The following is a 137459-nucleotide window of genomic DNA, read 5'->3' on the forward strand; positions in this document are numbered from 1 at the left end:
TCCCTTATTGAACGAGTATAAAAATTGTGGAAAGGAGCCATGAGAGCGTGCCTACATCAAACGAGCCGATGTGGCGTGCAGCTTCCAGCAGCCTTCAGTTCTCCATATTGGGATTACAGTTAGACAATAATGTGGCACTTCTTGGTTGTTGTTTTTTTGGCTCAATGCCATTTTCTTCGCCTTTATGCAGCAGTTTTAATATCTCTGAAGGAGCTAACACAGCTAAGTGAAGGTTTCTAATATATATATATACAAGTTAATTCACATTACTCCATTTGTTTCTGCACTCTCGGACATAATTCAGCTCTTACTGTATATATGTATACAAGTGAGCCCAACACCCTATAAATATATATATATATATATATATATATATATATATAAGTGAGCCCAACACGCTATAAATATATATATAAATATAAGTGAGCCCAACACGCTATAAATATATATATATATATATATATATAGGGCATTGGGCTTACTTATGCAAATATATAAGAGCTGATTAAATTATGTTATCTTGCTAAACAGGTAGGACAAGAGCCGGGTGAGGCAGCCGTCACTTAAAGTATCATTCCTTGTTTTGATTTGCTTCACAGAACCAGTAAACATCGCTTTCTTTTGAAAAGTGAAGTGGCGTTCAGTCATTCACCTTATTCATGATGAATATTAATCCGAAGAAGCCTGACACACAATGTCCTTGGATGTGATGTGTACGGTGTGTGTAAACAATGATTCATTCACACGTCCTCACTGCGGTGAGGCAAACTGCATTCACAGCATTTCATCGCTGAACGGTGGAACTCCATTTACAGTTAACCGGTTTGAACTACTGAATATCTTTATGTGTAGTTTATACTTGGGTTAATTGAGTTTAGAAACACATTATATTCAAACAGATCATTATATGATGTGGATAACATTTTAACCTGAACATTAATTTGTAGCTGTGCAGTAAAAAGTAAATTTCTACTAAAGTGCATTACTTGAGTAAATAGATTTGGTTTAATTTCACCACTGATTATCAGTATTAGATTACCCAAATAAACAAAATCAAAGATGAACATAGCACGTCCGAGGGTTTGCAGACATTTGGATCAAAAGAGAACACTGAACACAACATCATTTTCAGGAGTTTTAATAATTTACTAAAAAAGAGTGTAAAAGTAACAGATCTGGATCTGTTTGATATTCAAAGTGATGACAGATGTAACATTTTTTTGCAAACTTGCCCTCGTCTGTACATTTGTGTACACTTACTTGGCAATTCAACCTCTTGGCTGTTATTAAATGACTTTTGTACTGTATACTGTATATCAAAAAAGCTCAGCAAAAAAAAAAACTTTGATATGAATCACTTGAAAATAAACCAACCAGCATGAAATGTACAGCTTTAAGAAAATTTCAAAAAACACAGCTGAAAAGTGTATATACAAACATGCTAGAAATCTAACAAAGAGCAGACTGGGTGAAGATGAAGAGACAGGCCTTTCTGTTGGTTTGCTTGACATCATTTGGGAGAGCCAATCAAATAAAGCATCGTTCTTAAATATTTAATAACCTTGCAATGTTCAAATACCATGGTCTTCTACTGCCTGTTTCAAGTTTTTTTTAGCAGAGGAGGAACACTTTATAAATATAGAGTATACTGTATCTCCTGCATCAATTAGTTTAATTTAAACTCATTAAATAAAAGGTAAAATGTTCAGTATCTGTAGAAAGTAAATTTAAAAAAAAGTTTAAAAAAAGATAAATGTTCAGACTGTGTCCACTTCTAAAGAGATGGTTGTGTCCATCATCTTTATCATTAAGTGCCTGCTTGGAAGAGGTAATATATATATATATATGTATATTCATATATATATATTTATATATTTATATCAAATTCTATGACATGATATAATTTGTATAAATATGGCATCTTTACAATTGCATTAAAATGACGTTATTTTTTTTTTTTCAGATCCCAAGACAATTAACAGTCAATTGGGAAAAAGGCCTTGTTTAAGTTTCTCCTTTTCTTGTTTTAAATATTAAAAATAAGTTTCAATTCTTTGCAAATGTATGTCCTACATTATAAACAACACTTCTGTCTTAACTGGTCAAATATTTTCCAATGTGTTGATATCAACAACACTTTGGAAGGTGAAGAAAAAGTGCCCCTTTCAGAGTAAAAGTAGAAGTTTCATCGACCGACTGCAAGTCCCAAGAAGCTCAACAGTGCAGTTCTATACAAAAATGTAAAAGCATCATTGATGTAACAAAGCCATGTGTTCGTGTAGTCATGCCACTTTGCTGGTTGTACAGTATGGAGTTATGTGGCCCTGCACAGACGTCCTTTTTCACAGGTGAAGGTGGTAAGAGACTCGTAAACAGCTTCTCTGTAAATATCCAAAAAAGTAGCTGTAGTTGTGACATGTCAATAATGGGCATAGTTGGATAGATCCATCTGTTCTCCTCCTCAGAAAGTACCGTAACTGACACAGGACCAGTCGTGAAGGTACAAACTGTACTGGGTTTGCAGGGTGTCGCGGACCACAAGTTACATTATTGTTCAGAGCATTTCTCTCTTCTTATTAATTACATTCCAGGCATGGGAGAGTCTGACTCGCCCTGTCTTTTATTCAGCCATTTAATCCATGCCGACCCGAAGCCACCGAAGAGCTCTGGTGCTCTCTGGTGACCAGAAGGAGGAAGCGTAGGCACAGAGGAAATGAAGGTAACCGTCAGCCCCCTAGAGCCGTCCTTGAAGTCTCACGCGTTAAAGCATGTTCAGGATGGCGTTGTACATTTGGATCAGTACAGCCAGGTGGACGGGCAGGCAGGACTGCCGGTCCTGGGTGGCAGGGGTACACGTCAGCCAGGAGAGGGCGTTGTACTGCTCCAATACGAACCTGTGTTGGAAACAAAAACAATTCTAGCAACAATTTCTGACTTTTTAGATTTTAATTTATATATAATGGTTTATTCAATCAATTCAGTATAATTTCCTAATCATAATAGTATGCACAAAATAAGTTTCTCTTTCTAAATATTGCTATTCAATATTTATTAAAGGCTCACTATTCAACATTCTGAACATTAATATAGCAGCAAACAACTAATTGCTTTGTACATTTACAGTAAATCTGAGTGACTGAGTGTGGCAATATTTACAGTCGTTAAGAGGCAATTCAATTTCACATTTTGCACTTCTTCAAGTATTGGCTAAAATGCTACAATACTGTGGCATTTAATACCCATTATAAAAATATATTACATTATATTTTGATAATACCTTTATCATTCATTAATTATGAATTAGATATTTAAAATTGTTCAACACCATTGCAAATTTGAAAACAGGATTTTCTACAATGGTATATGAAACCACTATTATCGTCTCTTTCAGTTATGATACATTTACTATTTATAGGATGTTTTACTGATAAACAAACAACTTTAAATAGTCTGTTCTTAGCACACATCGCAATGTCAAGATAAAACTACTGTATGTGTTGTTCATGAGCTAATTCATGTTACTTAATGAAAATGTAACACTTGTAAACACAGATATTATAAACACAGAGTTGTGTATCAACTACTTGAATAAAACCACTGGCTGAAGACTTTTAAGGCTTGAAGCCGTCTTGTGCTCTGCTTTCTCTACAGCGGGGGATAAAGAAATCCAAAGGGACAGCATGTGTCATTCACCTGAGCACATCCGAGGTGGTCTTTGAGTCCAAGGGGTGAGGGGACCTCTTCGTCTTGTCGGACACCAACTCATCTGTTTGAGCTATGGAGATGTGGTGGTGGAGGGAGGCCTACAGAAACAAAGAGCACGCTGTCAAACGTTCACGCAATGCTGGCTACACGGTATTGATGTGAAAGTTTAAGAACACAAATAAAATATTTCTACACAAATTCTTCTTTCGCTGTATTTATTTCTCTCAAATTAAATAGGCTTCTATGGCTTTGTCTCTCTCTCTCTCACACACACACACACACACACACACATACACACAGTGTGTGTTGACTACCTTGAGGAAGAGTGGACACTGGCTCTCAGCCTGCGGACAGGAGGCCCAGAACCAATGAGGAAGCCCGTTTGCTTGTGCAGTGGAGACGTAGTAGCCCAGAGCCAGAGGCTGCTGCTTCAGCTCTTCTGGTGGACTGTCCCTGGACAGCAAGCGCTCGCCCTGGTTCTATACGCACAGGTGAAGGACAGTTATTAATTACAAACCTTTATTGGGATCCTTTCAAATCCTGGGACATTTTATTTTTCAATCTCCATCTTATAATTCGTAGCCTTTGCACTGGCATGAGTGGGTTGTGCTTCCTTCACTTCTTTAAGAAAAACATGTGATTTTTCATGGTAACGCATGAAAAGGGTACCAACAATATATTTTAAAAAAATGTTGTATTATGAAGAGATCTCTGTAGTTCAGCAATTGCCATACGACATCTGCTTTTTATTTGGGTTCCCATGTTCTGAGCTGTGCTTAAACGCAGCACTGAATATTTCTAGGTCAAAGCATGCCATCCTTGTAGATCAGAAGATGTATAGTATATCGCAGTATAGTTTAAGTTATACATAAAGCTCCAGCAACACCATTTAAAATGAGAAAAAAATACTGATTTCAATCAACAAATATATAATTAGCCATTATCTTTTCCCCACCTAGTCAAGGTTGTTGCAAAAGAACAACCTACATGTTTGCATTTGTAGCCTGCAGCTCGAGGTGATAGTGACACAGCGAACATAAGTATGTGTAGCAGTTACTTTAACATATAACCTGTTATTGTACAGCTACACACTGTTCCCAGTGTGTCAGCACTAAATGAAATGTTCCGTAACATAGGTTGTCAACATGTCTCTTCTCCTGTGCCTCCGAGACAAATTCCTGCACATCTAGTATTCTTGGCAAAACTATAATTCTGATTCTTGTTTGATAATGAGTGTCAGTCAGAGAGGAGTGCAGCAAAGAAGCTCCCATACATCAAAGTACACAATCGCATCTGAACCCGAGGAGGTATGTATTATAGTTCCAATAAAACATTTCTGTAATGAACAGTTCTACATAGGAATTAAGAGGCTTATTATAATGTATATGATGGACGCTTTAGATTTTAATTGTAAAGTTATTTTGAGGTTGCCAAGCTCTAAATGAAGTCTGATCACACCCTGTCTGCTTCCTGGACAGTCAGACCAGCACACAGACTGCATTCCCTCAATCACTTTGAAGTTGAAGGGTGTAAATAAGGCAGCATGCTTTTTTTCACGTTCCTTTGTGAGAGGGGTCATCTGCGACAGCTGGAGTCACTGCAGGATGATTTCTCTCCACTGGCTCATGACTCACCTTGGTGTGCTGGAAATGTGAACCCATTCCCATCCCGGACGGAGAGCCTGGTGAGGCCACAGGAGAGGTGTTGGGGGACGGGTGGAGGTTGCCTGTGATGAGCATCATGTCGTGGCCAATGTCGTTCTCCAGTTCATCAGGAAAGGGCAGATCGAACATGTCGTCTGATGGGAAAAAACAAGAGATAGAAGCACAGCCCCAAAATGTTTATCTTTAGTAATGAACAATGACACATTTCCTGTTGGTTGTCATTCCACACACACACACACACACACACACACTCAATGTTCCCACTAAGTGGCATGTCTTAGGTACAAGTCTAAATTGAAGTAAGACATGTTTTGCAGAGATGTTTTAGATGTTTTAGCACAACGATGCCACCTGTTGGTACAAAATGATATCGACATCCTTCTAAACAAGGGTTTATTTGTATTTGTTCCAAGACAAAATAAGAAGTCTTACAATAATGACACAGTACGAGTCATTAGATTAGATTAGATTAGATATTACTTTTTTAGTCCCACAGTGGGATAATTACCATTATTGTCCTCAGTAGGGTAGGAGCTGGGGGCCAGCTGGGTGGTGGCAGAAGTTGGGAAGACGAGAATGTGCGTACAGGAAGCGTCCTGAGGTGTGTTCAGCTGCGAGGTCTGCAGGTTTAGAGCAGTGCTGCGTCCGAACACTGAGCCCATGGTGACTGCATCTGGAGACAGAGAGAAGCACAGCAAAGGGGAGGTGTCTATTACTAGGTCTTAAAAATACATCTTAAAATCAGCTGTTAATTATTTATTTTTTAAAGATTTTACAAATGTAATGGTCTAATATCACATTTATATTATATATTATGTTCATGCAGTCTTATCTGCACAATATGTAGCAAGTTGTGTACCTAATTTGTGTTGCAATGTAATTACAGTATACTGCAATATCTGAGAATGTTTTTTATAACCAAAAAAGTATTATTCTTATTACAATTAAATTCACTGAGTGGACATGCTACTAACCAGGCATGATCACAAAGGAGCCCTGTGGCTCCATGGCGACCAGGCAGGCACTGAGGATACTGGGGGAGTCAGCAGCTGAGATGCCGCACATTCGACAAGCCTCCTTCAGCTGGCGCCCTATTGAATGGAGGGAATGCTCCCCGAGGAGGGAGCTCCAGTCTGGTTGAGAGGAAGGGTCGGAGAAACAAGACAAAGATATTTAGAGATATGAAATGTGTCTTAGAAGATTATTCTCCAATTAAGAGAAAGCAGAACAAAAATATTTGGTGAGAATGTGTTTAACCATTATGCTGTTGGAGCACTCTTCAACAGAAACTAATCACCCATCTTATTCCCTCTGGGAACTGTTCCGTGTCAGGGAGGTCAAGTAAGAGCAAAGATAATAAAGGCCAAAGTTTACGCTGAATGAATGGCCCTACTTGCTGCACATTTCCAAATGAACACTCACTCAATTAGATTTGTCAGTACGTGCACTCTGAGAAACAACGTGATTATGAAGGAATGTTTTATCCAAGTTAGTATGAAAGAAAATACTCATTAATTCCTTTCCGATCGTGACTCTCAGTAAGTTTTATTCATCAGAGTCCGGTTTTCCTGCACGAACGCCTCTCACCTTTCAGCTCTCCGTGCCCCAGCCTGCCCAATCGACCGATCACGATCCTCCATGGCAGTGAGGTCATCTGGATGATGCCAATACACCATTCCCACAGCTTCTGCAGTCCCATCTTCCTGGCGGAAACCTGAGGACGTCGCGCTCTGAAGTGAAACAAACAAACAAATATATTGAGAGATCAGATCACTATCTACCAGTAACAAAAGAAGAACAATTAAAAAATCCTAACTGTGCATAGAATCAGGCCGAAAAAACAATTTCCCACACCTGTTGGGTACATCAATGTTGATAATACTGGTCTCCAGGAGCTCCCCCTGCTGGTCCGTGCACGACACAAGGATCCAGCGCTGGTCATGTGACAGGCAGTATCCAACAAAGAGCACATTGTATTTGGGAGGGAGCTCTGCCCATACCTCCCCTGGTTCTGGCTGCTTGGAACGAGTTGGACCAAGGATGAAGGGGGGAGTGTACAGCTGCAGTGGGCTGGGATGCTGGAGGAGGACATTTAGATGGCAAAAGAAGAAAAGGAAATTAATATATGCACGTGTATATTTCAGAGGCACGTATATTACAAACGTTCAGTGTATAATATGACATAAATTGCTCAATTGTCGTGTCTACCTCTGGACTCTTAAGTACATCGTTAACAGTTGACACTGGACCGAAGCCAGTCAGGGACTTGATGTGTGTGTGTCGGGGCATCAAACGTCTGCATTGGGAGTAGCAGGAGAAGGACAGGGAGCGCAGATGCTGCAGGTAGAAATGGCTCTCCCCGCTGGCCGGCTGGAGAAGGTACTGGCACGGCACCACCTGAGCAAGAGGGAAAGAACAGATGATGATCACGAGAGCAAAAGTGAATTCTATCTGATTCTGTTCAGTATAAATGGGAGACTTCCTACCTGTAGCACCAGTGCAGGTCTCATGGTCTCAGGCAGGGTCTGTAGCATCTCTGTGTAGCAGCGAAGTAGCCCTAGGAGCCAAATGCTACTGGCCTCCACTTCGTCACCCTCTTCTTCCTCTCCCACTTCATTTCTCGCTCCACTTGAGCTAAGAAAAGCGTCCACTATGTAAATAACAATAGCTGGTGGGTTGGCGAGGCTGTCCATTGATTCGGCCACAGTGGGGATGCCGATGCTAGACTGCTCAGCAGTGCTGGGAGAGCAAGACAAGAACATAAGTTGAGCTATAATTCAAATAGGTGAACATTTGAGTTGAGTTACTTTTCTCATTAATGTGGGTCTTACAGTTCAGGGTTTTCTGCCGGTGTGTTGGCTGGGGGTGTGGCACTGGAGGGCCCTTTGGCGTCGCAGGGTGCACCTTGGGTAGTCTCCCCTGTCTGGTTTGAGGTGGCTGCAGTCGTGGTCGAAGCATTTCCTGAACTCACGGCCCCTGGAGCTTGTTCACCTTCAGGGCCCCAAGCATGAGGCGGCCCCGAAGAGGCAGGCTGGGTTGAGGATGTGGGGTTCGAGGGAGGCTGAACTTTGGGAGGCAGCAGAAGACTGCTGTCCAATGAAAGGGCCGACAGCTGGGGACCTGGGAAATAAAATGAAATAAAGATTAAAAAAATTGGATAGAGTGCAATAGAAGTATCTGGATGATTCATTAGATTAGATTAGTCTGTTTCAATATTCTCACCAAGCTGCTGCTTGCAGGCATAAGCGTAGAGTTTAAGTTTGCTGAGGTTGTCGGCGTGCTGCTGTCCGGCCCAGGGTCCGGTCACCCACTGGTCCACATCCAGCTCCTCCAGTTTCTCTTGTTCCACTTCTTCTCCCACGCGCACGAGGCCGTCCCCGGACACCTTGGCCAGAGGCCGGTGCTTCCCTAGACGGCACGTCTGGAAACGGAGTTACGGCTTCTTTTAACTCCCTCATTCGAAACACTTGTGACATTATATAAAAAAATAAGCGTTGATTTCGATCACTCACCTCATAAACAGAACTGAGGTCCTGGAAGAAGGTGCGGGCTGCAGACAGCAGAGAGGGGCTATTGGGACACAGCACCACATACGCCACATCCCGCTGCCCCCCGTACGGCTCCAGCAGCAACTTCTCCCAGAAAGGTAACGCCAAGGGGGACAATGCCAAGAAGTCCCTGTCCCTGTCATAGCCCAGTAACACTTTTGGGATGGGCAAGGGCTCTGGTGACTCCTCAGAGCCTTGAACAAATAGAAAAAGTTAAATGTTTAGTTAGTTACAGTTTAATTGTGACTTCTCTGTGTATTCCAGACTACCACTTCAGAGGTTTACAGTATTACAGGTGATATAAAGTAAATAACTGAGACAGGGGAGTTTTTTTCAAAATATAAACAAAGAATATGTTGACTCACCGTAGGAGCCTCTGCCGGCCATCTTATGGAACTGCTGCCAGGTGAGAGGGCCCTGAACATGCTGGATGTTTTCCCAGGTCCGTCCTGATCTCTTCTTCTGGATTGCGTCCTGCAAGAAAGGCTGCAGAGAAAGCAGCATACGAACCATGTCCTGGGACGACAACATGTTCATGTCCACCACTGTGGAGATTGGCAGACACAGAAACAAAAAGGATCAACAGATGCACACATGTTAAGTTAAGATGATTCTAGACACAACATAAACGAATGAACACACACATAACGCATCAATACACAGTTTAGATAACACAAAGGCAGCTGGACATACATTACGTTATATTCTCACTAAAGATCTGTGAAGTAGGGCTGTATTAAAAGTAGTAGATCACAGTTATCACAAGCATGCATTACATTTGTTGTATGTTAGGGTGTATTCTTTTACAAACCCCTCCTTACCATTTGTATGAGGCCAGGAGTGAAGAGCTGTACTTCTGACAACAGCTGCATCTACTTTCCCTCCTGTGGGGTTATCCACATACTGCAACCCCTGCTCAAAGGCATTGAAGCAGTCCACACAGGCATCACTACCATCTGCCCACTGCTTTTCAGACATCCAGCTTTGGAGCAGTGCTCCCTTGCGGCCATGGCAGGAACAGCTGAGGGGGAAATGCAGGGATGCCAGCGAGGAAATCGGCTGGGAACAGTGCTCCTGCAGGAGGATCATGACTAGCGGAGAGGCGGGGGCTGTGTCCTGCGCACGCTTGGCCCTGGGGTCACCCATAGTTGGGTCCCGCCGGCAAAGAGCCAGCCTCCTTTCGGCCGCCCGGCCTACCTCAGAAGTCCGGCCATAAATATCCAGCTCATCCTCCAGGAAGAGGCCCGTGCCGTGGGCCAGCCGCCTGTTCACAATGGCACTGAAGCCACACATACAGCGGTACTGATCTTCACAAGTGGAATCGGGGATATACACCCCCACATCTGCTCCTTTGACATTCATATTGCAGGCACAGATACAGCAGCTGTCAAAGTTGCGATCCTTGAAGACGTTGAGAACGGAGTCGGAGAGCAGGAGGATAGCGTACAGGCTGTGGGCCTCGGGAAGGGAGGGCCCTGGCCGAGCCAGGGGATCGACAGAGCTGAGAGGCAGGCTGGTGGAGGGCGTGGACACCGGTGAGCTGAGCTCTGTACCATCCTGCTTTACCGACCCCTGCCCAGAGCTCGCGGCGTTAATCCCCCTTGGTGTACGAGGGGTTCGTGGAGTGGGCACGGAGAAACGGGGAGTGGCAGGAGATTGGAGGATGCCAACGGAGGTGCTCACAGAGGCAGTGGTGCCGCTCATCTGGCCGTACTCCTGGTCGGAGAGGTTGGTGACACTTGGCATGTTTCTGGAAAACACACACAAAGAAGGAAAGGCAAACTTGATTACTTTAGATGTCTCGGCAGCAGCTCTAAGAGGCTGCTCCTGACATCCAAACAGAGCATCCTTAGAGAACAGCCCCCTTTAGTGACCATCGAAGCTAACACTGAAGATCTCTTGTTCATAAATGCTCGTCATCGCTGACGACTCACGTGTATCCATCTCTGATGAAAGTGGTATTCTGGGAATGCATGACCGGAAAATGCTCCATTTTGGGCAAGAGGGCCCAGGATGGACGATAGTAGCATTGCTCGGTAATCTTGAGTTGTGGTAGAGCCCGGCTGGGTAAGCAGGAGAGTGGAGCAAACATGGAGGAGCCGATTTGGGGCTGGATAGAGAAGAGAGAGTGCGAAATACAAGTTGATCAAATAGCAACATAGACGACAGAGTTAATGAACATATAGGGGAAGTTGATCAGTTGATTACTGCCAACAACTCCGATACCATAATACTCACTGTAGTCAGTGAAGACGTCTCTCTCACAACACAGAGATAGATAATTAGCAACGAGGAGTGTGTCTGATCAGCTGCTCATGAGCTGACTGCCAGTCAGTCAACACGTCTTTGTATTGACTTCCTCTTAATGACAGTTTTAAATGGATAAAAGTAATGAATGAAAGTAATTAACTCGTCCGAATCCTGATTCTCACGCTAAAGTGTAATTTCCTCAGTTAACACTTGACGATGTTGCCATATTGGCTGTTAATCGTCGCTCAATCCAACTGTCTCCACCTTGAAATCATCCTGCCTGGGACTGTCCATGCCCTCCTCAATCTCCATCCTGTACTCAGTGAAGTGGGCGGAGGCCAAAGGCAGCAGGTGGTCAGCCACTCCGCTGGGTGCAGGGGGCTCTTGGCTTGGAGTGTCACGATAGGTTGTGATGGGAGAGAAGGCCGGGTGTTGCTCTAAGGAAGGAGGCGTGGGAAACATCCTCTGGAGGTCTGCTACTGCTGAAAGGAGACAGACATGGGTAAAGTAGTACGGAGGTAAAGATGTAATGGGACATTAAACATAAAAACTGTTGATAGATAGAAATGTATTTCAACTAAATTCTTATCAAAGTGACTCACTTGATGGATACGGTACAGCAACTCTCCCTTCTTTCCCCAGAGGACGATCTTCTGTTGATACTGGGAGCTTGGTTGAGTGCTGGTTGGGGTCAACAGTCAAGACAAATTATTACACATAATATTAGAGGATCAGCTTTAATTGATACAATATTATCAGCCTCAGGATATTGGAGCATAAAACATAATGAGATAATTATACTAATATAAGTGTCTGTACTTTGTTAAAAGAAAAAATACATATATGTCAGAATATAGTTCATAAAATCAAGATGCCTCACCCCCAGCTCTTCCTCATCTTCATCAAATATGTTGTCTAGGTCAGAGATGTTGACCACCAGATCTTTTTCTCTGGTCAGAGAAGGGTTGGCTTTGGCAGCTCCGTCATCTTGACTCGATTCATCTAAAACAACATGCAAACAACTTTAGGACAAGCTGTGCATCAATAATTTGAATATCTGAAGTTGATGCTGGTGGCTCTATGTCCCACCTGATTTTGGAGCCGAGTTAAAAATGGACATAGCATCATTCCCATCGGGCAGTGCCCCATTGCTGGTGATTTCTTCTCCCTAGTGAATACAATTGAACACAATAAGAATCTCCTCAGATCAATTCCAGCTGTAGTTCTTCTGAACCATGCATTGTGTTTTTAAACTTGTTTAAACGGTGTCCTACCTTGCCCTTCTTGTTGGGTTCTCGTCCTTGACCCTTTAACCTCTTCGAAGAGGAGAACGTGTACTCGATGTCTCCTTCCTTAAAGTCGTAGGGATCCTCCCCCGGCTCCCGCAGTGCCTCCACACCCGGCTGCTGGAACAGGCCCAACGTGTGGATGTGGTCCCTCACCCGCTCCTCTGAGATCTTAAATCTCTTGTGAGTCTGTGTATATAGTCTAGAGGGGACGAAGAGACAAATGCAATCAAGTAATGTGTAGTAGGCATAGTAGTTTTATGGATGTTGAACTTGGCCTTGTATCTTATCTTATAAATAACTAATCTCAGATATGATAAATGCTTTCAACGCTTTCTCTCTCCTACCTTTTTAGCAGAGCTCCTTCAGTAGCTGTCTCTGTCCTCACTTCTTCTAATTTATCAGTGGGGAGTTCACAGGGTCTGTAGTCAGTCTTATCAGTCCTTGGAGTCCTGAAGCCTCTCCACCAGCCGGCCCCATTCTCCCTCTGCCTCAGCACAGCTGTATACACTGCAGTCTCGCTGGGAATCAACCCCAGCCCTAAAGCCCCATCCTGACAGACAGGCATATCCATAGGCCCGTCCAGGACCTCTTGGTCCTGCATCCGGGGGTGTGGGCTGAGTGTGGGCGGAAGTGGAGACATTGGCGAATGGAGAAGGGACTCAGGGGCTTTTCTGCCATTGGAGAGGGATTTGGGATACTTGCAGCTTGGCAAAGTCGCCATAGGCTCCATGGATGTCTCCAGACCCCCAAGACCCCCAAGCTGAGGCCCTCCTGGTGAGTCTTGTTCCAGAGGGGTCTCCTGATTGACAGAGAGACGGTGGTGGAAGGGGATCATCGCTGGCCTCTTGGACTGTTTGTCGGCCTTGTCTGCCTTGTCACTGGTCTTGTGTTTGGGCAGGGAGAGGGGGTATAATGATGGGCCAGAGGACTGAGTGGGGTTGGCACTAGTCTGGGGGTTGGCAGTGGAGGTCGTGGTCAGATTCATCTTATGCTGCTTCAACCTGCAACAAAGTCAAGGTTGAGGTTAAGAAATACATACAAAAAGGAGTGAAAACCTGGTTTAAGTTCATTAGTACAAAGATGTAGCTTTGTGTTTCCAAATTTATTTCATTAACTTGTTTTTGAGAGTTTAAAAAAATGAATAGGTCCTATTTATTGTCATCACCTCTCTTTTCCACTCTGCAGTATTATTCTCTAGTTTTAATAAAGTTTATACTGTGATCTGGCACTTAGACTCAATTGAATTGCAGTATAGTTGACCTATAGTTGTTGTTTTTGTTCACACTGTATATATGGTATAAATATGATGCTGATTGAACAGCTTGGGTGCAGCTCTGTGGTACCTGGAGCAGCTGCAGGACGCCCTCGCTCCCAGGTCGCTGAAGTCCCACGTGGTTACTCCATTAGGCACTTCTTTCTTAAGCGACACGTCAGTTGGCGGATTCAATCTGCAGGGAACAAAACGATCCATGAGGGCGGCAGATCAACCGCATCACTGAACCTGCACAACAATCACACCAAACATTGGGAACTAACCCAGCGACGGTTGAACTTACTCGTGCTGAGGCTGGTTGAGATAGCATTCCCTCCAGGCCTGATGGACTACCTGACAGGTTAGCTTCTTCCCAGAATGCTTTGGGCTGATGCTGGCGAGCCCCATGCTGTTGTCTGGTGTGGGGACACTGGAGATGGAGGTCACGAAGCCGCTGTCCGCTGAAACGATGGCGGGTGGAACAGATGTCATTATGCAGGACTGAGCATGGGATCCTTGTGGATGTAATGGTAGGTGTGTGTTTACCTGAGCAGGGCTGCTGCGGTGACGTGGGCGGTGTGAGCGGCACGCTGCAGTGGTTCGGCTCCCTGCTGAGGCCTTGAGCTGCAGGAACAGGTGGAGGCTGCTCCAATGGGAGGTCCCCCTGGGCAATCAGCACTAAAGCAGCTGGGTAGGTCATCCTGACTCCACCTAAGAAGACGAAAAAGGGGAAATATTTGTTATCATGCAGTACTCGTTAAAAAACTATTTTGTCTAAAATATCTTCAGCAGCAGATCATTTAAGAATATTTTGCTGAGGAAAAGGATATAATAATATGTAAGCAATCTACGTATCTATGAATGTGACCAACACTTGCACTGCTCATACAACACACAGCGTCTTAAATCCCTTCACACTGGCTTCTTCACGATCGTTTCAGGCAGCAAAGTCGAGGCCGACTCTCCGTCTTGGATTAGCTATTGGTATTCATATATGAGGTTTGATTATAATCAGGTCAAACCAACACTGTGGGATCAGACTGATTAGACAAAGCTGTTTGAGTAACTCCCTGGTTTTTTTTGCCTCGACTTCCATATCTTTCCTGATGTGACAAATGTCTGTGAGGATCATTGCAGCCACTTCACTGGCACCCCATGCACTAATACCGCAGCTCAAACGGCCCGGCAGGCAACATGGAGACGGAGGGTCTTTTAAATCGAGCAAACGTGTTGATTGTTGTCCATACCCACGATGACCTCCACTGCCGCGTGACAGTGGCGATCATAGGCCTGGCTTGCTTCTTCTTCTTTTTCCTTTTCTCCACTTCCCTCTTTCTGCGGAAGTACCACGGGGTAGAAGTAGCTCCACTCCTCCATCAGCTTCCGTACCGCCGGGTCACTCATCTTGTAGGCCTGACCCGTGAGAGTGCCGCTCAGACCGTACGGACTCAGGATAACTGCAGGTGGATAAAACTGATTGTGAGAATGGAAAGCGTGGTGTAGGGCCGGACTCTAGCAAAGTCGACTAACTTACATGCAACGTTGACGACTAATCGATTAGTTGATTACATCGATAATTCTGTAAAACCCAGTTTCTCCATAAAATATCAAACATCAGCACCACTTGAAATCTTGTGTTTACCAGATATGTGTTCATACTTTTCTTGGAAATAAGGCCTTCAGCATGAAAAAGCCCGAGCATGGTGTAATCAGTAACCCAAATATGGACATACATTTAGCTTCAGATACACACTGAGGTGGTGAACAGTTAATATGATGAGTTTGCGCTATGTTGCCCATAAAGATCTAATTTCATTGAATCAATTTATTGGCACTACTTGTTTTAAGCAAGTAACGAGTACAACATTATATTTTTAATTATTATATAATCTGCATAAAATCAGGAACCTGATGTCTGTTTTGCAGTGCTTGAATATTTAGTATATTTTATAGTACTAAACTTAATTACAATTGTGAGGTACTTAAACATTTCCATTTCAGTCTTTCTTACACTTTTACAATTTAGAGGGAGATATTTTAGATTTGCTCAGCTACATTTACAGTATCTTTAGTCAATAACAACCTTGACCAAGTACATCAATTAATACATCATTCATCACTATTAATACATCAGTAACATAGCATAACTTGTATCTCCATTGATTACTTTTTCTCTTGATACTTTAAATATAGTTTGGTAATAATACATAGATACTTAAAGCATTTTCCAATGCAAGTCTTTCACTTGCGATGGAGTATTTATATAAGGTGGTAAAGCCACATTTACAAAAGTAAAATATCTTAATAGAACCTCCACTTACACATCATGTCCTGTAAATGATGGCATGTTGTATTATTAGAACTTTGCAGTGCATGCGGACTGATCCTACGTGTTGTTTTGTTCCGTGTACAACATCCATACGAATAAAGCTTTACCTTGCACTGGTGTGATGGAGGTCTGTGCGAGGCAGATGTGGTGCTCTGTGATGTGGTGTGCAGGCTGGTGCTGGGCGATCTCCACACTCGTGCACACGTTGCTCTCCCCATGGAGGAAGAAGGAGAAGGAGCACGAAAGGTGTTCACTGGAGACAGAAGACAGGAATGGTTTAGACCGTGAGACCGCCTACAGGCAGAAACACTACAGGCATGTGGTGGTGTGTATATGCTGTGTGAGTACAGTGAGCTGATCATAAAAAGATGTGAACAATATCTCTCCCAACATGAACATTTGTATTAATTGGCAATACGAGTGTCCACCGCGAAAACCGAATGTCGTTGTCCAATTACATGCCATTGTCATTTCCCTTCACAACTGTTAGCGTTATTTAATTGAGATCGAAATGTCATCAACATTACAATTCATCACGTTCAATTTGAGATTAACCCATAAATCACGTGCAACACAAACGTACAACCTGGATATGCTGATCTTTCGGGCAGCGGCCTGACCGATGATGAGAGCTCTTCTTCAAACAGACATTTGGAGAGCAACACTCAGAATGTGTCTATGCAAGAGCCTCGCTAAGCTCCACCCACATTGATCATCTTCATCATTTCCCACACGGGCTCCTTATTGCAGGTATAAATTCTCATTTGCTTATGACTGATTGTGGCGACTACATGTTTACATATGCAGCGCTCGCTTTATTACACAGCGCAGGCATAGTTCATCATGCTTTGCTCCTTTCTCTTTTTTCTTTTTTTAATCACAGAGGAGGAATTGTTAGGGCTTTATTGCAATCTACATACCAGTGGGCGGGCAAGACATCATTAACAACCAAGATGGCTTCACTGATTTTATATTTGGTATCTATAAAGCTCCTTACCACCTTGGATTAGATATATCTGACTGACAATAACGTCAGCAGGTAGTGTAATCTCCTTGCGATAACCCCGCTGCCTATGCAATATCTGCTTTGCCCTGAGGGAGCGGGACATTCTTCTGAGCTGTAATGGTCATCAAATTCAATAAAATGTCCAGTTCCACACAGTCACTCATGGGCAGAACAGAACAGTCTTAAGGGAGCCAGATATCTTTTGATGTTGGCCGCGGCAGCCTCCAGATGGCGCTGAGTGTACCCAGAGAGAGAAGAAGAGGCCAATTTCTCTGCTTCATAAACATTCATGATGCTCCCGGAGAAAAATACACCCTCATAACAGGTGGTTTAAACACAATGATGCACACTCACAAGAGGAGGAGGAGGAGGAGGAGCAGAACTGAAGTGCATATATTGCATACACAAGCACAAGTCGCCTTCGCACCTCCAGGCACACATTCTCTCACACTCACAGCAGCACTGATCTATCATCTCCACGACTCACATCTGCACAATGCATGAGTCCAAAGGTTCTCAATGCTGCTGCTCTCCACCCTTGCCCTCAGTGCATCGTTACACATATGAAGAGCTATATATAGCTGCGGCAGGATTCTCAGGGGAACAGCTGTGAGTCAACAGTGCCACCAGTCCAGCGAACTGACGTGCCAATATGCAACAGTCACAATTTACTTTTAGATTATTTAAAGAGTCTGTTGAAAAGCATAAAGACAAATGCTCCAAATATCTTCTGTGTTTGCAGTGATTTTTTTATGAAGTAATTTAGCAATATTGGCACTTAATTAGGAAGTCACTTTATGTTTTTTTCATAGGGTGATTGTTTGATTAATTGTATGTATGTCACTGTGTTACACTTCCTGCTCTGGCTGCATTGTACTGATTAAATAAGGCTGTGAAATGAGTTGACGCATCCATTAGAACTTATTTCTCTCTCGTGGTGATAATTCTGTTTATACTGTTATTATATATTTTTATGGGATGTGTGTGCACTGATCGGGACTGATGCAAGTACAAAAACACGACTCCCTCAAGACCCCTCGTAAAAACGGCAGCTCTTGCCAAATAGCGGTGGAATCGCTGTTAAAAATCCGCTGTTCTCTCTCTGTGCCGTTGCCTCTTTCACTGTCAGAGAATCAGACAGCGATCCAGAAGAATTAGTGACTGAATACTTTTGATATTCCAGGAATTATTTGGAAATATTGTGCGCTGATAAAGAATTGTTCACTTTGATAGTCTCAATAAAATCGACCTTATGCATTTTATAGCACAGCCAAAACAAGGCCACTGTTTACAATGAACATTGCACTCGATTTTCATTAACTAATGTGCAACTATTATGACCTCATACTTATAGCTGCAATAAAGTCCGATTAAATGTGATTCAGGGAAAAGGAGAACTAGAAAAAGAGCATCAAACTGCAGGCTGATGCCGCCGGTAGATTGATGCTCCCTGTCCTTTACAAAGGGCATTTTTCTGCACAGTAAGCGGGTGCGAGTGTGTGGACAGACTGGGCTTCTCGCATCCTCGGGGGACATTTGTGCACTCGGCAAGCACGCGTGTGAGTGTGCTTTTTTGTGTATGTATGTGTGTGTGAGTACAGGGGACAGAGATGCGAGGCAGCTGTGTGCTGGGCTGCATGAGTACAGGTATTAATAAATGGAGAGGAGTGATGGCTGAGACTCGCCTCAGGGCTGATAGAACTAGAGATAGAGAGAGAGAGAGGAGAGTGTGAGAGAGAGAGAGAGAGAGAAAAGGGACAGAGAGATAGAGGGGGGGAGACAGAGATTGTGAGAGACAGAGGGAGAGAGAGAGAAGAGGGGGTGTGTGGAGGGGGATTGAGAAAAATAAGTAAGACTGAAAGGAGGAAGAGCAGGGCAGAAAGAAAGAAAGCAATAGAAGAAGATGGAGACAGAGTGCGCGCCAGAGGTAGAGCAATTAAGGAAATGCATGAAGAAGAGAGGAACATTGGAAAATAGAAGGATGGAGAGGAAATTAGGAAGACAATGAAAGAAAGGTACAGTGTAAGATGAGGAGTGAGAGCAAAACGAGTGTGAGAGAAAGAGGAGGAGGTGAATAATTCAGTGCCACGCACTACAATCGCCGCGCACATATCGATGAGATCAGAGCTTTAATGGGGAGCTACTGAGCACAATTTTATGGTGAGATCAATCAGGGAATGTAGATTAGGAAAAGACACACACACACACACTCAGTGTACATCTGTGTCTTTTCAATGTGGCTTCATATGGATGATAAGTGTCTATGTGCTTGTATGCCAGCGTTAATAGCAAAAAATAAACAGTCAAATATATAATATTATACATGTAATAAAGGTGTATACATGGTACGCATGTAGAAAGACAAAGACACACTCCTGTTTGAAAAGCCACGAAAAGAAGAAGGTGAAGCGACCGTGTTGGTTCCATGTGACGACATGCGTCTTTGCACCTCATCACGGCGCCACCAGCCAGGCAGCCGGCAGGGGAGCCGGTTAATGTCCGACATGCATCACGGACTTGACACACACACACACACAGACACACGCATCCGTGTGTACAACCACATGCACACGAAATAGGAGTGCTTGTCTCGCTTGTGGGGGGTTTCTCATGTCTAACCCCGTGGGAGTAGGAAAATAAAACAAGATTAGATTAAGTGTTAGGGAGCAATGAACAGTTCAAAAGAACACTTTTGTTTACACTGTTGGAGACATCTAAAGCCCATAATGTGATAACGTTGTTTAGATATCATTAACATTCATACGCACTAAGCAGGCATGACAGCATTTTCTTAGAATCTCAAATCAAGGGGATTAATCTCCTTAATCTGCACCTTAAATTATCTGTCTGCCACCACCGCAGCACTTTTAGAAGTCATCTTCATCTTCCTCGAGCTGCCTAACTCTTCCTACATATTCTGAACAGATCTCTCAGAAGCACAAGAAAGTCAACACTGCTCCGGTGTACCGATGTAGAGGATGTTTACCCTCTTATAGTGAGCAGCATGTACACACACACACACACACACACACACTCTGTCCACACGCTCTAAACGTCCTTCCATTGCAGCGGCACGATGAAACAAATCCACCAACACTCTCAGACTCGCTGGTACACGCACGCATGCCACACCAGTATTAACACCAGCATAAGGGGGATGCAGTTGGCTTGATGTATTATTCAGTGGCTCCCCAGTGAGTTGTTTTAGCCAGTGTTGCTCTCTCAATGTTTGTGCTCCAACTATGTATATGGATTCACAATGTAAAGGTGCTCAAGGACACAAACTGTGCACACAGACGTCACATCGCCTTCTCCGAGTGAGAAGCCCGGGAAAAAAAATCACCTTATCGTGTTCAAAATAAAAAATGTTGTGCGTGCTAAAAAGCAGCAAAGAATAACAGTGAATACAGGCCTTTATCGTCATGTCTGTGGTCCTAATTAGAAAAAAAGAGGATCTGTTGGAAGGCTGTTGCCGTGATGTATCACCATCCTCTCTATTGATCCGTGTGTTTTTCTCTCTCTTTGATTTCCTTTTCTCTCTCTCTTCCCCCCTCCCAGTGGTTTTACCTGGTAATATTAGAAATATGGGTGGATAGCGCCTCACGTGTTCTCTGCCTTCTGCCTCTAGAGACCTCAGACACGTGTAGAACAACACGTTTGGAAGGAGAAAATGCAAATATTGCAGTAATGCAAAAATGTATCAAGGGTACCGCCAACCCCAGCGCCCTGAGCTTTCATCTTAAAAGCACAAATAAATGACATCAATAACACTGAACTCAACAGGGCATCAGACACTGTCTCAGTCTTCTGGTGCATTAACATTTAAATGCCTCCATATAGCAAAGTAGTCAATCAATGAGTCTGCATAACAGTTAAACAACAGTTAAATTAATATAAATGACTGCAAAAGTGGTTCTATAGTTGTTATTGTGATTTTGACGTTCACACTAACACACATATGTCAGTGTCATTTACATAGTTGTGGCTTTGAGCCAAGACAGAGTTTTCTTCTGAAGAGAGTCGTCCACCTGAACACACTCAGCCTCCTAATGCTTTGCAGAAAGCTGGAATCTAATATTTACATTTCCTGCAACACCTGAAATGATGTTAACTTTTACTGAAGGAGCCAGTTCTCTGTACTGTCATGGTGACCTGAATAATCCACCTGCATTAAAAACATGAGCATCCGGAAGTTTTTGGCTCTAAAGTTGGCAGAAGACGTTGATTGCAAAGCAAAAGTCTGGATGGCGGGATAATAAAGAGGAAGACTGTGAACGCCCGTACTGCTGCCTATAACTCCGGTCTTGTATCCGGCAACATGGACGAGTACAAGGCAGCGGTCTATGGACTGAGGAGGGCGGTGAAGGAAGCCAAAAGGAGGTACCGAGACAGAGTGGAATCACAGATGGAGCAGCGCGACACCAGGCGCCTATGGCAGGGGCTACGGACTATCACAGACTACCAGAGCAGACCCCGCGCTATGGTGAGTGCCGACGCATCCCTAGCGGACGACCTGAACTCATTTTATGCACGGTTTGAGGCTAGCAACAACAGCGCTAGCTCGCCGGCTAACAACAACACCGTTAAGCGTAGCCTAGGTGAGTTCTGCCGCTGGGGATGAACACACAGTCTCTGTGTCCGAGGACAGTGTGAGGAGGGCTCTGTTGAGGTGAACACCAGGAAAGCTGCAGGTCCAGATGGCATATCTGGGCGAGTACTGAAGACCTGTGCTAACCAGCTAGCTCCAGTGTTCACCACAATATTCAACCTCTCCCTGGCTGAGTCCGTGGTCCCGCCTGCTTCAAGAGATCCACTATTGTCCCTGTGCCCAAGAATGCTTCTCCAGCATGTATGAATGACTACCGACCGGTGGCCCTCACCTCGGTGGTCATGAAATGCTTTGAGAGGCTGATAAAGGACTACATCTGCGCCTTCCTCCCTTCCTCCATGGACCCGCTGCAGTTTGCTTATCGCCCAAACAGATCCATGGATGATGCTGTCTCCCAGGTACTGCACACCACACTCTCTCATCTGGACAGCCAGAGGGGGGGCTATGTGAGACTGCTGTTCATTGATTGTAGTTCAGCTATCAACACCATAGTCCCTCCAGACTGGCGGCAAGCTGATTGAGCTGGGACTGAACACCCCCTGTGTGCTTGGATCCTGGACTTCCTGACCGCCAGGCCACAGGTGGTCAGGGTGGGCAGACACACCTCAAATCCCTCACCCTGAACACAGGATCCCCCAGGGTTGCGTCCTCAGCCCCTACTGTACTCCTGTACACACATGACTGTGTGGCCAGGTTCAGCTCAACACCATCATCAAGTTTGCGGATGACACAGTGGTGGTGGGCCTGATCTCCGACAACGACGAGAAGGCCTACCTGGAGGAAGTTGCTGATCTGTCACTCTGGTGCCAGGACAACAGCCTCATCATGAATGTCACCAAAACTAAGGAGCTGATTGTGGACTTTAGGAGGGTACAACAACAGAGGACGTACTCACCACTGGGGATTAACGGACTACTGTGGAGAGGGTGTGCGGGTATAAATACCTGGGAGTCCACATCACCGAGGATCTGACATGGTCAACAAACACAGACACTCTGGTGAGAAAGGCAAGGCAGCGCCTCTACCACCTCAGGCAGCTGAGGAAATTTAAAGTTTCCCAGAGGATCCTTCAGTCCTTCTACTCTGGAGCTGTAGAGAGCGACCTGACAGGAAGCATCACAGCCTGGTTTGGCAACTGCTCCGCTCAGGACAGGAAGGTTTCAGAGAGTAGTGCGTTCGGCTGAACGCACTATTGAACTACACTCCCACCCTGCAGGACTTGTACACCAGGAGGTGCAGAACCAGAGCCGGCAGGATCATGAAGGATCCTCACCACCCCAACAACAGACTGTTTCAGCTGCTGCGGTCAGGCAGGCGCCTCCGTAGTCACGCTGCAAGAACAGAGAGACTGAGACGGAGTTTCTTTCCTCAGGCCATCAGGACTGTGAACTCCGACCTCACCAGGACCCCCACATAGACCCACACAACTGCCCCTCTTAGGCACACACACACACACACACACACACACACACACACACTTACTGTAAATATTGTGTTGTTTTTTATTGTAAATAGTGTGTACTTGTTGCCCTTGCACATTCCTGCTGAGCATTGCCACTTTCATTTCACTGCACACCCTGTGTGTGTATGTGACAAATAAAACATCTTGAATCTTGAACAAGATGTCTTCTCCTTAAGGGTGCAATAGCAAGTATTTACTGACTGAAGTATTGGAAAACTAATTATATATTCCTCACTCAACACTCTCTCTAAATCCTTTTGCTCTCAATCCAAACCCTGAGTCTCTTTTCACCCCCCAGTGTTTATTAGCCAGTCAGCGTATTTTAGTCAGTCCACCTTTCATTGAGTCAGTTTCCTTTGTAACAAGTAAAATAATCAGCTGACCATCAGTCAACCAGTCAGAAAATCTAAAGACATGACAACACATCTCGGATCAGACACCATTTACCCACCAATCATTTTATATAATAAAATCTTTCTCTCACTGATAGCAACTGGGAGTTTAAGTGTTATATATATATAGATATAGATATTTTGTGTTTGTACTTATTAATTACTCGGGTAGTTGGTTCTCACCTGTCTGTTTAGGAATTACATTTTCATATTAGGGAGGACTTTGTACCAAACGCCCCGGCTCCCTTCCCCCCCAGCATATATCCATTCACCATGCTGTTTTACTTGTGCAAATTAATAAAAAAGTAAACAATTGGCATCAGTTTACATATAGCACAGGAGCCCAGCACAGTGTTGGTGAAATGTGAAAGTGTTATGAGAAAAGAATGTTTTTGATATATATGTTGGTTGTTTTGTATTTTTCTGGCGATTCTGTGACCTTGTGATGTGGCCCAACAGCAAATCCTTGTTGCCTTGGAGATGGATAATATTTCATTGCCATTGGTCCCTGGGTAGGAGAGGAGAGGAGAGGAGGAGAGGAAAGGAAAGGAAAGGAGAGAAGAGAAGAAGCTTTTTCTCTCAGGTCAAGTGAGGATTTTAGTGATTCTTGGTCTTGGTCTAGCACCAGAGGACAGCTCTGTTACACAGTATAATATATGAATATATTATTTATGCATGAGTATATGGTCATTAATGGCAATAAAATCACCTAGATTAACAAATATACTGTGTAGAGTATTTACCATGCATAGAATTGACTGAACTAATGAGAGGGACAGTCTTTAATACATCCATTCAGCTGTCTAGAGTAATGATTAATTTACGATCCCCCACCTCCCCACGACACACACCGAGTTCTCTCTCTCTCTCTCCCTCTCTCGCTCCCCTCGGCGTCTGATGCAATCCGTTACCAACCCAGAGTGCCTTCCTCTCATTCAGACACAAAGAGAGCACGAGTGTTGTGCTAAGAGAGGGGGAGGAGGAGGATGGGAAGGAGAAGGAGGAGGAGGAGGAGGAGGAGGGTGGTTTAGATGTGTCCTGAATGTGCCAATCCTCACCGTGCCCCCGGGACACATCGGAGATAAACACCAGATAAGCCTGACAAAAGGTGGTGGCGCCAAGGCACAGGAGTTGGCACGGCTAAGGGGGCATTGATATATTAGCACTGAAGCGCCCCCTATTGGGGATAAAAGGCACAGTGTGGGAGTGAAGAAGAGACAAAGGAGCTGGTTGCAGCTGAGGCAGGAGGTCAGTGTATGCCGAACTCAGCAATGTTCCCTCATGGCATGAAGACACTGACGGCCAGGGCTCTGCAGGGGTCCTCGAGGCTCACACTGTCAACTGTGGGGCAACACTGCTATTCTGGGCAGAGGGATGGTGTGTGTGGCCATTTAGGACAGCATGCGTGTTGGAAATGTGTGCTGGAAGCAAGCAGTGGAGACATGTGGAAAAGGAAAAATGCCATGGATCCCTTCGACAATGTGACACCTGCAGAATGCAAGCATGCAACAGCATGCACGCCTCGTGCTGCAGACATCTGCATACGATTTGTATTTGTTTGTGCTCGATGTGCTGGAGGAAGCGTCTATCTTTCTCCCCTTCTCTCTCTCTTTCGCTCCTTCCAGGATGCTCAATAATTTACAGACAGAACAAGTCAGGATTGGCTCAGCAGGGGGCGTACCAGCTGACAACATATTCATACAGAGCTGTCAAAATGAGCAGGATTTACATGATGCACAAACGAGACACGCTCACGTGTAAATTCCTGCACTTAAGCACCGAGTGTAATTGCAGTAAAAATACATGTGCTTATACGCATGCAGTATGTATGCACACACACACACACACACACTTACCACACTTATGTAATTTACTGATCAGTGTCTCTATATGCTTCACTACCATTTGGAAGATTAAAATGTTATATCTGGTATATTACATATTTCTCTTCCAAGTAAAGTATAAACCTTTTTCAATCTGATAATCACCGTGTGGGGCCAGAGGGTGAGAGCTTTCATGGATCACCTGTATGTGCCATATTGTTTACCGTGAGAGTGCTTTTAGGTACAACTAGTTTCTCGTCAGACTTCCTGCCAGTATTTATGAGAACTCGATCCGGTTGCAGTCCAAGTGACACACACTCTCTTGAAATGACACCCGGTGAGTCTCACTGAGAGACTTTCACCTGAACAACTGAACCCGAGATCACGGCGGTCTGCACTTATGTCAGCGGCTTTCTAGAGCGAGAGCTTTCTGTGCATCTCCTCATTTGCACCACATCTGCATGACGATGCAACTTACGGCCGTCTTGTTAAAATACTACAAATATAAATAAGAGGATGTAGTTTGCTCCCTCTAAGCGGGATGCCAACACATTTCTAAAGTAAGCCAAGTGGTTTCCTGCTTAAATGCATTCAGGTGGCGTTAAGTTAGAGATGTAATGAATGTTGCATCCTCACCAGCAGAAGAAGTAGAAGTGGGCCGCCGATAATGGCTGAAGCAACAAGCTGAGCAACTGTCATCACACCCACCCCTCTTTTTTTTACTCAGTTTCAGTCTGTCTGACTGTCTCCCACATTGCCTACACGCTTACACAGCGTGACATTGATATGCGTGCACACACACACACACACACACACACCCATCCTCTCTTCGCCCAGAGAGAGAGAGAGAGAGAGAGCTCGGCACTCACCTCTCTCCACCATTTACTGTCCTTTTTTTCCTAACAGTCTCACACCATGAGCCAGCCGCAGGAACATCAAGGAGAGGGGACTCGACACATACTGAATCGCATGAAAGCCATTCATGCCGCCTCGCTGTGTCACACACCCGGTCACACACATGGACCTCTGTAGTGTGTATCTCTCACAGACTAACACACGGGAAACCTTGTGGCACACAAGACATGCTGAAAAAGTCCAGTGACTAAACCTCAATGAGGCGTGCGTGTACTGTATGTGTGTGTGTTGTGTGTGTATGTGTGTGTGTGTGTGCATTGAAAGTTCTTACCTGTTGCCCAACAACCTTTCTTGCAGTTCGTGTGGCTTGAAGAACCACTTCCCGATCCTCACGAAGCCCTTATCCATCAAACATCTGCGGCAGGAAAGAAGAAGAAGGGAACACAAAACAGAGGAGAGGAAGCAAGTTATTCATTAGGCAAGGAAAAAAGAGAACTGGAAAATGGTTCACCATCGTGTATAATGCACCTCCACATATGAATCATGCAACAGGTCGTGTTCTTGAGAAGCTAAGAGAGGTATCGATTCAACGCAGTGGTGATTTAGTACTTCTGGTGCTGTTGAATATCATTTCATTTCATTACAGACGGTTTCTCGATGACAGCTTCAACATTAAACCTTCAAGCTTACATGAGTAGAAACTGTTTCACGTGGTTTTATATGTTGCTGACCGACGATAAGTTCATTATAATAATAATAAGGATGATAGCTTTTTGAAAATAAGCCACAAAACAGAATTATTCTGACCACCTGAACCAGAACAAGTAATCAAGACCCGAGTGTTTAGACGGGGACAAGACTCGGATGGGTCAATATACCGACAATATTTGATCAACTTTATTGTCCCCTTTGGAAAATGTGTCTTGGACTCAAATGTGGCACTTATGCTATGACACACGGCATATAGTAGTATTAATAAACACATTGCCTGGCCCCTGGCATCGTACCATGAAGCTATCGTATGACCGCCGCAGGCTCAAGCAACATTATTTCATTTTTTATTGAGGGAGGCACAAATGAGTCAAGACCAGCCCCACACTTGATGACGCACTTACGATAAAATGTGGAACGTGCAAACTGGAGGCACTCCTTTTAATGGATCTGTAAGATCCCATGAAAAGACCCACAGAAAACCGAATCCTCTTCATCCACCTCTATCATTGTATGCGTACGCGATGACATGTTTTGATAAAATAATTAAAGGGCAATGCCGAGGTAAATTCTATGCGTGGGGATTTCCCTTTGTTTTCTATGAGCAATGACAGCAATGGTGGGAATAAATAAATCAGGCAGTTTAATAATATGCCCGAAGTTGAGGTATTGAAATAAAATCCTCTTTGTCGGAGAGTAAATATGCGGAGGGCTCTAAAACGACCCGGACCACAAAGCTGCTGCAAAGGAAAAGGAAAGGTAATCGTCTGCTAATCTGCGTCGCCCCAAAGTGGCGTGCACTTTAACACATAGCTTTCCAAACCTCTTTCCTCTCACCAGATCAAAATGTGATCACATCAAACGGTTCGGTCATGCTCCCTATTTGGCTACCCGACCATCTGTGCACTTGTTCACCTCGCGCCGGCCTCCTTTCAGAGACAAAACGGAAGAACTTTAACTCGCCTCTGTGTGCAGGTGCCAGCGCATTCCCTGCTGGATCCTCTGACCCGCGTCAAGGAATTACAAAATTATTTAATGGACTTCTCTGCACTCAGCTGAGCCGAGCTTTCCGAAGCTTTTAGCCTGCAGCTCGACCATCTTTGGTAAAGTCGTATCGACCCCACACAATTAATTTTAGAAGAACATTTACAAAGAAACTGTCGTGTAAAGTGGATTGGTTACATCATGGCCGATACCCAAACCGCTTAATAAAGGTAACTATTAGCCCCCGATACCAATGTGGTTCATCGGATCAATGTGCGTGAGTATTAAAAGCAACTAGTGTGAGTAAATGATCAAGCTAATGCTGAAAAGCCTGAAGATAAAGCTCCTTCAAATGCTGGCTCATAATACTCTTGGTGATATAATATTAGGATTATGATAATAGGCTCTTAAAGGCCAATGTTGCCTCCTCTAATGCATGTCTGATTGTGTAGACGCATCTATCTTAAACCTGCCTTTTGTTTAAGCCACACAGGAGGCCTCACAGAAATCTGTTAACAAAACATTGAGATATTATCATGAAGTTGATATGAGGACATTTGACTTTACTTGAATATAAAACGCAACATCTGCATTCATTTGGAGTTTCCTCTCGTCATAACTCTGTTTTGGGGTCCGCCGACTCGCTGGCTTTATCTGCCGTGTACAGTTTTTCATACGCACAATTTGGAGATAATTCTTTGTGAAATTTAACTCCTGTCACGGTGCATATCATCTGACCCGTTGTTGGTATCAAAACATTGATAAGAGCAACTTTGAAGATAAATAGATTCAGGACACTTCTAGAATCCTATTAGCAACAGCATGTCCGTGTGTTCCTCTCATTTAATTGTTTCCTATAGTATATCACTTTTAAAAAAAGGTCTCGACAGTGTATATAGTTTAGGGTAATTTGACTGATATATATATCTCACATACTTTTGTTTCTGTCCCACTCAAAGCGTGACATTGGAAACACTAACCTCACCACACAGACCTCTGAGTTAGAAGATAATTTATGAAGATGTAAAAAATAATGAATTTCAAAAGGAAGTCCCTGAAGCATCGACTGACTAATTCAGCCGTCATAAATCTTATTACAGTAAGTACATAAAGTTTTATTCATAGAACTTAATTGACTTTGTCCTGTAAGTTAGATTTTTTCCCCGACTTGGTTTATTGAAATCTTCATGTTTTCTCTATTTGTTTTTGTTTTTAATTTCATAATTTTGTTGTTCCTATTAATAGATATAATTAAATACTAATAATAACTGTCAGTGACAGAGGTCAATTTGGTCTGAAGGATATAAAAAAAGAAAGTGTTGAAATAGTGAGCTATAAAAGGAGTTAGCTTCAAGGTAATAGGAAGGTTAATACAACCTGCCCCCTCTGATGATCACTGATGCTTAACTTAACAGAGAGCAACGGTATTCAGTTTGACGACCTGAATACCTTCTTATTGCAGGTTTGATAAGGCCACTTCCACCCCCCCCAACTGCCCCATCGCCAAACATCCACCTACACTCTCTACCTCCTTCTCACCTCTCTCGAACAACCCCCCTCCGGCACTGAGGATCCGTGAAGAGGATGTGAGTCGGCTCTTTCACAGACAGAACACCAGGAAGGCTCCGGGCCTAGACGGCGTGCCCACCTCCCCTCCTGCCTGAAAGTCTCCGCTGACCAGCTGGCCCCCATCTTCACGCAGATCTTCAACCCATCACTGGAGCCGTGTGAAGTCCCATCATGCTTCAGGCGCTCCATGATCATCCAGGTCCCCAAGAAATCCTCCATCACAGGATTGAAAGACGACAGGCCCGTCGCCCTGACGTCTGTGGTCATGAACTCCTTTGAGAGACTGGTGTTGACCCACCTGAAGGGCCTGCTGGACCCCCGACAGTTTTCCTACCGCGCTAACAGGTCGGTGGATGATGCAGTCAACATGGGACTGCACCATGTGCTGCAACACCTCGACTCCCCACGGACATATGTGCAAGGGTCCCGTTTGTGGACTTCAGCTCAGCGTTCAACACCATCATCCCTACTTCAGCACAAACTCCCCCAGCTCAGCGAGCCAGCCTCCACCTGTCAGTGGATCACTAACTTCCTGACAGACAGGAAGCAGCAGGTGAGACTGGGAAAAATAAAATCCAGAACCCGGACTATAAGCACTGGCGCCCCCCAGGGATGTGTGCTCTCCCCACTGCTCTTCTCCCGCTACACCAACTGCTGCACCTCAGGGGATCCGTCTGTTAAACTCCTGAAGTTCCCAGGTGACACAACGGTCATCGGCCTCCTCAAGAACGGCGACGAGTCTGCGTACAGACGGGAGGTTGAACGGCTGGTCCTCTGGTGTGGTCACAACTGTGGAGATGACAGTGGACCCCCCCCACCACCACCACCACCATACTCAACAGCACTGTCTCTTTCAGGTTTCTGGGAACCACAATCTTCCAGGACCTGAAGTGGGCCTCCAACATTGAAACCATCCGGGTAAAGGCCCAGCAGAGGTTGTACTTCCTGCGCCAGGAGCTGCTGATGCTGTTCTATTCCGCCATCATCCAGTCTGAGCTCTGTTCTTCCATCACTGTGTGGTTTGGATCGGCCACCAAGCAGGACAGAGACAGACTAAAACGGGTTGTCAGGTCTGCAGAGAAAACTATTGGCTCCTGCCTGCCCTCCACCCTGGACTTGTACACCTCCAGAGTCAGGAAGCGGGCTGGAAAGATCACTGCAGATCCTTCACACCCTGGACACAAGCTGTTCCCACTCCTCCCCTCTGGTAGGCGCTACAGAGCACTGAACGCCAAAACCAGCAGACACAGGAACAGCTTCTTCCCACTGGCCGTCACTCTGATGAACACTTAATCAGACACCTCCACGTACCTGCACTGTCACCACTTTATTCTGCACTGACATCCCCATTCATTGTCACTGTTGTAGTTTATGTTGTTTTATATTGTACATACAATTTTGTTGGTTTTCTGATGTCTTCAACGTCTCTTTTTATATTTATCCTGTTATTTGTAAATTACATGAACGTACAACGAGAGTGTACGTGAAACAGGAGTCAAAATCCATGTATGGGCACATGGCCAAGAAAGCCGATTCTGATTCTGTGCTGCTTCATTTTACAGATGGCTCCGACTCAGAAAGGAGAGCTTTGGGTACTTGAGCAAGTGATTCAGCGCTCAGATTATAATTTCATTAAATTGAAGCTGCCGGGAGAAAAATTAAACTGCCTGTCAATACAAATTTCTTTTGTTTTGGGATTTTTGTGTTCAAAGGAGACATTCTTGCTCATTTAAGAGAAAAAAGTTACTTTCAGAGTACACATTTAATAACTGATGATATTAATGTTGAATATCTATGTTTGTGATGCATTCTAAAAAGTAAGAACATAAAATTGAAGTATGTAAAAAGATAGTTAATTAAATTTGACAGATTATTCGTATTGATCATATATGAGTGCTTTAGCCATCTCACTTTCTTCACATAATTATGCTGGTCTCTCTGAATTAAACCTTCCCCCCACCAAAAATGACACCCTGCATCCACTTATTGTAATTGTATTAAATTAGTACAAACAGATATTTTTAAAATTACTTTAACTTCCTCATTTAGCACGTATAGAATATACACTTTTATTAATCCCCAAGGGGAAATTAGTTCTCTGCATTTAACCCATCCTTAGTTATTAAGGAGCAGTGGGCTGCGGTGAGAAGCGCCAGCAGCTGGGGGGGTTCAGTGCCCAAGGCAAGGGCACTGACTTGCAACTGGGGGGGAGGGGAGGGACCCCTGCGGTTGCAGGACGGTTGCAGCTTAGTTATTAAGGAGCAGTGGGCTGGTGAAGCCGCGCCGAAGCAGGGGGGGGTTCAGTGCTGGCACGGCACTTGCAACTTGCAACTAATGGGAGAGGATCGAATCCCACAACCCTCGAACCTTGCACCTCTTACCCCACTGAGCTAAAGCCGGCCCCAAAGCTCTTTATTAACACTATAGCACTAAATAAACCTTTAATAAATGTGGTATGACCCTAATATGCGTCTATACGCAGCTATAAAGACATTTACCATGTATATTAATGTGTCAACATCTTAAATAAGAGGACTTGTTTAATATCATGACAACTGTGATTTCTTATATTGTCCCTTATTATCTGTTTATACAGTAGCCTCTATTTCTTGGAGCCCACAGGAGGCTGTGTAGCCTTTGACAAATACATTAATAAAAATGATATCTGCTTACTAAACTACTAAACTAAAACAGTGTGTTATATACAATGCTGCATTTATATGAGAAATGGAAGTGCAAAAACCTCATAATACTGCAAGTTATATACTTCATAAAATATTTGGCATTCGATGTAACATTTTTTCCAGTTATGCAGTTATAAAGCGCTTCTTTACCTTTCCAGCAGGTTGTGTATGGCCTTGAATAAGAGAGTCCTGCACTCATAGGACAGCCCGCACTCCCAAAGACCCTCCTCAGCCACTGAAAGAAAAAGGAGAAAACCATCATGAAATTATGAATCTCACAATTTCGTTATCTCTACAATAAATAAATAAAGCAATGATTTTTTTCTGTGGCAGCGAAACATCTGCAAGCACCAGCTCGAGGACAATAAACAACACATGATTCAGCGTTTAACTGCACGTGTTTATAGCCCACAGTCAAAGCACACTGCATGTACTCATGAGGAAACCTGCACATCATATCAGAGATGACACTGGAGATGAAGTTGTCTTTGTGTGTGTGTGTGTGTGTGTGTGTGTGTGCTTGGCTGTGCAGCTGTCAGGTTGGCTGCAGCGACAGCCCAATCAAACTCCATGCAGTTGTCAACAGCCGTTAGCTGAGAGAGAGTGTGGCTGTGTCCGTGCAGGCTGACACGCATGCTTGCGTGCTCAGGTTGGCACATGCATACAGAGTTTTAACTCAACCCTTTTCTTCCCCCGTGAAATCTAGACAGCCGGAGAGCAAACGTGGTCAAGTCAGCTGCACTTTGCCAGAGCGTCTGACATGTCAGCAGCCAGTTCACATGTGTCAGATTGTGAACAATCGAGGGCCCTCTTGATTTCTTTAACCCCCTCGACACCACCCCCAATACCCTCGTCCCAAAGAAAACACACACACACACACACGTGCACACGCACACACACAGCGGCCGGTTAACAGTGTTTCTCTTTGTTCTTTGCCATATACCTGCAGGGCTCCTGGAGGAACTGGAGGATTGTGGGTGGGTGTTGTGTTTGCTTATAGGGTGGTGGCAAACAAACCAAGCATCACAGAAATACACAAGAAAAAAGCAAAGAGCGACAGAAGCAGAGGCAGATCGCCTGGGGGATGGGTGGCATACCCCAGGAAAGGTTTTCCCTTTCCTCCTCTTTCTCTTCCCTCGGTGTGTGTGTGCGTGTGTGTGTGTGTGCGTGTGTGCGTGCGTGTGTATTTCTCTGTTGCTTTGTTGATTTTCTTCTTCTTCTTCATTCCAGAGTGAATGAAATGTCCTTACTCGCCAGAATTACCCCGTAACCATGGAAACGCTGGCGGTGAGAACATGGCGCCCTGGCATTCAATTTCAACACTGGTTTCTCCCGCCCCTCACCCTCCTCCTTCTCCTCCTTCCTCTGTTCTATTGCTTCCAACACCCCTCCACCCGCACAGCTACCTCCCCCTCTCCCCTCCCCCCACCTCCTCACCCCCCTCCCCCCACCCCACCCCCTCATCTACTCCTGCTTCAGGGCTCAGACAGGAAGCTCGCTCGAGCCAGCTCCTCTACAGAGGAGAAAGATAGAGTGAACACCACGAGCAGAATGCCAAGTCTCCAGCAAATCCAGCTCATTAGCTCTAACTGTCTCTGTATCTCTCCCTCTCTTCAGAATCCCACAACTTTATTTTCCTCTTCCCCCACTCTGCCAAACGTCCACAACCCATCTTCATTTGCTCTCGTTATGACCGACCCGCAGCCGGCTCTTGACCCCCTATGACTCCAAAACTGTCACTGGCACCTCAAACCTCACATCCTCCAAAACCCCCCACCAAGGAAGTTAACAAAACTGAACCACACACACACAAACACAAACACACACACACATACACAAACACAAACACACACACACATACACAGACATACACACACACACACACACATGGCCTTAAAGTGACTTTTCCACATTTGCTCTCCTAAATCCTGCATGTGGTTGTGCAGCTCCTAACAGAGCGGGTACAATGTGTTTTACAAATCCCAGTGGCAGTAATGTCGCGGCACATGCTTAGATGCCTCAGAAAACATGCAATCCACATTGGCCGCTCCTGTTTGTATAGCCGCTGTCAAAGAGCCAGCTCACTGCACCATATCAACACACGGTGTGACAAATCACTCCTGCGAGTAAACAAGGTCGGGCATCTGCACAAGCATGCATGCAAAACTTCACACAAACATGGTGAATATAGAAGAATTGAGTGTGAAATTTAAAAAATGACCCGATGCATGAAAGAGGTATACTCTGCAGGGATGCATAAGGAACACCATAAACCTGTCGTTTCATCACCAGTCAGTCAGTGACCATCATGTTTTGAGTTTTTACTGCCTGTTAATCAGGAGGAGGAACACAGATGGCCCAAGGGAAAAGTGCACTGTGGACACTAAATGAACAGCTAAGTGCAATAGGGCTTTAAAGCATCATGATCCATCATTCATCACAGTCTGAGCTACAGGGAACTGCATCATGCTTGAAAGATCTTAAAGGGGACTGCATGTAATCAGCCTCAATTAGATTAAACTGAAAGCTCATCATTTTTGTTTTCACTAATTTTCACTGATGATAAAAAAGCCAGCTTCTTCTCTTTGCTTTTTATTCAAGAAGCTTCCGGATTTTTTAAGTAATGATAGAAAGGGAAGAAATAAATTGTGTGAAAACATAATTGGATTGACTGACTGCATCTTGTAAGTCAAAATGCATATTTTCTGAAGAATAATAACAGTTAAGCAGCAATGAGTGTTGCAAAAAATCTTTAAAAGACAATCCCTCCCCTGCATATTTTGTAATATTTTTTTTTTTAACAAAATAAATATGCATGTAAAAATTTAAAATGTAATAATTCTTTAAAATGATGAGCCCTAATTAAACTGCACTGACTTGACTTCTATAATGTGCTCACTGAATAAAGGAACGCTCCTAAATATAAACTACACAGATTAAAACTGTCTGGGACTGATGTGGCACATTTATCCCTAACAGTGCAAAAACAGAGTATGTCCAGGTGTGTGTGTGTCTGTGTGTGTGTGTGTGTCTGTGTGTGTGTGTGTGTGTGTGTGTGTGTGTGTGTGTGTGTGTGTGTGTGTGTGTGGTCACATGTTGTGCTTTTACATCTCTGAACATGTCAGTGTGAGAGCATCAGAACTGCACCATCACGTGCTTCTTACTGCATGCAGCGTGTGTGAGAACTGCTTCCCAAAGTGCCTTTGTGCACATGCAAGCTCTGGGCCTGCCTTTGCGTGTGCGAGTGCACACAAATGCATGTTTATTTTACACATCCTTCCTTCCCCCACCCCCGTGCCTCCATGCTCTTAACTGCTGCGCCACCCCAAACACAAACAAGCAGTGATGGAACTGGGTCGCCACGACCACTTTATATATCTCCACCTCTCTCTCATCCTCTTTTTCCATCTCTCTTTTCCTAGTGTGTTGACCCTCTCTCTCTCACTTTGACAACTCTTCTCCCCTCTCTTTTGCGTCCGGCGACTGTGCTACTGTGTTGGTCTCATACCACTAGAGGGAGTGACCCCTCACCACGACAATATCGTGCTAGCAAACACAAAGATGGTATTGATCTGAGAGGGAGAGAAGGCGAGATTTGAGGTGTAACACCACTCTGTCTTAAACAGGATGACCCCTCTTCACACATTTCCTTCCTTCCTTCTCTCTCGCATTCATTCATTTGGCTTGGATCAATAGCACCAGCAGTATTGGCGTCCGGTGGTGTCTCTGAAGTGTGCAGGCTATGAGCTATCAGTGAGCAGGTTGTGTATATATATATATATATATATATATATATATATATATACATACGTGTGTGTACGTCTATGCGTGTGTGATTTCACACAAAATCCCACTGCCACTTTACTAATTAGCTACTCTGCTGAATGTCTGAGCAGAGGTTGGCGTTTCCTAGCTGTGTGTGTTTGTGTGTAGTACACGTGGTGTTGGTGCATAGCAACATGCTTTAGTATGCTTATGTGTTGTAATGAGAGCGAGAGAGAAAGAGAAAGAGAGAGAGATTACACGGCAGCACAGGTGGAGGCACATAGAGGGACAGAGAGGTAAGGATGATGTTAATGATGATGATGAGTCTGTGGAAGTGGACGATGAAGACAAAATTAATATTCTGATAATTATGAAAACATTATCTCAGCTTCCAAAACGTGCTTTCAGTATTGATTAACAATGCTATCAAACTGCAGATTGCTGGGATATAATGTTACAGTTCCGTTCAATTGTTAGCCCCTTCGACCCTACAACGACATCCAGATGCGTTTGTATCTTTTGACAATTCTCAACATGAAGGGGAAATGACAGGTATTTGTGTTAAATATGCAAAACAGACTTCTAACGGGGCCAATTTCCAACGCAACACTCACATGGACATCAGAATAAACAAAAGAGAAGTGTGCATGGGCATCCAAGAAGCCCAGGGTATTACTTATAGCAGTTCACTGTCTTTGTTTATGCTGGTAATACGGCAATATCATGCTGTGTCTCTCTGGCACTGAGCCAGAGTTAATGCAGCTCGGCCAGCTGAGCCACAAAGCCCTTAATACCAAACAGAAAATGTATGTATTCTAAATTCCCTCATGTAGAGACAGGGAACAAAAACATGTTGAAAGTGTGGCCCGTTTTCCAATGCAGACATTTTGGCTAGAAACCAGGATGTTAGGAGAACCTATTATTCAAGGACTCTACTCCATTTCTAATTGATAAATGTACTCCCAATTTGGGTTATTTGGCCAAAGTTGAAACTTGAAAAGTAATTTGAATCTGTGTAGTTCCTGTAGATCACATACTTTAAGTTCATCCGCTCTTGAATGTCTGCAGAAAGATGAGCGAAGAAGAAAAGGTCTTTCCATTTACAACTTCTTAAAACATCACATATGCCCATCTGTCTTTTTTGTCTCTCTTTCTTTAGCCAACTCAATATGGGATGCTGCTCTTTGGACATAATGGTTGTTGAGGAGTCAGTCTACTAATGGACCATTCTAATGAAGTGAAACACTGAAATACACTTTGGGCATCATCGTCTCTGGCCATGCTGCTACATGTACAGTAAAACAAAGAGACACAGCTCAGCTCCATACAGTTCTATGGTTAGAAAGTGAGGGCCTTTCCTCATGTTGTACACAACTGTCACTGACAGCCCACAACCAAAGGCCATTCTGTTTACATTGTGCATACTGATGTGAAGGCTCACTTAGTCCGTGCAGAGTTTCCGCTGCCTCTCTGTATTCTTTACACATACAGAGGTAATACATATGTTCCCAAGAATGAAGATATGTAATATGCTTGTTTAAATATGTAGACGGCTGTGAGATGGAAGGTCACACTGGGACAGTCCCCTACACAACCTCTTGCTCTGGTGACACAGTTCCCTAAACTTTTCAGCGACACCTGTCACACATTACCACCACATGCATCCAGAAGGCAGTAAAGAGGAAACTCTGCAGACTTTTGAATTTAAACCAATTTAAAAGCTTTACAATCATTAGAATGGAAGTAAAATGACATACCCAAACTAAAAAGGGTTTATCTCTACAACCACAAGAGCTATTTGAATAATGTTGGTGTTATAATAAAGGCCACACGTGTGATCTTTTGTTCAGATGTGTAAATATTGTATATTATCTATATCTTACCTAATGATGGCTCTCGTATTTCAGAAAAATAAATTGACTTGTGTATTATGTTAAGGGAAGAAAAATGAGATCACAGAGAGGAGTCCATGCACAAACATACTTTAAAACTCATACACTCTTTCATGAGTACATGTATGTAATAGAAAATAAGTTGAATGCACACAAGGCTGGCACTAAGACCCAGAAAGCACAGAAAGATGGACAGAACGAGGAGGAGGAGGAGGAGGAGGCTCACAGAGAGTGAAGGGATGAGGGGAAAGTCTGGAATCAATTAGGTGACTGAGCTAAAGCTGCTTGCATACTTGTGGGAGTGAGTCAGGCATAGAGGCAAGAGAAGGGACCAGGGTGTGAATGTTGTGCCATGACCGTATGTATCCACATAAACACAAGCACATGAAAGCAACCGGATACGCTCGCTCACTGACTATGACGACATTGTACGTGTGGGTATTGAATCAATCAAGAAGGTTTTGATCGTCTCTTCATCTCGCCGCCAGCACCAAAGGAGTCAAGTTGCAGCCAGAAAAGCCTCCGTCCCCTGAGCTGAGGTCAAAGAGGAGGGTAAGGACGGCCGGCCGGCACCGACCCAGGCCACGTCAACGCAGCAGCTCTTACCATTCCCTCACTCAACCTCCCCTCGTTACTTCCTCGCACACTGAATTCAAAAGCACGTCGTTATATCTCGCTGGCTCCGACATTGGGGGAATTTGACTTTGCGTTGGAGAAAGCAAAAACAGGAGCGCACACGTTGTAGAAAGCGTACACGGCCACGCGCATGGAGCTGAGCTTTGCACAACAAACCTGAGTTTGCGAACGTGACAACATGCCCAGAATAGATGTCACGTCACAACTTTTAAGTGACACACATTGTTGTTTATTCACACGAGCTCTGCTACACATCTGCTGCCAGCGATGACCCGGTGAGAATATTAGGAGGCGAAAGCATTTCTGCTGCTGGCATGCATGAGGCATACTGATGAGAGGAGGGCAGAGAGATAAACTAAGTGTTACTGATGTGTGTCTGTGGCTTGTGTCAAATAGCAAGATTAACAGGGGGTTGAAAAGAAAATATACACAAAGAGGCCGAAAGATGAAGTATAAAGGGACTAGGTGTAGTTCTCTGAGGAGTCAGCCTCTCCGTCTGCAAACAGGGATTTATTTCACAGACAAAGATGCACATTTTACACACTCAAAAAAAAGGGAGGCAATCATCACGGGCATGCAGGAAATAATGAGGGAAATAAATAATTGAAGCAACAAAGAAGCCTCACTGAATGCACCATGTTAACACAAGAAAACACCAGCTGCCCACGGCTCTTCTCCTCAAGCCAACAAGACAGGCAGCAGATATCACTGTAGGCCGAATTCAATATGTGGTGTTTCACATTTTAGAGATTAAACTTTCTTCTTTTTTTCTCACATTGGTCAGTTTATCATTTATTTCTTATTTGTGAAACCATAAATGACACATTAGCGTTTTTAATTTATTTAGCATCACACCAGTCAGTCCATTGCTGAATTGGAGTGATACTGTGTGATTCATTAGGAAGAGCATGTTGACAGTGTGATTAATAATTCACGGGGTATTTACTGTGAAAATTCAGAGGCGATGGTGTAATTAGGGGGACTAGAGAGGATCTCGCTGCGGCTTTAATACCAACAGTGAGATCAAAGCGAGAGGGCTCTGTAATATAACCTGCTATAAAAATGCATCTGTGTGTGATTGTGTGTTTAGCGGTTTAGCGACATGAAGAGATGGTAGGCAGTGTGAAGGAGAGGGAAACACTCAAATAGAAACAAAGGATAACAGAAATAGAAACAAAGAAAAAAGGTCTGAAAAGTCATCGCAGCAAAGGTATGGAAATAAAAATGACCTCTGTATGATGTCGACAGAGAAAAAGGAGTGTGTTGGTGTGTGTGTGTGAGCATTGGCCTCTAACTAACCCTGACAATCACAAATGAGACAACAGCCAACAGAATTATCCCACTACCACACACACACACACTCACACACACACAGACACACACTCACTCAAACACACACACTTCTGATGCTTGGGACGCTGATGGTGGATGGATGCTAAGTGCCAACTGTTTTCCCACAAGTCACTGGGAAATAAATAAATCAAGTGGACGAGGTGTCTGAACTGTTTTGTACACATTGTCATGAAAACACAATTAGTCTCTGTGGTCTCACATCATCACAACTTGCGTCTTGGATTTCAGCACAGAATTAAAAGTAAAAATGAATAACACAACGGGAGTATTTGTAGATTTGTTCAACCAATAAGATAATTATCAATCAGATGTCTTATCATATTCCTTTCACATTTTGAGTTGTATGGCTCTCAAACTGCACCATGAATGTATCGTCTTGTCTGCCGTCTCCTCATTATTAATCCTGTTGTCTAGAATCTACAGGAAGTAATAGCAACTGTTTGTTTTGGTCTACATAGCTGCATGTGGTGAGGATGACTAGTGTTTACAGTTTGCTATTAATGTAGGCAGATGTTTCTGAGGAACAGTGGTGGTCTGGATGACGGTATTCCCCGACCCAACTACACCTGGACTTTATGCTTTTCCCTTAACTTTTATTTCCCACACTCCTCTTTATTATTTTTGTAGGAAGTGCAATAAGTGCATTAGGTCGAAATATATATATTTTTAATTGATGAAAACATGGTGGGATCTGGACGATAGAGAAGACATTTCTCAAATGTGTGACATCATGTCTTCCATTGTGTGGTAGACTTGACCGGCACTAGTGTCACCTCATGGTGCCCTCTTCTTCTGCAACAGCCTAATGGAAACTGCCTGTCTCGATGCACCCGAGCCCAATATCTACATGGCTGTAGTGGCTGGGAACATGTCAGATGTCAGCTGAAGACAAACTGAGTGTTAAATATAGGGATGAATAAACACACAGATACTCAGGCTGTTCGGAGGAAAGGCAGTGACACTATTTCATAGAACTATGCTCGTAGGAGAGAAAAAAATAACATAGCTGAAACATTGGCAGCTCCTCCTCTTTTTTTCTCACTTTTACTTGATATAGGGTCTTTCATCCTCTTCTAAACAACCTGTGACTGAACTCTGCCTGTTCATACTGGGAAGCTATGCATGTCCTTAAAGGAAGGTGAACTGGCATCATGTTCTCTGGCAGTGGAAGCACACAGAGCGCCACACCAGGGGAGGTTATTGACGAATGATCAGAAACAATGCGTTTGACTCGTCGTTCCAGAGGAAGCATTCGTGAGTGACTGCAACTCAAAGTGGCTTTGTGTTGGCTCCAGGTGACGCTTTATGAATTCCCATTCATTTAGCTCATTAATGTGTCATTTGTCACGCACCTAGTCATGCCATGCACAGGCCAAATATCTCACAAACTACAGCGTTAGTGAAAAAGAAAAACACTTTAAAGTACAACTTGTATATGCGTAAATTTTTCTAAATAATGTGGGTACGACATTGTGTGAAGCAACAGAGAAACATAATTAATATTTATATCTGATGCTCAGATTGTGTGGTGCATACATTGTTTTTGTTTTTTAACATAATGTTACATTTTACTGATGCACATCTAAGTGAAACAATAGCGGATTTAAATATGAGAGCGCGACTTCATTAATCACTTTTGCCAGAGCGGTGTAAAAAGGCACATTTCTGTGATGTTGACCCTCAAGTTAAGCCACAGATACTTGAGCACCTCATTAGAAGTGAATGGGCCTCGAGGTGGGAGGCAGGGCAGCTATTGAGAGGCTTAGCGGGACTCCACTGGGCTTCCTAACTGCCACTGGAGGGGAGAGGGGAAAAAAAGAGAGAGAAAAGAGAGATTGACAGCAAGGCTCGCTCTCTCTCTCTTTCTTTCTCTCTCTCTCCCCCAAGGATGAGAGACGAATGATCAGGATGAGAGAGAGATGGAGAGCGCTCCTCTCTTTCCAAGCTGCAGTTCATTAATGGCTGTGCCTGTGTCGGTCCCCAAGTCTGGTCCCTAGAGCACTTATAGTATGAGCATATATTTTTCAGTTGAGTCTTTCATCAAACAAGTCCTTAATATGGGGCGGCTGTAGTTCAGTGGGGTAAGGGGGTCGTCCTGTCCTGCAACCCCAAGGTCGTTGGTTCAATCCCCGCTCTCCCCATTAGTTGCAAGTCGAAGTGTCCATGAGCAAGTCACTGAACCCCCCAGTTGCTCTTCAATCCAGTTCAATCTTGGATTGGATTTAATATGAAGTAGCACTTCATATTAAATCCAATCCAAGATGAAGTTGCCAGATATGGCTTAATTGATAAGAAAGATGTCTGGTAATACAGTTCCATTGTTTACTGTTGTACAAACAAAATCTTCAACACAATCTAAAGGAATGAGCAAATCAGATGGTTGAACACTGCTTGTTCATTCAGTTTTATCCATCCTGTCTTTCTGAGCGAAAGGGAATCCTGCATCGGACTCAGCAATAATCATTTCTGCCTTTTTGGACTCACAAGGTCTCATTGTTCGGGTTTTTATGATAAAATTCCTCAAGATTTCACTGGCAATTGAGCCGAAAATATGGTTAGAGATCATCAAGGATAAAGACATACTGATGATGAAAGAACGGCCCATCTTAAAGAGTGTGGGCATTCATTTCAGTGGCTCCACCAGGCCGTGCTTGTGATCCGAACTTGGTTCAAACATTGGAACGGAAAAAGTACAATCAGTACCTAAAAAGTAAAACTTCACTGAACAAACCAAAAAAATACAAGTTTAGTCCATAGACTGTATAAAATATGGACGTAGCGTTGGTGACCTTAACCGTAAGTTTCTGAGGAGCCATTGAGAAGCTCAAAGTTTCACCCCATCAGAGGTGGGGCTGAAGAGACCTGAGACAGCACCCACCTGTCACTCAAAGAGGCCACACCCTCAATTATCCCTGACTTTAAGACCAAAATGTTCTTTGTACCAGCCTGTAAACATGTTTATTTCTGCTGTAAACACGGGGATTGACTTGCTTTTGGTGCCAGCCTCAAGTGGTCATTTGAGGAACTGCAGTGTTGGGCACAAGTGCGTCGGCTTAATTTCTCAGCATCAGAGTTTGCAGCTTGGATTATTCACTATTATGGCCTGTGTTTGAATACAATCTATTAATTCTAATACATATTGAAGAGCGTGACTATTCATTCAGACTCCGCCATGTAGCGTTTGCTTGCAGAAACCTGTTCAGAGACTTTCGGTATCCAAAAAAGACATCTTTAGAGTTTCTAATTGTTTTAACAAACAGCTGAAGTCCCTGTAGCTGGCTATTGTGGAGACATTGATTGAGTGGGTCGTGCAGCACAAAATCAGCATTTCTATGCTGCTGATAAAAACGCCAGGGGAGAAAATCTATTTGGCCGTCGTAGTCACTTGACGCCGGCTGAGAGGCCTCACAAACTGCAGATATCAAAGGCAGCTGACTAGTCTTTAAAAAGGAGGATCAAAAGAAACAACAACAACAGTATTCATTCCATTTAATCCTCAATCATGTATTATGTATTATACAGGGCTTTACAATCTCTGCAACACAGTACGACACCTGTTGTCTTTAGATCCTTAATTCTGATTTAAAAACACCACAAAAATCATTAAAGTGATAAAGCAGACAGCCACATGTTTCACACTAAATTAAATGAATATTTGCCCAAATATACAGTATATTATCCTATTGTATGCACAGAAGGTTGCTTTAGTCGGACCCATTGTGAATTATATGTACTATCAGTTTGCTTTTAAGTTTTTAGATTATTGTGCAGGAGAGTTCTCGCATGAATAAATAAAAAGTTACTCGCACTTGGAATTTAAATGTGAAATAAAAATGTATAACCCGAGGCAAAATAAATATTGGCCCCACGATCTATACAGTATCTCAAACACTAATCTTCCATGCATGGAGATATATCAAAGTCTGAGTTGAACAACTTCTGTGTACAGCACTTTCATTTGCCAAAAAGAAATGTCATACTCTTCCTTCCACCCTCAAGCCCCACCCTTCAACTATTTCACTATTTTCACTACTTAAACCGATTCTCTTTACTTCCTAAATCTCTCTCTTTCTCTCTCTTTCTGTGTCACACTCTCTCTCTCTCTTTCTGTGTCACACTCTCTCTCTCTCCCTGTCTCTCTCTCTCGAAGACAGACACACACAAACTCACACAAAGCTCTCATTCTTTCAGTTTGCAGCTTTTCTTTCAAAACCGAAAGCTTGCGAAGGAAAAAAACGTACACCCCCACCCCTTCTCTGTGCAGCTGGGAAACTTCACCCCTACCATCTCATCTCTCTCTCTCCCTCTCTCACACTCACACACACACACACACACACACGGTGCCAGGTCAGGGGGGGTCACAGGCCACCACGCCCTGACAGCCCCACAAGGGGTGGAGAGAAAAAGAGGAGGCGGGAAGGAAATCAGAGATTCTCAGTCCTTCCTTGCCCCACGAATTTACAGACGAGTAAACATGACTGAGGCAATTCTTTCCTCGGCTCTCAGTCTGCTTCCGTCAGTCCTTGTTTCCTAGCTCACTTTTCCTCCTCTCTTCATGCCCCCCCCCCCCCCCCAGCAAATCGTTCGTATTTAGAAGAACATCTGTGATCGCAAGCTGTACATCTGTCCATCCAGCCAGAGTTTAGACCTAGCCGAAGAAATCACTGAGCCTTTCTCACAGATTTGAGATGAGAAGGATGTGAACTGGAAATGACCAATTTAACAAATATGTATATGATGTTTATTTTTCTGGCAGGGTGGCAAACAAGGAAAAGAGGCGTGCAGAACAACTACCCGGCTGCATCTCTAACTGCCCAGAGAGAAATCGCAGATGTTCTTCTTTCCCTCCAAACAAACCATTTTTTTTTCTTCTTTTTGAAGCATGAATTCCCATCAAACACACGCACGCTCCCCTCCCTTTCTCCCTCTCACTACATGCATCTCTCCCTTGTCCGCCCACCCCCCTCACCCGTCTTCTTTCCGCCCCTCCTCCTCTCTTTTTTCTTGCTCATGTTTTCTTTTCTTTCTTTTTTTTCACAATCATGGAATCGCCGCTTTCCACATGTGACTCACTTTTTCACCAGCCAAAGCCAGACAGGAAAAAAAAAAAAAAGTGAAATGCTTGCGTCCTTCTCTCTGACTCTGTGTCCCTCTCAGTAGGTGAAGCAGAATTCCTTTATGGGGCTCTTGTAACCGCCATAGGTCTCTCTCTTTCAGTGAAGTTGTTCACTATTGAGACATGTGTCAGCCTGGTGACCTAGTTCCTGATTCAAGGAAAAACTGGGAGGCTAATTATTCATTCCCGCTGTTTGAGTTTTGCTTGAGAGCTGTTCCTAACACAAACCCTGAAGGAATAAAAAGGAGTAGGCCTTGATTGGCAACCGTACACCCCCACCCTTTATTCGCCAAGGAACTGAGCGTGCTCGCAGACATTCGCCACCCTAACATCACAGAAAGCAACCCCAAAAACAAGGGAGGAGAGTAAAAATAAAGCACAACAAAGCCTGAAAAGAGGAGTAGTAGCAGGAGGAGGGGGAGGATGGAGAGAGGGCTGAAAGAGGCGGTTATCAGAGGAAAGAATGAATGCCAAGTAAAACTTGTTGACACAGAAAAGGGGATTGAAAATCATTTTTGATCGGGGGTGGACTTCGTTTTTTAATTAAAATAAGATTATCAGAGGACGCTCTTCAAGATTTTCTCTATTTACAGTAAATAGTACAATGAAAGTTTAGCTGATTCAATAAAGGGTTCAATCCTAAAATGTGCTTTTTATTTACGGATACATCTCAGCAGTAAAATCATATCATTGCATCAATGGAAAAGAACAGTGGTGATAAATATATGCTTTGTTTGTGTATATGTTAAGTTGCGGCTCTTAACAATTTCCCTCTGAGACAACCCTCAAAAGATACCTTTCCACGATAACATGGGAGTCTTTCACTTTCATTCACTCTCTTTTATTCACTTCCTGCCGCCTTATTCTACCCCAATTGACCCGCGTGGCCCTTCGCTTGTTAATCTTTCATGCCTTTCATTCATTTCCTAGTCACCGCTTTATGACCTCAAGTCATAACCTTAAAAGGCTTCCGAACTAAACCTGTGTGCAAAGAAATGACCACTATACCAGTATACCACAGTATCAGGCTGGAAACACACTTCTCTGTCAGACAGTCAGCGTGCATTCTGGGAGAGCATCGGTTCAGCGTGTCTGCACACCCCTTGCCATTTCTGCCGCGCATGCAGGATCACGTTGGCACAATGTTAAGCAGGGAGAGCTTCTGAAGCTTCGCCTGTGACAATCTCATTTCATTTTTTTTTCTCTTCGCTTAGTAATTTGCCGTTGCATGGTATCATTATGATGATATCAGTAACACTGCATGGTTGGTGGAGACGGAAGAAGAATAAAGGGGGGAAATAACAAAGAGAAGTAAAGGGGAGAGATGTGATCATAAAACACATCATAACTCCCGACTACTTCCCAGATCCTAAAGTTTTACATATTATGATGGCCCCGAGAGCGCGTCAGCCCCAGTATAACTGTAAAGGTTAGACTTCACAGTATATGGTATATCCAGCTGCTCACTGTCACCATCAACATGATCAGTTGGTTACAGCTCACAGTAGAAGAGCTGGCACATTAGGATCACCGGTTTGAATCCCGGCTGAGCTAATCGGGAAGGTGAAATGGACACCGGTCTCCATTCACCTAACAACTGCAGCTCAGATGCACTTCAGCAAAACACTTAATCCGTCACTGATTCGAGGAGGGCCGTGAGTAGGAGACTGCACTGCATATGATCGGGCCTTCAGGTGGACAGGTGCACATGTCTGTCGCCGTATGAGGAGGTCGCTATCAATCGCAGCGCTGAAAATGTGCACATTAAAATGAATGGTTTGACATTTTTCGAACATGTATTACGGAAATGTTCTTTCTTATTGAGAGTTAAATGAGAAAATCAACAGCATTCACATTTTAAACTACAACTGGCCAAGTTAGCTTGGCTTAGGACCAGAGACAGGCTCTGGGTAAATACTCCAACCAGCATCCTTAAAGCTTTTTTATATCTATAGCCTGACTCATATTTGACTTTTGAAACCGACGCTGTTCAGATCTGATCAAAGATCAAACTCATAACACTGATGAATAGTTTTGATACAGATGCCATAGATGTGTTATTATTAATCAATGATGCCCAAGATATTGAGTGGGACATTTTGGTGTGCTCTGATTGCCAAACTTTATAATGGTGATGATGACAGTGTATGATAGACACTTTTGTGCCGTTAATAATGATCGTTGTGTACAATGCTACACATCTGGAATTTGCCAATATCGGCTGATATATAGGCTCTAGTTGTATCTCGTTTGTTTTTGCAGACAATTTGAAGTGAAAACATGTTTCACAGTTTCCTGACAGGGTGCAGGGACTTCCTGGAGTTTTGTCAAAACCGTGAGGTTGCTAGGCAACCAGCAAAGAGACAAGAAATAGTTCAGCACTTACCGCCCCATAAATCGTGTTTACACTTTAGTATGCGTCTTTCCCAAAATATTTAACTATTCCTTTAAGGAGACAGACTTTGAATTTGCTTCAATTAAAGAGGATGTGCATGTTTAAATATGTGTCTTGAATTAAATACAATATCATATCTGGTGTCGTTCTGAAAGTAGACTGTTCAAAATATAGAAAGAAATAGTCATTTAAAGTCTCTGCTGCATCGTTTCCTTTGTGGTATAGTAACATGTCTTTCTCGGTGACTGTGACAGTCCACCTTCTTTTACAGTTATGCGGTGTCAGGTGCACATAATTAGAACAAATCTAACACTTCTCTGGTGTAAACAACAAACAGGTTCCCAGTAAAATACATGAAATGCTCCACATGTCAGGAATTCATTCTGCTCCTGTGCACAGCAGAAGGTGCCCTGAATGAAACTCTAAGCCGAGAGCTCCAAGTGTTAAATGACATTGGTTTTCATCCAGGTTTGAATAATAAAGAGGCCCTAAAATAAACCGGGTATGGACAGGAACAATTACGTACGGCACATGGAGCATCCTCGCCAGCAGATCCATAACAGTGATAACCTCAATCTAACCTGTATTTCTGAAGCAAGTGGCAAGTAATGAAGAGGGTTCGTCTCCACAGGCCAGATTATGAGCTCACAGCCAGACGTGGACAGATGGAGGCAGAGGTTAGCCCTCCTTCCTGCGCTTTGCTACACAGACACACATTTGGCAAACCTTTTTTTTTTCCACAGGACAATTACCTTGCGACCTCTGCCAGCCCACACACTCTCACACACACACACACACATAGAAACCTGTCATGGTGTGAACATACACACTCCACAACCCCTCCAGCTCCACAAAATATGGCAGCCAGCACTGTTTATGAAGGACACAGCAGCACCCAGCTGCAGCTTTCTAACACAGAAGACAGACTGACACGCTCCCGTACATATTGGTCAGAGTTGTTTTCTTTTTGTTTTGTTCAAACCCAATTCCTGAAGTCATGTCCGATTCACTCCCTCTCTCTGTTCTGTTATTCCATTATCTCAGATTATTTTCTCGTAAGCATTCCTGCTCTAATCCACTTGTTGGTCACATATCTTTGTTGCACCAGCCAAACGCTGAGCTGATAATGGATTTGCATGACATAGGTTTAATCAGTCCCATCTGACTTGCTCTCATTCTGACTGGTAGCTGAGAGGACAGCAGAAACACACTGAATGATGCTGAAAGTCATTTTTAAAGTAAGGTTATGTCAAAGAGTGCTTTGCAGGTGAGATATTTAGTAGTTGATTTAGAGATGTGGTGTGACTGTAAATCAGCTCTCCTCTGCTTTGCATCCCTTTGCTTATTAGTCAGTCATTTCATTGGGTGTTGTTGAATTAAGTATGCACATCATTTCTCTGAGACAGTGTGGTTAAGACTTCCATTCACCCCCAGCTAGGATTGATTCCAGGCACAATCTTTTTCTGCTGGTTTTCCCCTACTTTATATTCCTCTCAGCTTTACTACAGTTTCAAGAAAGAAAAGGAAAACTCAGGGTGGTGAAGGGCTTACTCTTGGTTAAAAACATATAGGTATATTTCCACTGGGAGCCATTACTATGCAGGCAACACATCTTACATCCCATGAAAAATAACACTCACTAAATGTGGTATGGCTCTGATGCACATGATTAATACACTTCGACCTCAAATGAAATGATTCTGCATAGATAACCACAGTGGAGAGCTGAGTAAATGGCTCTCTAACGCTTCCTCCTGCATTCACCTTGACCACACGCTGTTTCCGTGGCACACCGGAGTACCGCCTATGGTGTTATCAAAGTCATCAGCCCTTAGTTGTTCTGCTGTAGATAGTCCTAACTAGATAACGCTACACCCACACACTCCTTGGGAAATCCATAATCAATTATATTATTGTCCTCTCATCTCATTGGAAGTTGAGCGTATTCGTGGACGACAAACAAAATGGACATTTCCATATTAGTGATCTTGCTAAAGCTTTTCATTCAGAGTAATTTCAGATGAGTGCAACAGCAGAATTATTTTAGATGCTTAAGTCCCCGACCGACCGAAAGGGCTGCTGTAGGGTTCAACGCCTGCACAGCACATGTACCACGTAGTACTGACTGAGCCTTCATTTATCATAAATGGCTTCTGCAAATTGAATCAAAGCTTTGTGTGACGATTGTTTTTCAACTCATTCTGGTATACTGGGAATGAAAAATAATAAAATGTGGATATCAAACTGAGCTTCTAACCATTACAACAGCATATTTATTTCCTTTGAAACTAAAATCCTCTGAGAAGGACTGAACGAATAAACGGTTGGAGCTTTATCACAACTAGACCATTTTGGAAGCAAGTAAAGACGGAGAAATGACTCAGAAATAGGTTTTGAAGTTGTTATGGAGACGAGGCAATGACTCATGCTCATCTAACTCAGGTGGGAAAGTCTTCCACGAGGAGGCGAGGCAAGGAGAGGGATAAATAATTGGACAACTGTATCAGAACAGAGCGAGTGCACAGAAGTCTCAGTCATGGCATGAAAGTACAGTATCAGGATGTTTTTTAAATCAGCACCGCAGGAGCAATGCGACGGGAGAAATGTAGGAACACCGAGGACTAGTCTGGCTGCAGCTGTGTGAGATGCAGGGACTTAAGAAAATGACATAATGCGGTTGTGGACAGTCATTTGGGAAATATGAGGTTGGACTCACAGAGCAGTTTCTTTATATCCAGGTTACTGCAGTGTTGTCAGTATTGACAGGGAGGTCTTGTATAGCTTTTGCCAAAGAAAAACAGCAGCACAGTCGTGTCAAGGTGGAACTAAAGGTGATGGACAAGCATCCGACTGGAGATGTCGGGGAGAACAGATGAACACTGCTCGGCTGAGGTGAAACTTAACCAGTCACTAGGAGTCACACTCCCGGCTGTCAGAGGGGAGAAAGTTAAAGGTGGAGTGTTGCTGGTCTCAGAGCAGCAGGTAAAGCAATGTGATGAAAGGCGAGAGCCAAAGACCAGACACTAGAAAGAGAAGAGGCGGAGGCCCAGGTGTGAACCCTGGGGAGCTCCAGTGGAGGTGATGAGCACTGAAAACAGAACTCGTCTCTGCAGTCTCAGTTCAATCATTTTAAAAATAACAAATGAAGCACATGAAGAATGGAAGTAATGAATAAAATGCAGTGTTTCCCATCGCTGAAAAAAAATAGGCTTACAGACCTACTTTGACAAGACAATAACTAACGTGCCTCTTTCATACACGATAGTCATCATAGAAGCAAGATGGATGACATTAAATAACATGTTGCGGTTACACCAGAGCCGATATTGTAATAATTACATGAATGCAGTTGCTGTGTTAGTAGATACAAAGCCAGGGATGCATACATTAACCATTGTGTACATGGCAGTGTGTGTGTGTGTGTGTTTATGACAAAACACATCACTTTGTGTCTGGCTGTGCAGGCAACATGCTGACGACTGAGCCAATTCAACACGTTAATCATTTTTCCTCTCAAACTGTACTTAACCCGCATACACTGCCGTCTGATTTCAAGACAGCGAACCACAGAGTGTCGAAACACTTATCACTGAACCAAAGACAATATCAGAGAGTGCTGGAGTACAGTGAGAGAGGAGCAGAGAGGTAACACTAGATCATAGCTGCTTATCCTGCTGGCACCATCTCAATGGCATGATTTATTTAGACGAGAGCGCGTCTACATGGCTGTCACACTGTTAGATTCATGGCTTCTCCATCATGACAGCCACCATAATCATAAGCTTTTTTTTATTATATTTTATTGTGGATATTTTCTCTACTTGCAGCAGCGCTTGTGATGAAATCATATAAACTCAGGGGAGTCAGCAAAAGATCAAATGGCCCACTTGGTGCCGATGAAAAGCGAGTAGTTCCCAGGACTTCCAGAGCAGCAGCGCTCTTTGTTTCTGCAAAGATGAGCTTTCAGTAATGGCCAGCAGCGGCCAATATAGATTATATATATATATATATATATATACATCTTTCATCCCCAACATTAATGTGGACCTAATTGGAGCCAATTTAAATAATATCTCAACATTTGAATGACAGTTTTCACTCACAGCACTTGTTATGTGCACTATGGAAACATTGTAAAAGGTGGATTTCCACCACTATATCAATAAATGCCATATAAGGTCACAGTGTACGTCTGAATAGCTTTGGTTTGACAACTTAAGAGTTCTCAGCTAAAGAACAAGATAAACTCTGTAAAAGTCATCATACATAGTTTCTGTGGAGGCTTTACTCTGTGTGTATATTTTTCCTCTCAACTTCTATGCAGATCATTTCTAAATGGACCTCACATCTCTAGTCTAGACCCTCTCTCTTCCACATTAACTGGATTTACCCATAATCCCACCTGTTGGGAGTGCAGCCGGTGTGTAAACGTAAGACTGTTCTCAGTTTCACAGGTCACAATACTGTTTATATTATCTGTATAATAGCTGCTGGCGGCTGTACTGAAAACTAATGAATGCACGTTAAATATAATGAGGTTGTATTTTTCTACGTTGAATCACTTAAAGAAAAAAACATAAACAGCATGAGGGGACTTAACTGAGCTAGTGTTTTTTTGTATGTGTATTATGATTTTTAGAAATACGAATTAAAGCTGCTCATTTTTTAAGCTGAGTGTAACATTGTACTGTATGTATTGTTGTGTACGTTGATGTTGGGCAACACCCTCTTCTTTACAGTTACATAGCAAATACACCTCCGAACATGCAGCCGTTCACTGCTCGGCTGGCACACAACACTCAGTCAGCTCATTTAAAACATGACGATTAACACTGCTTTAACATGTTTTATTTAACCTCACCCCTAATGTGACAGCTGACCGCTTAAGACGTTCAGTCAAATGTGTGTGAATCAGCATTTCTGAATGGATGAGTATGAATAAAAACACATTAAAATATTCTATGAATCTGTTCCTTTGTTACAACTGTCTTCTCCTCTTCATTTGATCAACAAATAACAATGAAAATGTGAACCTGATTCAGATTGGAAGATTATATACACTGCAGACTGGGAACAAGATCGGGGAACACCGTGACAGGGAGTACTTTATGCTTTAAAGAGGAGGAGGAGGAGAAAGGGAAACTGAATACTTTATATTGTGCCAAGTCGACAGCTGCATTTAACGAGCATTGTTCAACCTTTTGTCCAAATAGTAGAAAAACTATTTTCCACATGATGCAAACGCTGCATTCAAACTGAAGATTGAAGCTCTAACAATGCACGTCTGCTTTCATACCCGGCATCTAAGGTTACTTTGCTTATGTCAATAGATAGTTCACGTGACGACCAAAGGGAGAAGTCACAGGAGGAACAGACTGACACAGAAGAAGAAGTCAAGGCGACATGAAGGAGAGGAATCTAACACACAAAACATTCCCACAGCAAACAGAAAGTCAGGTGTGTAGCTCCTTAAGTCTCATTAAAACACAGATAGTCCCTGTGTTACAACGAATTCTAATTTGGAGGCAATCCAGCTTTAATTAACAATTATCAACTGGTTCTCACACCCCAAGTGCCATTTTCACTGCTTAATGGGGACTGAACAAGGAAACCTCTGAGATTTACAAGTGAGGAAGTCCTATCGTCATAATTATATGCAGCATGTGTGCATGTGTGTATTTCATAGTTATCCTCCTGAAGAGTCCCTCCACACAAGCATAGGCTCTCACCCATAGCACCCCAGTATGATGTTAAATTAATGCTAATATAGCCTTTGTATTCAAAGAGCGGCATGTCCATTAGTCATATTGAGAGATTCATCATTCTCACGACATTCAGACACTTGTCAAACCAGAAATGTCAAACAAGCCTCTCGATAGAGAGGTTAATTACATATGTGGGGTTTCTGAGCAGTTGTTCTGATGACATCAACTTAACTCGAGGAGATTGTGAAGGACATTGTTTCTAAATGTTCTGATATTTCATAAATCATCGATAAAGTAATCTGCAACTTTTGAAAAAACCTGAGAAAACCAGCAGCAGTGACAAAGACAAAATGTACAAAAGTCAGAGCATTCAAATGTAATTGCTTCTTCTTATTAATTATACTCCACCAAAATAATTTGACTTAAATTAAGGTGATATATAATTTTTCTGAGTAAATGTATTAAATTGAGCATATACAGATGTCCACGATCTGCATATAGACACAAATCCTTCAAGATGACACATCTTCAACCCTAAATTATCAACAGCTGTAAAATATAAAGAGTTAAGCAGAGATTCTTATTAACTTCATTAGAGCTAAATGTGCTACTCAAAGGGAGTTATATTTGACAGCTGTGACAGTCTACAAATTGGTGAGCTCATGCCAAAATGATCTACTGCTACATACTGGTTATGTGGCTTCTTGTGATGCATTGTTGGCTCCGGATGCCCGATTCCTGTCACTATGAGCTCATCACACTGATGCTGTGTGTGTTTCGTGATCGCCATCATCCTCTCTGGTTCTTTTAAGATCAGTGAGCGTTACTGAATATAATGATCAAAAAGGACATTTCCTATCAGTCGGATGACGTTTGCTATATATTACATGATTAGAGACATGGTTTGGATGGTTGACAGTTTGGGGTAAGCGAATAAATAAGTTATCCTAGCGTCTGCTATTGATGCAAAGAAAAGTCAATTGAATTGTACGCCGTATCTTTCTCTATTAGACATCGTGGTGCAGTCTGAGTAACGGGCTCTCCCCAACAGCAGTACGAACATCTGTCAAATATGTGCTGCAGTGCCCGTGAGGCCTTTTCACATCAAGTCAGCTTTCAGAAGTGAGGACTCAAATTCTCACCATTGCTTCAACGACTTCATCCAATATTCCTGCTTTTTTTTCCTCCCCCTGACTTGTTCTGCTAAACCAAACCCAGTATAATCCCTCTCCCGTTTCCTCCTCTCCCTGTCTTCCAGAGGCTTAGTCAATATTTTAGACTTCTACACACGTGCGCAGTGAGATAATGAAAATGTTTCTATAAATAGGGACAATAGTGCCGACAGTAGCACTCTCTCAAGTGAGAGAGGCTATCTCAGTGTAATTTTCATTCTCACACACACACACAGTAAATACTGGTGAGGAAAAGCTCCTCCTATTGCTGTGTGCTTCGTCATAGTGAAAGTCTTGAAGCAGCATATAAACACTTGAGTTGCAAAGCAAACACAATTCAGATACGTGCTATATGAGGCCCAAATATAGGACTCGATCAATACCCCCTACACATCTAAAACAAACCGCACGCAGCCGGAATCTGCAGCAGACTAAACAGCTGGAATCTGCATAATACTGAAGGCTGCTCTGTGTTAGACAATACCGCTCCTGTACAACATGCAGGCGCTTTGTTAAACGGTAAAACACGACATATTTTTGCTAATGTCGCACATTTACACTCAACTCCCGCGTCACGACTTCAGCCGGCTTTAGGCGACTGTCTTCCCAGTAATCGCTCAGTCTATATAATCCAACGCAAGGTTGTAAAAAGCAACCATCAAATTAAACAGTCTGCACAAGCCTCGAAGTCAAACGTTCAGATCGTAAACAGAAGCTGAAGAGAAGACCGACGACGGGGTGAGACATCACTGAGTCGAAAGAGAAAGAGAGAGAGAGAGAGAGAGAGAAGCTCTTTTCGTCTTCTGTCTCACCTTCCAGCTCGCGGTGAATGACATCGGCGAGGTTGGGCTCCTCGCCCCACCAGAAGATCCACAGCTCCTTGGCGTCGGGCTTGATTTTGCGGCGCCACACGCACAGCAGGTTGGCCTGCACGCAGCGCATGAAGCTGCGAAGAACCGGGTCGTCCTGGGCCGGGGCAGAGATCACCGGCCCGTACTCCCCGCTGCCACGGAAGCTGTAGCAACGCCATTTAATGCCCGTCAGCTCTGCCTGCGAGAAGAGGAGAGAGAGAAATGATCAGAGCTGTGAACGGTCCGTGTAACAACCGTAAAGTATTAGACAGCATTGTTTGCATGCGAGTAATAAAGTCATGTGTCATGGACATGTCGAAACAATCAGTTGATTAATTGATAATAAGCAATCATTTGGATAATCTGCAGTCATTTTTAAAGCAAATACCCAAAAATATTCTCTCGTTCAAGCCTCTCGAATGTACTGCCTATCAGTTTAAATTCATTGTAAAATAAATATATCTTTTGGTTTTGTCCTGTTGGTCTAATGTTTAAGTGGTCATCTCGGGCATGTGTCGATATTTTGTGACGTTTTACAAACATTAAACACTTAATAATAATAATCAGTCAATATTTTCATACTGAAAAGTATCTTTAGTTGCTACCATAAATGGCATGTATAATTGTAATTAATTATTGTTAATAAAGGACTTAAAAGAAGCATGTTTGCATTTCACTATCTAACATTTTACATCCAGTAGATGGAGAAAAAACTCACAACCCTTCTGCATGAATCCATTAAGTGATAGCAGCCTTATTAGTGCTGGGTTAACCTAGAAGTATTGCACTTCAGTAAACATAGATTTCTCTCACATGAAAGAGAGCAGCAGACAATGCTGGTTCAATCAATAGCTGCGCTGCTTCTGTCCAATTATGTTATATTTTCACCGGCTCCTTGTTTACACGCCTATGATCCTTGTGTAAATGTTTCAACACCGTTAACATCTCCCTGTTGCGTTGTTATTTAACTGAAACCTTCAGTCGCTGCTGCTGATGCTGTAAAGATACGATAAAGTGTGTGGAGAGAAGAGGCGGAGAGACGTAAAAGGTGGACTTGAGTGAAATGAATTAACTCCAACGGGAGGCAGAGCGTTGCAATATAGAGGGGAGCGACATGTTGGAGTCCATGATAGGAGCCCGGCCCAACAGCTGACATCTTCCCCATGTAATCTAATGGGAGGAGAGGTGTTTATGTTGACTCTTGCCGACTCGAGCATGGCGCGGCTCTCTAGCATGACAGATTTACTTCCCTGATTTTATATTTGGTAAATAAGCATACATACAGTATGCAAACACACACACACACACACAGGCACACTTCAGTACTCCTGTGATGCTCACGTGTGCTTTGGAGACTCTTTTTCATGTTTGTTTGTGTCCTTGTGTTTGTATTTCTGCGTGAATGAGTCAAGCGCACAAAAGGCATTGTTGAACAGGACAGGGATTTGGCAGGCGTGGGGGGGGGAGGATCTCTCAGTGCGGTGCGCTGCCCTCCTCTCCTGTGTTCACCCAGCTGTGAGGATCATGTTTGCACACTGGCTCGGGCGCCAAGGCAGCCGGAGAGACAAAATAGACTGACCCCAGTTTGAACACAGGTACAGGTCGAAATAATTAAAGCCTGCAGTGTCTCCGAGTGGGTGAAGAAAAGGAGGCTCCGCAGCTTTGATGACAGGAGAGAGAGAACAACTACGAGTGTGTCTGTTTTCAGTGTTTGTACGCAAGGGTCACAGAGAGTTGTGTCCGAAATCTAAAATCTAGCCGAAAGCATGCTTTTGAGGAAGTTGATGCATATTCAAAAAAAAACGCACACCGCAGCATCTTCTAAGTGAGTGTGCATCGAGGTATGCACATGACCCCCAGGAACACCCTCCTGACTGCAGACTGCACCCATAATTACAAGCGTGTCCCTCCTGTAATGGCAGCGTGTGTGTGATGGGAGATAGAAACATTGGCGCTGTGATAAGCAAAGCCCTGAAATTAGCCACGACAAGGTCAAGGATGCCGCTTCTCCCAAAGCAAAGAGGAAGACATCTGCTCGCACTGCCTCGTCACTCCCAGTCGATGTCAAAGGTTCCTCCGCTGTTTGACACAGCTGTCTGCTGCTACTGAATCGCGAGCGGAGACGAGGCGGCGAAGGAGAAGTGAAATGTCAAAAAATATATATTCACAATAAAGGGCAAACCAGTTGTTGGTTTTATGAGGCAACACGTCTCGCATCACCCACTCTGCTGAACTGGTTGTTAAAGATCCCCTCGAGACATGTTTTTGTTTTTTTAAATCCCCTGCTTGGCTTCATCCGCCCGATGATGCTTTCAGCTAAACGCTAACATGAGCATGCCGACATGCTCACAATAACAAAGCTGCTGTATAGCAGGTGTAACGTTTACAATGTTCACCACATTAGTGGAACAACGCTAAACGCACAGTGCAGCTGAGGGTGATGGGAATGTGATTGAATGTCAGAAACACCAAGCAGTGTTTCCCCTACCATTATAAATCTCCGCCCGCCACCCTGTAATTTTCATCTACCTACTATTGAAGTAGAATAAATGTCACACAATGTTTCAACAACCAAAGCTATGTCTTGGACTAAAGACCAACATGACCATCCTTTTTGTAGCCATGCGGCTCGCACAATTCATTCAGTTACATCTACTCTTCCTCCCTCATTGAAAGTCCACAATCTAGGACAATATGTTTGTTTAAAAGTGTTAAAAGAGACTATTGGGTCTCCTATTTCAAGCAATTAGAAGTCAATTCTCAGTGTGTGTGCGTTCGTTACGCTGCATCACACGTATGTGACATACCAGATCGATATCAAAGTGACTGTAATGTCAGAGATGTACGGCGAGCACAGAGACACTGATATCGGCCTTCTCGTGTCGCATTGCTCATACATCATCCCTCACAGTGAAGGTCAAACATGCAAGTGCGATAACTACACACAAAAATAACAATGTTGAGTGGCGGATGGTTTAAAGGCAAAACCGTTTCACTTTCTCGCGCAAGAAACATGGCCCGAGGTTTATTATTCCTCCGATAACCAGTTGTATCTTCAGGTGACGCATTGTGCTAAATGTCTTCCCCCGCTGACCTCCTGCGGAGGATTAGCTGTGGCACAGTTGCAGGAAGAGGAGCATGGCTACAGTCACATGCTCCCATGCAGATCCAAACACAAGGCTTGCATGTAAACAAACACACACACACACACACACGCACAGCAGCTGTGATGATGTGCAGAAGTGCTCAGACACTGACATGCATCAGGAGGCAGACAGATTTTCCAACTGATGTCCAGTTATTTGTGATTGATGACAGCTCAAATCTGCCCACATGCCACCACATGTATGGAGACGGACAATTCTCATAGTTGTATGAATTTAAAAAAATTAAACTGTCAACCGTGTCCTCATCATCTCTGCAACTTTGGTGACAGTTCCTGTCCCACAAATAAAAAGAAGACTTTAATATTTGTTTTCTGTTCTTTCAATATTAATCATGAAAGAAACCAGCGGGGTGATTGTTGCAGAAATGCTGCTCACATTTAAATTGAGTGTGCGAGTGTCTGGACGATACATTCTACCAAACACTGGCCTTAGAAGTGGTGTTTTAGGTAGCAAATGCAGCAATAATGTGATAGCATAATGGAGAGGGTTAAGCAACTGGGATTGTACTCTCATTAATATGAGATCAAGTAAATGCACTCGACGGCGACTAGATGTGCGTTTACGTTTACCAAAGCAGCAAATTCCTCACAATCCTTCAAGAAAGGAAAGAGCAAATCAACAATTATTCTATGGGTTAAAAAGGGGGACGAGGTCAAGGAAAAAGAAGGCGGGTTTTGTTTCACCGTCAATAAAGCTGCCACTTCTCAGAGTCTCTTGCACTGTTGGTCAGCTGGTTCAATTTCTGATTGAGTGCAGGACCAAAAACAAGAGCGTTTCCTCCGTTTGCTGAGACAGACCAAAGCTTTGACCTCACCCTCACCTCTATTATCTTTCTCGTCTTCACTCTCCCTCTCCTCTCTCAGCACTCTCTCACACTGCCACGGTTTCCTATTGAATACACCCGGAGCGTCTCACGCTCTCCACTTGGTGTTATTCCTCTTTTATTCCTCCCTTTATGTCTTTTTGTCAAGTAAAAAGAGAAAGTATAACCGCCAACCTTGTGTTTCCTGAAGATGCTCCGTGTTAGCACAGAGGAGGTGGAAATGCGTGCTGTATTTGGAGCATTCTATTAAAACCACTTTTTCGGTTTCTGGCAGCAAGATGGACTTTACTTTAAAAGCTTTTATCTTCTTTGAACATCGATTTAAAATAGGAAACTAAACCTAAAACCAGAGAGTGAAACAATTTCCTGAATATAAAAGGTGAACTCCGCCCCGGCTTGGAAACAACGTAATCTGTATTCCAACCAGAGGTCAACCTCAGTGCACTAGACATGTGTTTGTAATCAAGAGGAAATATGGAAGTCCGAGCTTTAATCTTTGTCTCAAACAGAAAGCGCTGGGGAAACCATGTGACTTCAACAGAAAGGAGAATCAGAAAGGTTCGTCATTCTGCGGGTCTGAAAGACTGCACGCTGCATATTGTGTGAAGCGTATAAATAGCTTTACAATGCAGAGGAAACCGACGCTACTTAGATAGCGACGCGGAGAGGAAAACACACTTGACATGCACTTTGCATGAATGCTCCGGCAGACGGAAAATATTTTCTCTCCTCCTGTTCATTCTCCCGAAAAAGAAAACTTGGGGAACCTTTTCAACGCACCTCCTAAACTTCCCAACGTGCAGCTGAACGTATGTTTGTGTTGGACTTCTTCCACACAGACAAGGCGCAGCAGCAGCTGCCCGGGACCAGGACAGGCGTGTACTGACAGCACATCTAAACTTGACCGTGTGCTTCCATTCACCTTCCAGACAAATCACTCTTCGATAACACTCGGACTAAAAGAGAAATTACGAATCATGTTTGACAGAGGACGGTAAGAAAAAATAAAAGCGTATTCAATGTGGTTGTCTGCAGATGTTTGAGCTTTATTAAGGACCCTTTTCTTCCATAATTTCAGCTCATGTGAAGATGTTCATCTAAGTCAATGGTTCTCAAACTTATTCTGTCGCGCCCCACTTCGGAGGTTGACATTTTTTTCGTGCCCCACCGCACAAACAAAATTTTAACTAAATGGTCCATGCTGAATTTTTATTAAAATTACAACTTGGTGTGACTCCTGTGAGTCCTTGTGGCTCTGCTTTTTCAAATAATAGAATAAAGATAATTGCAATCACTTTTAATTAAACCAGATTGCTCCATCAGACAAAAACAAATAAAAAGTGCAAACACTTTGTTAGGACAATGCAAATGAAGTTGTGCAAAACATAAATAATATTTGGCAAATAACTTATTGGAGCTGCAATGAACATGTTTGTCATTGAATATCTTTTCAAGATAAGCACAATAAGTGTAACCTGTAAAAAACTGAACAAAACATTGCGCAATCGTAACCTGTTAACGGCGTAACGTAAACATGTACACATACTTTTGGAATATGTGAATCCCCCCCCCCGCCCCACCTGTAATACCTCGGCGCCCCACTTGAGGGTCGCACCCCACCGTTTGAGAACCACTGATCTAAGTGGAGTCGAGTGAGTCGAATGAGTCGAGTGTGATATCAAAGCTGACAGAGAACGCCGTCTAGGAGAGATGCCGCTTCTGTAGGAATCTCACACCGGCGTAAGAGCCTGGCAGTATGATAGTCTGACAAAGGAGGCACTTTAGGCAATTGAGAGACAGCTTGTATCAGCAGTTTTACCCACTCCGTCACAAGTGAAACACTTATTCTGTCAGAGGGGCATAGCTTTCTCATCAACGTCAAATCAGTTTAGACGCTTGACAAGCTGCCAATATTTGAGGCGGGTTTAGTGATGCAAGCCGAGAGTCTTTCGATAAGACTTGTGCTCTTCATCCGACACAATGCGACGCTCTCCGTCTCTCTTTCGTTCAACGTCAAAGAACAAGGTAAAACGGATTGTATTCTAACAGACACAGAGAGAGAATTGACCCAGTACAACTGATTTGAAGTTTAAGCAGAAACATTTTTGTTTAAAGTTACGATCCTTAAAAGATTCAGAAAATAAAATTGGCTTTTTTGAACAATGTAATTTAAAGGGGGGTTTCTTCATCGGTTCCTTCCAGAATATAGAATAAATGTCATTCAGCATTATTTTTTTCAATTGTATGGCATTGATATCGGCCTCACTGTTTAAATACATCAACTCAAGACAACTGTAATTATGGACATTTTTAACAAAATTACAACCAACTCTCTTCTGCTGTGTAGAAAATGACTCGCACTGTTCACTGCATGACATCTGATGGAAAAGACAAGATATTGACAGACTTCTTTATTCAAAATGAGTTTGTTTGGCTGCACTGTAAACAGATACAACAGATTGCTCTTGTATTATATTCCTGATTGCTCAAAGATTACACCTGTTGTTACCACTGAAATATTAGGGATTTTAACAACTTGTCTTGAACGCATCATAGCTGGCAGCTTCATGAAGAAACAAGTGGGAAAACCAACTCTGAACAAAGACACTGAAGGTGTCTGTGTTGCTAAGTCACCAGTTAGAAGAGCCAGTGGCAGAAATCAGCACAGGCAACGACTCCCCCTTCATCAATTAACCCGTTGAAATCAAATTAACCCACAAGGAATCGCGCTCCCCCCTGGCATTCGGCGCCACAAACGAAGAGCGATGCACATTACTGCACTGGTCTGGGAGCGAGTGCAAACAAAAACACCAAACAGGTGGAGAAAGAAGGCCTCTGGGGCTGCGGCCACTAAACAGATGCTTTTCCTCTGCCTTCTGCCGCCACCTTTTCAAGTCCCTGCAAAACAAGGGGCTGTCATTTGATCTGTGTTCGGCTGTAGCATCCAGCCCTGGGAGGTGAGCAAGCCAAGCGACCTAATTAGAGCCGCGCGAGTCCCCCAGGGCTGAGTGACGGATAGACCTGCCAATCACGCCGCAGAAAGCCTCCATCAAGCCTCCATCAAGCCATGACTTCTCACCTGACACAAAGAGAGGCGGGAGGCGACAGCGGCGGAAAGGCCAATAAGGACAGCGAGACCCTGTGCACCGTGCACTGCAGCATCCGAAAGAGCTGACAGGATCCCCAGCCATTTGGCAAATAAAACAGCACAAAGCTGCAGCGTCAGGCTGCTTTTAAAGCGTTATGGGACAGGCTAAAGCAGTGGCCCTGCTTAGCCTAAATTATTAACGTGCAAATAAATAAACCAGTCTCTGCTTTACTAGTGTCTCTGGTGTAACTTAATCAACCGTGACAAGCCACAGGAAGCTAGGAATGAGCGAAAGACACAAAGAAAGAAAAACGGAGCATCATAAAGAAGGAAAATCACAAGACGGAGAGAGAAAAAGTACAAACAGTTGCTAGGCAACATACAACATCTATAGGAATTCAGCTATGTATTCAATTTTAGAGATGTCTGTCTCCAGGGTTACAGAGGAAATATTATATTTCAAGCACTTCTGTGGTTACTTTACTCTAAAAATCACAAAGGAGCGAAGTGGACGTCTCAGGATGTAGTCTCTCCTGAGCACAGCTACACCTCCGTGTGTTCCCTACAGCTGCAATTTATGAGCTCAAATTGCGCTGAAGATATTATCGAGCTCGTCATACATGCGTCAGGAAAATCCTGGGATTACTAGAAGCAAAGATATGAACATTGCGGGATAGGATTACTCACTGACTTTCTTTAGTGAGAGAATTCAATGCAGTAATTGTACAATTAGCACTGCATGGAGGCTTCTGAAATGCCTACAAGTAGTTAATAGTCTGATTGATCCTGAAATTGGGCAAATGGAGCATAAGCGGTATGAAAAATATCTAATTTGCCTTTCTAATTTCCCTGCATTGATTTTTTCCACAGGGATGCCATTTCAGATAAAATGACAGCCCCGCATAAATCAGCACGACTTCTCCGTGTTTCATTACACACCAGATAAACAAAACATAAAGGAGAAAAACTGGAAAGCAGCAATGCCTCAGTTTGTGTGTGTGCGTGTGAGTCTGTGTGTGTCTGTGTGTGTGTGTAACACAAAACACCTGAACAGGTTTCAACCTGCAACTCACCTGGCTGCTGTCTCTGGTCTGTTTGCTTACTAAGTGGGAGTGGAAGCCAATCAGAACTGGAACAGTAAAAGTCCACTGCACTCCTGCTAACATGTCCAACACACACACACACACAGAACTCAAGTTCTCCTTCCCTGTCTGTCCCCTCTTTCCAACCGATGCAATGAGACCATGGCACGTTCATATGTGTGACACCACGGCTCGGCCTGAACACTTAGCCCCGCGGCTCCATGCTCATTCAGTCATGCCTGTTAAACACTCGATCAAACCCTTTGTGTCTCACTTCCACACTGCAAAGTCCTCCTATTCTGTGAGGAAAGCCAGGGCGGAAATTGAGCTGTACACATTTCCATTATCATCTGAAAAATCATGGGTGTCTTGCCTAATTCAAGATGAGAGAGAGAGAGAGAGAGAGAGAGAGAGAGAGAGAGAGAGAGAGAGCACCAGCGAGAGAGAGAGAGAGAGACGTCACCGTCTGGCAGGACAGGGAGAATCAATGTGCCACCGACGGCAGTGAATCAACAGTCCACACATAATGTGTTTGTTCTCGTCAAGTACCGGTTTGATTGGTCACAGATAATCTCTCAATGGAACAGGAACACATGATAATTAGAATTTGCAACAGCACAGCAGCCAACATTAATGTATTCTCTCTCCCTTGTTTTGCTGCTCTAAAAGACCCCCTTTAACCTAAGTGTGCTTTAACTGCAATTGAATCCCAGCCAACCATGTTATTGGCAAAGCTGTCTGGCTTGCAGAAAATATTTGCCCAGTTACAAGCAGGTCAGTATCTTATTTTAAAGAAATTATCTTTGTCAAGGTGTCTGCAGTCAGGTGAAGAGATTGCAAAGGGATCATGTGACGGCAGATAAAGCTGCAGCAGCAGCATCAAACACCAGCTGTATCCGTTTCTGGACGTTATTTACCAATCGGTCAGCACGCATCAGACTGGGAGGTCACATCAGAGGCAGCAACGTGCATCCAGAATGTAACAGTTCGGAGAAAAGTGGTGTTAATCCATAGGGACGAAAAACAGCATTAAGGAGATGAAATGTGTCTCGCTGCATGAGACACAACAATTATATTCAGCTGCGGTGAAACACATTTACTCAAGTATGTAAGACCAATTCTGATGTCTGAAACTATATTTATTCAATGTCACACTGCTTTAATACCGTAAGAGAAAAATGGTTCAACTAATATTGCAGTGCATTTTTTTTTAAGAGCTGTAATTCCCAGGTACTTTTATTAACGTCCATCATTGAGTTCTAACAAGCTGGTGGAATCTGGTTAACTGAGTTTATTGATTTTCCTGAGTCAAGTGTCATTCATTTTCTTTCTTTATAAAGAGCAGCAATCTCTCGTATTCAGATTCATTGAAAATTTGATACGTGGCTTTACCTCGACCTGCTACAGTATTAAAATACAACTCATAATACACAGGTCTCATATGATATGAAGGGACAATTGCAAATAATAAACACTTATCCAAGCACATTTTGATGATAATACTTATTTACGGTCAAGTTTCTAATAGGAGGACTTGCGATGAAGTATTTGTATCATGTAGTATTGTTACTTTTACTTGTTTTAAGGATCTACTTCTTCCGCCACAGAAGTTCAGCAGCAACACTGTTTAAAAGATGTGTATCCAACAGCCTAGCAGTGCATATGACACCTAAATAGCCAACTTGTGTGCGCGTGGTGCCACCAGCTCCTGCCCATTCTTACCAATCCTCCTTCCCCACTCAGCCTACTGTCGCCCTGCACACATGCAGGAAAAACCAGCGGATGCTAAGAATAGATCACAGCTGGCACTGCGGGGCTCACATATTTCACACTCAAGCCAATGTGCTCCAAAATACTCCTGCCCATCCCGTCCCATTTCCAGCTCCGGCACCAGCGGTGGTTCCCTCTCTCCTCCCTCCCTCCCCGTCCTGCCTTTGAACCGTTCTTCACCTCTGTGGCGGAGCCCTGACAAGGCGCCGACTGCTCAGATAAGATCCATGACTCCACTCTGGAAGAATTAAATAGAACAGAGATGTGTAGTAAAAACAGCTAGCCGAGTGAGCGATCCACGGTCACGAATCATTCCGTCATGGCAGCAAACTATTTGAGGAGCCAATGTGTCCGTATCTCAGAACACAGAAAGCCGTGTTCACACAGGTGGGCCCCTGCCAGCTACGATCCTGTGGCGATGACAAGGGATTCCCACAGCACTCACAGGGGGCAGATGAGTGGGCGGCGCCACAAACGGTCTCAAGGTGAAGCCAGTGCTAGCTGTCAAAATTTGCAAGCAAGCGCAGCCAAAAGCACATGTTGGGCGTAGGGGGTGAGAAGCAACCAGATGGAGCCGCTGCAGAAGACTGGGGGCGATGCTGTGGAGACCCGGACCGATCCATCCACTGCTTGAGGACGCTGGCACGGCTCAGATATCACAATATGAACTTACACACACAGCTCCTGCCTTAAATATACCATATGTAAGACTGTACATGTATCTTTGTGTTGTGTGAACGGGTTGGAGAGCCATTCCTCGACTTTTGCCAGGGAAACCCAAAGTATGTGATGTTTATACGTTGTCTTTCTTCAGTTCCCCTACAGCTGTAAACAGAGACAAATTGCTCTGGTATTATATTCCTGATAGCTGCTCAAAGATTCTTCTGTAGTATTAAACCACACCTGTTGTTGTTACCACTAGACACCTCCAACCAGGACTGAACTATTTTGGATTTTAACAACTTGTCTTGAGCGCCTCATAGCTGGCAGCTTAAATGAAGGAACAAGTGGGAAAAATAACTATGAATAAAGACAATGAAGGTGTCTGTGTTGCTAAGTCACCCCAAAAAAATCAAATCATGATATTTTTGGAAAATACAAGTTTTCACATTAAAAACTATTTTTAAATGGTCAATTAAAAATTGTCTATTACAGTATTATGACATTTAGACATTTCACAGTAGAAAAATAAACTCTAGTAGAGAAAGAAATGTCATGGAAACAATGTTTCTAAATTACAGTGTGTTACATTGTGTATGTTTCAACATTCGCCTTGATATCAAAATGCAGGGTCTATTTTAAGATTTGAAAAACATTATTTCAGAAATACTTTTTAAAATAACACACTCAGAAAATTGGCAAAAACAAGACCCCATCTTGACCGATTCTATGGCCCAGCTAAAGGTGACCCGCATCTCATCCTTCCACTGGCCCCTTCTCATCCCTGCAATACGCCATTAATAAAGAGGGAATGGAAACAGCGTATATTAAAAAAGGCACCGTCCCTGATTACCTGCTTCTTCTTCCAAGGCACGGCCACTCACCTGCCATAAATCAAGACACTGCTGTTATTGCCGTTCTCTCGGCCTCGTCTCTTCGCACTCCAGTGGCATCATTATTATACATGCAAGATCTCTATTGGAATACAGTTTGGCTAATGAGACACATTAGATCTCCACTTGAGGACACTTAATTACCAGTGTTGAGGGCTGAGGATGTCCTTTAACTAAGGGTGCTGCATTCTACCTCTGTTTGTTCAGTCCGTGGAATTTGGGACACATCCCAAATAAAAGAGATGAAACATGCAAGTGTGGGTGGGAGATGTAGTGTGTGCATGTGTGTTGCATTTGCAATACATATGTTTGTGTGGGTTTGTTCCCCTCTCGTGTTGGTGAATGTATCTGTGTGTGTGTGTGCGTGTGCGTGTGCGTGTGCATAATGTGATGGGTGTTTGAAGTTTGTCTCCCGAGTCTAGATGGTTTACAGTGTTTACACACACACACACACACAGGCTTCCTGGGTCGTAAAGCTCTCGACTGTCTCCTTGCATTTCATATTCAGGCGGAGGCTCTGGCTGGTGTCGGTGTCATAAGAACTGGCCCAGTCCACAGAAAGATGACTGTTTGTGCTCTCTCTCTCTCTCTCTCTCCTCTCATTACGTTCCTCTCTCTTTAATTCTCTCTCTTGCTCTGTCTCACTCTCGCCGTTCCTCTCTTAAATAGGCTGAGGCGAGCAGTCAGGAAATGCCCATCAGTCATAATACTTTCCTAAAATGAAAACAGATTTGGCTGCAGTCTTACTCACTCCTCAGCCTGAAAACATTCCTCCCGTCCTCCACCCTTCGCCACTTTAACGGAGCGCACCACGATCTTCTCTCCCGCTTAGAAGGGTGTCGTTTGCTCTCTGTCACAGGCGGCTGATCAGCAGCCACACAAGACCGTTGTTTTGTGGGTTGTGCGATGGCAGCGAATCTCAAGTATGTGACACCGGTCTCACGGAGCACATGACAGTAATCTGCTGTGTCCCCATAAAGTCCCACAGTATGGGCACTTGTGCTTTCTGAAGGTACTCTTTATTGACGTGGGTTGGAATAACAGCCGGTGAATGTGCGTGAGGGACGAGGTTACTGCGAACTGGAATGCTGTTTAACAGGCTGTCAGACCGGAGCGCTCACCGGTTAGCCACGAGGCCTTTATGCAAGACAATAGTGGCGTGACCTGGAGGAAAAGGTTAAATACATTGGGGGTCGTATTCTTGGCATTTACTGAACTCGAAATGTCCAAGTTGTGCTTGCAACTGATAAATATTTGCATTATCTTTCTTTCTTTTTTTAACAAATTATTTCCTTATTTTAGGAAACAAAAGATGAAATCCTCAAATTGCTGGAACACTGGCCAAAACCTCTATAGATTATCCCTTTTCAATAAATTCAGATGACTGAATGGCATTTCTTGCATTTTTCCTTGCATAAAAATCTCCAATTATTAATAGATTATCTAAATTGTAGCCGGTCAATTTTGTGGTGAACAATCACTCAATTAATCAACTAATTGTTTACCAAGTAATACGTTTCCAAATGCGTGCAGAACATCTTAACTGAGCAACTGTTCATATAAAACATATATTTTTCCAAGTTGTCTTTTGCTGGATTAATACTCACACCTGATTCCAGTGATAATACCAGCACGTTAGCCTCCACAGCTCAAATGTCTCGTTTTCAACATCGGGATGCAATCTGCATCCCCCTCTTTGTCTCAGTGGCATCCTCCACCCAGGACACTTGGTGTGTCCTTAGTGTTGAGTTCTGTCCTGGACTTCCCTAGGAGGCCTGCCAGTGAGCCACCGCTGTGGCACCAGCCAGTCATAAATATTCTCAACAAGCCAGCTGATGGATGGTGTCTTTCTCCCTCCGTTTGAAAGCGATGTGCAGCACGACGGCCAACAACGCCGCGGTGAGTGAATGAAAGCGTGTTCCACGAGGGAACCACCTCGACCGAGACGTTGACACAGACGTGTTCAACCGTAGCATGTCGGACGGAGAGAATTTAAGCCAGACGTCTGACACTGAAACGCAGTCACATTTATCCGCGACCAGTGCAATGACATTCAGACAAGACGCTTTAGAGTAGCTTATGATAATATTTAGAATCCATCTCTCCCTGCTTTCAGTCAGAAAGGGTCCTAAAATACACAAGAAGGAAGAACTGCTGCTGCCTTGTCTGAAACGTTAGAGATTTCTGCAAGCTGTGTGATAACTAGAGGTTTTTTTCTCTCTTCTCGAGCCACCAGTAAATCTGAAGCCATAGCATGAGACATATTTTTGTTTTAGCTTCGACGTAACCCGTGAAGTGTAACAGGGGTCGGCCGCTTAGCTGGTGAACAACCTGCACGATCACCTGGAAAGCCCCCAGGACACCAATGTTGTTGTGCTTCTCAGCAGCCTGTGCCTGTCTCCTGCATGCCTTTCCACTTGGCTGCCTTTTGTAGTAGGACAGTTAACTCGCTGATTGCAGGATGAACACTGTGAAGAAATGCTGTTTAATCCCCTCCGCCCTCAAAGCCAGTGACTACTGCAAGAATTATACTGCCAGGCGAGTCCAAAAAACACCTTTTTAGATAAACTGAGTGTGAAAGTGATTTTTTCCGCTGTGTGCCTGATGCACGCCGCCGTCTGTCAAAATCTTATTAACCTTCCTTTCTTCGAGAGAAACATATCAATTTAGATCTGGAAATGTTGCTTTTGTGTGCTACTCAGTTCACATTCAAACTAAATTATCCCTAATCTTCAAATCAATACCTGGTGAGATATATTCATAAAATCTGCATATTAAACTACTATTCCCTGATGATCAGAAACCCTCTTGTTTATAAAATCTCTGATGTTAGAAATATTTAAAAGAGGCAGAAGTCCACCTTCTCTCCAAGTGATTTTCAATGCAACAGAGTTCCAGCTACATTTACAGTGACATTATTATTTCTTAAAAAGGGAGAAAGGACAAGGGCCTTGGATGGAGATACATGAGTGTTCATCTATTGTTTATCTGCTAAACCCACACCAAAACAAGTAGTCATTTTGTTTTGGTATAGCATTTCAACATTGTACATAAGCGCGATGAGATATGTTATGGATCAGATAACAGTGGTATTATTCCAAACAGGCTCAGAGGTAAGATGTGGTGCATTTTTCTTCGCACCATTAACCCGTGTTAATGATTACCATATAACAACATCAGCTATTGTGCAGCAGACATTCACTTAAGCGTGCCTCCCACGGTCTTATGACTTGTCAATCACAACTGGCGCGGGCGCGCGTGTGTGCGTGTGTGTGTGTGACAGGCATGCTGCACGGGTATACTGTACCAGAGAGAAGATGTTGGAGTGGCAGTCCTCAAGGCTTGCCCCGTTAGCCACCCAATTCGCTGTTGTAGTCATACTCGTCCGCCGTTGGGGTCGTCAGCGCTGCGCATGTCGGAATCCTACATCGGTATAAACACCGAGCAGGGCTGACAAACCGGATCCCGCACGAGTCTTGCCGAGACGAGCCGGCGTATAACCTCACAAGAGGTCCAGATAATCGACTCGGGATGTGTCGGCCAGAGGAATGGGCGTATTCAGAGAGAAGCCCCAGCGGATGTAACGTTGTAATGTAAATCCGAGCGTGCGCGGGGATCAAAACATTGGTACAAACCAGGTCAGGCGATTCCAAACGTGATCATTGTCCACGGTGGGGAGCTCGGAGATGGATCCATCTCAATCCACACGGAGGGGACGATCAGCCCCGATTGCAGATCAGTCTTCCCGTTGATAGTTTCATCATTAAATGAGCATAATCCATGAGGAAACGATCTCCTTTTTCTCGCGCGCCGAGGCACAGCCACCCCCACCAACGCCAACACCGCCACCACCAGCAGCAGCAGCAGCAGCAGCACTAGCAGCAGGAGCACCACTCCCCCCCCCCCCCTCGGGGAAAAAATGCGAAATTAGGAGACAAAACTTCTTTAAAAAAATAATAATCCCACGTTGGCCGCTGTGCAAAGCGATCGGCTGAACTTCAAGCCGAGCCGTTGCATGCAGGATATCGGGTTCCGTCTGCTCCACAAGCTGATGCACCACTTGTGATAGTTTTCGAGAATTGCATGAGCTATTTATAGCCTTCTTTCTTACCACAGCGGTTGCTCTCGCAGCGTAGAGCCCGGTGTCCGCCTCGCAAGAACAGGCGCTGCGAGCTGGAATGTTTAATCCCTCTGTTGCTCTTCAATTAAACGGCCCGCAGACGAGGGGTCGCTGGGGAAGAAAAGCCCCCGGTGCTCCTCCGTGGCGGGGCGGACCGAGTGGAGCGGGCTCCCAGTAACCTCGAATCATGAGTCAAACGCGTTCAGACGAGGAAAGAAAAAAAGAAAAAAAACTATTCTTACACTCCGCCGCCAGGAAAACGACAAGAAGGCTTCTGTAGACCGAGGTTTGAAAGAAAAGGAAGAAGAAAATCCTTCCTTCCTTTCAGTTTGATATCATTACGAAACGTCCTCTCGCGGCCACAACAGCCTCAATCTTGTACACACACACACCAAATCTTTTTTTCTTCTTCCTTCTTTTTTTTTTTTTTTTTTTAAATGCACAGTTTAAACAAAAGTGACAGTCGTTGTCTGGCGCCGATCACTGACGGGAAGAAAATGCTGCACGCTGCAGATCTCTGTAAACCACCACGACATTTACACTCACACACACACACATACAAAAAAGCGAATCCTCCTCCTCCTCGAGAAATGATTTGATAATTGAATTAAATCCTCCCAACATGTGCACGTTTTCCTCTCTCCTCGCCCGTTGTTTATCTCTCGGAGCGCGTTATTATGTTGGTAAATAAGTGTCCGCGTAACCCGAGTGTGTCATCCTCGCCCTCGGTGTCGGTTTGCTTCACGCGTCGCGCCGCTGGAGCAGTTTCTTCGCGCACGATCGTCCAGCCCACCAAGCATTGTAATGTAATGGCGGTCGGAAGCGTACTACAGAGACTCGCCTTCCCATTTGGCCAAGTTTGTGCTCACGTGATCAAAGTCTGGGATTACAGTAGTGTTTGGTATCTTTGATATGAGGCTGGATATATATCTGCCTGTCGTGCGCGCGGATCTTTAGCGGTGTTTTATGATTCAGACACGCTTTGTTGTCAGACGTGCCTTCGCTGTTTCTGCTCGTCTGTCTATTCTAAAAGATTATTTTATATGATGTTTTTTTCTTCTTTCATGTGTCTGTGTGGTGTCTCTTTGTGATGCATTGGTTACATAATGTAACTGTGATCACAAAGGATGTGGCAGAATAGAGGTCAGAATGACTCTTTCATAAAAGGCTTCCATGTAGGTTAGTCTCACCAAATTCGCCACATTACAACATTATATTAAGCTATTAAAAAAATAATACTAATTACGAATCCATACATAGGAAAAAATATTCAAATATACTGTCGCATTTATTTCCCTGCAAATTATCCAAACTATCCATGAAAAAAAGGTTGTATTCATATATTCATATATGAAGTCCCCCCACCCCCCTACCCTATAGCCTACAACAAATCACCAAAAATCCAATCTTTGATTATGTATAAAATAATGCTGTTTGTTCATGTTATATGTGTTGGGTTAGCTGTTTGTTTGTTTTATTTGACGCTGCACTAATAAATATTTTAACATATACAAATAGAGAATGTGTGGATGTGACATTTGAAGGGTATCACTCATGATGAACCCACAGATAATTATAACCAGAGCTACAGTCAGGGCTCTCAAGTGTCACGCATTGAGCGTGACACTCACGCATTTCGGTCTTAAATCACGCACTCCCGCCACACATCGTATTTCTCACGCTGAAAAAAACTCTCGGCTATTTAATGTTTTAATGTGCCGCAGCGCGCAAACATGAGCCGCGCTGCCCTCACCATGGAGGAATCAAGCGCTCCCCTGGAGTTCTGCTGTGAGGTGCCACTTATCAGCCAATCAACAAAAAAAGAAATGGGCTACACAATAGTCAATCAGATAAAACCCGTATCTGGGTAAGATTTAATCCAGCAACCAATGAAAATAGAGCAAAATAAAGAAAATTTCGTTCTGCGGGGGGGGGGGGGGGTGGTGCTGATGGAAATGTCACTCTTGCCTATTTTCAAAACTTGAGAGCCCTGGCTACAGTTCTTCTCAGCTCCACAGAGCATGTTAGCCTTTTTCAGCTTTTGTTTTAGTCTTGCGACCCGCATCCATTTTTTACCTCAGAAGGGATCTGTTTTTAGTTACAAACTTTAACACAAAGTTAGCAACTAAATGTAGTGAAGCATTTTGTAGGAATTTGGCTGAGACCAAAAACTGAGACTGAATATTGCCCTTAAAGTCATCCGGTGACCATAAACATGTCTCCAAATGAACACTAATGCTCTCTGTGTGTGTGCTGTGTGCTGGCACAATTACCATAAACACATTATTAGGTGAAAATATTACGTCATGCAGGTTTAAATAGAGCAGGTATTTACAGGAAATCAACACACACTCATCTAACTGAAGTCTAACTCAATGTGAACTTTCTCTCTTCCTCTAACTACATCACCAAGTTACAGCGAGTGAGAGTTTATTTCTAAGTATACGTATTAGTGAACACTAACTTATTTATCTACTTATTTTGTTAGTTTAAAGGTAATTAAATTCAAATGCACAACATGCCACACTGGAGACTGGACCATAGTGTCCTCAGTGGTAACTTGTGTGCTGATAATATCATAACTTCCTACTATCCAGCCATTGTTATGTTTACGTTTTGTTGGAGGTTTTGTTTACACTATCTATAAAAGCTCCGGTGGTTCTTTCTGTTCTCCAAGATACAGGTGGTGGTGCCCTTTGAGGCCGAAGAACAAAAGATTATTATGAATACAGCCGCAGTTTCCTGAGGTAGACAGAGGAGGCCATCCAGGAGTCAGCGCATCAAATATTTGTGTTATTATCAATCATTTATTCTATCATAAATATGGGCGATGTATGCTTGGATTGTTTTGGCAAAGTAATGTACAGGATTTGCTGGTTTCTTGTTTTATTTGAGCAATAAGTAAATGTTATATCTTCAATATAGATATAGGTTTGGATAAACAAGAACATATATAGTCCAATTGCTAAAAAAAAAACTCTGCATACAAGGACTTTGAAAGATCAAATATTTGTATTGCGTCAAAATGCTTTTTATTCTTAAATCACATCACATTTGCCATCATAAAAGTGCAATGCTTTTTTAAATGCCCACATTCCCTAACCCTCTATCCTTTTATCCCAGGGATATATTTTGCATATATCTGTGACTGCAAGAAGACTCAGCTGAGACCATGTTTGTAATAAACAGTTCCTCAAGAAGTTTCCTTGCGCTGCAGGTTTTCCACTGAGCATTGGAACAACTATCATTTAACCTCAACATCCCCTCGTCATGTAAATACATTACACAGGATTTCATTTTCTAAGTTGCAGCACTGGGAGTTTCACATTTTCTCTGAGAGACATTTGAGCATCATGTGATGTGTATAAATGGCTGCATCGTGGCAGTAGTTTGATTTCGGCTTTATAATTTATAGCCAGTCAGGCGGAATTTCTCCATGGAAGAGATGTTACCTCTAAGTGTAAATCTAAGAGAGCTATTTATAGACAACTGTGGATTATTTTCGCTGCCATACATCCCTAGAAAGTCACCATAGGCCTACTGATGTACAACATCCATTATGGGAGAAGTACAATCCTGACATTAATCACTTTATACACCTTCACGTGTAGGAGGAAGCAGCTTGCATCTGATGCATATTGCAAAAGAGAGGCCGCCTTTAGTCCTCTTATATCTGAAAAGCAGGGGAGGAAGATATGAATCAGATGGATGAACGAGGGCTTAGCCTGGCAGTTATTGATCCCGTTGCTCCGGGAATGATCCAGAACTCATTTGGAGACTTTCTTCCCCTTTTGTTCAATACATCTTTAAAGGCTTTCAAAAGACTGGCGCACACGGTTTGGCACACTTGGTGTGGAGCTGATAGGATGAGATGCTATCAGTTGGAAAAAATCTATTTCAATATGCCACATAGTTCCCCTCATCAGGCCCTCACTGACTTGATCTGTGTGAGAGGAGGAAAGATGCATTACCGCACTGATTAAAGATAATGTGTTTGTCTAGACAAGGTGTTCAGTCTCGTTTGGGATGGAGTGGATGAGCGTTTGTGTTTAATGTGTGCGACTCTGTTCAGTGTCATTTCGTTAAACTATGAACATATACTCACATCAATATATGCAAACCTATATTCAAGCAACACATACAATGTTATTTGCGGGATTAATAGTTCTCCCTGTAAATGTTTTGCTTCGTTAAAATGTATCGTAGTCTTTTTGTCTATTAAACACAATTTATTCAATTCTTGAATAAACCTATAAATCTGAATTGAAACTGAAGCCTAAAGTAAGTGACAACAAACTGAACCATCTGAAGATTTTATGATCTTTGCTGGTTTATTAGAGGCTGTGGAAACAATAATACAAATCTTTAATATGTATCTATAACATTAAATACTCATGATTAAAGCAACAATAAAAGCTAACATTTGGAACATGTTGTAATTAATGCTTAATTAGGAACCATAAGTTTATTACAGGGAGATGTGCACATTGCTAGATATCAACCAGAGTGAGGGACACATACGACTTCATTCTTAATGGAAATGTAGCATAATGCAAATGTAAACTGAGATGATTTAAAAGTATTGTGAACACAAAAAGATATTTAATGCTACAAACTCTGTCCCACGTATTTCTAAATGAAGTAATAACTACATTTACAAAGGATTGTTGTAAAACAAATGAATATATCTTACAGTGGCTTACAGTTTCTAGTTGCTTGCTTTTACTGGGGCAAGGCTACAGATATGCTTACTGGATGAAGTAAAAACGATATCTGCTATATATAGGAAGCCACACAATAATGTAGTAATGAGTTCATGAACAGCTGGAACAAATCAATCAGGACTATCTGCATGCCATCTGACCATATCTGATTGACAGCTCACCACAACAGTTGTAATTTTTATCCTGATTGGTGCATGAATGTGTATGTAACAGAGCCCCGCCCACTTGACACTGGCATGAAGAGAACAGAACATCTGTCCCATTGCTTGTAGTAGAGGTTGAACAAATAAAAACGTCATGGACTTTCATACATTGCTAATAGGTCATGTCGGCAAACACTACTCTGACATGTTTTGCTTCATGTTTTGCATCCAGCTAACTCATTATTAATTGAGAACAAGCAATTTGCGAGGGATAATGCTTATGTGGACATGAAAGGCTATTTATTGTTCATACCCAGAGAGGCTTGTGTTTCTTTTAAGAACAAGCGGTAGCCTCACAGAATCTTCATTAGTGATTGATGGATCACCGTGTGCTCCGTTAACACACACCTAGCAGCAAATTCTCTCCATAAAATCAAATGAGAGTTTCTCCTCTTCTCTCAGCGGCTCCAATACCTCGCTGGCATTTCCTGGAGCGCAGAGAGTCCGGCTGAGAAGAATAGATGGTGTGCATTATAATGAACATGGGCTGACACGGCCTCATCCATCATTCCACCCAGGAAAATTATAGCAGTGCCAGAGAGAGAGAGAGAGAGAGAAAGAGAAAGAGAGAGAGGGCGAGAGACTCTAAATCACGTCTATAGGTCTAACTCTTCTTGGACTGTCACACGCTCATTGTTGTGGTTTTCTAACTGTCCACTCCACTGTTGATGTTACTCCCAGAAAGAGAATGCCGGACCGGTCGTCTGCCTGTACGTTTACAGTCCGAATGTATGTTACCTTAAATATACTTCTGTCTGTTTCCACAACTCAAATGATTACTTTGTGTCTGCATACTTTCTATTCCTATTACTGGGTCTACGGCTACAGATTATGTTCATTATCACATTATCACATATCACATAGTCTGTTGATTACAGTCCAAAAGATATTTAAGAAGCTGAACCAGCGTTTGTTGAAATAGTGAGCAGACGTTCAGTTTCCCCAGAGGATGAATCCTCATGACGTTGAGGAACCCCTCACTTCAGCGCCACCAGCAGGAGGAGAGGTTATTTATTGAAATATCTCAACCTCTCCTTAATGGTTTGTCAGAACATTTTGTAAACACGTTCATGGTTATCAGAGGATGAATCCCACTGACTCACTTTTCCTTCCGTGCCATCACGAGGTCTGCATTTTTGTTTTTTATTTAAATATCTTGGATGTATTGCTGTAGGCCTACAATGTAGTAGCCATGGTTTCCATATTAGACTTGTACCCCCTTTGAATACTAGACTAATAATAGTCTAATACTTTGGTTTGTGACCAAATACCTGAACAACTAATGACGTTCCATCAGCCTCAGCAGTACTTCGTGTTCAGTGCTAATTAGCTAGTGTTAGCATCCTAAGACGATGACATATTGAAATATATTTATTTTGCCTGTCCCGCCTTGTGATGATCGATGTTCCCTCCTTTTATAATTTGCGTCGAATGACAAGAGCCTACTGTCCGTCTGTCAACTAAGGAGCACTTTACTGACCGTGAGCCCCTCTCCCTGTGAGCCCACTACACCAATTATAATTCATTCTGCTACTGAATCCTGATTCTGGATCCTGATACTGAATCCTGATACTGAATCCTGATTCTGAATCCTGATTCTGAATCCTGATCCTGAATCCTGATACTGGATCCTGATACTGGGTCCTGATACTGGTTCCTGATACTGGATCCTGATACTGGGTCCTGATACTGGTTCCGTCGTGTGTGATTTGATGCACATTTTCCTCAAAGGGCCAAACACTTGTCACCGGGCACTGAGGCACAGTTGAATCCCACTGAGCACTCCTGTAACTTCTGAATGAGTCCGGTTGTATGAAAAGGACACACTGGAGGTGACAGTGTGTATGTGCACCTGCCCGTGCGTGTGTGTGTGTGTGTGTGTGTGTGCGTGTGTGTGTGTGTGTGCGTGTGTGTGGTGTCTCTGCGTCTGCCTGCGTGTGCACGTTCGTCTATGATCTCGAATGATTCACTCAAGCGCTGTGAAGACTGTTGTAATGGTGTTTCCGCAGCATATTGATTTCACGGTGAGCAGACGATGTCTTTGTAGGATTACTCGAGAGAAGGGAAATTAGATGTTATCTCATAACAACAGAATATGGGGGTGGGGGGGTCATATGGTTTATTATCTGATTTTGAAATGATGTCAAGCTGTCAAACTCACTGAAACACAGATGATATGCGTGCTGCGAGCTTGCTCTTATACGCCGCAGATGATGACTCCAGTAATACTGTAACTGGTAAATCAAGTGCGAGAACAAAATATAGATTTTAATTTAAATTGCAAATGGCAGCTTACAGTTATGCAAGGTGGGAGATAGCATGAAGGTTAGAGCAAGGCCTTTAATCCCCTGTTGCCCCAGTAAACCTCCTCTGTAGCCACTATAGAAACCTGATGTATTGCAGGAAGAAGAATGTAGCCCAAGCCGCATGTTTTCATGTCGAAATATTATCTCAGAGAGTGTGCTTTAAGTGACCAGCCAGCATTTCCACTTGGCTGCATCTTCTGATGCCACCTGAACAGAATTCAGTAGGAGCCTTCAAGCTCCTCATACATAATGTATTGCTGAAGGTCTGCTCAGTTTTCATGTTCACCTAATTCATTTCACAAAGAGAGAGAGAGAGAGAGAGAGAGCTCTCTGTCAGCATGCAGAGCACACAGCCTGTCTCACGCTGTCGAATCAGGAATCACCACTTCATCACTGACAGCTTCTTTGTTGAAACAAGAGCTGTCGTGTTGCTCTTTGTTTAGCACGTTGAATCTTTATTAGGACAATACATATTGATCCACATGAATCAGAATTATTCCTGGAGTCAATCTGTCAATATAAAGGCCCTGCTTTTGCAGTTTATGCTGTATTTTGCAGTTGGCAAAATAATCTAAAAGCTACCTTACTATTCATTTATATTAGTTACATCATTTATTTTATTTAACTTATTTCCATGTGTCTTTTGCGGCGATTATTAGTTTGACCCTGTATATTGTATTTGTCATCTTGTATGCGTGTTTCAATTAATTGTATGTTGTTTGCCTTTAATTTCTAAAGATACTATTTCAAAATAAATCACGAACTACAATACCAACAAAGTCCACCCCCCTCCAGAGTAAAGATCTTGATCAAATCCACATAACAGCAAAGTCAGCATAATTCTCCATGCTCTTTGTCTTCACGTCTCAGAGACAGAAACTGATATTTATTAGTTTAATGCTCAGTGACACGGCTCTGGCCTTGCCCTTCATTTTTTATGTCGCTTTGCCTTATTTCTTTTGTGGTTGTCTTTTGTTTCTCTTTTGCTCAAAATCAATCCAAACATAGCCGGCTCGCCTGTTTCTCAAAACGTAGCCTTCTGCTGACCTCAATAAATCGACAAGCGGGCGTTAAACATTTCAGTTAGTGCCCTTAAAGTGGCCTTTACAAACATATCCTTCACTAAAGGGGGGCACTGAGAGCTGTGTGTGTGAGTGAGACATTGTGCTAACCACCATCGTAACTAATTAAACATGTATATATTTATATATCGGCTATCCCTGTTGAACATCAGCATGTTGGTATTTTCACGGTGAGCATGTTAGCGTACATCGCATCTGGCATGGCGGTCGACTCTTGTCTTGTTTTCTTTCTGGTAAAGTTCTCTTGGTGATTCTCGTCCAGCGGCACATCCATCGAGTCGCTTTCTTCCCGTCCTCATTCAGCCAGCGCTTTACCTCCTAGTCCGTCTTCTCCAGTAGCTTCTGCTCTCAGGCAGCAGATAATATCTTATCTCAATTTGTAATCCACACATAGCACAAAAGCAGTGACTGTGTTTTCTCTATTGAATCACCTTTTAGCACCTGTTCCCATAGAGGGGCAGGTGCCTTTGAAGGGGCAGGTGCTTGAGAGAAACAATGGAGTCTAAAGACCCGCAGCCGGGATGGTTGCCCCCAAGGGGCACCGACATAGGAAAGAGAGGAAAAAGACAAATTCATTGGCAACACTGGATGACACTTTGTTTGTTCGTATAAAATGTCGAAGCAGCTCTACATGTTAATCGTGTAATCTTAAATGGAAACATAATAACAACTAGAAAGTCTAGAAACCCAAACAGGGCAATTTAAAGAGAGTTCCAGTTGAGAGCCGATCTCCCCCACGTTGTGTTTGTGTGGACCTTAATACAGTTAAAGCAAGAAGAGAGGACGACAACCAACGTTGTGAAAATACATGAAGGCGTGACATGAATTTATAATGGAAATATGAACGTAAAACCAAAAGAAAATACAAAAAAACATGTTTATATTGCAATATGTAGATGTACCAACACAACACATGCATAGAGACAACAACATACTTTTTGAAGCAACTTCTCTATATTTACCATGATGTATTAAGCAGACTTATTCTTACACACCTTTTGAAAATTATGAATTGGTCGAGTGTGTGTACAGTTATGGGATGTTGTATCTGAAATGCACCCCCACCAACTGTCCAGAAAATAAAGCAAGAGTGACACATATTTGTATTTGTTTGTCCTGAGAGAATACTTTTTTTTCCTTTCTGCAATGGCTTTATGAATATCAGTGTGGGGGGAGGCGATTGAAAGGATGGGAATTCCTGGAGAGAAAAAAAAAGCATTGAGACGAATGAGAAGGAGAGAGGGAGGTCTTTTGGCCACTTGTGGCCTTCACAACACAGACACAAATCATAGAGGGACATGGCAATCTGAGTGACAGATGAACAATGCGCCTATTTTCCAGCCCCCTGCGAACAGGCCCATCCATCACGGGAGGGGAGATTAATTCAATTCATCAGCTTTTTGTCTCCTTGGGCCCCATAATGCCACCTGATATTGCTCAAGGGGGACTTATAAATGTTTGTGGATTTGATCTGAGCCCGCTTGCTCGACACTGAATTAAAACATTATTCTTTACTTTTCGCAGTAATGGCTGGTTTTGCCAACAGCCTGCCTGTCAATCCTCCTGAAGAGGAAGTTTGCCAAAGGCGGCAAACCATAATGGAAACTGAAGTTCGCGAAGTGAAAAGAGCTTAGGCTGGTGGTTCAGAAAGAAACTGGCCCTCGAAACGCTTCACAGAAAAAGCTTTCCTTGAAAAAGACACTTGAACTTTTATTTAGATATTATCGAGGCACAGAAGATAGTGATCAATAATAGGCCGCTTACCACGAGACTATCAACTGTCACACAATGATCAATATTACTTTGTTCAACAATGGATTGTAGTTTCTAAATATATTCACAAATACAACCGATATTGTGGCAACTGGCCAGCTATCCACTGAAAATGACATTTTAAAATCCATTCCATCATATATACATGCATAAGAGATCTAAACTCAACTGAGGTTTGAGTCATGAACCTTGTATAAACCTCCCATCATGAAACAGTTTAAGCTTGATCCAGAGGTGGAGCATGGCACACACATGATGTTCCTGACCTCTAGTGGCCATTACGGGGCACAGGATTATTCTGAAATAAAGCCTTTATACACGTTTTAGGATTTCTACATTTAAAACCAAAACAATCCAATTCAATTTTCAAAAGAGACAATAATGGCTGTTTTATGTATGATCTACTTTTTTAGAACACGTGACATGCTATGTAAAGCTACAGAGAGGACTGTCTTGTAAAACATGCATTTGGGATACTTTTTGGGTGAGGTCTCACTATATGTGAACGCAAGTACAAGGCTTCTAAAAGCGTAGGCTATACTACTTTCAGAAAATATAATGATGTTATCCATTAGAAAATTAAGCAGCAGTTTTGGACGGCCATTGTCTTGGTTGTCGACTCAGGAGCATCTCATCAAAGCATGTGTAATTGTAAAGCACATTTCAACAAGGCAATTCAAAGTGCTTCACATAAAACCATCAGAACCTAATATAAAAGAAAACAAGATTTAAAAATTAAGAACATTCATTCACACATTAAAGTAAAAAAGCAAGAAATAGAAAACAAGTTGCAGTGCATTCAAAGAAATACAATGCAGTAGTGAGATAGATAATTCATTCTTGTTCAAATAAAGGCAACAAGAGAAAAATCAGGATTTAAAGAAGTTAAGGTTCCCAGCAGACCTGCAGCGTTCAGGGACTTTGTTCCAGATGTGGAGCAGAAAACTGAATGCTGCTTCTCCATGTTCAGAGCCGACTCTTGGAGCAGAGAAGAGACGTCCCAGACGACCCGAGGGGTCGCGATGGTTCATAAGGTCGCAGCAGGTCACACACGCTTTTAGGCCCTAAACCAACAGCATGTTTTAAAGTAAATTCTTAGTTGGACAAGAGCCAGTGCAAAGACCTCAGAACTGGAGTGATGTGATCCACTTCCCTGGTCCTAGTGAGGACTAGACCTGCAGGTGTTTTACTTTGTACAGAGACCTGTGAACACACCATTACAGTACTGAAGCTAATGGACACATATCTCCAAATTCTGTTAATCCTCTATTCCTTGATATATTCTTCAGGTGGTCTGAATCCATAACTAAGCCTAGGTTAATCACATTATGGTTTTTATAAGTGATTAAAGCCTTTTTATCTTTATTTAATTAAAGAAAATGCTGGTATATCCAGTTGATGATTTCTTCGATGAATTTAGCCCATCCTTGAGATTAGTCATTTGTAAAAATGTGCATTTGATTTAAACTCAGATTGAAACCCTGACCAACAAGCAGCTGTTCTGCCAATATAGCACACCATCCACAAATATCAGGATATGCTTCTCCAGGGAAAGATGGATTTGTCATACCCTTTCAAACAGTCACAAGTTATGTCGTATTAATAGTCAGGACAACTGAAAGAGTTTAAGCAAACGTTGACGAACCAAAAACTCAGTTCGCATACACTTTGCTTGCCAGTGCGTCATCTGATTCACCGCTTACTCACCAGTAATAACAACAAGCGTCACATAAAGTCAGTCTACGGACATTTAAAAAACATAAAATGATTACTTGAGAACGGGTTGACAAAATTCACTTTTATTTTTCTCAAGCATAATCCAACTTCTGAGGCTGATAGTGAATCCTGCCACCTCTCCAGATACACATGTAATAGGCCAGGCTCAGACATCCCACTACAGATACCAGCAAGACGGCCACTATCAGGATGATTTTCCACACCGACAATTCTTTTCCATGAACTGTATCTAATGGACGAAAAAGTGAAAGTAGTTTGTAATGAGTGGTTTAAATACTTTTTTTTTAAAGAGACTATGTGGCTCAGGATTATAAATGCACTACAGTCACCTTGTTCAGTCATGGGATATGGTTCTAGAGGAGTCTGCCAGCTCAGATCCTCGGCCGTCACCAGTTCAACAACTTCTGGTGTGCTTTCGGGCCACAGAGTTGGAAACTGTCCATCGGTGTCTTCATACTGTGAATCCTCCTCAGTGATAACCCACTGACCGTGGATGTATTGAGGAATGCCTGTGGATGTTAAGCGGTCAGGAGGGCAGGAGACAGGGAATACTTTCAGCAAGATCCTCCACAAATAAAAATAAAAAATCAAACTGATCAAAATGACTCGAGGAATAAAAATTGTTCGTCTTACCTGGCCGAGCAGTAGCAGAGGCCAAAAGAGCCACAAACACAAAACAAAGCAGAGACATGACTGTGCCTACAGCTGCTGTGCTTCCTTTGCCCTTTAAGTGGGCTCTTCATTTACAGAATTGGCATCAGCTGCGACTCAATCAAGATGGATAAGTGCAACCAGCCTTTCCAATCACTGCTGGTGTGATGGGCCTTTGAGTGCTTCCTGTTCTACCATTGGTTAAACAGCCCTTTGGATTACGCCCCTTTCCTCTCAATGCAACGGTTACTCAGGAAGTGGAGATGTGCCAGCACTAAGAGCAGGTTGCTGCGCCGCCACTTGAAATCACACCGTGGAAAGGCGTTCTCAGAGGAAGGCCTCGAAGTAACCGAGCTGTCAACCATGATGACTTCCCAAAACTGTATTTATTGTCAATATTCGTAATGTAGAAGACCGTAACTGCAGAAATGGTCAGCACAAAAAAACATAGAGCCTATATACTTTACAAGAACTCCACACAAAACTCCATTATGGTATTTTAAATATGCATTTATTTCAAGAGGGATTTCTTATTTCTCCGGTGTGTCAGAAGTTGCTACAGAGCAGAATGACTGCTGAATATTGGCTCTCCACTGTAATCAATGGAGCTTCACATTGTGAACATAGAACACAGTTTGAGGTTTGATCTTCTTTTTATGTTAAGGCTGAAAATCTGAATCATAAAACCCACTTCCGAAAACACTGGCACATGAAAAAAATGTTTTAAAGAAAAACGGTAATTTTAATTTTGAGTGTGTAACAATAAAAATATTATGATGTTCTGTGTGTAATCTGAAGTGTTACAATTGAACATAAATACATATATTTTCACAAGGGATGCACCAATAATGCAGGACAAGAACATTAATAACATTGTGGGTGCTTTACATGTCACATTGGATCACTAGCTTACTGGGACCCCTAAAACTCATGATAACAATCAGTCAAAGCAGCAAAAGAACACAACATTGTGCATTGTGTCCTGATCTGCTCATTTAACATGATGGAACATCAGCAAGTCAAAACATTATTGGTGCACCGCGAGTTACAAACCACAGTCTCATCTTTCAGCATTTCTCCATCCGTGATAAACCGAACGGCAAACAGAATGTTGTGACACACAAAAAGGTTATTGCTCGAGTTGTACACTGACAGAATGAATTGCCAATTACAACCATTCCATAATTTTTAAGTTCCCTTCTTATTTCACAACATCAGTTAACCACATATCTTATTTTTTAAAGGAGAATAATCCCTGTCATGTGTGAAGTCCACATGTGGACACATCTTCCCAGGTTTCCTTTGCATCAGCATGAGATACAGCACATGACTCAAAGAAAAGCATTGGAAATAAAAGCTTATAGAATGTGCATATTTCTCAAAGAATCCCTTCAACCCGTTTCTGCATAAGCGCTGAACTCCACAGGTATTTATGAAGTTTCAAATCCAATTAAAAGGAGTAACAGATGCTTAACGATTCCACATGAAAGAAGTTATAATATTGTACATCAAGACAGTCTGACGACAGACTTATTGATCCACAGTTTAGATATTGGTGAGAAATAAGTTCTACGTCGTGTAACTACAAATATTCTTAGTTTAAGATAACCATATAGCATTTAGAATAATATGGATTGTAACCGCGATGTAAAAAAATTCTCCCAGTGCAAACATTGGCTCCCATCACCAACAGTGAGGTCAAATGAAACAAGGTAAAGTGCATAAGACACTTGAAACATGTATTCAAGTAACAAGATACCTTTGTTTTCAGAAAAGCACCCAGAATCGGTCAAAGAAGAACATCTTTAAGGAAGGCAAGAACAAGAGGGACATTTTTTGGGGCCTGCTGATATCGTACTACTGAATCTGGCTAATACAAAAATGTGGATCTGTCTTTAATCTCCTCAACATCTGGACACAAGGTGAGTTTGTAACTCTAAACCACGAGGACAACCGTGGAGGCTTTCTCTGAAAGGAGGATCACAGGAATATAACAGCACACTGTGTCCCTGCCAAGGAATATTTGAAGGAGGACTTCACTGTGAATATTTAAACATATTTCATTCTGTAAAAGTCCTGTCTCAGCATATATTTTTTGGGGTGTCGCTGTCTAGATTGCCCTGAGAGGTCCAAGGAGATATTTCATGAAGCAGGAATCCCATTTCAACTTACTTATATAAATGATATAACTTTGTAGTAAAATCAATTGCATTATGTATGTGTGACCAACTGTGGAGTCTTGCTTCATGAAATTCCTCCCCACCATTCTTTAGTGCTTCACACTGGTGGACAAGAAGAGCAGATTCTTGTCAACTGGAGTGGTGTCCATCACCAGGACGGGACCCCCGTCCTTATTTGTGCTTCTCTTCCTCATGGTAGATCTTCCGAAGGCTCGAATCCAGCAGGAAATCCACCGACCTGCCATGTTCACAAAGAGAAACATTGTAATGTTGGACACAGAACAGAGTATTGCTGAATCCATTTCATGAAAGCAGAAGTGCTCTATGAAAACCCCTTCTCACTTCACAAGTGCAACTGTAGCAATGAGCTTTTAAATATGTATAAGTAACTATTATGTTGTTGTCCTTGCTTGTGGCTCCATGTGACGGTCGTTGCCAATGGTGCTAAGACCAACCTTTTATTTTACTAAGCGAGTGTTGGTAGAATAAAACTCTTTCAAAAGCATGATCTTTAAATGACACTCTCCTAAAAGCGCTTTGTTTGGCTCTCTTTGGCAATAAGCAGTAATTACAGGTGTGTTATTGGAGCTCATTTCCCAGAGATCCTACCAGTGGCACCTTTTCCCTGGAATATCTCCACAGACAGAGTCCAGAACACTGCAGATGCAAGAACTTTCATGGTTGGGCCATAAGCTCAATCACCACTGTGTAACTTCATTCTGCAAGAGATTGCTCCTCAAGAAACATCTATCTCTTGAAATAGTCATACCTCTGCTCTTATTCTACATTTTTCTTATCGTCAACAAATTCCATGAAAGGACTAAAACACTCCTCAGTTCAAAACCTCGATCTGGAGGCACTCAAATCCATTTTTTCCTACTTAAGACATAAAAATGTCTCAAATATATAGCGTCAGTCCTTTCTAAAACAGCTGAGCAGTGCAGTTTTTAGCAAACATCCCTCAAACAATATTTTCTGGTTTGCATCCATCAACCCCACACAGAAGTGACTCATTAACAAGGGCGATGAGTCAGCAGCAAAATAATTGGTACTCAGCAGAAAAATCTATCTGAACTGTACAACAAACCATTGTCAAAGAAGGCAGAATCCATACGAGGTGACAGAGAAGTCCTTCATCCCCTTGCACTTGAATGTAAGTTCCTGCCTCAGACAACCGGTAGCTGAAACTAATAGATGCTCTTTACACTCTTTACACATATTTAACTCGTCTGGAAAATAATAATTTTTTGACTATGTCTGCTCCCCTTTTACTGTTGTGAGTTTTATATTTTGTGTGTTTTTCATCTCGTCTGTCTTGCTCTGTGTTGTTGTTTTGCAGTATTGTGTGAGCAGCCAAAGCCATCAAATTAAATCAGAGATAATGAGCAACATTCATACATCACGAGAATACAAAGGTCACTTGTGTGTACCTGTCTATCGGAGAAATGATGAAGGGGATCGTCGAGAGGCCAATAGCTGTCGTGGTCCACTTGCGGACGGCCAGGGGCCACTTTGTCGTTTTGCCCAGCAGGTGCAGTGACGCGGCACACACTCGGTTAATGGTGAAGCCCGGTATGATAACCGAGGCGAGGGCCTGCCACACAAACGTGTCCACCACTGCCACCGCTACCCGCGTTGTCTTCCCTGGGTTGTCGCCGTGGGCCTTGAGGAAGAGATACAGGTTTAATAATAATATCGGTTGGCAACAGCAATTGCAATGACGTTTTAAACACAGTGTATTCACAAAATAATATCGTCATTTATTCATCATTTGAATGTCTATTTTCTCTGTTCTAGCTTCTTTATTCAGGGAGCCAGTTTATATTTGATTATCTAAGCTGATGGTTTCCCAATGTGTTTGTTTTGTGTATTAGATCTTTCTGTTCATGCATCACATGAACCTTTTAGATTAATCTTGTAATTCCCTGCAAATCCTGATCTCAAATAGTGTTGACCTCATATTTATTTACACTTCTTCCTCATTACATAATAATCTACATTTGACCAATATGAGTATAAATGAAAATAACACACACAAATGGTAAATCTTACCACAGCGGCTTTCTTCCCTTTGTCCACAGCATCAGCAGTAACGTACACGGAGGCCACAGCATAGCTGCCCCAAACAAAGCTCACTGGTACCAGAGCACGGAAAGCCTCCCCGACCTCATTGGCATAGCCTGTGGGCAGACATGCAAAAATGACAATACGTTTAGTCTCCTTGAGTTCAGAACCCCCTAACAGGTGTTATACCTCCAGTCTATGAAAACACATAAGCCTGCTTTATGCCAGTTTGAGCAACAGAGCAGCGCAGCAACACTCAAAAGTACAGCTTTTCAGTGGTGTCACATCTGGGAGCATATATATATATATATATATATATATATATATATGCCAGTACATATCCAGCAAGATACAAGAGGCTGAGGAATTTCAACTTTATCTCTGACAGTTGGAAAATTGCACAAGGTTTGAATGACTCAAACACCATTGATACCATATTAAGAAATCAGCTGTACTGTACGCCAGAATAAATATATGTAATATGTAATACATCTACATTTAGTGGAAAAAAACACTGGTATCTGCAGATGCTCTGAGTTGATGTGTTGGCATCAAGAGAGAAAAAAAAGGCATATTTGATATCTGTAAAATTATTTAAAACGTTCATGCAGTATTCATTGGGTGCTATGGACTCACATTTTCACAGAATTGTGGAGTAGCTTACATGAAACAGGAATTTACATACCTATGACTGAAGTACATGGAGGTGTGAGTACTCAACACAAATTCTTAAAAACTGCAAAAGATACGTGATAAAGTCAAACTAGTTATTTGGGGTAGTTTGATGTATTTAAACCTAAAACAATGAAAACTGGAAAATGTAAACAATTTACAGGAAAACAAGATTGGAGCTTCAGAAGCACCTGTGAGCATAAACTGATAAGAGCTGTGCTGGCATAATTAAAGCCCATAAGATCAGCTTCCAGCGAGGCCCTCAGTTATGACAACAAAAACGCTCTGGCACAATAGGCTGGGTCAAATTCTCCCCTGGCTTCAGGTTACCTTTCTGTGATTCACTATTTTAAATGCCTGGTTCAGTGAATATGTGGTCAGTGCCCAAACACGATTCAGGTTTGATCCACATGTGTAGTGTTGTAGTAGTATTATATTAATGTTAAACATCTAACAATGCTGCATGAAATGTGACAACTCCATAAATGTAACTATTATTTTCAAATATTTATGGCTCATTTGTATATTTCTGTCCATAGATGTCAATAAATATGTCAGACAGGATTAAAGATTTGAGCGAATAGATTCTGATTTAATTATGGGGATGAACGCTGCTGGCCAATATAATCTGCATAAGAGCAGTTTGCATTGCTGCTGCAGGATGAATGACCTTCATCTTCTTCTTCTTCTGTCTCTGTACCTGACGTCCTCAGCTTGCAGCTCATTGGTTGACAGTGTAACAACGTAAGTAACGACTCCAGTGTTTCAACGAGAGAAGAACAACCCGGGAAACAGGAAGTTGTACCTTCCGCAGGAGTCTGGTCATGCCTGCGGACGTTTCTTTGTGGTTGCGAGTCACTTGCCTCAACTCACTAAATGGCAAACTTTATTGAGAAATACCTGTGTTACAGGCACAACTCTAACGCCACAAAATACAGTTAACATCAAGTTTGGAAACAAGGCACGAACAACGGCATTGACGGGACGTCGTCCATTCAATTCTGTGGAAATGACCCTCGCTATAAATAGATTTTTAACAGAGGTTAGGCAGCTCTGCTAACTTCTAGCTAGCTCGCGACTGACATGCAGCTCCAGGGTCATGACGGTGCAGAGTTAACTGTCCTCGACTGTTCATAACAGTCGGTTTATCAAAAAAGCAGGTGACAACTTTTACAAATATATAAATACATACCTAGGAAGCGAACCCATGTGTCACGGTATATGTCGACCGATTTGCTCGTTTTCTCTTCTATGGGATCCATGCCTTCCTTCAATCCATCCCCGGTGCTGTACAACATGCAGTCGGGGAGGGCAGCGAGAAATCCGACACACAGTGAGGACCGTGAAGGAGGCGTGGTCTTAACTGTACACATCATCCAACTGGTTGCTCAACACAAGGTGGCAGCAAAACTACTGCTTTACTTTCCTCAAAGTTTCTGACATTAGAAAAATGGCTCTATAAACTGCAATTATTACACCTATGTGTTGGAGCCTCGTATTGTATTTTATTTATTTATAGAATTATTTATTAAATTAAGATTTCAATTGTATAGTACGTTATACTACAATATTTTAGAGGGAAATATTCTAGGCCTACTTGCTCCACTACATGTATATCTAACAGCGGGAGATGCTATTTACAGATCAAGATTTTTACAAAAGAACCCCAAAAAACATATGATCAACTAATGTCATATAATTCTGTGCAATAGATTAAACTATCCAAAGTATAACATATGTGCTCGACCTGGGCCTACATTAGCTGTAACAATGAAATACAGCGTACATGTTAAAGCATCAGTGATACAATAATATATGATAATGTAACTCTCAGAAAGGTTCCATTCTGCCTAGAATACTTTTTTCATAAAACTCACCCATACATTCAATTATCCCATGATGATAATAATCACCACACTTAAACAAAAATAAAGCTTTTTTCCTTGATTCCTTTAGTTTGTAATTGTTCCTACATTTTGTGTTTCTTGTTTTATAATGATACATGATTAATAAGTAAGTGACTATACGTAATCCAGGAGTAACATGTTTCTGAGGCTCTGGGCACAGTTGAATGAAGCTGCCTGTTGGCTACTGCTGTGTGCTTGTATGGGTAATACAATATGTGCACATTGCAAAGTGCATGGAAAGGTCAATGTGGGTCTATATGGACCCACTGTTCAATTTTGCCCCGGGGGAGCCTGCAAGTGAGTGTTCTCCAGCTATGACAGACAACTAAGTGCAAGCTTAGCTGCAGCCCTCAGCAGATAGACAGGTGTCACACACACACACACACACACACACACACACACACACACACACACACACACACACACACACACACACACACACACACACACACACACACACACACACACACACACACACACACACACATATATATATATATATAAGTTAGTGTTTAATTATACTGCAACTCAGGGCTGGACTGGGACAACAATTAGGCCCTGGCATTTTTGGCCCAGACAGGCCCACCCCAATCGGTCGGACCACACCCACCAGCACAAAAATACTCTCCTTATATACTCGTCTTATATACCGTGCTGTACAGTCATATATATACAGTATTCCCCCAAACCACTACAAAGATGACTACATGCAGTAAGCAATGGTACCAGTGCAAATAGATGGTAGTTTAAAAAAGCCTGCCTCAATGAAGGGTCAGGACGGGCAAAGTAATCTACACCCTGTTCTTCCTCATTGTTTTTATCCTCCACTGCTCCGCCTCTAGCCTCCACTCCAACTGCAGCTTGACTTGCCTGGACATACAGAGTCAAGGAGAGATGATTACAAGTAGGCCTAACTTTAACTTAACAAGGTCCAAAACAATAAGAAAGCTATTAAAACTATAAGTATCTGCTCCTACTTTGTACTACTGTATTTGACATAGTGGCTGTCTGTATACATTGGCTCTTTGTAGGCTATACATGTTCTATTCTCTTTGTATGTTTGTTAGTTTTGCAATAATAATAATAATAATAATGCAGCTTTTTTGTTCTTGTTGCCATACTGTAGGTCACTGAATGACATCACTGGAGTCATCATGCATCACACATCGACATCTTTATAAGCCCTCTAAGATGATTATTTGTTGAATTGGATCCCCATTAACTTATTTGCCATCTTGGTGACAGCTATTCTTCCTGAGTTCCGCACATTAAAACAAACAACATTCAACATATATGAAAATGTGACACCCAACAACAGTGTGTGCACACTATGGGTATTTTTTTAAGCTGCCAGCGTCCGTGTTACTATAATCCTATGAGTAGACCGTGCTGAGCCTTTTTTTCTCCACCATCGGTAGCGTTTTTTTCTGCAGCTCAGAGCGTCTTTTCCAGTTGAAAAAAGTTAAACTTCTCAGAGAAAAACGCCCTACGCTACGTCAAGCACTTTTTTGACAGCTGACCAATCACAAGCAAGACCTGTCCGGCTGAAAAGCTAAAAGGTAGCTAGCGTAGCAAGTAGGTTGGCTAGCTAGCTAATTATATTGTCATCAAGTGCATTACGACAAACACATCAACTGATTATTGATATGTGCATGAATTCAAACATGTTGACAGTGTTGTTGTCTTGGGTAGTTAGCTTATTCACCTGTTTAACGTTTTGTACTATCGCGAAAATGTTGTAGTAACATTGTTATGACAACAAACGACGCCTCGGCTGCTTTTGTAACAAATGTTGCCAGCGTCTTTTTCTACCTGAAAAAGCGCTCCGGCCGGAGTTTTTCATTTAAAAAAAACGCCAAGTGTGCACACGCCTAAGCTAGCTGTGTAGTAACGTCAGCCAGCTGTAGCTATAGTCTGTAGCTATATTTTCCTTACCGGATCAACTAAAGTTAGAGGCTGACTCGGCCCTGCTTCCTCTATCTGTACCCTGCTGCTCCTGCTCCTCTCTGCCAGCCTCCTCTTCAACCTGTTGCTGCTGTGGTAACGTTAACATTAAACTTGTGGGAGCAGCAAACATGTCCCTAATGTTGACACATTTGGCAGCATCTGCCTCGAGTCTCGTTTCTTTTTTCTATAATTTTTCCCAGCCTCCCTTCCGTTTTTGTGTGCTTTTTCCCCCTCCATCTCTCAAGTATCCAGGCTCAGCAGCACCGAAAGTCAGACAGAGGTCTCGTGCGTAAACCCCCCCCCCCCAACCTCTCTCTCTGTTGATTGGGCCAGCCCTGTGTCTGTATAGAAAATGGCTGAGGGGCAGATGTTTCCAGAAGAACGCATGACCCAAATAACTACAAGTGTTTCTATCTGTTCTTCATTTGCTTGACAACGCTTTCATTCCTCAGATCATGCATGTGTGCCCTAACCCTAACCCTGTGTGCCTGTGTGTATATATATATATATATATACACACACATATATATACAGGACTGTCTCAGAAAATTAGAATATTGTGATGAAGTTCTTTATTTACAGCTGGTGTATACTTCCAATTTAATTAATTAATTGATTAGTTCTCACAGTTGACACTAATATCTAAAACGACGATTGTACAGTAGATTTATTGCGTGATTATGATTTACAGCTTACGAAAACCAATGGTATATCCTATCTCTAAATATTAGAATATCATGAAGGAAGTATGACTAGTAGGCTGAGTATTAAACAAATCACTTGAATTGTCTAATTAACTCGAAATCACTATTCAGACGGAAAATAATGTCTTGACAAACATGCTCAGCTTTATAAATCTTTTTTAACTTGGTGTTTTGCTGACGAAATCATTAAAATTTTATGAGATAGGATTTTAAAGGAGTTTTCTTAAGCCTTACCAAGGTAACGCTATCTCTCCCGTTATATACCCTCAGTGGTGCTCACGCGGACAGGCTGAGGGGCAGATGTTTCCAGAAGAACGCATGACCCAATTAACTACAAGTGTTTCTATCTGTTCTTCATTTGCTTGACAACGCTTTCATTCCTCAGATCATGCATGTGTGCCCTAACCCTAACCCTGTGTGCCTGTGTATATATATATATATATATATATGTACATATATGTACATATGTGTGTGTGTATATATATATATATACACACATATATATATATACACACACACATGTATGTACATATACACACATATATATATACACACATACACACAACATATCTCCTTTTTGAAATACCTTTTAGTTCTCCCTTTTCTCTCAAACAAAAGTGTTGATAATAACACAGGGTCACTGATCTCTATTGTGCTGTGTCATCTGTTCACGCTGGTTGTGCGTGTTGTGTGCTCAGGTGTGGGATCTTTAGGCTCCTCCCACTGGGAGCTAATGGGTGATGCCATGATAACCACGGATCAGGTGCGGCTCACACCTGACAAGCAGAGCCGGCAGGGGGCCGTGTGGAGCCGCCTTGTGAGTATCCTGTCTCGTGCTATGCCAGTGTTGAGTTGTCTTCAGAGCAGGAGATACAGGATGCGGATGAGAGGGAGGGGTAGAGACCCCCAATACTAGAGGAAGTGAAACAAGCTTGTACACTCAATTGGCAGTTTAGTGTTTGAAGCCAAACTAATGCAGTCTAATAAAACGTCCGTGCAGTATATCCTACCCTGATAAAGGCTACTTCATTTTTTGTGACGCTGCTGAATTGTAGGCCTATAATGTTATTCAAAGAGGTGTTTCTAGTATTTAGTCTACTCTTATCATGACAAATGCGTGATGAACATCGTGCATACCAAGCAAATTATCAGAGGGTGGGAAATATCAACAAGAGTTGTACAGTGCTAGTTGTACTGGCTATCAATGATTGTTAATTGATATTTACTGTATGTCTTACGTTGTATATGTTATGTTTAGTTAGTACAATCCAGGTTAAGTATGAGTTTGGTGTGGGGTTATGTTTTAGCAACTGGTTTATGCTCTCAGACAGTCTGATGATCTCACGCTGTTGGATCTTATCACAAAACCACAATAACCACAATAAACACCCTCATCATCTGCTGCCCGTGACTGTGGTCGGACGAACCAGCCTCATGTCTCTAATACGCCAACCAAAATGCCACTGAACTCAACGTGTGATTTGTGTTTCCTCTCGCCTTGACCTCAACCCAACCAGTGATCTCTGTGACGCAGCGCTAAAGAAAACACAAATGAAACAACTTGTGTGTTTCAGTGGCTTTATTTAACCTTTGTGTGTGTGTGTGTGTGTGTGTCTCTAGCCTTGCCATCTGACGGACTGGGAGATGCAGGTGCACTTTAAGATTCACGGGAAAGGAAAGAAGAACCTGAATGGCGATGGGCTGGCCATTTGGTACACTAAGGAACGTGTGCAGAAAGGTAAGCGCTACAGGACATCTTACTTCATCCCATCAAACATACTATTGTCAACACGCTGTCCACTTATTGTTTTACAGGTCCTGTATTTGGAAATATGGACAACTTCACCGGCCTGGGCGTGTTTGTGGACACATATCCCAACGAGGAGAAACACCTCGAGGTATGACGGAGTCGCACTGCTGAGAACTCCGGTGCTGTGGGGGAGCACAGGGTGGAGGGAAGTGTTCTTTTGTAAAATGGATTTCTTTGTGTTCTTTTGTGTACCATTTGAGTCAGGCGCAGAAGAAAAGATACACTCCTCGCACACAGGTAACCTGCTTTTAGATGATCCCACTCCTGTCTTACCCCTGTGTGCCGCCTCTGTTGGTCTGACCTCAAACACACCGTTCATTTGAAACAATACTGACATGTTTTTGCTGTTGGTGGTTTTTTGGCCCCTGCACGATTGCTGTGTCTTAATCAGAGTAATAAACCAAGTATTTAATGTCGGCCATATTAAGTAAAGCATGCACCTACACGTGTCATTCAAGTGAAACAGTCAATGCACGTTTGTAAATAAGTTTTTTTAAACTCAAAATAACGTCACGCCTCTTTTCTTTATTCGGTCTGCATGACGCTGCGTGTCGGCGTGTGATGAGGGACTCGTTTAAGTCAGGAGTATTTCCTCATCTCTCTCTTTCCCACCTGTGACCGCAAGAGGATCTTCCCCTTCGTACTGGCCATGGTCGGCAACGGCAGCATCAGCTACGACCACGAGCGGGACGGCCGGCCCACGGAGCTGGGCGGCTGCAACGCCATGGTGCGCAACCTCAAACACGACAGCTTCCTCTTCATCCGATACGTCCGCCGCAGGCTCACGGTGAGAGACTCCGTCTGCAATTATCGACCCTAATAACAGTGCTGAGCACACACAGAGACTTACTCATCGCCACAACGGGCCAACCTGTTAATTTGCTCACTTCTTTTTTTTTTTATTGAAGCCACTTTTTCTTTTTTCTTTTTTAATCCTAAATCCGTGTTCAAGATTTTTCTGGGTCATTCCTAAAACTCAGTAAACCTGCTTTTGGGGACGCAGAATTGAGATGAACCAGCCGCCCAGGTCTTTATATTCAGAGACCCTCTTAAAGTCGCTGAGTTGCTTCTGTTCTTCAGGTGATGATCGACATCGACGGGCAACACGAGTGGAGGGACTGCCTCGACATCCCCGGGGTGCGACTTCCCCTCGGCTATTATTTTGGAGCTACAGCCGTCACGGGAGACCTCTCGGGTAAACAGCTTCCACTGCGCCAAGAAGCATTTACCCAGTCTCACTGTAGTGACGCCTTAAGGACGCACAGAGCCTTGTAGAAGATACACACTATACTCACAGGAGTCTCAGGGTTCGTACGGTCATGGAAAACCTGGAAAAGTCATGGAATTTTTTTAATGGTCATTTCCAGGCCTGGAAAAGTCATGGAAAAAACTTAAATCATAAAAGTTTGTGAAAAGTCATGGGAATTTGTGATATTCACATGTTCATTTACGTCGCGTTTGAAATAATGAATATGTTTTTTAAAGAAAGACGCTCAAAATATAAGTCGGCGTACGCTCTCAATACGCAACATTTTCTAAATCTTTCATATTTATACAGAGATTTCAGTTTGGTCATGGAAATTTGATTTAAAGTCATGGAAAAGTCATGGAAATCCATTGGTCAAAATGTGTAAGAACCCTGAGTCTTGATGTGTATACTGTAGCGTGTCAGGCTGTGATAGATACCTGGAATTAAGGTTCAAATTCAGAGAATTTATCCTTTTCAGTTATCAAAATATGGATTCAGTGTTCGGAGTAAAACTTCTATGAAAAAGCTCCGTGATGCTTTTTTAAAAATTTTTAACTCATGCGATGCTTTTATTTTTGCTCTGTGGACGTTAGCGGGGAACGTGTGCGCTTGAACCACATGGAATCTCTTCTGAATCAGATGTGGTGTGTTTTTTGTTTCATCATTTTCAATGTACAGATAACCATGATATCATTTCCCTGAAACTCTACCAACTGACGGTACTGCGGAGTCCAAAGGAAGACGAGGAGGCGGATGATGAAGAGGAGATAACTATACCCAGCGTGGATAACATTGAGCTCCTCCGATGTAAGAAAGACGCACACAATTACAAGAACGCCCCTCTCTCCCTCTGTCTTCCTTCTGCTGCTTGTCACTCTCTCCATCTTTCATCCCCTTCCCCGTCATCTCTCCATCCCGTGAACGCCCTGACTGTTGTCCTCTCTCTTCCAGTGGGTCCGAGTGAAGAAGGGATGAGTGGAATCGCCATTTTCTTCACCGTGCTCTTCTCCCTGCTGGGGTGCGTCTTCCTCATCGTCATCGGCCTGGTGGTGTACAGCCAATGGAGCGAGAGCCGGCGCAAGCGCTTCTACTGAGCGAGGACGCCGACAACAAAAAGATGGAGAAGGTGATTTTGGTGTTTGCTGTGGGCCCAACCCAGTGAGACCAAAAGAGAGACACTGCAGTCGGTCAGTCGTTTTATCCTGAGGACACTTTCTTGACGGGAGACGGAGTCGATGTATCGCCTGCCACAAAAAGCCATCGTCCAACGCTGCCGCTGCCCCTCATGATGCAGAGGGAGGACTTTCTCTTCGTCCACAGCTCCTGCCCGACACACACCGACTCGGCCTTACCATCTCCACCTCTGTACCCGTTACGCGGCAGACGTGCAGTAGGACCCCTTAAGAGCAGCTACTTCTCTTGGCACTGTTTCTGCATCTGACAAATGTAAAACAAATATCTAGACTAATTCTAAGTTCACTGATGTTGATTTCATGGCTTTGAGAAATATTAATATATAAGTATTCAGTGTTTTCCTATTCTACATTATGACTTGAAGCGCTAACCAAATAGCAGTAAAAATTAATGACATCTTTACGGTTTGATCCTTAAAGATGCGTCTCTTCTCTTTTTTGCTTTAGAAAAATCTGTGCTTTGTACCCGCTCATCATTTTGCCTCCAGAGTATATGCTATATAGTAGGCTGTATATTCTCACACTTTAGTTGTAGTATGCATGATATTTGTCGCGCTCAGTTTACATGGAGCACTGACCAGTCCCGTTGAAGCATGTGGCAATGATGTGTGTTTCGTGAAATATTTGTATCTCTGTCACTGTTACCTTCCCCAGATTGTATGTGTATTTTTTTATTGTAGTTGATCAGATTCTTAGCAAACTCTTCAAAACAGAAACATTTACATGCCAGGAGTGAACTTTGCACTGAAGAGTTTTATTGACGGCTCGTTTTATTGGCACTATTTTCCCTTTTTGCAGACGTTTTGTTTTACTTTGCACATTGTACACTAAAATAACTTTTTATTTGTTTTCTTTTGTTTTTGTAAAAACACCGCCGCTCTGTTTCTGTCATACGAAGTATGCTTCTGCAGAACTGAACAAATGTGCTGGCCCCGGCCCCCCGAGCTGCCTCTTTTGGACGGAGGTGTTGTGGACCCGGACCACTCCTCTTGTTTTATGTTGTGGAAATGGTAACCGGCCCAAGTCAACAACAAATGTATTTCTAGGTAATGCTTTGTTTTCAACTGTGCAATGACTGAGGACTTCCTTTTCCCCCTAAAGCCACTTTGACAACCGCCCGTCGTTATTTATTTTCATATTCTGTTTGTATGAAAACCGTGTGCCTCATCTGTCCATCCAGCGTCTTTGTCCTGAATGATTTCAGTTATCTCATTAAAGACTGACATGGATCTTGTTTGTCAAGGAAGCCGTTTCCTTTCTTCTCTTTAGAGGCTTTAGAAATGTTTACAACAACAAACCCGGGGGGGGGCAAAAGGCTGCATGAGGATAAATAGATGATGTTGAGTCATGAAATGGCTCGCATCAGTCAGTTAAATGCCAAGCTTTGTTTTATTAAAAAAATAAAATACAAATGACCCAAAGAGTACACGGCAGACTTTTTACTCAAACAAATATTTAAGCATTCAGTGCTTTAAAGGTTTCTTTTACCACTCCAGCTTGTTTCAAAGGTATCAGCAAAACAATGTAGAAACAGTCTGTAGATGTCCCGCCTTCTTCTCAAACTAAGATGGTTCTCATTTTGTCAACAAAAGAAAGAAAAGCTCACCCATCCCGTTGGTATTCATCTATTGACACAAACAATGACCGATAAGCTCGGAGTGCTCGTATAAGCCCAATGTGTCTATGTTGAGGTCTCTCGTATGTATAATATATAAAAGTTTTGAAATTGATGGCGTAATAACTGAGGATTAAAGGCAACAGTCGGGGGGGGAGAAAACCAACACATTGAATTAGTGCAACAAAGACGAGGGATGGAAAAGTGACCAATGGATTACAGATATTAAAACAATATATTCAACTTTTTTCCCCTCAGGGTTAAATATCTTAATAATGTGGCTCAGCCATAAGTCAGGGGTACAAACTATTAGTGGTCGATGATGCAGGCAGGAAAGAAAAAAATAAAGAATATACAAACTAGAAAGGCTTCTTAACTCAAGCCCCTCAGATGCCACTGAACCTACATTCTCACATCATTGCAGGTAGAATTACAAGTGTTCTTAAACAAATACATATACGCACACCAACCTAAGTAGATTACAGTACAGTGCTGTGCCACAAGTACTCAGTTATATTGCTTGTTCTGGAAACCAGACAAATGACACACTGAGAGAAAGCGGTCGCAGCATATATCAGTAGGTTTATGTTGTTGCATAGCAGAGTTGAGTAAAGTACAATAAACTACAGAGAGGCGTGATGCAGAAATAAAGATTTGGGGGGGTCAAATCACGCACCTCATTTTACCAAAAAAAGGCAAAGCCTATTACACAAACATACGCGGTCGTATACAATCAGCGAGAGTTAAATATGAGCTCCACCAAAACATTAAAATCACATCCAAACCCCAAAAAACGGACCATGTTCAGAGAGTCGGATCTCGGCAACTGTGGCTTTTAGTGGACACCAGAGGCGATGAATCACTCAGTGAGGCGGATGTCTGTCCACAATTGATGACCGATGTAGCCCTTAAGCTCTGTAAACATGTGAAAACCAGAGCGGCATAGCAGTTATTCGGCAATGGGAAAACTATGGACCTCCAGCTCACTCATGCACGAAAAAAACAACAACTATCCTCTTTCCCATGCCCCCCCACACCCTAATATCGTGTCTACATATGGATACATTTAAGCAAAATGCAACGCAATCTCTTGTGGAAGTTCACTTATGGCCTCCAAACACAAAAAGGATAAATCGTAACATAACCGTAGAAAACTAAAACAATAGTTTTTCGTCATTCTTTCAAGCCGGTGGATGTCACAGACCAACTGCGAAAAACAGGAGGAGCACAAACTCAAAATCTGGTCTTGACGAATTCCATCAGTGCCAAAAGTAACTAAACTACACAGTTATTTAAATTCAACAATGAAGAAACAATGCAAATAAAACTCTTCATAACAGGACAGTTTCAATCTCGTGGCGTTCAACGTTTTTTTTTAAACCACATCCTCTTCTCATAAAGCGAGCGCACGTTCTCGGAACAAGGTCAAAGCTCCTCGAGCCAGAAGCACTCCTCCGCTCTGAAGCAACCACGCCGGAAACAACACAACCGTCACCGCTGGAAAGAAACATCTCCTCTGATAAGGCAGTGGCACGTTGTAGGAGTCGGACCATTTAATGGAACAGGAAACTAAATCTCCTTTCATCTTCAGCCTTAGGCGACCACACGGGCCAGACACCCGGGGGCTCTTCTCGATACGAGGTCAACCGCTTCAAGAGTGCGTCCTCGTCAGAGTTCAATCAAGGCCCAAAATAAAAAGAGACAATTTGTTTCGAATACCTAAAGAAATATATCTGGCGAGAACGAAATGAAGTCACAACATGTTTTAAGTTTGAACAGCTTATTAAGGCCAGATACTGAAGCCAGGACATTTATTTGTGTGCCTGTGGATGTACACACTGTAGCGATGATAAAAGACCATCAAGTGTGTTTACACTGAGCTCATTCTGAGAGCAAACAACAAAAAGCTGTTGGACATGAAACATTCACTGACTTGTCAGTTACCGCTCGTCTCTCGCTCAAACTTTATTGTAATCTCAATTTTGTTTTGCGGTGCCTTTCCTGTCTCACAACAACCAGTTACCGTGCCATATATTGGGCAAACGCCACGCAACACAGCATGCCGTGAATCATGATAGATTATGTCGCTGTGCCAACACCGAGTGGAGCGCAGAGCCTGCGTTCCCCTCGACTTGCTCATGCACCCCTCCATCCGCTGCCAACGGAAAATACCTCCGCAAATCCCCCCACACACACTCACACTGCGAAGGGCGAGATGGACACGGAGACGGCAGCAGCTTACCGACCAACTACCAGCACAACAGCTTTGCGTGGCTCACGATCACAAATCACAAATCAAAATCAAACCCACAGTCCATTTCTTGACCCCAGCATCTGGGCGCGGGGTTGTGGGGCCGCTGTAGTCCACTATAATTTGTTGGTAATAGAGATGAGCAAAGCAAGTAGCTCAACTACTAAAACATACTAATGAACTCAAATACAAACACAGAAGTGCATGCCTCATGCAAAAATACCAGGGCTTTTAATAGTTAATCCACCTTGGTGCTGAGCAAGTACAACCAGGCGCTACAGCACTGTAAAGATACACAAACGCACAAGACTCCACCCTTCCCTCCTGCACTCACGAGTACGCACTCTAGCAGCCCCCCATCGGGAGCTCTGCAGCAATTAATGCGACAGCTGCAGCTTTTATTTATGCAAAGCTGGTTATGAAATTTAAAAAAGAACTACATACTACTTATAATATTAATGCAGTCAGACATCGAAGTGGGGCAATGAGGTGCACACAATTATTAAATCACTAATCCTTCCTTCCAGTCATGCTAAGTGGTGACCACAATATGGATATCAAAAAGAAGAAAAAAAGAGTGTGTGTGGTGCGGGGGGGGTATGAAATTTAAAAGACGAAGTAGAACTCCTTCTCGTATCCTGCCTCTGCTGCTTGTGGGTGAACTGTCTCCCCCACTCTAGATGCCAAACGTCCCAGACTTCACGCCAGACGCTCGTCGCAATGACCTCAGAGCCGACATCATCATGCCCTAGATTTCACAGCACACACACACACACACACACACACACACACAGCGTCGGGTCAAAGGAAAGTGTGTGTTCCGATCTTTTCAGTTGTCAAGGTTTGTTTTCGACTCCTCTGCCTCAAGAAATGTTGTTGACCGCGTTGGTATGCTCCTCGCTGACAGTCCCGTCGGAGGTAAAATGTCAGATGAAGGCAAGGCCGGTGATGTTATGACCAGAGATATAGTGGCGACACACGCACGGAAACACGACAGCAGCGGCCAAGGAGAGAAGAGGACTAAGGGAACTTCTGGTTTCAGTCACAATCATTTGTTGTCGTCTCACTAACCGTGACTCTCGAAATGTACCCTCACAAAAACATACCAAATGTGTTTGCTGGTTTCCCCACAAAAAGAAAAGCTAAACAAAACATTTGAAAACTAAAGTTGGTCCACACAATGTAATTTATGTCATTTATGTTTTCCTCAAAGGATTAGTTATCACGATCATCTGGAATGAAGAACAAACAGTCTCACTCTCTGTGGTGTTGATGATGATGATGAGAATAATATCACCCTGCGTGAAGCACAAAGCCCCGCTGGTTGGCTGGTTTAGGAAAGCTGTGGCTCACACCATGTGGTCTCCCGTGCTGGTGCTGGCAGTCTGGCTGGGCAGCTCCGAGGAGCGCTCCTTCTGTCTGAAGGTCTGCCGCTGGTGTCCGGAGCAGCAGTCCTGACCGGTGACCTTGCACATCCGGTGCTCCTCGTCGTTTTCCTCCTCAAGCTCCGAGCCCTCGTCCACGTCCAGCTGGCAAACGCACACCTCAATCCCAGAGTCGCCGGTTACGTGGCGACGTCGGGTGACGAGCTCCTCATCCTCCTCCTCTTCTTCTTCCTCCTCCTCCGCCGCCACCACCATCAGTGAAGCCTCGACATTCTCCTCGCCTTGGATCAACATCGCCACTGCTTCCTGGTCCGATGAGCCCGAGGCCTGACTTTCCACCCTTAAGTCGGCCTCGGGCAGGGGCTGTGGCACCATGGCGTCTGGCTGACTCACTTGAGGGATTAGTGCAGGAGTGGTCTCAAGGGGGTTTTCAGAGTACGGAGGAGGTGGTGTCGGGGGGTGGCCTACTACCTCTTCATAGTCAGGAAGCTTGCAGTCGTTCCAGAACCCTGAACAAATACAAAAACAGCTTGAGCTTTGAGAAATATCATCCCCCATAAAAAAGCAGTTGTACATACATACAATATACTTATTAAAATTAATTTGTGTAATTAATTTAAAACAATTTCAACAGTAGAATAATCGTTTGTTATTTTTGTAAACTAGAATGACAAAGAAATTAACTGGTTCCAGCTTCGCATGCGTTAAAAGCACAAACACACACAGACACACAAGATAGAGAGGTTGAACATGTCATTGTATCCATCAGCATTAGAGGTTTCAAGCTGCACTGTGGGAAGGCATGCCTCAAAAAACAGTTAAAACATTGAGTATTGGAACAATAAGGCTATAACTATGTTCCCCATGATTGAGATGAAGATCAGCACCTCCAAAGTTATGACTCTCTCACTAAAAAGTGACCGTTTCATTCAGGAAAATTGAGAAAACAGATGCTTTGAGAAGACTTCAGGTATGTAGTGGATCAGAGTGACAATGTTTGCGAGATTCACTACACATTGTTTTGTAAGTTGGGAGGCGGAGAGTGGAAAGTTCAAAGTCCTGACCATTAGAATAATGATGTGCACAAAATCTGCATTAAGCCTGCAGGATGGCCTCAATTTGTGGGATAGGCAGAGAAGTATTAGAGCGCTGCAGCTTTGTACCGATTCAGGGGATATCTCAGGCCGGACCATGAGCGCATGAGGATCCCATGGGAGATGCTGGAAACAGTTGCTGTAGAAAAGATCATCTGGGCTTCTATGCATAAACCAACACAACCCAGTTTGTAACTCCAAGTCTGGATTTAGCATGCATAGTCAACATATCAATCTGAGAGAGCCCTCTTCATCCAACGTAAAACTGTTAAATTCTGTAAGGCATCATTAAAGTCCACATACAAACAAAGACCACTCACTTAGATTGAGCGGTGGAGGGGAAATGAAGGAGCTGGAGGCTCCTTGGTAGGCCATGAGGCTGATCTCACGTTGACGTTGCTCCTGCTGAAGACGCATCTTAACCCTCCGATGTCGATAGGCACAGCAGCAGCTCAGCATGATTATAAGGGTCCATACCAACCAGAACCCTATGAGGGGGGACAGACCCTTAACGCTCGGTAACTTGTGAACCGAGGCAGGCTTCCCCTGACACTATGGGCAGAATACATTTAACTAAAATTGCATTGTAATGGCATTTTTACTTTATATGTTTTTGTGATAGTGAGTTAAACCTCCAACATCTAAACGAAATGGACAACATATATGATATACAAACCAACACATGGGATGCATATGAATAAATAAATGGGAAAATAAAGGAGTCAATAGGACTTACACCAGAGCTCATAGTAGTAGGTGCAGCATTCTGTCTCTCCACAGCAGTACCCCATCTCACAGCGGTACTGCTCATTGTTTACCCCGAAACAGAACTCTTTCCCCTTAAATACACACAAGGGCACACAATGTTAAAGTCAATATTCAATCACACACACAACAAAAAAACACTTTGCAAGCTGTTGATAGACTGACCTATTTCTAGAATATATTTAGACTTGGCAGTTTAGTAGGTTTGCACGTCGGTGCTACATTTCTGAACTGCAACGTTTATGTCAACAGGAAAGTATTTACACTCGGATTTATATTACAGAGGGAATGCCAGCATGCACTGATCCATGTTGCCAAAGGCCCAGTACAATTATCAATAACATCATTTGTTTTCGAGAGTAACCTGTAGCAATATACAAATGACGTCAATGCTAATGCCAAACCAGGTCAGTACGTCAACAATGTTGCATATAAAACACTAAAACGTGATGTTTAATCTCCTCATCAATTTATTTGGATGTAAGTTTCAACAGTTTTTCTTGTATGGGATCAAACTAGACAAACTGGGGCTGACTGCCTGGTACCAGTTAACCTAGCGACGGCTAACGTTACTCTTGATATACTTGATACAAACTGTGAAAATAGAGGTAATAAAACATATTCATGCATCTCGGAGCTACGACCTAAACATATTCTAGCAAGTTAACTGTCGAGATAGAAACGAAAACTTTGACTCGGTGACGTCATACGCGAACCGTGCCCAGTTTCCTTTGTGGAGGAGACAAAAAGGATCGCAGCGGGCCTTCCACCACCCCGGGAGCAGCGGCGTCGACTGAGAGCGGTAGCCGACCCCGGGAGCGCTGGCGACGGGCTTACCTGCACTAGACAGGTCCCGGTACAAAGCAGACCTACAATGGATCCCAGTGCTTTCTGCGGCATCTTTCCGGGTTGTCGGCCGTTAACACGACGCGAATCATATAGCAGTCGGTCGAATCGTTGACTATCGAGGTTTAACGAAGGTGGTTCGTTGCAGGTTAAATGTTCCGCCTGCCGCACTCGGACATGTTTTGTGTTGTTCCTTGACTCGGTAACAGTCGTAATAACGAGAAACGATGTTGCCTTTTCAACTCTAGAGGGCGCCGCGTGTGCGTCTGTGAAAGCCTATAATTTCTCTTTTACAAATTAAATTCTTCCTGTGGTTTTAATGGCGAATTGCAACCGGAAGAAGGGTTGTCTCCTCGTAGTTAGTCATGGATCGATAAGTGAAGACATTCAAGTTCAATGCAGAATAGTATTACTTAAAAACGTTGAGAACTGTTTTGCTCAAAATCATTTTATAATGTCATTAATTTGTATGTATTCACAATGTATCTCTCGCTAAAAACACTTAAAAGTTGATTCCCAGTTTAAGTTTTCTAGAATCAACCTTTTCATCGTAATACATAAATAAATAGGCTAAATACAACCCAGACAAATATTGAAGTTGTCTTATTTTGCATGGTGCATTTTGGTCATCCGTTTTTTTCTGTTCTCATGCGGAGAGACGCTTTCACGTTGTTTACGCTGACGTCACAACACAAATTAAGGGTTGTTTTACCAAGAAGCATGGTTGGGGAGATAGCGTTAATCCACGGAGTCGGAGCAAGTTGCCACAGCCACAACACCTGAAGAAAACACGGTGAGTTATAACGATTCAAACCGGGTCTGCTTTGGAATGAATTCATTATGAATTAATTAAGTAAATAACGTATTTCAGTTCTTTTTTCATGAAATGATGGTTGTTGTTTAAAGTCTTGAGTTCTGATTGAAAACTGGTACAGCTACCGCTTGCTAGCAGTGCATGACAGTGAATGCTGAGTTAAAATTCATATTAATAGTATTATGTATTATGTTGATGCTTTGACAAAAAGTCGCACTTAATTGACATCTAGTTAGCTAAGTTAGATGATTGGATATACAACTACATCAGTTTTGTGTCACTGGTTATTTATCACGTGAACAAATACCAACAAAAGCTTAATACTGATGCTGTCCATGATAATGTGTTGTCACTAAAAATAGCAATTTGAGATTGAATTTTAATCTGAACAATGTTTTATTCTTGGTTTGGCATCATTCACTCACAACAATACCGTAGTTATAGAATGTTTTATAGAAAAGATCTGGAAATATCTGTGTAACTGGAGACAGATAAGACAATAACATAAATATGAACAAGACTAATTATAAAGTTACAAAATCAGAAAAATAATTAAATAAAATTTGAGTTTTAGGAGATTTTTTTAATATATGCAATGAAATGTGCTGAACGTATAACTTTATGTGTCCATTTGTCATCTTAAAAGAGCACACTGCGAGGTAAATGGCTTGAGCCAAAGCGTTCCTCGCCCCATGGACACGACCCGTTCACTGTGCACATGCTTAATCTTGGCCAATGAGAGCTTTTAGCCTGATACATGTGTGGGTCGCTGCAAGCGGCTAACGGCTAAATCCTCACCCTCGTGATGGTTCTTGGTGTCGGGGCTGAGTGTAAAACCTCCTGTACATGCTGCGCTTCCTCTGCCAACCCCTGATGCCATGCTGGCCTGCAAGGATTGGTGCTTTACGCGATACAGCTTAGGCCATGTAACGACATAATGAGAGAGCGCTATCAGGTTTGAACCTGCTGTTCCATTGAAGTCGCACCACCTCTAATATGTACTCTGATTCTCCCAAAGGGCCTGTTGTCCATTCTTCGGAGGCTGCAGCAGACTCCAGAACGGGAGGTGCGCTTACTGTTGCTTGGCTTGGACAATGCTGGCAAGACCACTCTGCTGAAACAGCTGGCAGCAGAAGACATCAGCCACATCACCCCCACACATGTACAAATATACACACAGAAATGTTCTCACATTGATACCTTTCCAGTCACCAGATTTCATAATTGGGCTTCAATTCACTTATAATTCAATAATGCATTAAAGCATGATCGATGTCATCTTTCGACCGGGCTTCAATATTAAGAGTGTTCAATCATCTGGCTTTAAGTTGAATGTTTGGGACATTGGAGGTCAGCGCAAGATCCGCCCCTATTGGAGGAATTATTTTGAGAACACAGATTTACTGGTAGGCTGTCTTTTATGTAATTTAACTGGTTGTTACGATAGCCAGAATTTAATAAAATAAACATCTATCATTCATGTATGAACCATTTTGATAATATCAATGACTGTTGTTTGCAGGTCTATGTGATTGACAGCTCAGACAGTAAAAGGTTTGAAGAGACGAGCCAGGTGAGATACACATGACAGTTTCTTTAAAGGAGTGCACTGATAAGATATTTTTAGTGTAAATAATAAGGAACATGTTCTCATTATAGGAGTGCCAGTATTGTCAAGCATATTTTATAATGGTGTTGGGTGCAATTAAAGCCGAAAAATAATATAATTTAATTATTTGACTCCAATACACATATGTGCCATACATCACTGACAGCCCTTGTGTCTGTTCCTCCAGGAGTTGTCTGAGTTGCTTGAAGAGGAAAAGCTTGCCGCTGTCCCACTGCTAATATTTGCCAAAAAGCAGGACCTGATGACGGCCACTTCAGCGTCTGAGCTGGCAGAGAGTCTCCACCTGCACACTATCCGGGATCGAATGTGGTAGGTGCAGGCCTGCTCAGCAGTCACTGCTGAAGGAGTGCAGGTAAATACACCCAGTCTGCAAACACAGCAAGGAGTTAAGAGCGCATGGACTGCAGAGTGGCCTTGGCAATCAGTTTGAGAACTCACAGAACCAAGCGAACATGTGATTTTTTTAAATTTATCTTTAGTTCGTTAGATTATACTCTTAGGAAAATGTTAATATTGCTTCTCTACATGTCACATTTAAAACTTCCTGTCAAATTCCGACATTCATGTTAACTGACGAGCCAGCAGCAACTTTGCGGTTCCGTTCCGATCAGCCGAGGACAGGACTTCACCCGACTCAACCTATTGCTAAACTAAACGGATTAAAGGTTAAAGGTTTCAAGTTAATTCTACCCACAGCTTTGCTGTTGTGCCTCCACCATGTAGAAATGGCTCCTATGAGAATGTCCTCACCAGCTGCATCAGGAAAAGGTTATTGAAACAACATTACAATTATTAATAGTAAACATATTCATCAGCTGCGGCTCACAGGGATTACATCTCACTCATTAACAGCACGAACACATTGTCTGCTTCTTTCCAGGATGGCATGGCCTGAGTTTGCAGGAATATAAGGTTTTGAAAAAAATAATACAGGAAGCAAAAGATCTGTGAACAACTGCAGCTGAACTTTTCATTTTACCTACACTTTCATTTTACATTTTTTTATTATAATCACTTTTGTCAGTCTGTCTTTACCTGGCAGTATAACAACCAAGTAGACGTTTGTGATTATAACTTCTTAACCCTGTCAATGCATAGCTTGTAATGTGTATATATTGTCAAATACGTTTTACCGAGATTGCTTGTTGTGCATACAGTTATTTTTGTAATGTGGTACTTTGTATGTAGGCATGAATAAAATATAATATTTTGTTATGCTGTATTCATGACCGGCTAGTATCCTCTGACTGTAAGTGTCTGTATTTAGAGCTAGAGGGCGGCCTTGCGCTAGTGTTGTCTATCAAAACTAAATGCCTAATTGTTAAATCTACTACTTGCCATGAATGTTGTGGCCTCCTGTGTCATAATTGATTTGTTCATTTCATAATCACAAATCCTTTCTCCAGTCTATATAGTGTGCTCTATCTACCACAAAGTCCAGCCTTGACGTATAAGGCAGGTGATCGTCACATATATAATATATATATTTAATTGAGCGATGCTTCAACATTTTGCCTATTTACTCGTTCACAGAGCTGCTTATGGCCTCACTCAGTTCTGTTTAGGTACAGAAAAAATCTGTTCCATGAACAAAATGACCATAAAGCATGGACACTTACAAATGCACACAGGTAACAGACCTCCATACATCTCTCTTGCATACACAATAAACCCTACAGAAACACCTTGGTCATTCAATTACTCAGCCCGCTCACCTTGTTCACCATGATTTACCACAAGGCAATTGCATATTCCGTCTATTCTTTCCGTTTTGTCTTTTGCAGCACTTTTGCCACAAACCCCACTAATCTGAACTGGCCGAGTGCGCCGCTGTGGTCCTATAGGGCATTTACATACAAACCTTTTCCAGGACTAATAGCTCTCCAATACAATTTGCATTTATATAGCCCCCTTCATACCAACATGATTTGGCGCCTTTACCCATGATAAAAAAGAAACCTCCTCCTTTGGCCTTGAGTTACTGCCCTGCTGCTGCTGCTGGTGAGTGTGTTCGTGTGCGTCCCTCTATGTATGTAAGGTTGGTTGATTTTAATATGTCAGAGTTGCCTGATCCTCCGGTGGAGACTGAAACAAGTGTGCAAATGCCTCATGATGGTTCAATATGGGCTTTGGTCTCATTGGGTAGTGTGTTATCAGCAATACAGGACACTTGAATATTGTTGATACAGCGGTGTCAAACATTTGACCAGACTCAAGAGTCACAAGGTAAATATTAAGGCACAACAGATTTTCATACCGACCGTTATTCAGTTGAAGCTACTTTCAATTTGCTCTTTACAAGGCTCTATGGAGCATACACCAAAAGAGAGAGAAGAAAGTAATGAATAAGGAAATGAAACCCTACCATGTGAGACTGAGAATAGAATGCCCCGTCTCTTCCTCTGGAGTGCTTAATCATTAACATCTAATCCATGTGATTATCACTCAGCCTGTAAGAAATATACCCAATTACACATAGAAGTACTCTGATAAATCTTTCCAATTGTATCTACCAATAGTGTGTGGATCACATGGCAAATGGTGTGAAGTGCCTTTAAATCCCAAATGAACAAAATTGGATTTAGCAAATAGAAGACTGGATTGGAGCAACCAGTCCTCGTTACCTCTGGCTCTATCATGAGCGAGGTGAGGGGCAGTCAGGCCTGCAAAGGGCCATAAATCATGGGACTTTCCCAGCTACTCAGGCCCGCACACCGGCCTCCCACACAGGGGAGACGAAGGGCAGAGAGTCTGATTGACTCTCAGGGCCAGAGAGAAAGGGGTGGTTGGGGGGGGGGGGGTGAGATCCTGTGACTTAATTAAAGTGTTGTGTATCTCATACACTTTAACTACAGCTCAGTTGCTTTGGTGCTACAGCAGCAGGGTGGGATATGTCCTCAACCACTTCTGAAGACAAATGCAGAGGTGCATTTAGGTTGTGAGTAGCTAATGTCATAAAGAACTACACATTTTGAGAACGGTAGTTGAAACAAAGCATGTACAGGCACTCTCATAGAGTTGACCAGGTTGACCAGTGATTACAATGCGCATACAATGCCGCCATCTACAAAACACTAAGACATCTGTCCTGCTGAGGAGGAAAACATACTCTTAACCTGAAATGCTTCTAAAACTGGATTACATTTTACATTATTTGAGTGTATCAGTTCTCAGCAAATTTCTCCATCCTCTTTCGGCTTTTTGGGGTCGACACAGTGGATCAATATTCTTAAAATGTAAATACAGTTTTTTTTTAAAGTCTATAAAATAACAATAAAAGGAACTATCTGGTTCTAGAATCTCTATTATGAGGATTTGTTGCTTTCCCCTCATTTAATTTCATTGAAAACATTTTGGAAAAGAATTTGCGAGGAACATGTTTTAGTGACATTTAATAGACCCTGCAATTAATCCATGAATCAAGAAGATAGTTGGTGAATCGATCAATAATGAAAATAATTAGCTCCTTCCCTAATCACGCATGATACTCATGCCAGTGTATTGATAATGTATCATAATATTGTTAACTCTGTATCAATATTGTCTTGCAAAAGAACATATATTACTGGATATTTATTCCACCCCTATGCAACCCAATAAAAAAAGGGAAGGCATTATCTCAACTGTAATGTTAAGGAGCTTAATGGTGGAATAGCTGCAGCTGAATCACTCACAAGCATCTTTACCATAACAGCAACAGTTTTTCCTCGGCCTGGACCTCAAATTAAACTCCCATGTACATTGTGAGCTGCGACAACCAAAATGAATCTGGCTCATCCCTCCAGTAACAATTACAGTGTTGGGCAGAGTTTGTTCGGCCAGCACAGCGTCCCTCCTGCCTCATTCCCGGGCCGATCCTTTATGATGAAGCAGATAAGTGCTGGTACTGGATGATAAAACAAACGACAAATGTCCACATTCCTCTCGTAGCTCCTTTGATGTGTGTGTGCCTCTCTGGGGCTCTTACCCCTTTAAGCCCCCTTTGCTATAATCAAACTGCAGAGTCATAAACAGCGAGGGATGGGGACTATAAAAATGATCGGGAGGCTCTATCAGCTAAGGGACGGAAGTTCACACCTCGGAGCGGGTCAGACTCGGAGCGCGAGGGGGTCGGCCTGGTAGGGGGTCCATGGCTCCGTTTGATGAGACAGGAAGCAGAAAGTGAGCGATGTCAGGGGTCGCGTGGTAATACAGTGGGACGCTACCACACATTTTCACTGACTTCCCATGTAGCTAATTCAGCAGGTAGAGGGGTCCTGTTTCAGATTGTGCTTCTGGACTACTGGAGGTTTTATTACATAATGTATGATAACATCTGGGAGTCCATAAATGATTCTTCATTTTTTTAGATTATTCTTTTTTTTAAATGTTCAAAACAGGTTACAGTGTGATATTCATGATGCAAGGAGAAAATGGTTAGCATGAGGAAAATGTCCAATATATAAGAAACTTATATATATATATATATATATATATATATATATATATATATATATGTGAAACTTATATATAAAAGAAAAATCCTGTTTGGGGTTAATAAATAAACAAAGCCAAGTTAAATTGTGCTGCCCTCCTATGGCTGCAAAAATCGCTCGGATAAGCCATTCTTGGTGTTTAGTGAGAAAAGAATGCTTTATAGAAAAATATTTTTACGCACTGATTAGGTCCTTGTCACTCCTTTTGTGTTAAAGTAGTTTCACTACAAATCACTGCAATTGGAAACCAATCATGTCCAATAGATAATAACATGGGTTAACTGTAAGGGCCATAAATCAATAGCTGACTGACAAGTGTCTCACTCTTCACTATAGCACGGGGTCAGAGGTCATGCTCTTGACCCCTCACCGACCCTTGACTCCAACTGCACGGGGAGGAAATAACACTTTCCGTCGTGCGAAACGTTCGCAGATTGACTGATTGCTCTTATCAATTGACGGATCTGGTCCAATTCTCTTTTCTCTGTTTCTCCCCCACTTTCCTTGTCCCTCCCCGGCACTCATAATAACACTTTTCATCACCTCTCGCTGAAACAGAGACCCAGCGCCATCCGTCATTACAGCACACACTGACAGCTCCTCACACATGCATGGATTTTTACATTTGACTCAATCCAGGGGCTTACTTTACTGTAACCGATTCAATATTCCTCAAATGAGCCGACCGATCTATATACACGCCACAGTGGATGGGATGATCTATAGCACAGCCTTAATAGATTTCCCAGGCTTCAGAGACTGGCTAGTTTAGGAGACAGGGCATAATTTGTGCAATAAAAACATAATTATTCATTTGACTTGCTTGATAATTTATGTTCTTTGGCATTGCAGCTCAAATGTGTGTTTGTGTGTGTGTGTGTGTGTGTGTCTGTGTGAATTATGTGTGTGCATGTTGTGTGGGCTCAGGATTGGGTGGCACCATATTGATGAATTCATTCTTGAATTTGTGCTTTCTTACATTTTTAAATACTACCTTGTTTCAATTTAGTGAATACTAAATTGAGTTACCACCATATAACACAAGTGCTAATAAAGACTTCCAATACAAAGCTACATTACCCACTATAAGCCACAGTTATAGTGGGTTAAACCATATATTTGACGAACCAGACAGTCCATTCTACATATATTGTGTTTATATATGTATACAAATATGTGTGTGAGTTGGTAATAGTTATGTATTTCAGAGTGATACGGAAATATCCGCTTAACAGCCTTTTTAACAAGTGAAGTCCTTTAAACACTGAAGGACTAGCTAGCTACTGTTCATCTAGTTAGTTTAGAAATAGCTAGTGATATATATGTAGGATAGGGAAATATCTAATCAAACTAATGATAACCTTACGCAACTTTTTAAAAAATGTTTAAAAAATGTTGGTCACATCCTTATTAAACAGCATTTCGATCGTACTATTCATTTAGTTAAAGGTATGGGGAGCTCATGCTGACCTAACTGAGGATATTTGGCGATTTAAGCTAATGATACCATAATATATTCCACTTATCCACTAGGTATTTGTACATTTACATCATTATTAAACAGCATTTTGATTACGTGTCAGATAGTTGTATCGTCCATATTAACTCTTTTACTCATCAGTCTAAACAAGCGATAAACTAGCAAGCAAACGTAAGTTCTGATAGTAGTTTCAGTTTCACAGTATCTGGCAGTCACACAATCTATGTGAGAACTAGTTTGTTTGGTGCAACCTTTTTAAATGTTGTGATATCAAGTCAGTGTAAATTTCCCCTTAGTCAACACTAACATAATATTTAGGCTAATTTATGATCAGCTAGAGCAACCACCTCGAGGACTAGATGCAGTTTAACAAACTCAGAACAAATTCAGAGATATCACAGTTCAAACAGCTTGAGTGTTACCTTATCTTTAAATACAAATAATCTGAATTGCCTGCAGCGGTATAAATAAAATGTCCATGTTTAAGATGTTGCTTAAATAAATTACAGCAGAACAGTGCTGTGTGTGTTTGTGCACAAATCTCTGCACTGTTGTGTCTGACAAACTGAGTGTGTGTGTGTGTGTGTGTGTGCCATCAGAGAGGCAATAGAGAAAAGGAAAATACTGTTTGTTTTTATTCTGTTTATATCTCCCTGCCTTTTATGGCCGACACCAAAGCGTTGCGAGTGCCAGAGAGGGTAAAAGAGAGGGAGAGAAAGAGAGTATTCTCAATTTCCTTCTAAAAAGAAAATTCATTTGCAGTTGCTAATGTAATGTCACCGTTGTGTTTACTGAGCGTGGATGATGTATAGGGGATGTTGCATTGAGTGAGACTGCTTAATGATGCATAGAATTAAGTCTGTGGCTTTCAGCTGAGCTCCCCTCTCTCTCTCATACTCTCCCTCTTCCTCCCTCCCCTTCTCTCTCTCTCTCTCGTTCTCACTCAAACTCCCCATTCCCTTCCTCCTCTCTTCCCTCCCTTTTACCTCTCTCTCTTCGTTTAATCCCCACCCTCCTCCTCCTCCTCCACCACACCAACCTCTCTCTCTTTCCCTCTCAGATGCAGGCTGTCTTGGACTGTTGGCCACACGTTGCTCTGTGCTCTGTTGCCTAACTCCATCAATCACTACGAAGGGGAGAGAAGAGTGTGTGGAGGGAGGGAGGGTGGGGTAAGAAAAAAAGAATAGAAATAAGATATGGTTGAGAAAAAAATGAGCGGGATGAAAACACACATAGGGTAGAGACGTCGCACAGTTTCAAAAAGCTGGAGGGAAGGAAGTGAGTGAGAAGAACACCTCTTCCATTTAATGATCTGCTGTGCACGGTGGCAGTCCAAAAAATATCCTGAATACTGTGTGAATATGTGGATGAAATTGTGTTATTATTCCTGGCTCTAACAATGATTGTAAGTGCATTGGGTCCGGGGACGATGATGATAATGATCATGATGATCATGATGATGTGATTTTAGTGCTTATGCTAACGATTATTACCTGAGCGAGATGACTATCTGAGTGGGATGAGAGTTGAGTGGGAGGAGTGAGGTGCAAGAGAAAGAATAAAAATGTTTTTTTTAGGATACTTGGGAAATGTATCCCTTAATTCAGGAAGGGATGTGACTGGAATACACCTGTTTCCCTTTTGTTCTCCTCATATCAACGTCCGTTTAGGCTACTGCTTAAAATTACTGATTTCCCTGCTTTACAAAACAGAAATGTTAATTATAGGAAATAGCTTTGGTTGATTCTGTGTTCACTCTACTGTTTAAAAAGCATTAGAAACCAAACAGCCTGTTGTGGAAAGTTGTATTAAACGGACATCTCTGAGAGTTAAAGCAGGATTGGAAGTATTTGAGTCCAGTCCAAATATAGATATTTCGATAACAGGGCCAATAGTGGTCGGACAAGTCACCTATAATATTAAACGTGAAGCCCTCAGTGTATTTTCACTTCCTTAATTTAGCCAATAGACAATACGAATATATGGACTGTGATTTCATATAATAGTTTTCTGTACAAATACAATATAACCAATCAGAGCATTTGAAAAACTTACTGCAAACAAAACGTCTCACAATATGAAGCTCTTCCTCCTTATGAAGAATAGTTCATTATATTGCTAGAAGTACGAGACATTACATTTATTTGGAAAATGTTCACACATTTATTAAAAGTGAAATAAAGTATGTATGTATTCTGTCATATATAAGATTTAATTATGGAGCAAATTTGTTTTTTTTTGCTTCATGAATATATAGGCTCACCTGACTCCTGTGTCCGTATACTTTAATGTACGTCGGCTGTTTTTCATGGTCTCGGCTCATTAGTTACTCTTTTGGGATATTAGTGCTACACTATATGCAGATATTTTTGATAAAGGTGTGCCTCCAACTTTTTGCAACACTTTTGGTGAAATCCATTTTCTGTTTCTCCAGGTCCAACGGAAATATTTTTCCAATTTGGTGTGGACGAACTTTCCCGGCCCTGAACCTTGTCCATCACCTCCGAGATGAATCTGAGAGCAGTAATGCTCCACGTGGCTCAATGTGAAAATCCTCTCAGTAAAGAAAAAGCATCATAGCAGCATATTAATGGTGTTTGTGTGAGATGTCCAACAGACCCTAACAGGTACCGGCCTAACACTCACATGTCCACATTTTGATTTGGCCAATTGAGACTTCATAGGATCAAAGTTGACCCGTTACAAAACATACAAAACCACTTCAGCTCTCTGACAGTGTTTTGTTTGTGTGTTGATTTTACAGTTTCTCCCTCACATCCTCCTCCTTCATCTCTTTCTCTCTCTCTCTCCCTCTCTCTCACTCACTCCATTGCTCCGTTGTGATCTAGCTGTCCACCCCATTCATCATCCCGCCACTCTCCCTCGCACAGAATTATTATTTCTTTGATGTGTTACTAGTTGAAAACAAATCCATTTTTCTGGCCATCAATTTATCATTTGGAATGGGGAGTCACACTTGAGTTGTAGGGGCAACCCCATTTCCCCAATTCTAACATGCACTGTGTGTGCGTGTTTGTGTGAGTGTGTGTTTTTCCGTGCCTGTGTTTGTGTATGTGTGTGAGTGTTTATCTTTATATCTAAGGCGTGTATCATGTTTAGAAGAGAGCTACACATGAAATGCAGGATGAGACAAACCAGAGGTAAATAGTGATGGGAGGAAGCAGTAGTTGGAAAAGTAAGTGAGAGGATGAGAGAAAAGAGCATGTGTGTGTGTGTGTGTGTGTGTGTGTGTGTGTGTGTGTGTGTGTGTGTGTGTGTGTGTGTGTGTGTGTGTGTGTGTGTGAGAGAGAGAGAGAGAGAGAGAGAGAGAGAGAGGGGGCTTCCCTCTTCCTCCAGTCACCCTCCTTCACCTAACGTCTGTGATAATTTATCACTCCTCCTAGCTTGGCTGACAAACTATTTGCAGGAAAATGAGTTTTTCCGCTACGGATTTGTCCTCTGGGAATAGAAAGGGGAGCTGCTGTGTTTTTATTCCACCACACACACACACACACACACATACAGATATATGGTTGTTCTCGTGCACTCGTGCGCGCACACACGCACACACAAACACACAAACACTCCCACACACACATGAATTGAGGTCTCCAGTATTTATTGGGGGGAGGGGGAGGTGGTTAAGATAAATGAGGTAAATTAATAGAGTTACTGAGGGAAAAGATCTGCTTCCGCACCAGCAGATCTGCAACTGACACACAAGAGATGAGCACACACACCCGCTCCCTCTCCTCCCCCCTCACTCGCCCCCTCTATTCCTCCCTCCTTTACCTGCCAGGCCATCTCTACCTCCCTCTCTCACTTTGCTCTCCGGTCCTCCTGATCCCTCTCTTGCCCTCCCACAGATGACAAATGTAACAGTCAGACAAAAAGCGATCAGGGCCGTACAGCAAAATGTCAGCTTAGATCAACACTGGGACAAAAGCAAATATCACAGCCTCCACACTGCATTACAAGCACTCAGTGTGTGTGTGTGTGTGTGTGTGTGTGTGTGTGTGTGTGTGTGTGTGTGTGTGTGTGTGTGTGTGTGTGTGTGTGTGTGTGTGTGTGTGTGTGTTTCAGTAATACGGCGGCTGACCCGGGTCACCGGATTCCAATCTCACTTTCAACCTCATCAACCAAGCTATTGACAATGTGCTTGACGGAGAATTACACGACAGTAAAGGCCTAATTACATTGCTATTACCCAGGGCTGTCCATAATCGTCAACACGACGCATCAGTGGGACATCACAGCAGTAAATCTGCAGGCGCTCTCTCTCTCTTGCTCTCTCTCTCTCTCTCTCTGTCACTCTTAATGCATGTTACCAGTACAGTGTTAACATTTCTTTCCACTTTATCGTCGGTTGACAGCAGGGACAGAGAAATATACTGAAGCCATGCAGTCACACTTACATATTAAATCAAATGTGTGAAAATAGGTGCATGCATACCCTATTTTATTCCACACACCTCCCTAGCTTGACAATAAAAATGCTCATACTGTAACGGATATATGTGTGTATATATGAACTATATATATATATATATAGAAAGAGAGAGAGAGAGAGAGAGAGAGATAGTGTGTGGCTTTATTTAGGCACAGAGGTGCTTTGAGCAAATTGGTAGGATACTGGCATTGCCAAGGCTAATATGCTGATGTTTAGAGTGCTAATCGGGTTATCTTGGTTGTGCCTGTTAGCACTAAAACACAAAGTGCATCTGAAGCAGACGGGAATGCCATAAGTTTTAAAGGTGCGTGGTCATAAAACATATTGGACAAATTACAATTTTGACGTGATGAAGGCACTAGATAAAAAAAGTTCTTACAATTCTAGGTCTCGTTTGCAAGTTAATTTGAGTTGACACAAAGTGTTTTGGTTTCCTTGTTGACATGCGGTCCGTCTGCCGCAGTTATCGATATGTTCTGCACTCCAGCTGTCTGGATGAAGAGGATCTTTTACCATCCGTTTGATTAACTCGGTGCTCTCGGCTTGTGAGGCGGCACCTGAGTTCTCATGAAGACTTTCATCTCCACAAGCCTCAAAAACATCACAGTCAACACTCATGTGACTCCCGTCTCCGTGGAGACCGACTCTGACTGACAGGCATGAGGACAAGGTCCACTCTGATGGACCGCTCTGATCATCAAAGTCTCCTGCAATCACTAGTGTGTGTCGATGGGGGTGTGTGTGTGTGTGTGTGTGTTCCTTTATCACCCACATTTAATTCATTCATATAGATCACTACGGTTGGGGACCTCTTTCCCTGTTACACTATTTGGGAGACGTTATGAAGGAGAGAGTCAGTAACAAACTAACAGGAACGGAGTCTGAGCAGATTACAATTTTTGATTGAAGAGTTCACATCTGACCACCGGTCTAAATTGCATGTGGGCTAAACACAACTAAACACAGCTCACAGGCCGAACCCCTCTGTTGCTAATGGCCATTACTGCCTGTATGCCATTGTAGGCCTCACAATAGCAATCACGCTGGGATTTTGTGTGGAGCTTGCTGGCAACAGTTATTAGCCCCCCCACCCCCAAAGAAAACTTAAAGGGGGAGCAGTCAAGAGAAGAACAAGAAGATTTGGGGTCTTGCACAGGGGGGGTGGGGGGGCGTCAGCAGGAGGGACATTGGGGGGGACAGGCTGTGAGGTCAGAGGGCAACACCAAAGCGGAAATGGGAGGCACGGCGGGAACAATGGACGAGGCAGGACTAAGACAGACAAAGCTGGAGGGATGCACAAACACAGGAAGATGAGGAGAGAAAGATGAGGGCACAGAATGGAGAGGCCAAAACAGATGGTAAAGGCTGGTCGCAGAGAAAGAGGGCGGCACTGAAAGGATGAAGGTGGAACAAGCTGAAAAGCTATTGGCAACACATGCATCATGACAGTAACACCCAGGCATGACTGCATCCCATATGGTAACAAATAGGCAACACATGACCACCAGAAGTGAAACAAAAGTCATCATATCACCTTACCCTTAGCTTACTATTAAGTTAATAAGACTTCATTTGTGTGTGTTGTGTCCCAGTTTGCATGGTGACATACTGGGACACTTAAGGTCCTCAAAAAAGACGAATAAAACCCACAAATAAAGTCCAAAGACACTTAACCCTTGTGTTGCCTTAGGGTCATTTTGACCCGAATCAATATTACACCCTCCCCCCGCCTTAGGATTAATTTGACCCCATTCAATGTTTAATGTCGGTGTTCTTTCGGTAGTCAACAAACAAACATAAAGTGCCTCACACTTAAACTTGGAAAACAATATTAATTCTAATAATTTTCTGGAGGTTTTAATTGCTGGCGTCAAATTGAACCCAAAGGGTAAAATATGTTAGTAAATATAAAGGTAACAGGAGGGTGAAACATTGAATCGGGTCAAAATGACCCAAAGGCGGGGGGAGGGTGTAATATTGATTCGGGTCAAAATGACCCTAAGGCAACACAAGGGTTAAGTAAATACACATACATGATTGGCATTCCTCCTTATATTTTGCAACAATATTATGATTGTGAATATCAAAATTAACCATCGGGCATGAAGATATATATGTTTCACTTGTGAGCCGTCGGTCCATAATGAGATCATCAATAGTGAGGTGTTTCTGCAGCTATTATGACCTCATTACGGTCTCATCTCGACTCGCTGACCACAGAGAAGACGTGCGCCCGCTTAGCTAGATTTATAAAAGTTGTCATTAAGTGGGTGATTTTCCCCGGGAAGCATTTATCTTTACGGGAGCGCGCGGGGGGTGGGGGGGGGGGTGCAGGAGGCGACGCATCAGTGCGGGAGCGCGCACAGCGAGTCCGACAGTCACGCCTCTTGGTTTGAGTGAGGGATGCAGGAGGAGAGAGGATGCGCGAACAGATAGAAGGTAGAATCGGACTTTTATAAAACTCTCGGAGGGTTTTAATGTGTGTGTCACATAAGCTTTATAGTTTATCTTCAACAAGATTTGCTTTAATATTCCACAGGTGCACTATACCCGTCACATGTTCAGGCTTTAGACCATCATACTTTTGTTGTTATTAGATGTTTTTATTTATTAATTATTTTGGCCTTGGAAGTCTATAGTTTCCGCTATGACATCCCTGTCCTAAAATATAAACGTGCAGAATTATCTTTAAGCTCTAACTCGTTTTTTGTACAAGTCAAAATACAGAAATTGCAAGATATTTGTATATCATGTATATTTGTGTTCTCTTGAGCATAATGCAGCAAACCCCGACATAGTTATGCATGCACGTCTTATCTCTGCAGCCGGAAGTGTTCGGCCTGACCTTTTACCCTCACCTCTTGTTGCCACCTGTCGCCGCAGGTCACGCTGCTGCTTTTTCTTTTTGCGGACACACACACACACACACACACACACACACACACACACACTTTGCTCGGGAAAGTAAATCCGGAGATACTCCCGTCAACAAGACACACCCGGACACAAGAAAGAAAAGGGAATAAACATTGCATTTATTCTTTAAGTATTCTTTTCATCTATACGTCACCTTGTTTTCTGTAACTTCCGGGAGGAACATCTGATGGAGGAAGCAACCCCAGCTATTGTTCCACTGAAATGAGTTCAGGAACTTGAAGCAACGCAGTTTCCACCACCTCCATTCAGCCTATAGAGTTTGATAGAAAATCAGCAGCGTTCTCGAGAGGAAAAATGATGGGACTGCATATTTGATTTAGAGAGCGATATAAAGGTTGTATGACGTAGGCCTTTATTTTATAGTTCTTTCTGACATATAAGTGTAACTATATTGTACTGACACGATGGGGCGTTGCATGAAACACCAAATCACTAGCACCATCATATCTGACGAGGTATGGATGTTAGGGAATTGTACCCGTCATTTTGCATTAAGTTGAAACACATTAAATATGATGCAGCAAGCGCACATGCAAAAAGACATTTTAGCACAGCACTTTCCCGACTTGCACCGTGTCAGCATTAACAACATTTTATGGAGCGCTTCCTTCTCACGTCTCACCAGTACATGGGTAATCTATTGAAACAAAATCTCTTTATTAAGGCAAATATAGGAAAGTTGATATATGCACACACACAAAAAAGTGATTCCTATATTAAACTGTGCAATGGCTTTAGTTTTAAATTGAGGCATGCTGTGATATTGTTGCACATTTGTTTCGTTAGAAATGAAATATTTAAATAACTAAAAAGCCAAAAAATGCAATAATTGTAACGAACATGTATTTGTCTTCTCGGATTTCTCTGAGAGTATTTCTGCAGTGAAACGATCTTTAATATGATCAACTCGTTATTTCTCTCCTTTCACTGTCGATGTCAGTGGCGAACTGGTGACATTTAACATGAATAATGTCTCTCAATTAACGACAGCTATCCTAAATAAGCCCAAATGATGTGACAGCTTCCGTATCGTAACGGATTCGTGTGAAGCTTGGGGGGGGGGGGGACGACACGAAGATGCTTCATTTGGAGCCTTTTCTAAATATCGGCCTGCGTTATGAAAGTCCGGATCCAAGGTGTGTGTGCCTCCTGCCCCTTGGCAAGTGGACCCATATAATTACGCGCTATTTTAATTCATAGTATCATCACGATAGATACAATCTGTGAGTTTTAATCCCTTGTTAAACTCTCGGTAACCTCTCTTTCTTCTGCCACTGCTCCCCTCCGGGCACTTGTCATGTCTCTCTGGTGACTTTACAGAGGACTGTCTCTGTTTCCATCTCAGGTTATGATTCCCTTTAGTCTCCAGTCGGTTTTATTTATTTAAAAACAGTCGCCCCATTGTCCCTCAGAGGCACTGAGCTTTTTAAAGGACTTCAATCACAGGCTGGCGCGATAAGGACTGAAGTTGTATTTTGCTTCCCTTTTCTTGTTGTACACCGGATGTTAATAAACTAAATAAACGCGTAAACAACTATTATTTAATCCTCGCAAATCAGCTGTTACTGCAACATAAATAATTTACTTTAATGCCTCATTTTCTCTCGCGACAACTCCTAATACGCGCTCCATATGGCTGAATGGAGCTGCTTCTCCGTCAGACGGCACGGTGCCACGGACGGCTGTCATTAGAGGTGTTGTGTTGGTTTTACAGGCTTGTGAGAGACAACATTAACAGCGTTTTAACTCAGGGGGATCCTGACATGCTGGTGTGACATCACGCGCGCAGAGAGCTCTGCTCCACGCGGGGTGCACGGAGTCAAATCGAGTCACTTCCCTGAAGCTTCAAGTCGTTTCCATGCGTGCAGCAGCTCTGCGTATATACGGCACAGGAATCTACAGCAACCATAAGGATTAAGGAGGTATATATGGCGTCATCTGTTGCATGTTTTAAATGTGTGTGTTGTTCTTTTTTATTTGGCCAAATAGATCCACAGAGGCTCACCCTGGGTTGTGCTTTGGTCGCATTTATTTCAAGATGCACTTCAGGAGAAGAGCCCGACAGCGCAATCGCATGTGGTCCATGGACTTTATGATATTATTTCGCTTCACTGCCATTCGATTCCAAAATAATTTGAAGTATGATGACATTAAACCCACATTGGACCAAAAACAGACGCCTCTGTGGAAGAACACTCACCTGATCTAACTGGAAAAAATAAACGTGTATCTGGATTTTTACAGGACAAATATGTACCCGGATAACATATTATAACGAGATTTATGAGGGAAGTTCCTCATTTATTGAAAAACCTATATTTCCTTGTTAAAGCTTGGAAAGGAGCAACTGGCGGAAATGTTTAAAATAATGTTTCGTATCATGAACTGAAAGTCAATGGTTTGAAATCTCTGTCCTTCCATTTTCTAAGACGAAATAGTCCCCAAAGGGTGTTGAAGCAGACGTGTTGGAATCGATTTGGGGTCAAAGAGCCGGTCTGTTCTCAGTCAAGTGCAGTTTACCTGTCATGAGCAATCTGTGACTGATTGCACAAAATCAGGCACTAAATTGTGTGTGAGAGATGCGCGTATACACGTCTAATTAAAGTGGCGCTGTTGCTGGAAGTGAATGGAAAACAAGCCGTCTCCTTGACAAGTGTTCCCTTACAGTCACGCAGTGGGTGTAATGCCATCAAAACACTGGGTCAGTCATCCTGTCTTTTTTCTTCTTCTTTCTTTTAGGGTGGGAGCTTCTCACTTTTCCATAAAACCACGCCTCTACCTTCCTCTCCCCTCCTCTTCCTCCTCCAATGGCTGCAGGGCTCCGTCCTGTGCGCAGCCCCGGTTGGATAAAACCTGGCTGAGTGTTGGCTGCGCTCACACAACACTAGAGCAGCCCTGCCTCCTCCAACAGCCCGGACACATATCGTCATCTCTATCGCACCACCGGAGTCCTCATCATTTTGGATAATATCACAATATCTGCCTGGGGGGACATTTGTACTTTGAGCTGCGTCGTAGAAAAAGGTAAGCTCCCACTTTAGTGTGTTGCGTAATGTGACGTCTGAGTGGCTGTGTATCCGTCCGCAGTGTCGATAACACAGCGAGATGTAAAACGGAACAGGGGATGCTTCAATTATCCCCCTAAAAAACACGAGATGTTGTCGACTTACTGTCGCTCTGCTTTGGGGATCCGTAGGGACACAAAGAGGAATTCTATGAAGAGCAGTTTATTTGATGTGCGGAAAGTTTTTAAAGAGCAACATTGATTCCCCTCATTCACGCCGTCGTTAATGCACAAAAAGCCGAATATCTGTGGTGAATCTTCAGGAGTGAATCTCTCAGCTTGTGGTTTTTGTTTTCTTCGGTCTAGCTTCATGCATCATCCTCAAAAGAAATAACCGTGGGCTCAAGTTAGAAGCTGTACGGGCTGTCGTGCTCATCTTGGAGGCAAGTTAAACTATATGCAATACAACGGGAAAGAAAAAACACAGGTGTAAATCACTGACAAAAATCGGATAATATTCCGAAACAAAAACTGTTAATTAATTATTTAATTCATTAATTATTGCAAGGGTAACACAAATCGTTTAAACTCTCAAATAGAAAACACACACAAAAAGAGCTAGACATGAAATGAAAGAAGTCACTCAATAAGACAACATGGCGTGAGATGTTAAATGTTCAATACTAAAGGAAATCATTGTTAAAATGTTCATATTAACTTACAGGCTAAACACAATTAATTATGATTGTTAACAGGAACAATTAATAACAGTTGTTAACTAGTATTAACAGTAAAGGTTACTTCAAGAGACACAAAGTTACATTTAGTTGTTTCCAATTTGTCCTTCTTTTATGTCCCAAAAACTAATTTAAATAATTGGTGAATTATTAATTAAAAGCTCATTTATATTGTTTTGTCATCATGATTTTGCTACATTTTTATTTCAGACAATCAAAAATGTAAATAATTGCATACCTGATAATTTAATTATGTGCGATTGTAAATGTGATACCAACCAGTTTGTATTTTTGTATTTTACCAATGAAGTTTGAAATTATCTATTTTATTTTTGGAGATTTACTTTAACTCCCAACCTGTATGCTGAATAAAAAAATAAAAACTCAACTTAATTTTCAAATACTTTCAAATAAACATATTATTATCAAAAGACCGAAAGTAATTAAACACGACATTGCACAGCAGGAAACCAAAATAAGTTTGACTTAACTTACGGATGTCGTCAATCATCACATCCAAACTAACAGTGTGTGACAGTCTGCTAATTATTTGGTTAATTTTAAAGTGTCCACCCAGCAGGACATGACAACACCTGACACGCTTAAATGGCATAAAAACTCAAACATTAACAACCATTTTCACATGATTATTTTCAACTTGTGTCCCCAGTTTTTTTATGATGTTTTTTATAATAATTGCAGTTGATGTAACTTAACAGCAGTCTGAGTCTGGACTAAAGAAGGCTGGTAGCATCCTTCTTTTCTTTCGTTGTTTTGTATTGTGGAGCTGGAAGTTGGTTCAGCAGTGTGGAGAGAGAGAGGTGTACCAGCGGAGCAGATGGAGCCTGTAAACAAGGCTCACATATGGGCAAAAACTACTGCCAGCACCACATTTACAGCAGATGTATCATCTTTTAGTGAAGAGCTGAGTTCCTAAAACATTGTCACATCTCTTGAGTCCATCTGTGTTGCTCCTTTGATTTTTGATAAACAAACCAGAGATGAAGCAGCCACTTGATATAAGAAAAGCCTTTTAATCCATGTTCACTTCATCATAGTGAGAAGTTAATTTCATTTTAGTTGTATTTTTTTCTCTCCAAAAGGTTAAATGATCAGTCATTTCAACACCTGCATGGAGCAAGACTTTTCCCTCAAACTTTAGTTGTTTTCACTTGCACCTCCACATCATGAAACATATATTACCCCACAAAAAATTCACTCTCTGGTTCTAATAAGCTGATTATTGCAATCGGTCATTGCTGGTAACGAAGCTGCTAATGAAGGGACATTGTATGTACAACAGGAGCCGCCGTCTGGGTTGGTCCAAAGGGGAGAGGGTCACAAATACTGGTTATTAAATTGTAGCATTTTTACACAAATGCAGATACACAGGCCTCATGCCTGAAAGGGAAATATACAGGAAGACACATGCAGATGATCTGAAAACAAGAATCTTAGCTGTATTTCTTTTTAGAGACACACAGAGTGCCACCAGCTGAGTATTTGAGCTCAGAGGCATCCCACATGACAAACAGCCAGTTTGATAAACCACTGTCCTCCTGCAGCGTGTGGTCGGCTGTGCGCTCAGGAGCACACTCATGCCAGACGAGGCAGGACGGGGAGTAAAAACACTTTAACTGGGACAGCGTGGAGCCGACCGTCACGTTCAGCTGGTGGAGCAAGGACCAAAAACTCAGGGATATGTCCAACTACGCTGGAAGAGGTAAATACACAACACAAGTTGGCCTCTCGGACTCCTGTGAACAGTTTAGCTGAACACATTTGGCATTTGCTCACATGACTTTCCCCTTTTATTTCCCCTTATATGCAATTTGAAGTTTGGAAAGAAAGAAATCTCCGAAATCTCCTTTTTCACGCATCACACTTAGTAAATGGTTCACATCCCACCCACTCCCACATGTAGTTGTCAGCAGATGTAGGTGTTTATTTATGTATTTGTCAACAACTTGAACTCCTTCTGGGTATCCAAGTGGAGGCTGCTGTATAGCAAGACAAAGTCTTCATATAAGATAATTGTTGACAAATACTGAACATGAATAAACACTATCACAGCGTCCTGAGTCTGCATACAACTGCAAAAGAGTGAGTTCGATAAACCATTTATTACGTAAATGTAAAATATGAGGACTGAAAGTCACAAAATCAGCTAGTTCCAGCTCTTTATTGAACCTCTATGATGGTTACATGTAGGTTGTGCATCATTTGATACACATTTATCCAATATCCGGCTTGATATTTTGTATCCTTGGGATCTAGAGTTTAAAATAAAGTTGTGTGGGTTTGAACCCTGTTAGTCTGCATGACTTCAACAGTCACTCAATATGAAGCCTCTTTTGGAGAATGTCCCACTGGGATGCAGGTGTCTCGCCTGCTCGCTGTAACTCTGGTCATCTCTGGTGGTCATTGATATTGAGGATAGTGAGGTCGTTAAGTGGTTGACGCTGTCAGATATACATTTAGAATAATCCTCACATCTATCTATCTATCTTTATATCTATCTATCTTTATATCTATCTATCTATCTCTCTATCTATCTAAGTTTTTTCGTAATGAATACACGCTTTGTTTTTCGGTGTGCTCGCGGTGCCTGTGCACCGTGCGCGTGCACGCGTGCGTGCTCGCCGCCCCCCGGGTCTGCTCGGCTTTAATATCCTGCAGGTTGATGAAGCTTGGCGGGGAGATTTTTTTCCACACTCCGCTGGCAGCGTTAATAGAGGTCCTCCCCCCTCCTCCCTCCCTCCCTCACTCCTTCCCTCCCTGCCTCGCTCCCTCCCTCCCTCCCTTGCTCCCTCCCTCCCTCGGCCTCGTCCGGACGCCGTTTGATGTGGAAATGAAAGCTGGGAAAAGGCTGAGAGAGAAAAAAGGAGCGTTTCAATGGGTTAAATTAAAAGCAATGGTGTTCTTGCAGAGTCACCACCGTGCAGTCCATAGAGGAGAGAGGGAGCGCTTTGTCTGCCGTTCACCGGGGAAACCGGTTCTGGTGCACCGTATTCTGCAGAATGTCTGTTTGTTTTATATAGATCAACGTGCAATATATTTTGATAATTTGTTTTTTTTGCAGAAATTCATTACAATATATTCAGCATTTGGACAAATCAACCGGCAGCAAAACGACAAGAGAAAATAAGAAAGTACCAGCTTCATGTTTGATAATATGAATATATCTCAAATATCTAAACATATATTTTGAAAAGGCATATATGTGAACACAAATGCTAAAATAAGTAATTTGCCATATTTGACTTATTCCGGAAAAAAGACCACGAAGAATATAATTGTTATTCTTTATAATTATAGACGGAATTCTTTACTAAATCTCATGTTACCTAATAATTTCCAAGCACACAATAACGACAGTCAACTTCACTGTCGCCCACGAAGCCTCATGTTACAGCCTTCAAAACTAATTAGTGGCCATATAAATGAGAGTTGTGAGAATAAGCCTGCAGGCATTATTATTAATAAGCAAGTGATTAACCTGCAATTAACCAAACAATATTCCATTTAAAAGCTTTGCTGCTGGGTACAATTAAATAGGAGCATAATAAAATAATCAGAAGCTCTAATATTATTCTGATATTTCACATTTAATATAACAGTTTTTCAAGACACAAATAAAAAAAGTCTCAATGTGTTGAAAATAGACTTCTCAAAACACCAACTAGATCCAACTTTATTGATCAATTCACCTTAAATCTCTCCTTTGAAAATATATAAGTGAATGAATCAACCCTGAAACGTGAACGTCCACCATTACTCACAGCCGCCTTGTTTGCTCACTGCAGTGAAGGTTTGTTTCTCCTCACTGCCTTCGTCGTCTCCTGTGTCCTCGACTTCTTTAATACAAAACTTCATTATCACCTGACAACGTTCACCACTACAGTTATTTATCAGCGACACATCTCATCTTCTGCTTGTTAAAGAATGATTGATAAAGGTTGCAGGACATTGCAAACGAGCGACAGCATAATATTATTTTTTTGAAAGTGAAAAATGTATTTATATATCTATATATTTGAATTATTTGACTGTTTCTGATCAAATCTTTGAAGCTACAACATAAGAGTCACTCAGCTTCTCTACATTATCGCTTGCAACGTTAAATTAGTTGATGGCTGAAACTCAAATCTTAAACTGAAGATCGTGTATGTGCGTGTGTGTGTGTGTGTGTGTGTGTGTGTGTGTGTGTGTGTGATTGTGTGTGTGTTTGAGCGGGGAGGAGTTTCCGTGTAACGTGTGTGTATTTGTGAATTATTCATCGTCAATGAATGTGTAGATGATTGTAACCACGGGGGACAGCTTTGAGGGATCTACATAGCAATTAATGAATTGCTCAAATATTTTCTTAGGTTAGTCTTGGTCGGTGTGTGTGTGTGTGTGTGACATTGCAGTGCGGTGACATTGGCGTGTCTCAGATTTCAGGTTCCATGACATTTATGAGTGTTCATCCCCCCTCCTCCCCCAGGTCATGGGGGTCTTAACCAACTAGGTGGAATGTTTGTTAATGGACGTCCACTTCCGGAGGTGATCCGGCAACGCATCGTGGACATGGCCCACCAGGGGGTTCGGCCATGTGACATCTCCCGGCAGCTCAGAGTCAGCCACGGCTGCGTGAGCAAGATCCTGGGACGGTAAGCAAGCAACTTGCTCAACTTCCCGTCGCTGTTAATCCGCCTGGTTGTGTTCTTTAGAGCTGTGGGAGTCGATTTACTTATCAGGAAGTGTCTGAAAAACCTCAACCTTCTTCCAGTTACTACGAGACCGGCAGCATCAAACCCGGCGTGATCGGCGGCTCCAAGCCCAAGGTGGCCACCCCAAAGGTTGTGGATAAAATAGCAGATTACAAGAAGCAGAATCCCACCATGTTCGCCTGGGAAATCAGGGACAGACTGCTGGCGGAGGGAGTGTGTGACAGCGACACGGTGCCCAGCGTGAGCTCCATTAACAGGTGACACTCTGAATTATGAATGAAATCCGGTTAGAGCTACAGATATCCCACTGCGACTCGGCGGCTTGTATCCAGAAGAACTCGTGCATTCGGGAAGTTATGAAATCAACATCCACTGAAGATCTTCATCCAACCATTATATAATGTCATTATGTCTGACGCCCACCAAACCACATGTTCACACGGTGTTCGATGTGAAATTATCGCTCACATAGTTGCTTCATTTTTGTTTCAGAATAATTCGAACAAAGGTCCAACAGCCTTTCAATCTGCCTCTGGATGGAAAAGGCTTGAGTCCAGGACATACTTTAAGTAAGTCTTTATCATTTACACACACACACACACAGGCGCGCATATGCTCAATGGAGGTGGTATCACCGTCCATATCACCACGTAGTATCACGTGATGGTGAAGGATTAAGGTTAAAGAGTGCGCTCATTGTTGTGTCGGATTAAGCGGGTGACCCTTGTGGCTGCAGGACTAGTGAGATGTACAGTATCATTTCTGCTCTCCGTTTCAAATCTGTCTGTCTTTGTTTTTCTCTCCGTCAGTCCCGAGTTCAGCAGTCACTCCTCCCGAGTCTCCACATTCAGACTCTTTGGGCTCCACCTACTCCATCAGCGGCTTGTTGGGTATCCCCCAACCCAGCGCCGAGGGCAAGAGGAGCCACGATGACAGTAAGAAACAGATCAAATGAAGGAGACGCCGCACAGTTGGCAACATTTTGCCATCAGCTGTGTCTCAGTGTTAAGGATGAACTATCGGATATTTTCGGAGCAACATCTGGAGTAATTTCCAAATACAAACCTTTTCAAGTTTAGTGTGTGACTAGATCTGTTACATACAGTGTATTAGCATTTTGCCTGAAGTCATTCACTCTGACATATCATGTCTCAATAGGCTGAGAAACACCCTTTACTCTTCAAATTGCTTTATTTAATAACTAATTTGACCTTTATTATACCTGAAATTCATTAAGGACAAGTTTTTTTCTGTCACACTGGTCCAAGAGGCACAAAACAAAGAGCGATGAAGTGTTTAATACAAATTATTTTAGATTGAATTCAAAATACTCCATCCATCAAAGGGCAATTTGAGATTAAGCTCACTTTCTATAGTGTCTTCTTCCAGTTAAATTGTTCAGTCATTTTGATATTTTAATAATGAAATTAGAATTTTTTTTGAATGAAGTTGGATTTTAACAAAGATTTCCTTGTATTTTTTTATATCCTGCCAGAATACTTTTTGATAGCACAGATGTGTGAATGGAAACCTTGAAACACAGCACACACGTCACAGGTAAACATCTTTTTGCCACTTCTTCTCCGTCCTCCTCGGTGCTCTCAGGTGATCAGGAGAGTTGTCGGCACAGCGTGGACTCTCAGGGTAGCGGAGGCGTCCCGAGGAAACAAATGAGAGTGGATCACTTTTCAGCCGCCACGCAACATCTGGACTGTGGGTTTGATCGTCACCACTATCCCCCGGACTCATTTGGCTCCGCCTCCAGCAGCAAGACAGAGCAGGTAAAATGCCTTACCTTATGTTCAATAAGCACACGTGTTGATGAGGAATTCATGTTGATGGGAAGACAGTCATTTAGAGATTTACTTTTCTTTTCAGATTTATTTGGAACTGTAATGTGAAAATATGAAATTCTGCCTTTATTTTTTTGACTTATCATTTGGGTCAATATTTGCATATTTTTTTCCTATACATGAGCACGCTTTACACCAATAGCTAATCCCTGTTCATCATCCTCAGACTTTGTACCCGCTGTCGCTCATCAATGGCAGCCTAGACGAGGCCAAGACCAGCCTCTCAACATCCGGCTCCTCCATTGGACGGAATCTGACGGCACATCAGAGCTACACCATGGTGACCGGTGAGAAGCTTAATGTTAGATGATGACCTTTGACCTCAAGCACCAAGTTGAAGCTCTCAACATGCTGCCTCTTACCATCAGCATGTGTTAGGCTGTTGCGCGACAGCATCCTGAAACCACTCACTTTTTGTTTGTTTTTGACATTCCACTCTCAGTTTGTGGTTCCACTCATGTTCACCATTCGTTTTCATTTTCTCACCCACCTGCACACCGGCCGTCGCCCCCTTAGAATCCCTACAGCCCCTGCCGCTATGCCTAAAACAGGAAATGTCCCCAGAAGTGACGAGCACGAGCCCCTCCCCAAACATGGCATTGTCCAACCTGGCGTTCGTGGATCTGCAGGCGCTGCAGAAGCCCGTGTCTGTCAGCAGCAGCTGCAGCAACTCCAACCATTTCCCCAACGCCTTCAACTCATTCTCCCATCATGCACCAGTTTACGGGCAGTTCAGCAGTCAGTCTATCATCTCAGGTAAAGAAAGCATTCATCTCATTCATGTTCACACTCATCTGCCGCACAACGGGCAATTAGTGCGCGTTTATTTTCATTATAATCGATGATGAAAATATGAAGAAAATATGAAGAAAATGAAAATCTGCCAATTATTTGATGCAATATTCGAACATAAAGTGTCGATGGACTGCAGAAAATAGCGAAAATATATATAACAAATATATATAACAAATAGTCAAATTAACTTTAAGTAAAAGTTTTGTGTTTTTGTGTTTGTGTTTTAGGGCGTGACATGGTGAGCTCCACCCTGCCGGGCTACCCACCACACATCCCCTCCCAAGCTCAGTCAGGATACTCCTCCTCTGCCATCACAGGAATGGTCGCAGGTAATGAAACACAAATGACGTGTTTTCCTTTTCTTTCAATTATAAAGTAACATTGAGAATAAGAGAGGAAAGGAAAGGTGATGAAGGCAGGACAAGAAGGAGTTAATGGAGGCTTGCAGATTAACAGAGTCAATGAGTAGTCTGGCCGGTGAGGTGAACTGTGTGTGTGTGTGTGTGTGTGTGTGTGTGTGCGTGAGCGTGCCTGTGCGTGCACGCATGCATGTGTGTGCGTGTGTGCATGTGCATGTGGGCCCAGGGGGTATACAGGGAACAGGCTGGGGGTTCCACCCTGCTGCCCACACCCCCCACCCAGACACCTCTGACCACACATCGCCATGGGAACCATGGGGCCCAGGAGGGAGATGCAGGGTGGGCGGGTGGGGGGGTGTAAAGTCTGGGCATGAGCGAAGAGGAGGAGGTCTTTGTGGTGTGTGTGTGTGTGTGTGTGTGTGTCCGTGCACGTTAGTGTGTGTCTACGTTAGGATGCCTGCATACGACCAGAGTGTGTGTGTGTGTGTGTGTGTGATGTGCCTTTTTTATTTGAAGTCTGCCCTCCGAAGCGCGAAATGAGAGGGTCTGATTTATTATTTTTCTGGTGGGCTCGCTGTGAGGAAGCGTTGATACACAATTACTGAGTGAAAGGGGGGTGGGGGGGTTAGGGCAGGAGGAGGTGGAGAGGGGGGGTGCAGGGATTCATTCCAGCCAACATAATTACCAATTAGATATTAAAAAAGAGAAAAGAAAGAAAGAGGAGTGCCATAGAGGCTCAAGCAGGAAGTGTAGGATGCAGAGAGGAGGAGGAGGAGCGACGCAAAGGGCCGAGTGCTGAGCAGAGAGGGCGTTGAGGCTAGAGCTGCATGCACCACTGGGTCGAGGGATTTTACCCTCCGCCATCCACCTGCACCACAGATTAATGGTTTACAGGCTGCACTAACTGTTGGTGAATTATGAGCTAAACCTGAGCAGCCTCAAACAACCCAACCCCGCAGAGCCCTCGGCGACATCTTAGCTTTGCCCCTTTAATAGCCATCGTTGTTGTCTCCATGTGTTTTACCTGGTGTGTGATGAAGTTGTGTTTGTCTGCAGCGGGCACAGACTATTCGGGTCAGACCTACAGCCATTCGCCCTACACCTACAGTGAAGCCTGGAGGTTCACCAACTCCAGCATTCTGGGTAAGTGTGTTTACTGCAGCACATTACCTCGAAATGTATTGAGTTTTACTAAAGTAATCATGTTGTCCTCCACAATAAGAGGCAAACTATTAATTAACTTGTAAAGCCCCCTGAGAATGAAAAGAAAGGGGATTTCTATTGGCCTTAGGATTTCACAAACCTTACCTCGTGACTAGAAATTATTTAAAGGCCTTAGGAAAGAGGAGACTTACGAGGAAGTGATGTTCAATCTGCCAAATGTCTGTGTTCTTTTTCCCAATTCAACCCATATTTAATAAGGAAAGTTCCATAAAGTTTTGAAACCTCTTTTACAGCCTTGCAGGCAAAAGGTAAAACAAAAAAGGCTCAAATAACCAGAGACTTAAGAAGAGAATTAAAACCCTTCTAAATGTCTATTCCAGAAGATATGAAGGCGTTCCTTCTCATCTCACACTCTTGCACGTCACTACATTGACATTTATTCATGTAGAAAAAAAATATACCAATGAGGTACGATCAAAATGGGACTTCTTCAAGTGTCACAACAATCACACGTTTCATGACGCTGGGGACACGAAGCGGATATTGAGTCTTGTCGGCGGACGTTGTGATGACAAGATCAACCCGCTGCATTCTATTCTTTATGTGATGATAACATTAAAAGCTGGGTTTAAAGAGATGGAATATCACCCTGTTTCTGCTCTGATAATGTAGACAGTTTGATGAATTGTCATCCGACTGGTGTAAATGAGCCTCGGAGCTCTTTTTCAGAAGTACAGAGTTAGCCGGGGTTTTTGGGGGTATATCTCCTCCACTGCATCCCCAATCAGCCTGGTAAGAAAAGGAAAACTCCTGCATCTCTCTTATCTCTTTGATTATTCCTCAAGACTCATGAAAGGGTTTAACACACAATCCAGTCTCGCAGGACCAACCGTCCAAGCAGCTCAGACCTTCGGCTCAACCATCTGCTGTAAAACCTCAGATAAGAAAGTCTGATCGACCAACACCAGCGCCTCCCAGTTCTGAAGACCTCCATCTGTGTCCCCCCCCCCCTCCCACAGGTTCACCCTATTATTACAGCACCGCCTCCCGCACCGCTCCACCGTCTTCAGCCGCCTACGACCACCTCTAGTCCCTCGCTGCACGGGGACCTGAATCCACCCGGACCAAGACTGGAGAGCTCCACATCAGCTGACACTTCTGACCCCCGAGGCCCGGAAGTCAGAGCCGGATGTGAACTTGAGACTCTGCCCATGGACCAGCGACACGAGTTGTTTTACCACACCTGTACTCATATGTTATTTATTTGTCATTATTGATGCCATTGCCCAGGGTGACTCTCACTCCTGCACGTTTACACATTGCCCAAACTCCTCCTATGCAGGGCCTGTTTCCAGAGACTCGGCCTGAGGTGCATATTTTCAGTTTAGAGCTCTTTTAATGCTGTTTTGGCCAAAGACTTTCTTTTCTCGCACATCTGCAACCTGACACCACTGAACCAGTGAATACGGATATGCAACTTCTTGAACTATGCCTGCTTTTGTTTACATTGCTTTCTGTTCTATATTTTCACAAATTGATTATTTTTCTTGATCTGCGTCTGCTTGCAAATAAAATTCTATGACTTGTTTTCACCTTCAATTGAGATCTCAAGAGCTTTTCCTGCAGTGAAAATAGAGTAAAGTGTGATACATTAAATCACAATTTCAACAAAATGCCCACATATGCCCCTGAAAGACAATTAATATATTTGTCTATAGCAATATGTACATATTGTAAATGATGAATTACTCACAGGGAAGTGATGCAATTTGACTCAGAATGACTGATGAGGGAGGAGGATGATGGTGATTTGGCTACAAAAACCAACAAGGCTTGAAATACAATTGTTTTGCTTCGAATACATTTAGTTTGCTGTCATGCTGATGTTCTAATGTTTGGTAAGAACTGTGACTATTTTTTCTTATGCTGTTATTAATATTATTGCAGATGTAAATAATGAATTTCTAAAGAATTATTTTAATTAAAGCATGACAAATTTACTGTTTTTTACTGTGGTCTTTTTTAAAGAATGGCTTTGATTTCACAAACTATAAGATGATAATAAACGAATTATTTGTTCTGAAATTGTAGGTGTAGAGCCAACAGTACTGCGATTATGTAGTGCTGAATTACTTGAGAGAGCATTTGATTATAAATATCAGCTTTTTTTAATTATTATTATAATTATTGTTGTTATTATTATTATTATCATTATTATTATCATTATTGCTATTTGTAGTTATAGACTGCATACGTACACGCTAAAAGCCGCCTAAAATGTAGCTTTTTTTTTGGCACCTCAGCGTTTTAAAAGGACGAAAGCACCGATCCTGAAAACGTGCGCATCTGTTTAATTTCTTTTTTTATTTTCTGCATCATGTAGTTTTATTTGCAATTATTTCGTCCCTCTTTGCAGCCTCATAATTGCTGCGCGTTAACGACGCCACGGTTCGGCGGTGCCGCGGCCCACCTGGTGCCGCCGCGTGGGACGGCGCGAGGATGATGGAGAGGGAGAGGCCGCGCGCGCACGCTCCTCCTGCAGCACGTGAAACGGGGCGTGCGCACGCACAGGAAGCGTGACACACTGCAGATATTATATCGATTGTAATAATGAGTGTATTACCAAAAATGAGTTTAGAGTTTATTATTCATGTTATGGTTACAATCAAAGGAATTAGCCTTTGGGAAAACATCGATGATTAACGAGCGAGAACACAAAGCTAAACCCGTTTGTTTACTTACTGAAATAATATACAACAACATTCAGACTGTCTGAGAGCTTTTCTATATTTCATTATGAATTACTTTATTACCTGGTTGCATATGAATAGTGGACAAATAATCTCACCACAATTCTGTCTGTCTGGAGCTTTCCATCAGTCTTCCTGCAGGAGATGCACTTGTCATGGTATTGTAAATATGTCATATGATGTAATAATAACAAATCGGATGTGTCTGTAATACTTAATGGAGACAAAGTTAGAATAATGTAAAATATATTTACATACGTGAAAATATACAGATGTTTTAGCACAGTTCTTGTTTTTGACCCAAAATTGACCAACATAACAAATATCAAGTATACAGTATATTCACTTTACTGTGTATGTTTATTTTTGGTTATTTTTTCTTTTTTTGTTTATTTGTTTACTTATAATGTAGCCTAAAAAAACAATTTTTGTTTTATCTGTTTATTTTTTGTACATTTTAAAAATAAACCATATCCAGTAACTTTAGGATTTCCATCAGGAGGAAACGAGAACTCCAGTTTCAGTGCTGGGTTTTATTTAGTCTCATTAGACATTTCAACCGTTAGCGTATTTCTCAGTTCAAGAACTTGTGTGGTTCATGACCTCATTCATCATTAAAGAAAACCTCAAGCCTAATTACATAACTCTTGAATTACGTTTTTTTGTCTGAATTCTGAGACAATCACTCAAAGTCCTCACTCGTTCAGTTGGAGCGGTATCTGTCTTTCTGTTTACAGTATGCTCTTCTCTTTCTCTGGGCCTCTCCATGCCTCCCCTCTCCTCACATTTCACCATTTTCCCCGACTCATCTCTTTCCACCCCTCTCTTTGTATCCCTCTCCTGCAGCCGCTACTGTACACACCCTGTAAACTTTAAACAATAGCTGCACTTCATCCCATTGTTGTCCAAGTGGCCTGCCCCACTCCAGTCAAGCCCATCAACTGACTGGACGCTCTTTCATTCTTTCCAGTTCCTGGCTCAGGCATGCAGAAACACACACACACACACACACATATCCATATACACTCATACATACAGAGGAGCTTTCAAGTTGATGCGCCTCGCAGGGACGAAGTTTAAACCTTTTCACCGAACCCAATTTCAAATTCCTCATCCAGCTGATGGCCGGCCAGAGAAATAACAGCAGTTAACGTTAAACATTAACAGTCTCACTGCCAGAGGAGTGAAAAACAAAACATTACACCGCTCCACACGAGCCACAGCAAAAATAACTCTTCTCTCTCTCTCTCTCTCTCTGGGCCTATTAGCAATGAGGTTTCGGGCCACAGTGCTTCTGGTAATGAGCCCGGCAGCACAATACAGGCACCGGGCCGGAACAGCTGAGGGCAGACAAAGCTGGCAGGACGGAGACTTACTACATTTACCACAGAGCCATACTAACACTGTGTCCATGTGTGTGTGTGTGTGTGTGTGTGTGTGTGTGTGTGTGTGTGTGTGTGTGTGTGTGTGTGTGTGTGTGTGTGTGTGTGTGTGTGTGTGTGTGTAGCATGGAGGAGAAGG

General features: G+C 42.7%; 5 protein-coding genes and 1 pseudogene across 7 annotated transcripts; 3 read left to right on the top strand and 3 right to left on the bottom strand.

The window, feature by feature from the left end:
* Positions 1–1122: 1122 nt before the first annotated feature.
* On the bottom strand, positions 1123–70309 carry LOC130205025 (mediator of RNA polymerase II transcription subunit 13-like). 2 transcript variants are annotated; one of them, XM_056432117.1, is made up of 31 exons: positions 69808–70309; positions 54979–55216; positions 32283–32367; positions 26516–26599; positions 16145–16290; positions 14956–15165; positions 14255–14419; positions 14013–14169; positions 13800–13904; positions 12801–13457; positions 12442–12655; positions 12257–12335; positions 12048–12169; positions 11770–11848; positions 11432–11646; positions 10852–11027; positions 9739–10667; positions 9283–9462; positions 8882–9111; positions 8592–8790; positions 8201–8489; positions 7856–8108; positions 7578–7766; positions 7224–7447; positions 6957–7099; positions 6344–6502; positions 5878–6042; positions 5340–5503; positions 4020–4184; positions 3694–3803; positions 1123–2894 (listed from the first exon to the last, which is right to left on the bottom strand). In XM_056432117.1, the coding sequence occupies exons 1-31, from the start codon at positions 69877–69879 to the stop codon at positions 2762–2764; spliced, it is 6336 nt and encodes a 2111-aa protein (XP_056288092.1). In that variant the 5' UTR covers positions 69880–70309; the 3' UTR covers positions 1123–2761. The 2 variants fall into 2 exon arrangements, with proteins under 2 accessions (XP_056288092.1, XP_056288090.1); XM_056432115.1 differs by having other exon boundaries at positions 11432–11649.
* Positions 70310–83585: 13276 nt separating this feature from the next.
* Positions 83586–89329, bottom strand: mtfp1 (mitochondrial fission process 1). Its single transcript, XM_056432383.1, has 4 exons — positions 89205–89329; positions 87329–87456; positions 86707–86939; positions 83586–85514 (listed from the first exon to the last, which is right to left on the bottom strand). The coding sequence occupies exons 1-4, from the start codon at positions 89308–89310 to the stop codon at positions 85448–85450; spliced, it is 534 nt and encodes a 177-aa protein (XP_056288358.1). The 5' UTR covers positions 89311–89329; the 3' UTR covers positions 83586–85447.
* A 1297-nt stretch (positions 89330–90626) lies between these two features.
* On the top strand, positions 90627–98052 carry lman2la (lectin, mannose-binding 2-like a). The gene is made up of 10 exons (XM_056433192.1): positions 90627–90631; positions 92786–92808; positions 93269–93387; positions 94191–94308; positions 94386–94468; positions 94585–94617; positions 95006–95167; positions 95461–95575; positions 96308–96436; positions 96581–98052. Exons 1-10 carry the CDS (start codon positions 90627–90629, stop codon positions 96721–96723), a joined length of 930 nt encoding a protein of 309 aa, XP_056289167.1. The 3' UTR covers positions 96724–98052.
* Positions 98053–98187: 135 nt separating this feature from the next.
* On the bottom strand, positions 98188–104976 carry wbp1 (WW domain binding protein 1). Its single transcript, XM_056432462.1, has 4 exons — positions 104770–104976; positions 103904–104006; positions 103488–103655; positions 98188–102582 (listed from the first exon to the last, which is right to left on the bottom strand). Exons 1-4 carry the CDS (start codon positions 104830–104832, stop codon positions 102038–102040), a joined length of 879 nt encoding a protein of 292 aa, XP_056288437.1. The 5' UTR covers positions 104833–104976; the 3' UTR covers positions 98188–102037.
* A 1553-nt stretch (positions 104977–106529) lies between these two features.
* Positions 106530–108141, top strand: LOC130205697 (ADP-ribosylation factor-like protein 3; annotated as a pseudogene).
* Positions 108142–126006: 17865 nt separating this feature from the next.
* Positions 126007–134839, top strand: pax8 (paired box 8). 2 transcript variants are annotated; one of them, XM_056432596.1, is made up of 11 exons: positions 126007–126028; positions 128792–128957; positions 129077–129274; positions 129510–129586; positions 129827–129952; positions 130623–130798; positions 131037–131157; positions 131387–131630; positions 131888–131994; positions 133081–133167; positions 134208–134839. In XM_056432596.1, exons 1-11 carry the CDS (start codon positions 126007–126009, stop codon positions 134276–134278), a joined length of 1395 nt encoding a protein of 464 aa, XP_056288571.1. In that variant the 3' UTR covers positions 134279–134839. The 2 variants fall into 2 exon arrangements, with proteins under 2 accessions (XP_056288571.1, XP_056288570.1); XM_056432595.1 differs by having other exon boundaries at positions 131387–131626; positions 131893–131994.
* The last annotated feature ends 2620 nt before the right edge of the window (positions 134840–137459 follow it).

The sequence above is a fragment of the Pseudoliparis swirei genome, chromosome 15, assembly GCF_029220125.1.
Source record: "Pseudoliparis swirei isolate HS2019 ecotype Mariana Trench chromosome 15, NWPU_hadal_v1, whole genome shotgun sequence".
In the NCBI taxonomy this organism is placed as follows: Eukaryota; Metazoa; Chordata; class Actinopteri; order Perciformes; family Liparidae; genus Pseudoliparis; species Pseudoliparis swirei.

Coding starts and splice junctions, on each gene's coding strand:
- LOC130205025 (XM_056432115.1), bottom strand. CDS start 69,879: ATGACTACAACAGCGAATTGGGTGGCTAACGGGGCAAGCCTTGAGGAC. Junction 13,458..13,799: donor GCGTCCTGCAGCTGCTCCAG/GTACCACAGAGC, acceptor ACTTTGTTGCAG/GTTGAAGCAGCATAAGATGA. Junction 6,043..6,343: donor CTCCTTTGTGATCATGCCTG/GTTAGTAGCATG, acceptor CTCTGTCTCCAG/ATGCAGTCACCATGGGCTCA.
- mtfp1 (XM_056432383.1), bottom strand. CDS start 89,310: ATGTTGTACAGCACCGGGGATGGATTGAAGGAAGGCATGGATCCCATA. Junction 87,457..89,204: donor CACATGGGTTCGCTTCCTAG/GTATGTATTTAT, acceptor GTCTGCCCACAG/GCTATGCCAATGAGGTCGGG. Junction 85,515..86,706: donor ATCATTTCTCCGATAGACAG/GTACACACAAGT, acceptor TGAACATGGCAG/GTCGGTGGATTTCCTGCTGG.
- lman2la (XM_056433192.1), top strand. Junction 94,309..94,385: donor TAAGGAACGTGTGCAGAAAG/GTAAGCGCTACA, acceptor ATTGTTTTACAG/GTCCTGTATTTGGAAATATG. Junction 95,168..95,460: donor ACGTCCGCCGCAGGCTCACG/GTGAGAGACTCC, acceptor TCTGTTCTTCAG/GTGATGATCGACATCGACGG.
- wbp1 (XM_056432462.1), bottom strand. CDS start 104,832: ATGCCGCAGAAAGCACTGGGATCCATTGTAGGTCTGCTTTGTACCGGG. Junction 104,007..104,769: donor CCGGGACCTGTCTAGTGCAG/GTAAGCCCGTCG, acceptor TGTGTATTTAAG/GGGAAAGAGTTCTGTTTCGG. Junction 102,583..103,487: donor CCCTCCACCGCTCAATCTAA/GTGAGTGGTCTT, acceptor GTATTTGTTCAG/GGTTCTGGAACGACTGCAAG.
- pax8 (XM_056432596.1), top strand. CDS start 126,007: ATGTCCAACTACGCTGGAAGAG. Junction 128,958..129,076: donor GTGAGCAAGATCCTGGGACG/GTAAGCAAGCAA, acceptor ACCTTCTTCCAG/TTACTACGAGACCGGCAGCA. Junction 129,275..129,509: donor AGCGTGAGCTCCATTAACAG/GTGACACTCTGA, acceptor TTTTTGTTTCAG/AATAATTCGAACAAAGGTCC.